This window comes from Sylvia atricapilla, chromosome 1, assembly GCF_009819655.1.
Source record: "Sylvia atricapilla isolate bSylAtr1 chromosome 1, bSylAtr1.pri, whole genome shotgun sequence".
NCBI classification, from domain to species: domain Eukaryota; kingdom Metazoa; phylum Chordata; class Aves; order Passeriformes; family Sylviidae; genus Sylvia; species Sylvia atricapilla.
In genome coordinates, this window is record NC_089140.1 from 20,684,547 (window position 1) to 20,803,827 (window position 119,281).

Sequence of the window (119,281 nt, forward strand, 5' to 3'; positions counted from 1 at the left end):
GCAGTTAGAACATTTTAGACAGGAAAGGGATCCAGATTCATGCTTCTGCAGACAAAAAAAAGAACTGTACATCACCGTCCTGTACATCTGAGTGACAGTGGGTTCTGCTGAGAAATCCAGCTAAAAGGAAGATACTTTTCCAGTAGTATCTTGTAAGAAAAGACCTGAAAGCAGACAGTAACTTACGGAAGCACTTGAGGTAGGCAACTCCAATTAGGAATAAACATGCTACAATTCTGCAGCCCAGTATTAAATCCTTACATTTCTAAAAAAGGAAGAATCGAAGTTGTGCCTCCAGGAAGATTTTATTTGCTGGCTTTAGCAAATGTTCATAATCTTGGTTTCTGTGGATATCATTTTTAGGCTACTAAGTAACACCATGGAGTACATACGCAAAATTCAAAGCTGTGGTTCTCAATGGGTAGCCTGGCCTTAGCTAACTTTATAGATTCAGTCACTAATTGCTCTGAGTTTCCATATCTGTTGAACAACACTAAGTAGGAGCTTCTTAACTTCCATGAAATAAGTTAAATGCATAAATACATTCTGGGCAGCAAGGCTGTACTCCAACGCCATGGCGTGTCGAGACCAGTTTACAAGTGCTCAGAACCAGCCTTGTTTGCTGCTAGAGCCGACTGCAAAATCCATGAGGGCACTTGAAGGAGTGGAGACCGCTGGTTAAACGCACCGGGTTTTTTCCCGTGTGTGGGTTACCTTGACGATAACGTGGTCTCCGGCAGCTTTTCCAAAGCCCGGAGGCTCCGGGAACGCCAACCCGGCCGGCGGCTGTCGGTGCGGGCGGGGCCGCGCTGCGCCTGCGCGGGGGCGAGGCGGGGCCGCGCCCGCGGGATCTACCGGGCTCCGCCCGCCGTGGGCTCCGCCCGCCGCTTCCCGCCGTGTCCCGCCGCTTCCCGCCGTGTCCCACCGCGTCCCACCGCGTCTCGCTGCAGCGCCGCGCGGTGAGTGCCCTCGGGCAGGGCCGGGCCGGGCCTGTCCGCCCGCCCGGGCCGGGAGTGCAGCCGGCATCCCGGGCGGTGCTCCGCTGGCATGGGCGGATGGGGCGGGACGGGATGGGACGGGGCCCTGGCGGCGCCCGGCGGCGGGGTTCTCTGCCCTCGGGCGCCTCGGAGCCGGGGCCGTCCCGGCGCTGTCCCGGTTGGAGCCCTCGGCGGGTTTCCTCCGCCGCCCAGCTCACGGTGTCCATTTCTGCCCCGCCTAGACCATGTCCAAGTCCCTGAAGAAGATCGTGGAGGAGAGCAGGGAGAAGAACCAGCCCGAGGTGGACATGTGCGACCGCGGCATCTCCAGCATGCTGGACGTGCCCGGCCTGTGTAGGTACCGGCGGCGGCGGGCGGGCACGGCGCGGAAACTTCCTTATTTGTCCCGGGCGAGCGGGGGCCGGCCCTGGGCGCGGAGAGTCCCGGCCCGGCCTGGGCTCTGGCCCGGCCGCGCTGCGCTGCCGCGGCCGCCGAGGCTCTTTGGGCATGGGGGGCTTGGGAAGAGATCCGTGCGCTGAGCGGAGCGCCCCGCGTCAGGCAGCCGGCGGCACCGCGAGGAGCCGGGCGTGTGTCCGGGGGAGCCTCGCACCGCGGCTCGGCGTTCCCTGTGGCGCTGCTGTGGCACTGACCGATGGGGAGACTTCCCCTCCAATCCGTCCTGCTGCTGAAACAAAAACACCAGCCAAGTAGCATCTCCACTGGTTTTTGAAAGGGATAAGCTGACATCAGCCTGCAACTACGCGCGACTGGTCTTAGAAGGAGAGGACAGTAGTACTGTGTCACAGATACAGCGTCACATCATGCTTTGGATATTACAGGATTGCACATGCTTCCTGAAACTTGACAGGGTGCTGCTGTTGGTATGGTGCGTTTGCTGTAGTTAAATTTGCGGTAAATACAGCATAAATAACAGCATGCTATTACAGTTCCGGAGAGCATGTAAATGAAGAGCAACTTAGGTATCTTTGCCTTGTTAAAGTGCACATGATATTATGGCATAGCCAGTACTCAGGCAGTTAAAGTTGTGACTGTGCCACAGGCTGAAATTTTTCAGAGTGTATGATGCAGTGAGGGGAAAAAAAAGAAAAATCTCAAGGAACCAATATACTTAAAAACTCTTGACTGTATCCTGGCTTAGCTCTTTACTGCTATGTTTGTTAAACTTGAGAGCAGCCAGGAGCAAACGTACATAACTTCTCACAAGATAGATATGAGCTCAGGGATGGCTCACTACCAGCTCACCATTATCTGCACAGCTGGGAACACCATCAAGGTGTCTTCAATCACATCAGTAAAGGATGAAGTCTTAAGTACAGTTTTGCAGAACTAGGTTCTGTAGTTAAGTCTTCATTCTGGACTTTTTTTCTGCTTTTGGGTGGTGCATGGGACTGTGTGAAGATGGTGTTGTAAGGACCATATATGTCACATTAAATATAAAGCTTCGCTGCATTTCTATTGGATGAGCAGTTATTTGAGACAAAGTAGTGCTTATCTCACATTAATTAGAGATCGATTTTGAGAACCACACTTAGATCTGTCAGGTATATGGGGCAGCCACAGAGTACTGTTGCTCTTGGTACGTGGACTTAGTGCCTGCTGTCAACCCTAGACACATAATTAATTAATTAACCAGCTTTGATCGTTCAAGCATGGAAAAAGGATAATGTTGAAGTACATTGATAATCCTAAAAAAAAGGCTTTTCTTGCACAAAGACTCTTTGGGGTTTGTTGTTCAGGCAGAACCAGGGACCAGGGTGGGTGGGACACTGTGGTCCCCTGATGCTCCCTGATAGCAGGTTGCTAATTAAGCATCTGAAATGTCTTTGGCAGGGAGCTCCCTACATGGAGTATAGACTTGTGGTACCCTGGTTGGACTGCATCAGAGGAGTCTCTGTGCAGATCCTCTTGGTGCACATCATGTGACTTAATCTAGCATGGGCATTTGAGGCCTTCTTCAATTTGAGATTAAAGTTAGGGAAGGGGGAAGTAATGACTGGTTTCTGTTAAATTAATTGCTTTTTCAGTTATTATATTCACTGACAGAACACATAAGTGGATTTGGGTTTTTTTTTACCATGGAGGTATTTGCCTTCTGGAGAAGGAATACCTTTCATCAAATAAAAAGGAATACATATTACTTCTGAATTTTTAGTAACAGCTTGAGGAAGTGTTAAACTTGTTTTTAAGTTCCTGTCATCTGACTCCAAATGGATGGTCTTCTCTAATGTAGATTGGACGTTTTAGTTCTCTCTGGCTCTCAGAACTGGCATGTAAGCTAAAGGAGACAGCCTAGTACCTTTTCTTCTCTGTGTGTTGCATACCTTTCCAGGGCGGTGTTAAAGCTTGCCTTTTCAGCTATTTTTATTTTTTCTTTCCATGAAGTAAAGATCTCCATTAAAAGCAATCATCACTATTCATGCCCAGTGACTCTTCTTGAGTTTTGTCAGAGACTTAGTTTTGAAGACAGAGTTTTGTCTTTAAGGAGGGCCACTAACAAATGTTGAGAGTTAAGGTAAGTTTAGATAATAATTAGAAGGAGCATATTTGGTGATTTGAGTTTTGTAGGTTGGAAGGTATAGCTGAGTTACTGTGTTCAATAGCCCCTGATCAGCATTTTGTCTCACTTAATTATTTAGTGGTCGTAAATGCCCCTACCAGAGGTTCCAAGTATCCCTTAAAGGTAAACTGCTCCCTGTAGTCCATCAAGGTAAGGACCAAGCCTTGTCTCAGTGCATGTTTGAGTACTTGCTGCAGAGTGGGTAATTAACTTGTATTTAACCTTTCTTAACTTAATTCGCTTAGGGTTAATACAGACACAAGGGTTTGGAAGTAGTGTGCCATGTAACATCTGTTCACTGGGCCAGTCCTTTTCCTTTGGTTTCACCCTGTTCTTTTCATGTGTATTTAGGAAAAAATAAACACCAGAAAAAAGGAAGTGATAGAGAAAACTGGTGTTATGTGGGGCAAAGAGGAGCAAAGGAATATATGACCTGTCTTGGATACAATTCTCTTCTGGTTTCTCTTTTCAGTCTAGTCAGTAGCTTGCTGCAGTATAGGGCAGTCACTCATACTTTCTTTTGCACTGTTTTCCACCTTCTGTAGTAGCTGTGGGAGAGACAAAGGAGACTAAACTTGCCTCTGTCAAATACCCATGTCTCTTTCCAATTAAGGATGAAATACTTCTATCTGGAAGGAGATTGACAAGCTAGCTTACACCCATAAGCTTGGCAACCTTTACATCTCTTCCCACGTTCATGTTTAGCAAAGGAAGAGTATGGTTGCCAGCTTATATACAACGTGGCGTTCAGTTTCACAAAAAAAGGTTAAGTAGTCCCTGAAGCACTTCTAACTTGGGAGTTCATTAATGTCATTAGAATAGAAGTAGAGTTCAATTTTTGGAATATTCCTCGAATCCAGGCACTTCCATGCTTTCTCATAATGACTTAAAGTACAAATTAGAATTGTGTTACAGACCTTCAGAGCATGAGAATTTGGTGCTTTCAGCACTGAAATATGAGAACCCTTTTTCAGACATGTTCTGTAGAAAAGAGTTTTCATTTGAGACAAAATATCCCTTGATTTAAGTCTTTTGTGCTTTAGCTTGTCATGCAAATACCGTGTGAAACAGTTTTAATTGTTAAAGACTTTTTTTTTTATTGTTCCAGCATATGATGAAACAACAATTACACCATTTGTGTGCACATCTCTACTACATTTGTGCATCCTCCATACATAAATAGCGTAAAAAATGTCTTGTCCCACGGAAATATTCTATTGTATTGGTTTGGGTCTTTTGCCTTCATATTATGAAGTAAACAGATTCTATTTATTTATAAAGCACCCACTATGGACAGGTAATGGTAGAGAGCAGTAATAGATATCCTGTAGGCTGAACAAGCAGGTCCAGCAAGAAGGGAGTGGTGTGCCCTTTCCTTAGCATAGCAAAGGATAAGGCATTTATTGATAGGACTTTGAACAGCCATCAGCAATTATGGGATTGTTCTTAGAGAATGGACCAATCTCATTTATGTGTCTTTTAAGCAGTTGATATGGAGAAGCTACTAGTAAAGGAATTATTTTGCCCAAATAACTTGTGACATCTGCTCTGTTGTCAGGGAAGGAATATTGGATGCAATCCTATTTATGTGTTAATTTGTTCTCATTATCATTCCATCTGTAAGCTATTCATATTTTGCATAAAGTACATACTTGTGTGGTAGGAATTAACATGACTAGAATTTTTTATCAGAAAGTTAGTGTTGATAAAATTGTTCATTCCTAAAATAATGAAAGCACAGAAAGATGGAGAGGCAGGCTACTTGTAACAAATGCTGTAATGCTCATCCTGCACTAACTTCCTTCAGTGGGACAGGCAGTGTCTTATCTTGGCTCAGCAAAGTCACTGAGGTCTTCCTGTTTTGGGGGTGTGGGTTTGTTGGTTTTTTTTTTCTAATTTATTTTACTTTGGTTTGGTTGTTTTGTCAGGTTGGTTTGTTTTTTGTTCCTTTTTTTTTTTAATGGGGATGACTTTTATTTGGTTTATATTTTCCTTAAGATTTCCTTTAGTATAATCATACAGATATTTTAGGTAAAGCTAGCTTGCAGTGCATGGCAGCAGTATATGAAAAGCTTTGATAATAGAGCCAAAATGGAAGAACCTAAATATTCTTCCCGTGATTCAGGCTCTTTTTTGAAGTAATAGTGGGACCATAATGAGAATCTGTGGTTACTGCGCAAATAAGTTGCTCTGGCAGTAGGTATTATCCTGACCCTCAGACTTCTCTGAATATCTGAAAGCATTCATAAAATCACAGTAACTCAGTGCTTGTACTCTAGTGACTATGTTACCAAGGTACAGTCCGGAAGCTCCTGCTGTGGCATCGCAGGGAGGTTATAGCAGTTTCCCGTGGCAATCTCAGTCCCTTCCATTCTTGGGAGGATGGCACGTGGGCTGAGTCATCTCCCCATGACCATAACACAAGTATGTTATGCTTACCTGGACTGTGTACCTCCAAATCAAAATTGCCCACCTGGCTCCCTTTAGCCTTCTAGATGTTACTTGAGGATGTTAATCAGTTAAGATAGATGTCTTCTTTGCCAGATTTGATAGTTAAATTGCCCTACAGAATGTCTTTATGTGTAGGATGAGGTAGATCTCGGTCAGCTTGACATCCCACAACACAGTCCTTTTCACAGGAGTAGGCATGTGGCAGTGTAAGGAAAACATTATTTCCAGGAGCTTGTAGTTTTACACAGGTCAGTTTAATGGAAACGAGCAAATTTCCCTCTGTGTAAGGAGTGAGCAAGTACCACCTGCTTGGCTCCCTTTCTTAAAATGCTTCTAAACTTGCCTCTGAACTGGTAGTAGCTTTGGACCTTTCAAGACTGAACAATCTCTTTGTCTTGTTCTGTCTAAAGTGCTGCTGGAAGTAATCCAGAGCACAGACACCTAAACCTTTGCTCTTTTCAAAATAGAATTGGAGTGTAGCCTTTATTGTTCCTTTGGAGGAATGTCAGCCTGCTGTTGGTGGTCAAAGATGCCATGGGACTTTTTGTCATGCATCAGGATTGACTGAGATAGTGGAGTTTCAGACAAGGTGTCTAGGCTTCAGTCAAATTTGGACAGTAGAACACAGATTCAAATGTCTTTACTCTAGGGATTTTGGATTTGAAATTTTTAATGCGGACTTTGTTCTGTTTTGTATAGATGTGAGAGAAGAAAGCTTTCTGAAAATAGTCTCAGTTGAAGAACACAGTGATGGGACAAAAAGGAAGAGGGAGTAGTGTGGACAATGCTTCTAACCTTGTGTTGCTGAAGGCCAGTGGTGCACATGGCTTGATGGTGTAGTCAAAAGCCTTACCTTTAAATATGCACAGAACCTATGGCGGCATTTAAATTTGTCAGGAGTTCAATGTTCAGAACACCAAAGTCTGCAGCCCCAAAGCTTCATTTCCCTTGAGAAAGCATCCATGCTTCCTTTGTACAGATGTGATATTGTTTAACTTCTTTGCTTTAACAAAGTGAAATGGAAGCAACTTTGTATAGGATCAAAAACAATAGTGTTTCTTTCCTTTATATTTTAAAAAGCAATTTTTTTGTTGATGCTGTTGAGTCTAGATCCTAAGAGCTCCAGAATTACTTGTTTCTGAAGTAAAATGCAGAAGAAAAATGGTTTTTTCTTCCCTGGGATTGATGATGTCAGTTTTGGTCTGGCTCTGGTCTAGGTTCAGTTGCCTTGGAAGTGAAGACATCAGACTAGAGGACTTTGCATCCCAGCGGTAGGGCTGCACTTCTAGTGGTTGTGTCCCTCCTAGTCAGGCTTGAATATCAAGGGCCCATGAACTGTTGACTTTTACTGATTGTCACAGTTATTGAAAGAGCTAAAGCAAAAGAAACAAATGTATAAAGCATACTTAGGCATTTCTTCACAAGCTTGTGACTATCTCCAGAATCTTCTCTCATTTTGCTGTGTAAATTACAATCCTGTATTTATCTATATGGATAAGCACTCAGTAGTGTTAAATGGTTGCTTATGGTTCAGATACCGATGCTTATGGTTCAGATGCCTTTTATGTTTTGAAGAAAGCTCTTTGTGGAGGCTGCTGCTCTTGTCTGCCCTTTAGTGATGATTTTCCCACAATACTTACAGATTTTCTATGGGCTTCTTTCCCCGTCCTCTTGCTCTGCACAGCGAGGTGGTGCAGGCAGTACTTGAAGTGCTCAAATTTTGGGAGAAATTCAGGGCGAGTGCACTGTTTCTTCTTTCCTCCTCCCTGCCTTTCCTTCCTTCACAACCTACAATTGCGCAGGGAACTGTGGTGATGCTTTTTTTTTTTTTTTTTTTTTTTGTAACACTGAACTTTCTGATCTGGTGGTACGTTTCAGTTACTGCTTTCATTCTGCTAACAGGTCATATTTGCCTGTGTTAAGTCATGAGCTTTTTCAAGGATTAGCTGAAATGGTTGCTGTATCAGTGAGTAAAACTCTCCATGTTGTGTCTGATGCGGTAACAGAAATGTGAAGTAAAAGGGCAGAGGAGTAGGTGGATGTGTCCTTCAGTCTTGAGCTTCTCTTGTTTATTTGTGACAGTACACATGAATCAAGTTACTGGAGTGGAAAGAATAACTTTCTTATTTTTTTTTTCAGCTGAAATAGATACAAGCTCTCAGTTGCCATGTCCATAAACTAACTTCTTTCTCTCTTCATTTGCAGTTACGCTGTCTCACATCACACAGCTGGTTCTGAGTCACAACAAGCTTACAAGTAAGTGTGTTCCCGGTTTTGGACTTCGTTGCAGGCAGTTGGATGACATTGAAAAGCTGACACTTCCAGTTAGAGACAGAGTGCAATGACACTATAGAGAGTGGTACTTCTTGGTTAGTATTTCATTAAAAGTAAAGCGATGGAGGGTGTGACTTAGCAGCCGTTTTCAACGGGCCTTTCCCTCTTCGATACAGACCTGCAATGTACTGGAAGGTCTGTAATTCTCAGTCCTGTAACCAGTTCAGCCAGAAATCCAATTCCCACCATGGCTCTGAAGTCCTTACGTTAAGGTGAGGACTTTTGAAAATTTTAGCTGTATCAAAAGCAAAACAGTTTGCATTTTAGTGAGGCTATAATGAATTTGACTGAAGCAAAGCAAATTACATCTCCACTGTATTACATCTATAACCAAACATGAGCAAGGCCAACTGAATGTAAGCATCAGGCATGGAAGTCAAGTAGCCTATTTCCAAAAAAAGGTTGTCTCTTGGTCATACTGCACAAGCTGCCCTCAGGTTGTAGATCCTGCTTCCCACAGTAAAGAAGCCCCTTAGTGAGGTGTTGGTGAATAACATGTTGAGAGCAACTTAAATATGAGACGTAACTTGCTGGAGGGATATACTAGACTGACCTTTGCAAGGCAAAAGTTTTTGTGGGTTTGGGCTTTTTTTGTTTGTTTTTGTGCTTTATCTACCAGTGTCTTGTGCAAGCATTCCTGCTTCTTGGTTGTTGAAATTCAAGCAGTGAATTTTGTCTCACCCCTGTTTCTGTGCAGCTTCTAAAGAGAAGTGTTGCTCTTGTTGATGCTCTTGTCTGCTCTTCACGTGTGCCAGTGGATTTCTCTCTAAACCACTCCTCTTTTTGAAACTCAACTGGGGAGATTAAATGGGGAGGGGAATGGAAGCGGTGAAATGGGTGTGCTTTGACAAGAGGCGTATTAGGGTTTAGGTGCTTTAGTGTGTATCCAAGGAAATCTTTACAAATTAAGATGGGTCTTAAAAAATGCAAACCAACTAATAAAACTCAACCTGTTGAACTCTGCGCTACTTGCTGCCTGAGCTGTAAGGTAGTATGTGTTATTTAAAATGTGTGAATTAATGCAAAAGTGTCACTATAGTCTCTGTGCCTTTCCCGAGGATTAAGCATGAGGAAAATATAAATATCCTTAAATTTTAGCACATAAACACTTCTCTGGATGCAGTTTATTTGGTACTAATGTGTAGCTTAAAGGGTTTGTAGTAGTAAATAGATAACATTATGGACACTTTGTGACTGCTGTGAGAGCTATGAATTAGTTATACAGGACCCTTCTTTTGATAGTGTAGTGCCCTCTAGAATGTCATCTTGCTGTTTGTTTTTATCACATTGTAGCTTTCAAAGAAATCTCAATTTAATGACAAATGTTACCAACGGTTTCCATACATCTGGCATATAAATGATGACTGATGGGTAAGTTAATGGGCCAGTTAAGAGAGGGAAAATCCAAAAAAAGAGGGAAAATCACTGTTAAACATGTAGCTCTGTGCATGGTTTAGAAGGCCATGAAGTTACAAATAGCTTGAAGCTGGGAGAATGTTTTGAGAAAGCAGATGCCAGACGGCAATACACCTAAAGAAAATTTACCATAATCTCTCTGCCACTGGTGGAGCTGGGCTGTGGGGCTGCCCAGCTAGTGACTTTGGTGTGTTCCCTCAGGTACTGCAAGGAGATGGTTGTCTCTGACCTTGAGCTTCTGAAGGCTAGGCAGTTAATTGTACTCAGCCACTGCAGCTTTCTCTGCAGCCTTTGGAGGGTTGCAGGCACCTTGAGATAGCTGTTCATTCACTATGCCTCTGTCTAATTCTTGTGATCAGACAGCTCATCCAAGGTTGTGCTGACAGGCAAAGCTTCTCTCTGGTGCTGGTTATTTACTCTGGTATCTCTGCTTACCTGGCACAATGATGAAATGAGCTGGAAATGTTACTCTTTGTAAACTTCACTATTCTTTGTCTGAGATTCGTAAAATTCCTAGAACTTTTGAAATCTGACACTTTTAGGCTGACAGTGAATCAGCTCTTCCATCTGATGCCTTACAAATTTTAAGGTAGCTAAAGGATGCTGCACACACAATTGGCTGGGCAGGTAGCAAGTGGCTCTGCCTTGCTCTGAGGAAGAGGAGACAGGCTGAAGCTTCTGCATGAAGGCTTGAATCATGGTAAACTTGGCTGTCTCAGATCTGAGCTTGGAGAGGGCATGTGCCTTCAGCATGAGCGCCCCAATGAAAAGCTGAGTAACTAACCTATGTCCTAGCTGAGTCTTAGCTGCAGACCTGACTAGGGGAGGAATGATACAGTAATAAGAAATGTCCAAGAAGAATGTGTTCAGGTTGACTTTAACTATTCAAGAAAAATACAGAGTGTACCATTTGCTTGAAGCAGTTTTAGTTTTCAAAATACCAGTTTAAAGATTGCCATGACTGTAAGCTTGTGTTACATTACATTAAATCTCAGCCTTCAATTAACTGCTTTCTCCTGAAGTAGGTATCAGACCAGCAGGCTGCAAGTACATGCCCTCTCTCAGCCAAGGGATTCTGTCAGCCTTTTTAATTGCTGTGTTTGGGTTTCTTTTGTGGGAAGGTAAGACCACTGCTTGTCCTGAGAAGTAGCTTATTGAGTCAGAAACTTACTCTTCTTTCACAAATGGATGTGTAGACACTTAAATAGACAGCACACACTTTTAAAAGGCTAAATTTCAAGTTCATATTCTCATATTTGACACTGTTGACCTAATCTTTTAAGCTATGTAATTAATTGTCATAGCAGATTGTTCTTAAAATGACTAGGAAGCTGATGGCAGTGACACTTGACATGCTGCACTAAGGTCATATTAGCATCTTCTACTAGTTTTCTGCCATTTAAATGAGTGTTCTGCTAGCTTTTTTTTAGTGTTTAGAGTAAATATGTCTATCTGAAAATAAATAAATGTAAAAAGTGGATATGCATATTTTTATGTAAACATACTTTGTATTTTTGCCAGAAAAATATTAAAGCTAAGAAAAGTTTCATCAGCAAGTATTGAGGATTGCTCTATTAAATCCATCATACTCCTCAGAATAATTTTGTGGCATGGATTTTACTTGTATTTCCAGTGTGCCATTCATACTTCATTTACATGTCTAAATAATTTGTTATCAGAGGTACTCAAGTCCACATTGATTTTTCTGGAGATTATTAGGCTAAATTTTTTTTCAGCTATCTGGTGCTATGCTAATAGAGGAATGTTGAACTGGCTTTCTCTGCTCTAAGTGACTTCTGAAACAGTTGAGTCTGTCCTTTGCTGCTTGGTGAGAACTTCTTGTGCTTCAAAATCAGAAGCAAAGCTCTCAGGGAAGCTAAAAAGCTGTGATTCTGCAGTCTTGTTGAACCAGGTGCTGCATAAGTGACAAAGCTGGGAAGATTCCTCTGTAGGGTCTCTGGGAATCCAGTAGAAAGCAGAAGGAGAAAGTGAGTATTTGAGCTTTTTCTTAGCATAATGTAGACATAGGGGCCAGTGTCTCTATATGTTGTACTGGCATTTTTTTGTTCCATCATTTAGTCATTTTAAAGCCACAGCTGAGAAGCAAAATTCAAGGTAGTCATAGCTTGTATAGGTTGTCTGATCCTGACCCAAGTGTCTTTCGAACCCATTGTCTACCATCAAAATAAATGCAATAGAAGTCTTAATAGATATGTTTTTAAATTGCTGGAACTGAGTGGCTGAACCATAGGTGCTTGTCCTTTAGTGTGGTGGATTAATTTGGGTAGATGTGACCAAGCTGGTTTTGTTCCATGTCACTTGATGCTAGCTGAGGGACATACAGATAGCTTTGACCTCCTGCTCAATAGGATCATTTATGGGACATGAATAGTGGTAGGGAATTAGGGTAGCTGTGCTAGAGGGGTGGAGAGGGAGTCTGAGCCACAGGACATACTATTACAGAAACCCCGTTTGGTCAGCCACAAATATTGTTTCTGCATCATCTGTGCAACAGTAGTAATTTTTATGGGTATTTATGCTTCTGTTTTGTGTATTTCTAGGGCTACTTCACTCAAGTTCAGGTGGAACATAACTGAAAGTCTGCAGCAATCTTGGCCACTTGTTCATCTAGTGCCTCTGTGCAGGATGAAAGTGACCTTCAGGTGTTGGTGTAGATCTGCCTGTTCTGGAGGGGCAGCTGCCATGATTCCTCTGACATTGCTGCTCTGTGGTTCGTGCTGGGGTAGTGCCAGTCATGTGTTAAGGAATTAGTCATACAAGTTCTTGAAATCAAACTTAGAGCTACTTTGTTCAGAGCCCTTCAGCTAGAATTTGTGCTTTAGTCATGGTTCTGGGGAACAGGCTGGGAATTGCAGAATACTGAGATTCTGGAGAGCCCTGGCCAGGGAGAAGAAGGGACATCACTAGGCTTGTCTGTTTTTAATCTGTCTTGCCCCATATTGTTTCAAGCACAACAAGGTAGAGCTCTGGGAGACAGTGTGAAATAGATCATCTGAGTTAGGATGAAGATTTTTTCCAAGCTGGTGATGGGGTTTGTCTGGCACATCTTGAGGGCTCACAGGGTTTGGGTTTTATTGTTTTATTTATTTATTTACTTTATTTGTAAATTGATTGTGCTAAAACAACAAATGCCTAGCTTTGACTAGAAAAAAGTACCTTTGCAGGCTGAAGTCAGCAGGTAGGTTAGGTTTCATCTTTTGGTTCCCTTGTGCTGCTAGATTTGTAATTGAACAAGAACTGGAGTAGAATTAGCAACAAAAAACCTTGTTTTAATAGAGAATAGTGATAGAGCATAAGGTGGCTTATGCCTTGTCTGCTTTTTCCTAGCAGAGCAGCTTTTGTGTACTGTTTTGACATAAGTATGAAGGGATACTGAACCTTCTGGACTTTAGATTGGTTGCCAATTCCAACACTTAAAACATACACAGAGTTTCACGTCCCAGTATAGGATGGGAAATCCTTACTTGGTATGCTGAAGAAGTTTTGACAATTAAAACCCATGTACTATATTGTGAATAGGAAGTGTGTTTGAAGAGGTTTCAGATGTTCAGTTTGTCTGTTATCCCACCCAGAAGGGCACAGAGGGGAAGATGTGACTGGAAAGCAGGCTGGGATATTAAAGGTTGCTTCAGCATTGACAGCATGTGTGAGTGCTGGTTGTCATCAATTTGTCTGCAACTATTACTCTTTCAACCTGTTTTATTTTCACTTATTTTGGGATGTGCAGTAAGTCTTTGACTTGTATCTACTATGACAGCTATTTGTTTTACCTGCCAGAGGCGGTTAATTAACGCTGCAATCATTTGGAGAAATCCATTCAGAGATTGTGTCTTTTGTGTCATTATCTGATTGTACCGGGAGTGTGCCTGCTGCCGGTGGAAGTACCAGTACTCTGTGGTTTGTCCAGCAGAGGCCACTGTTTGAGTACATTTAGCAGTTTTCTTCCTGGGAAGACACTTGTGTTCCTGATAGCTGGATTCATCCCGCCTGGTGGGTAATGGTGGACAGCAACTTTGTTTTTGCTGTTCTCCTCAGTCTCCTTAACCTCAGGTGATCCTGCTCTCACTGGCTTCACATATTCTCGTGCTGCCTGTAAATGATCTCAGAAGTTTCCTGCTATTCATAGCTCACTCCTGATGATTTCTATATCCTTTTGTTCTCATGCTCTGATTCCTTGTGCAGTAGTATCAAATGATTAAATGATGAGAGATCGGGAACAGCTATTTTTTCCACAAACCTCTTCTGTGCTACCTGATGTCATGTTCTCTGTCCATCTCTAGCATTCTTCTGATCTGCTCTCCTGTACTGTTCTGTGATCTTTTCACTGCTTCTCCCTTGATTCTCATGTAATCCTTTACTCATCTTTGGTCCCTTCATTTTTATGGGGTGATCCATTAGTTTTTTGCTGCTGGTTCCCATTTCCAGACCTGAATTTTGTTTGAGTTCACTTTGTGCTCGTGTCAGAATAGCTGTATCTCATTGATCATTGTTCCTTTGACAGCCATGTGGTCACCCTTTATCATCACTGTACATTTTGCCTTCTTTCAGTAGAGCAGTTCAAAACTTTTCTTTTTTTCTACTCACACAACTTATTGCTTCTTTGCTCTGCCATCTCCTTAATTGTTTTTCTCTCTGTGTGTGACCAGCACAGAAGCTTGTCCCTTTATTGCTGTTAGCCCTCTTGACTGTGTCCTTTGATCTTTATTAGCATGCTGCTAAAATCTCTTGGTTTAATTTTTACATTAGGACGTCTCCTTTCTGAGTCACCTTTCTGGCTGTAGTCTATACCTGGAACTATTGGAGATAGTCCAGAGACAGCAACACTGCATCTGCCTGTCCTGAATTCCTTCCCAGTCTAGCTGCTTTGTCTTCTCCAGTCTGCTGAAAGGTGTAATGGTGTCTCCCACTGGTATTGTCTGACACTTTGCATCTTGCCTGGTATCAGGTTATTTATGTAACAAATCTGCTGACTTCTGGAAGGAGCTAGATGACCGTGTACTCTTTATTCTTTGTTGCTTCTTGTATTCTCCTCTACTGTGCTTCTGCCTCTGCTCTTTCCTTCTGGTAAGTCATTCCATGCTGTTGTCCTGACACGATATACTCCAAAATGGGGCAGGTAATGTCTGCAAGGTGAGGCTAGGGCTGTGTCCAGAGCGCTGGACTTGTGCCTGACAGTGTCTATCAGCTATGTGTGGGAGAGATGCTTCAAGCTACCTGTAAGCCTTTCATTTTTTTGCTAAGTTTTGATTTGGTTTTACTTCCTATTTCTGATGCAGGGATCTCTATTGGGAAATATCTTTATGAATGCAGTACACAGGAGGATGTGAAAAGGAGGAAAAAGGAGATCCCTATACATCTGCCTTACTAAATCTGTGACATGTGGATTCTACTCAAATGTTTAGATTAAGTACCTTGTTAGTTTTTTCTTTTCTTCCTGAAAAACATCCCAAACCTTTGGTTATGTGAAAATACAGACAGTAGAGAATTTTGATTTTAAATATATATAATATCAGCTTTGCTTCTAGGAAACTTTGGGGAATGAAACAGAAATATTTGTGAAAGAGTTTTGTGGTGTAATGGTACAAGGATACATGCAGAAAGTACCAAATTTATGCATAAATTAAATTGTCAAAGTTTGTGCTGTATGGCACCAAAGTCAGTTTTGCACCGTAAGTAAAGTGACCATGCTAAAAACTACACTAGACATAAAACACTTGCCTGGAACGTAATTCTTCATAAACTTTTGTTCTTCTCTTATTAAAAGACACGTGCAAACATATTAACTTCTTTTTTAAGTCTCTGTTTTCTGACATGTTACTACAAGTTTCTTGTGTCTTCATTTATTTCCCAGTGGCTTAAAATAGCTCTAATTTTTCTGTGGAAGCCCCATATAAGTGATCATTCTCCATGTTTATATACAGGTTGTGGAAGCCCCATATAAGTGATCATTCTCCATGTTTATATACAGGTTGTAATGGAAACTTACTGAATATCCTCTTGCCACATCTAGACTGGTTTGCAGTTGGCATTTTCAAAGGAAGTGAACATTGCAAAAGTGAGCTCACCTCATTAAAGACAATTATTTTGTATTACAGAATTTACTGTCAAAAAACCAAGTAGAACTTTTTGGCTTCTAATATGGAAGAACTGAGATGAGAAGGTAAATTTGGTGTAGATGGAGGGGAAACTGGATTTAGTTTTACGTACTTTGTTTTGTACTTTATTTTCTGTGTATTCTTTTTGTTTTTCTAGTAGTCAGGTGTGTTGAAGTGGGTAACAACCCAGCATTTCCCTTCAGACCGCTCACCATCTGGCCTTTCAACTTTTTCCATGCACGTCCTGTGGCGTAACCTTTGGGGTGAAATAATTCCCTGACCTTGATGTGATGATGGGCAATGTGGTAACTGGTTGCTTGTCTTGAAGAATCATCTCCTGTAGCTGGAAATTAAATGTACAGTCAGCTGAAGTCTGGGGTAAGCTAATGTAGAGGCACAGAGAGGACTCTGTACCATACAGACTTAAGAAGGTGGCTTTAAGTACTGGGTATGGGGAGCCCAAACTAGGAGGGAGCTTAATTCATTCCCAGTTCTGAGAACTGGAACAAAAAACACATGTGCTGACTCTGCTTTTGAGCAGTGAGCTTTTTTACTGCAGCCTCTTCTGTGAGTGTGTTTAGAGGACAGGCTGGTGTCCCCACTAAGCAGTGTCAGCACAGCAGTCTGCAGTGCTCAATAGGGGAAAGACTCAGTTGATCCAAGTTGCAGTGAGAAATAATCCTCTGTGCATTTCTAAAAACATTTCAGTGGTGTAAAAAGTTTAAACTCCAAATACTGGCTAATAAGGCAAACTGAAATCATGAAAAATTTTTTAGACCCGCTGAAAGCAGAATTTTGTAAATAAGCACTGCTAGGCGCATGGTAGATGGGCACTTCTGAGTAAGAGGCTGAAGTGATCTTCACCTTTGTGGGTAATCTGTAGTAATTGTTCAAGGCCTGGGGCGCAGGATGTCTGTGGTTAGTACCTTTTGTGAACTGCAGAAAACATGTTACATAGACTGAAGTAAAGAGAATATTGAGGAAGGGAAAGGTGAACTTACTGAACAAACTTCAGACAGATTGATTTATCTAAAGCCAGCAACTGTGCAGTAGTGTGAAACTCTGAAAAAGATCACGCTTAAACAGTTCAAACACCTGAAAGAGACTCACTGGCCTTTAGTGATATTGTTTGCCTTTGGTGGAAGCCTAATATTAAATCTCAGCACTATCAACTAAAGTTTGTTTGTCCTGCAAAAGTTATTTCTCTTAACCTGCTGTTGCAAGTATCAACACACATAGATAATCTGACCTGTAGTAAGGGTATGTAGCCTGTGTTCTTCAACTTTTTGCATGGTGTACCTCATGTTTTGTTGGTTGTTTTGTTTTTTTTTTTTCTCCTTACTTAAATATAAAACAGCAAGTGTCTTGGCTGAACTGTGTAATTCTCACAAAGCAGTTCTTGAAGATGAAGATGCTGCAGTTGACTATTGTAACTCAAAAAGCTTGGCTAATACTTCGTTCTCTTCAAAATTATTTGCAAAACTTAAGGGTGTCTTCATAACCACATTTATATATATATACATCCTTATTCACACCACTCCTTAATGCTGTTAAAAATGCTAAAAAGCATCAGATTTTAGTGAGCTATTTTGGTGTGCTTTCAGTTCTTTGCAGTTAGGTGATGTATTTTTAACACAGTAATCCCTTCTGAACCTCAGCCCCTGGCTTCTAGTATTTCTCTCCAAACTGTGACATCTTAAGCTTGTTTCTTAGAGAAGAACAGATTTGTCCTTTCTTTTCACTAGATGTCACTTGATTCCCAGTGTCTTCTCAGTCTTTCTTGTGCTCTCTGCTCTTCTACTTAGACTCTGGCTTCTGAATGGAAACTGTTTATTGACAAATTGCGTTGTTAGCACATTAGCACATCAATGAGGTATAGTATAATTTGAACATGTTTGTAAGAAGAGTTTCATATCTGAGGTGCTTCTGTGGATAATTGAAATTAAAAAATCCTGCTGGTTTCTGGAAAGAGTAGATTAAGAAGATGAGGGTTTTTTTAATGTTTTCAGTGTGGGGAAGATTAATATCCATCTTTGGAAGAGTGAAGGGAGGGCAAAAGGGGAAACTTGAACTACACAATGTGTAAATTAAGTACTGTATGCTTCAGTTGGGATCAGGATTCTCTCCAGTTAGCTGCCAAGTATGATATCAGCATGCCTATGAATATTTAAAATGAAAACTGTTGTGTTCTCCCTCTGCTAATTCCTCTTTCATTTTGGTGAAGATGATTGCTTCTTTTTCTGTATAACAGAACCCTTGTCAAATTAATCTAAACATGACTCTAGCTCTATGAGTACAGTTATATTGGATGCACAGAATGCATTATATATTTAGTATTCTAAATTCTTCCTCCCCCATGAAATGTGAGTAACATTTCATGTCTTCATGACCTTTACACTAAAGGATCCTTACTCATGAAAGCTTCCTGTTGACGTTAACTGGATTAGCAAATCCAGAGAACTGAGTTTATTATATTGCGTAGCCCTCAGGTTTTACTTAAGTCTTAAAAAGTAGGTTCTTGATCTTGGCAAGAAGTCTCTACTTGGGATCCACGGTGGACTGACTGGACTCTGAAAGATCTGTATTGAGTTCTCTTTACTTTGTATGAATCTTGACCAGCTTTCCAGTGGAACAATTTAATGAGAAACTGGCATAGTCATATAAATCTCTCCTCTGTCAGAGAACTGCTATTTTAATAGTTCCTTTGGATAAATATTCCCTTAGAACCTGTAAAGCTTTGGAGTACTACTGAACATCATGTTCCTAGGTAATGCAAAATTACTTTGTTAAGTAAAGAAACATTCTGAAAAAAACAGCGATTCTTCAGCTATTCAAATTTGGTTTCTAAGGATGTGATTGCCAGAGGAATTAATCTTATTTTAAAAAAATTAAAATTCTTATTCCTCTTGATGTCTGATCCAGAAAACACTGGCTTCAGTTGGAGGTTTTCTGTAGCCTTTGGGTCATATTTATTGAGGAGATCACAAGCCTATTCATGCACAATTTTATGCAAAATCAGATATTACAGATAGCATTTTCCAAGCAGTGGTGGAACAATGTTTATTTTGAATATTCAGTGTAAAGGTTTAAATGAACTGAAATGTTTAATGCAGTTTATGTACCATGTATTCTTCTCATGGAGACTTAGGTTTTTACTGAATCATTTCACTTATTAAGTTGGGTAGTTTATTGACCCTTTTAGTTTTTTTCATCTGAAGTTCCTTATCTAATTTTTTTTTTAATTTAGTTTCAAACTGTAAAGGAAAATTTGATACAGATTTTTTTTTTTTTACAGAAAAAATTTTACAGAAAATTTACAGATTTTTTTTTTTACCAAGAGTGTCTTCAGAAATGTTTAATTTAGTGTCTTTACTAAACAAGCAAGCAAAAAAGCAGACTTGGTTTCATCTTTTAGATAAAAGGAAATGGAGACTTAATTTCACAAACACCTGAGTTTGTTTACTTTAGAAATTGTTAGGATTGCTGTTGTTTCCCAGGGCTTCACAGATGTTTAAGGGAAATAATCTTGGTGGCTATTTTCAGAAATAATGACTTTTTGAAGCCTGTGCATTTTCAGCTGTGTGAAGGGTCCTGCCACCACAGGAGGAATTGTATTGAGACCTGTTTGAATGGCAGAAGAGTTACTGAGTGGAACTAGAGGGAGAATAATGGACTTCGTTTTGTTCTTTTCCATTTGCTGTGCTCTTCATCCTTTGTCAGAGGTTGGGTGTAGAAAAGGAGCTGGATTTGCATGTCATTTCTAGGTAGTGGTATGAGAACCTCTTGACTTGTGCTTTATGGGAAAGGGTTACATCTGAGACATGTGATTGCAGGCTGCTGGCACTGATCTGGATGGTTTTAGTGAGTTGCTCTGCAGGGTTAGTAGCTGTCCTGAATTGAAAGATCTTTCTAACTCAGTACCTGCTTTCCAGCTGAGGGCAACATCAGACCTCTAGTAAAGCTCATGTCTGGTGTTGGCTTCTGGCTCTCAATGCTGAAAGAGAGCTAAGGCCCAAATCCAAGATACTCTAGGTGTGGGGTTACATAGGCATTGGACAGTAGCATTTAATCCTCCTTATCTATATTTTGGAAATAATTTTGTTAACTTTTAAACACTGCTGGTTGTATAGGAGTAAAATGTAATGACTTGCCTCAGGTGAACTTGATGAGAACTTGATGTTTTACTGTCTAAAGAATTGCCACTAACTTCAGGGCAAAAAGAGCATAAATGCTTTGAAGTATAACAAGTTGCCAGTCCTTATTTCCAGAAACATGAACAAAGTCCTCTTATTCTTTGTGGACAGCCTACAGCCCCTGTTTTTCACTGTCAACCAGCTTTTGAAATCAAGGTTAAGTCTACAGCTGTCATTGTGAATCACTGTATGCGGTTTCCAGTATTGAACAAGGGGAAGCTGTTTGTGGTCTTATGAAGTGAGACTTAATATGAATGGGGCTTCGTTATGTGACTGAAGCTTCACAGGAGAACACAAAGGCACTGGGCTGCCAAATTTTGGTAGCATTGGCTGAGGGGGAGTTGTTAATGACACTGGGCAGCAGATGGTCTTGGAAGAGTTGTTAAGACACTGCCGATCGTACTGTAAATATGTGGGTGGACAGAACCAGGATGCTGACAGTTCACTCTCACAGCTCATCATGAGAAGGAGACTCCAGTGGAATTCAGTTATTGCCGGAATAAGAATGTCTTGGGATGTGGCAGTCTGCTATGTATCTGGGAAGGGTTTTGCGACATGGTAGTGGGTCGTGTAAAGTTCAAAACGGAGAGCATGGTATGCCTAATCAGCTTTGCTTGACCAGCACTGATCTTTACACCTGAGGCTATTGATCCTGTGCGGTTTAGCTACAAGGTCAGTACAGAAATTAAATTCATTCTTCCAATTTTCATTGGATACAAGAGAGAATTCATTTACATTACAAATTAATCTGAATTGTCGAACCAGAAAATAAACTATTACTGGAAAAAGTCCTCTCTTCCTTACTACGAGCCTGGCGTTGACCTACTCTTCTGTTTTTCCTTTTCACAAAATACCTCCAGGCATTCCATCCAAACTAAAAAAGGACTGTTGTGGACTGGGGCTTTTCATTTCAATTTAACAGGGTAGGACACAAAAGCATTTCATTTAAATCCTTTGCTAAATATTTGGCCTTTTTCTTCTCTCAGCCCGCTTACCAGTGCAGCTTTTAGTAAGTATAGCTTGAAGAAAATAATGATATAAAGTATCCAAAATTTCATTCACAACATGAAATACAATATTTGGGGATTAAACATATTTATCAGGAGATAGTAATATGTCTGCATTGTCTTTCTATTGTTAAAGCTTTGAATAAGCTAAAACCTGTGCTTTCTAGTACATCTGATTCCTGTTCTTCATAAATGCAGTATCTGAGAAGATCAGAAACATGGTTTGCCTGTCCATTGCATCTCATCAAAGTCAAATTATGAAGTCTAATTTCTGAAAGGAAAATATTTTAATAGTGGTAATTACTTTTCTGATGAAATATTGAGGCTGGAAACAGCTGGATGATGTCAATTAAAATCCTCAGTTAACTTCTGTTTGGGAATAATTTAAAACAACAGTAGTAGTGAAATACCCTTTAGTTTGTGAATACACATAATACTTGTTATCATTGACAGATGATAACAAGACAGAATGACAGATCAGTAAGGACCAGTTGGAAAATAACTCCAGGGGAGGTCTTTTAAATGTTCAGATTTACCTTAATGACTTTATATAAAAGTCTGCTAAAACCCTCCTGCAATGAATATGGCCCTCAACAGTAATATTTATGTAGTGTAATTAGAGTCTTTGTTAGGGATCCCATTATTGTTCACAGTGTAATTAGACTTACAGTCTAGTAAATGTGACATACTGCGATGTTGTGCTTTGTAAACATTATTGACTCCATTTTAAGACTGAGACTGCCTCATACCAACAAATAAAAAAAAAAAAAAATCATGGCCTCATAAAACCTTCTAATTATTTAGATGAGCACTCTGTGGGTTCCTGATGCAAAGTTGAGACTGAACCAAGGTGAATATTGAGCACAGGTGCGAGCTTCAGTTTAGGTGTCTTGCCAACCTCCTTTACACCTCAGCTGGCTGCCTAAATTTCACTAAGTTTAAGGGGTGGGGGGGAAGAGATATAAGTCTGAATAGCTTTTTAACCTCATTAGCTCAGTCATTTGTACTGTGTTTCTGCCTTATAGTTTGTATACATAATAACAACTCGCTGTTATCTGTTGGGAATCCACTGTAGCCATGTATATGTATTCTTCAGTTTCTTTATCATTCATGGGAGTGTCTTGGTTTGAAAAGACAGGTGTCTGTCAGGGAAAAGCTGGAGCTTCCCTTGGAATGGAGAATGTAAACCCCCTCTCTCAGAATTATTATCATTCATTATCATGAAATTAAGGGGCTTTCAGGTAAAGATATGGGAATAGGAATTCCCAGTTCTTTACTAGGAATATTGAAAATGTAATAGAACCAAAAAAAAAAAAAAAAAAAAAAAAGGCAAACAAACAGAGTCAGAACACAGCCTGACACCCTGTTGGTCAGGGTGTTGGGAACAGTCCAGCTAAGTCCTCCTGGAGTGACAGATGTGGTTCTGTTGGAGTAGAAATGATCCTGTAGAAGGGTCCAATGGTGGCAAAATGGGTCTGCTCTTGCTCTGGGAATCCAGTAGAAAACAGCCTGTCCTGGTGTTCTGAATCTCAGATTTTATTCAGGTAGGAATGCTTGGCTCCTCCCACTGGATGGAGCATCTCACAGTGGGATGATGTAATTTTATCGGTCATGTGGTGAGCTTTAATGGTCCATTAACAGCAGATATCCCTTGAAGGGAGGATGGGTTGTGAAAGAGATAAGAACACTGCCCCACCTGGTTTTAACAGCTGGCCCATTAACAGAAAGACCCCGCCCCCTTCCTCCCCCCCCCCCCCCCCCCCCCCCCCCCCCCCGAGTTACGACATCAAGAAAAACACCTTTTCAACTGGTTTCAACAGATGGGAATAGAACACATCTTGCATTGCAACCCAAGACAGGGAGGTAACTGAAAATGAGCTTGGATAAACAGTTATTTTGGGGCTGAATTTAATTTTTTTGTAAATTTTGTTGTATCTTAAATGACCAAGAATTTGGATACTAAATTGTTTAAGCAGTAAGCAGAACGGCCCATTGCTAAAAATGAGGGATTATTTTATGTTTATTGTTAAAGACCTTTAGTACAATTGCTGTCTTGGTGTAACTACTTGTATCATTAATGTTTTTTCCACTCAAATAATGACATGATCCCAGTCTCTCAGGCTCTGCTTTTTTGAGACCTGTGTGTGCTACATGAATTGAGAGGACAGCCTGCTTCTCTTAGTCTGTAAGAGCACTTGTCCTCGTCTCCCTTTATCTGCAGTCATCTTTGTCAGTCAAAATATCTTACAGCTCTAGTAGTAATTTTTGCAGAGTATAAAATGAGTGCTCTCAGCAATAAGAACATGTTCTAGATAGGAGACTTTATGGATGTAAACTCTGCTTTTATTGGAATAATGAGATGCTTTCTGTGCTGCAACCAGTGTACAAACAGTGCAAACACCAGGTGCTGGTAAAGCATCTGTAGTCTGGGTAGCTTGCTCTAACTGCAGTGTCTCACTGTGAAAACTTTCCCACAGCTGTGCCAGCAAACATCGCAGACCTGAGAAACATAGAAGTGCTCAACTTTTTCAACAACCAGATTGAGGAGCTGCCTACACAGATAAGCAGCCTTCAGAAGCTCAAACACCTGAACCTTGGGTGCGTATCTTAATGCAAAACTTTGCTGTAATAGAGGTGTTACCAAATGTCATCACAACTGAACCTGTAACTTCTTATTTTTTGTTAGCGAAGTTTCTTATTAAAGGCGGTTTTGAGGATAACCTGGGAATTATGGCTTCTGAGTGTTCAGTTAATGTCCTGGATAAACAGAAACTTAAATGATCCAGCACTTACTCTGGTATACCGATAACTGGTTAAGGGCAGCAGCAACTCATATTCATTGAATACTGTAGTGAAACTGAACAATTACTGACTTCCCTAGCAACTGCCTCTTAATTCTATGGTTACTGCATAAGAATCAAGCTCTGTTTCCTGTTCTCATTTGAAAAAAAATCCATGTTAATTTAGAACTTTAATTCCAAATTTTCAAATTTGGCTTTATAGACATTTCAGTTTATATTAAACCTGTAAAAGCGTGTATTAGATGTGGTGTGCATTTAGTTCAAAGAGCTAGTATTGACTGAATTTATGCTAGAGGTGTTTCTGTTAAGTGTTCAGATTCTATATTCTGGTAGAGCTGGTGATACTTTATAATAATTACAGTGGCAGAGGGCTTTCCTGAATTATTAAGGAAACAAATGTGAAGCATAAGACTTTCTTAAAATTAAATGGGCATATTAAAGTGTAACTATTTAGGAAAGCACTGGTAGGCGTAAGCTTTAGCATTATAGGCTTCTCATAGAAAGAATGTTTGCATTTTATAAATTCCAACTTCTGAGCAACTTAAACTGAACTTACTCTTCAAAATACCAGATGATTTTGGCTAGGCTCTGTGTATTCTGCTTTACATACTTTTGTGAAGTGCTGATAATTGAACTTTTGGAATGCTAGTAAAAGTTTTAATGATGATCTCTGTTCACTGGTCTTTTCTTTGGTCACACTAGATCTCTAGCTTTCCTTAATATCTGTTTCAACCTCTGAATTGCTTTTGAGAGCGAAAATTAATCGGGATTCTTTGTATTTTGGGGTTAGAGCCATATTTTTGGAGTGGCATATAGAGATGTTGCAGTATATTGAAGACCATTGTTAATATGGTTCAAATACTATTCTGCATTTATGAAAAAATGTCATGCAAAAGACCACTTGGTATTTGGAACAACAGACATTCAGGCCTGGAATCACATTTGCCACGTTCATGTATCAATCATGTAAAATCTTAGAGATTAAATGCTCTTCCTTCTTAATGCTCTCCTTACACATAGTCTTCCAGGCACAGGATTTACCACCCGGTCTTCGCTTTGCAAAATGGGTTCTGCTTTAGACATCCTTGGAGTCAGTGACAAGGAAACTTTTTTGCTCTGGTAGGTTTTTCAGGAGACAGTCCAGAAACCCTCTTGTCATCTGCAGTTCAGGTGTTAGAGGGCTTCAGAAGAGCCCCCTAGGGAAGAGAGGAACCTTGAATAAGAGCAGAGATTATTTTTGGGAGAGTTTTGGCATGAAAGGGTCAAGTGGTGTGGAAAGAGGGTAGATGTACTGCTGCACAGAAAGCTTAAAATGTAACGTTTGGAAGGTTGGTGAGGCACAAGCTCAGTGTTTGAACTTCTGCAGGGATGAAGAGTGCTGAGCAGCAACTTTGAGCTGGTTCTCTGTCCCTCCAAAGAATAGACACCATTCTGCCTCTTGTCAGAACATTCCAGTAGGAGAACATTCCTTCCCTTCCTCTTCCTTGCTTGCAAAAGGGAAGGCCGTTAGGGCAACTTGATAAAAAAAACTCTTTTCACTAGCAGAAAACGAGCTGGTTTTTTTTAGTCCTGTTTTATATAAAGACCAGTTTTTAGAACAATGGCAATCCTGCAGTAGCAATAGTGGAGAATGTCTTTCTGTGTTTTAATTGCTAATACTACAGCAGTAAGATTAATTTTCTGCCCATGATGGGACTTCTTACTGGGGATGAGGAGGAAGAAGGATTTTATCTAGATTTAGCTACAGAGAGCAGATCTCTACAGATTCTTGTTTTGTTGGTGCTGGCTTATGCAAAAGGCATAAGGAAAGGTGAGGTTATTTTCTGAGTTTGTGAAAGAAATAGTATGTATGCTTCTGTCTTTGCTCACATGGTTATATGGTCTTTCTTATTTTTGGCTGCACATCTTGGTCAGTATTTTGGCTACAGTTTTTATGTGTCAGGTATTCGTACATTCACATAACATCTCTTGACTTCAGTTGTGACTGTCATTTATCACTTTTGCATCAAAAAAGAGAATCCAATTCAGAATATATTTACAGATAACATCTGAAAGATCATGTTTGTTTCCAGTCTTCATTTAAGAATAAAATCCTGTTCTTGACAGTAGCTACCTGTACAGGCTCTTTCTGAAGATGTCTCTCTTCTCTGTTCTCCTTTCAAACCTGGGTGACAACTGAAGCAGGATCCATACACACCAGGTATATATTTTCTGTGAGTGCAACAGGGAAAGTATGAATGAGAAGCTGGTAGGTAGTTTTTTTCTGTTCATGTGATAGACAGCCATACACAAACAGTTCATTCATAGTAAGGTTCTGTGAAGATACCTCCAGCCAGCCATGGGCCTGCCTTCATTATTGCAGCAGCTCCAGTGATTATCTGGATGACCCTGTTCAAGTTCTTTGAGGTCAGAGGAAAGTTACCATTTTCTCTCTTGTCTGCTTCAGATTATCAGAGAAATCTCTTCCTTCTGTTACATGTTGTCATGTTGTTCTGGCTGTTGCCAGTGGGAACTGCTGTCCTGAACCCTCTTAAGACTGGCTGATTGAGCTATACTTAGATTGAGCCTCATCAGTCACAGGACTGACATTTTATTTACTTCATGCTCCATGTGCATCAGTAGTTCTGTAGTGATACAGATTTGCAGCTCTTAAGAAGAGGTTTGAGCAGCAGTTATCAATGAACATAAATACTGTGCACTTGAAGTATTCCCTTTTGTGTTTGGTATCATGGTGAAGAACTACATGGCAGAATGAAAAATAGTCAACATGATGTGCAAAAGGGTAGTTTGTGGTTTAGCTAGAATTCATCTGCTGAGGACCAGCTTTCTCCATGGAACACAGTTAAAGCTAAGCATGGTGTTGTAACACCTCTCTCCATTGTGCTTTATGTTTTGGGTGTGGCTGCTGGTTGATGTAACACTTGAGAGTGCATAAGTTTTGAGTATATTTGTGGGAATGAGAGGTTATAAAAAGGTCTACATTGCAAAAGACTTGCTCGGTATCTTCAAGCATCAAACCATTTTCAGTACAAGAGGAAATCTTGGCATAGATTACATTTTTTAAGAAAAAAAGGGAAAAAAGCAAACAAAACCCTTGTGAACCTATATTATTCCTGTTAGGTGAAGTGAATGCTGATCTCATATTCTGTTTTTTCTCTTTACTTACAGCATGAACAGGTTAAACACCTTGCCAAGAGGATTTGGCTCTTTACCAGCCCTAGAAGTTCTTGACTTGACTTACAACAACTTAAATGAAAATTCTTTACCAGGAAACTTCTTCTATCTGAGTAAGAAACTTTTCTAAAAACTTAACAAATCTTCAGGATATGGTGCTTTGCTCTCTGCAGTTGAAATTTATTTGATGCAGACCAAAATACCACAGATTTTTTTCCCAATATTTATGTTTTTATTTTAATACATCTTGAATATTTCTACATAGCACGGCAATATTTAACACTGATATACTGTCATCTGACACCTTTGGACACGAGAAGACCTGCTTAGTAATGGTATATTAGTTCTGTTCTGAGTAATACTTCCTTGAGTCCTATACTCAGTTCAAACATCACAGACGGGGTTGCAAACCTCAGGAGAAAGTAAACTGTTTTGCAACACAACTTGTTATGAGTTGAGTCTGAAAATAAATGTATTCTTGGTGGTTCATTACTAAAATAGTTTTAACAGCACGTGGGTGTTGAGGTGTCCGGTGCGTTAAAACATATGCTGAGGTTACAAAGCTTGGCAGAGGAAAGGTAGAGCTAAGCTGACCTTTGCATATGTTAAAAATATATACCCAGGGAGTTGACAGAGGGGTATTGTAATGCATATGTGCAAAAGACTGCATTATGGTTGCCTAAGCAACTTGAATTCTGGCACTTTCTGGATTTCAGTGATTCTGCTTTTCCATGTACTGTGCTGAAGTGGCTTCAGGATCAGTGCATTCAGCATCAAAGTGACAGGCAAGGGAAGAGAAGGAGTTGCTCTATGAGGGATGTTGTGATTGTAACCTGGCACAGGGAAATCTTTAAATCAGCCTTATTAAAAATGGTCACATTTAGTGAAATGAGAAGAGGAGGAGTGAGCTACGTAAGACAAATGGGATCTCCACTGGTGGGGAGGAGAGGTTTTGCTGATCTGACCACCTTCTCTCCTGCTGCACCTGACAGTTCTTTGTGAGTCTCCATTTTAATTCTTTTTTCCACCTGTCACGTATGCTTGTTCAATAATAGCAAGCTGCATAGTTGTGCTGGGTCATCTTTTTTTTGATGAATTTCATTAAGACTTCTCATGGAAATTACAAATTACACTGTTTGAGTCTCGTGTATTTCATTTCAGATCTCTTCCCCAGTGTGGTTTCTATAGAGCTTAACAGTTGTATATTTTTCAAAAAAACTCAGAATTTTTTTTGATGTTTGTTTAGGATGCAAATTGATGTAATAAATAGGAATGGGGGTAATAAAGAGTAATGACTGTATTCTCATATCTGAGCACTCAGGCTATTTGCCAGAATCTGCCAGAGTCTACTGTTGCAGAAATTGTTAATTGTGCTAGTCCTTTTGAATATAGACGTTTTCCTGAACTCACCAACAATATAATAAGCCAGTAAATCTAAGTTTGACCTGCTTGTTATTATTGTGAGCCCTGGGTATGTCAAAGGCTTTTCACCAAGTCAGGGTCATTAATCAAATCTGACTCCTTTTTATTGATTAGACCTCAAATGGTTGGGTTATATGCCACCCTGTTTATATATTGCTGTTTAATTTGCAGCCACCCTTCGTGCACTCTATCTAAGTGACAACGATTTTGAAATCCTGCCGCCAGATATTGGGAAGCTCACAAAGTTGCAGATAGTAAGTAATTTATCTAAATTCTTGGAAAATCAATTCACTTTTGCAACACTTGTAGGAATAGAATCCAGTCAATTTGAGGTGTAGTAGGGTAGGTTTGCAGGAATAGACCACTACACCTGGAACTGTTTCTTGTTTGCCAGAAGACACTTGAAAATAAATTGGAAGAATTGAGCATTCAGGAGAAAGCTGGGGGCAGAGGGAGTAGAGTTCTTTTTTGGGCTGCTTTATAGTAACTGAAAATCGTTCTGACTGAATTTATATTTGTTTTTAGCTGAGTCTGAGAGACAATGACCTGATATCACTGCCTAAAGAAATTGGTGAGCTCACCCAGCTTAAGGAACTGCATATCCAGGGAAATCGTCTTACTGTGCTGCCCCCAGAACTGGGTAAGATTATGGATGATCATTTATTTATTTATCATTTATAATGATAATGATGAACTGTATTTCCTCTGAAATGATTATGCTTAAGTCACCATATATGCTAATACTTACTTTCCCCTGAGAAAAACTCACTTTTTCACTCCTCCTGGATATGCAGGAGGAGCCAAAAGATGACGTGTATTTGTTTTTTTTATTTTATTATGTGTTGCATTTTTCTTGTGCATTAGTACACCTTACTGCCAATTTGATTGCCAATTGCACCTTAGTTTATATAATATATCCTAAATACTGGGTCAGCAAACCCATTTTATCTCTCATTGGGTTTTGAGAGCACTATTTAGATTAGCCAAAATTATATTAAGCAAAAATGACAATAGCATAAGTGGCTTCTTAGTGACTGTGCCTATACAAAGTGGAATTTTGATCAACTATACTATAATATAGCTAAATGAGAGGATTTTTTTTGTTGTTTTTCAATTTGATAGCCTACCTTTCTTAGGGAGCTGTCAGCTCTTTAACTTAAAGCAATGGAGCTGGTTGATACAATTTGAATTTGTGATACTGTACATTGGAATACAGTTATAGGTGGCTTCTCTCAACCTATGAAGTAAGAATTCTTCTTTGAAGCTTAAGTATTGATTTTGCTGAATTTGCATTGCAGTAGTCCATTTTATGTGAGGGGCATGGTTCCTGTTTGCCCCAAGCCAGAAGTTGGTTTCTGATCTTAAAATTTTAAAAAATATTTTCATTGGGGGTAATGTAGTTGTGTCAATTACCTGGTTTTGAAACACCTGTTATACAGGGTCTGTTCCTTGTTATTGTGGACTGTTATATGGGAAAGCTTCTTTGTTTTTACTGGCACCTTCCACATAATAGTTCCCAAAACTCAGAAGGATAGGGACAGAAGTTAGCATGATAAAGTAAAATCACTTGTTTTCAAAAGAAGTTGCTTTCACCCATTGACTCTGTGTTACTTTAATGTGACAGTCTGCAATGAATGCTTTTAGTTTCGTAGAGCTGTGTGCTTTTCTTTTGTGAATTGGGGAAGGTATTTGGTTGGCTCTTTTTTGTTTGCCCACTATGGGTTTTTTTGATTTTTCCCCACAACACTGGTGGATGAAAGTTGCTCCCTTTTCTTCAGTTTCAGATGTTTATATCTTGACACGGGTATACTTTCTTTAGGTTAGGGTCCAAGTCATATTTATTGATCAATTCTCTCAACAGCAACAACATTTCAGAAGCATGTAGTGTCTGTAAATGTACTTTTCTGTAGCTTCTTAAATTACAGCTTTCGGGGGTTTTTCAGAAGTGGAAGATGAATGGTGCACTGAGTCTAACTATCATCTTTGACTAATTAAATATTGTAAACATGCTGCTGCCTTACAAGCATAGCAACAAATCCCCATTAAATGGTTTTGCTGTCAAAATCCATCCCAAATGGAAATGTTTGAAACGAAATTCTCAATATTTATTTTGTATTGGCCTGCAAAGTTCAGGATGGCCAAGGGAATTTTTTTTTTCCTTTAAGCATTTCTTTCATTTTAGAGCAATATCGCAATCTGGTTAAAAAAGGACTTGTAATTTTGCCCCAGTTGATAAAGGTGAGGTTCACTGACTCAGCTAAGTCCTTGTTACCTCTGTTCTTTATTACTCAAAAGGTATTTTGTAAATTCTCCTTTTCTTTTCGTGTATTAATTGATTAGTGTTTCGTTTTGTGGTCTTACTTAAGATCCTCATTTGTGATCAGTTGCCATAATTTCTGTTGCAATCTATGCCATGGACAATGCTAGAACCATCTCAAATTTTTAAACAGATTTTGGCATATATTTCAAGAGAACATTACACTGAAGTCTAGATTTGTAATTTGCGCAACTCGCAGGCATATTTATTGTGAAAAGCAATGTTCTGCTTGTTTATTTAACATCTGGGCACACATGTGGAACACCAGACTAGGGTTTGGAAGGCTTGTTTGAAATCAGGGAACAGGCCATAGGCAAGAGTGAATCTCTGCAGCCTTGTTTTCCCTTCTTTAAACCAGGGCAGTTTAGAGCAGCACCCCACTGCAGACGATTTTAATGTCTGTCAGTGAAAGGTAGCATGAGAGTTTTACAACCTACCGCATGGACTGCTAATGCCATTCTCTCTTAGGGAGAATGAACTTTGTCTGCTGTCCAACTTCTCCCTCCTAAATTTTTAAAATTGAATTATAATGTACTCAGAACTATCTAAATACTTTTTGGTGTGCTTGTTGGATAAATAGCTATTCAGTGAGCTGGTCCTATTTGCCTTAATTGGAGCTGCTGCTGTTCCATTAAAAGTAAACAATCTTTTCTCTCTCATTATCACTTTCATAATTAAAGGTGCTGAACGCTCTTGACTGGCTTAGTTCAGGCTCTGGTGGACAGCAGTGAGTCACTGGATGTTCATTTACCATGGAGATGGGCACAATTGAATGATGAGAAGGATGTATGTGTTACATTAAACTGTTTTTTAAAGGTAATGTAAATAAGTGCAGAAGAAGGAATGAAGAATAGGGTGTGAAAAAGGCCACAGACAGGCCTCAGGGTCACAACTTTGGAGTGGAGATACCAATGAATAACCCCCTAATGTAATGCTTGTAATGTCACTCGATGTGATTGAGTGTGGCACCAGTACAGGGCTGAGGGACATCACTATTATCCTTGTCGTGTTAAGCAGAGAATACCTCCTGCTAATTTAAGAAAAATATTTCTGCCCAGGAGGAAATGAGAGGACTGAAAGACTGCACGACTGCACTGGTCCCTAGGTGAGGTGCTTTTCTGTAAATACAGTACATGTGAGTGATGAACACAGGAAATGGCCGGGAGTAGGTGGGTGGAATTTGCAGCTTGTTTTTATTTGTCTCTCAAAACCCCATTCATGAGAAATGGTGGTGGGCAGTCATATATAAACTTTAAAGAGGCGCTGGCATTTTTTTCCCTAGCATTTAAAAGGTTATGTGCTGCATTGCGAGACAAATAAATCATGATTCACTGCAACAACAGAGTTGCAGTCAGTTATATAAATTGCCAGGGAGGCACTAAATCTGTCGCTTCATGTGTTCTGACCATTTAACAATGAGAACGGATTGGAAAGAAAGTGGACTAGAAACAAGAACCATATAAAATGGTAGATGCAATTAGTCACATCAGTGATGGTTTTTTAAGCTCATTGTTCGTCTGGGTGGACCCATATGTGCCACATAAAAGATTTTCTCAGGAGAATCAGGAGTGTAAGAGTAGTATAAGGTGCAGCGTACTCACAAAGATGTAGCTAAATAACCACCCAGAGAATGTAACTAGCTTATCTGTATGTTTGCATTTTTGATGTGAAGACAAATGGATTGATTTTAAAAGCCCAGATTCTAATGCTGCCTTTGTGCACTGCCCTGTTGCTGACATGTGTGTGTGCACAGTAGTTAGGTCATGTTAATGCATAGGGAAGATCAGTGATTTCTAAGAATACATTTCCACTTACCATCTTCCTTTCCCAAAATTGAATTTGGCATTAATGACTTATAAGTTGCTGTTCAATACTGTTCTAATTTATAAAATAATATTCTCAGGTAAAGAGAAACACTATCAAAATTATGAAGTTAGTCTATACTGTAAAAGTAGAAAATTCAAGCCTTAAAAAAAAATCTTGATGAGGTAAGTAGCCATGTTCCTTTTTAATGAGCATGAAAGATTTTGCAAATTTAATTTGTATATCAGAATAACCAAGTACTTCTTACGTAAATTCTTAATTTTGAACAGCTAAATTACCTTCTGTGCATAAAAGATTTGCTTTAAATACAAAGTTTAAGGAATTGTGCCAAAAAGCCTCGATATTTCTATCACATGAAGACTTTTTAAAATTTAGGCTTTTTAAATTACTCTAGATTTTATGAATTAATATTATGTTACGCAAAGTAATAGCCGCAGTTGTTTGTTCAAGTAAATATTAACCGAAATAGCCATTTACTCAGGTAATTATAACAGACGTGTGTAAACATAAGAATCACTTACTTTACAAAAGATATTTCTTTTCCAACTGTTGGAAACTTTCCACTAATTGATGTAAATGCCAAACTTTTCTTATTTTAGTATAAACCGTCACTGCACCCTGCCTGTGTCACAGCACAGTGCTGCTCACACCTGCAATACAGGTCATTCCTTGGTGCTTATTGGAAGCCTGGACACTGAGAGTTCTTTGGACAATAGTTCTGAGCACTGGAACAGCTAATTGATACCTTACAATTAAAAAAACCCACATGTTTCTAATTTTGGAACTAAGGTAAAGGTGGATAAACAAAATAACTTGTTTTCTGGGTCTACTGATGTTGCAGTTATCAGTCAGGAAACAATAAAAATGTAACAAAATAGGTTATGGAGAGATTATTTATATGGAAAAACTTATCTGAAAATCTGTGCATATTCTAATTGTGTTTCTCATTTAAACCTTAAGTTAAATAAAGAAAAAATCCAAAACCACTACACCCTATATCCCACCACTTGTAATGTAGTTAGAAGGCAGGCTGAATGCAAAGTACTTGATGGACACTGCTGTAATTCTTGCCAAACTTTCCAAGATTTAGCTTTGATCTTGCATTAGTTTTTAAAATATGCAAGTTTTGCATTCACTTCTCAGATGACTACAGTGTATGTGTGGGTTCTCCTCATGTTGACTGTACTCTGATTATAAGTACCATCAACATAATAATGATGTTTCTGTCAGCAGATACTTCATCTGTTGTGTCAGAGCTAGAGTAGGTAAGAGTACTGTAATTAGAGCCAATCTGAGCAAATGGTGCATTTGTTGTTGTATTTGGTTCGTTTTGTGCATTTCATAGTACTTAAAAGTGGTTTCGCTCTTCTGAGCACTTGGCAACCTGTGTTTGAATGGAACTTTCAAAGGTGCAGGGCAAAAGCAATACAGTGAGTCTTTTTTGAAGTCATTTTTTAAAATTAACTAGATTTTGGTCTGATAAGGGACCCTTCAAAGAGAGAATGCTCTGTTGAATTCCCATGTAATTGAGAATCTCAGGGGAGTTTCTGATGCTGGAAAAAATGTGCAATATATTCCAAAATAAATTGGGATGCTGATTCTCTAAGCCTGTAATACTTCCTGTGCCATTAAAGTGTCTTTGATGTTAAACTACTTTGACATCACGTTAATTTCCTTTGTTCCAAAGCCCATCTGCTGCGTAGTGTGTTTCTTGGATTTCTTCACTGGGAGCACTTAGCAGTGACTGTTGGTCTGCCCCTTGGGATCCCAGTCAGCACTGGACATTTGTTACACAGAGCTGTGAAGGAAATGGTATTTCCAGCACGTCACCTTTCCAAGAAAGAAGTCAAGTGAAACTTAGCAGTACTCATAGGTCTTCTAGTGAATAGTCTTGTTCTTACATGAGGAATTTGGGAGAAAGTAATTTAATCAAAGTGTAAGTAGCAAATAAATGATTCTAGAATATATTTTTAAAAATACATTTTAAAAATACATTTTGAAGTAATTTCTTGGATTTTTGTTAAAATGCTCTTTCTCCTGCCTTTCCTCTCAGCTGCTGAGACAATGGCACTGGCTGGGCTGGTTGCCTGGGTACCTGGGAGCTGTATGTGGTGGAGTTCAGTTTTTGAAACAGCTTGATTTGTCATGTGACAGTACAAGACATTAGCAGAGTGTTTTTAGGTGAGGAGTACCTTGTGTGGTGCATTGAATAAGTTCCTGTTTTATGGCTTTCATGTGTGAATGTTATTATTACTTACTGTTTTTACAAGTTGTCGTGGTAAGGTCTGGTTTGTTGTGTGTTGTGATGTTAGAAGTTTCCAGGGCTCTCCCCTTGTTCCCAGAGAGTTAACTTCTCCTCCTGTCACCTGAATATGGAAATGGGAGTTTGCCCAGCCAGGTTAGGGCTATAATCTGTCTGTATTTAATACCTGCAGTGTGGTTTAAGGTGGTAGTTCAGCATTTCATCCATCCTCTTCTCTTTCCCAGGGTTTATCTTCAGTCCTGACACATTCTGAAGTGTCAGAATTTCATTATACTTTGGTATAAAGATTCTGACTGACCTTTGCTTTGATGCTGGAATTTTGTATAAACATCTCAGGACTACATTTACTTTGTTTTAAACTCTCTCCCATGAAACATGCTAGAGGGTAGAATTGTCTTCCATACAATTGTAATAGCTGTAGCTGAATTGATTCCAGTTTGCCCTGTAATGCTTCACATTTACATCAAGGGTAAAGAATTGAAGATTTAGTTGGTCTGCTTTTACTTGATTTATTTCAGCTACGTTCCTCTTACTAAGAGTTGAAGCAAATGGAGTAGCTACTATGGGATCATAGTATAATCACAGTATAATTTAGCCTGTCAAAGTAAAGAGTGAGGGAAGACTTGGCTGCTGATCCTTGCTCCATGAGAAGAAAACACAGGTGGATTTTCTCCCTTGTAGATGGGCAGAGGGAGCAGCAGTGTATTAGAACTAAGTCAGCTTAGCTCAGCACAGAGGTAAAGAATGTATTTTGACAGTGGTGAACTGGTAGAACAAGATGCTACTGGCAGTCTCCATCTCCTGATGTTTTTCAGACCAGATATTTTTCTGTTTGAAGTGTGTTTGGAAGCTCTTCAGTTATTGAACTGACACAGATCTACTGTTGTATGTATTCAGGTCAATGCTGAAGTTGGGGTCTCATCTCTGAACTCATTATTGGAAATCATCATGTACCTCTAAGAAGTTCTAAGAATAAGATGTGATGTTGCAAAACCTGTTACAACTCCGTGAAAGTAATTGTAAAACTGAGGATGGACTTTGGCTTCGGTGTTTGGCTTTCAAATTGCTCCCTCAGCCTTCTCTTACCGTGGGGCTTCCTGTCTAACACTCACAGGGGAGATTGCAGGCATTCCCATCTGTTAGGAAAGGAGCCAGGGAAAGACTTGCAGCCTGCTTCTGTGTGATGGATGCTCTGGAGTATCTCATTTATTTGTGTGTACTAAATCTGATTCCTTATTATCTGAGACTTGAACCTTTTCCCATATTATGTAGAACCACCACAAATGTTATTTCAGGGTTCTCTGAAGTGCTGGTGACTTGAAGTGATACTGTTGGACCTTCTTCAGTGTGAGGGTGTAGGGGTGAGAGGGCAGAAGTTGCTGGGATTGATCTTTTGGAAGCATTTCAGTCTGGGTTTAGATTTACTAAACTTAGTTGTTCTCTCCTAGTGCATAGGAGCTCATCAGTAAGCAAACTTGTATTTTTGACATATGCTATGGAGGTATAGATTTGTTTATCATACTGAATATTTCTGTGAATATTTCTGGCAGTTCCAAAGAGATTGAATCACACTGTACTTAGATACAAGAAGACTTTGCTCTTTGTTGTCTTACTGCTCCTGTATAAATACTGTTTAAATCTACTGTCTTCTGTTACTAATCCTTCAAAAGTGCTATGTCTTCAAAGCAGAGATGATCTTCCTTGTTTATAGGAGTGATATAAATTACTGGTGCACTGCCTTACATGTGCTTAAGACTGGGGTAAAAATCATTGCCTTTGATAATAGCTCATGGCATAGGAATGTGTATACATTTTTGTTTTTTTTACATAGACATTAAGACATCATTCACAATTAAGTGCTTTGGTATCCTTTTAATGACATAATAATCATTATATTTCTTCCACCCCCTGCACTTAAAACAATCTCTCTCGCTATTGAGACAAAGCAAATGCCAGAAAAGTAATAAAAATCATAAGCTCTGTAGTGTAAAGCAGATCTAAAACAAGCCAGGACAGACATGTTTTTACATATAACCTGAGTTTAAATTTAGTGCAGTGGATTGATCCCTTACTTAGCGTTTAATAAAATAGGATTCAAAGGTATTTATATCTAAATAAATTACTAAAACTAATTTTGTTCCTCTTGTTATATGTATGACAGAGAGTAAGACCTTTGTGTTGTAAAGGGAAAGAATGTTTGAATTGCAGTCTTAAGAGTAATTGCTAAAAGGGATGTATTACAGCCTGAGGACTCTCCTTGAGGTCAGTGAAGCAGAGTGTAGACTGGGAGGTGAGTCAGAGCATCAACAGGACACAGATGTGAAACTCAACAATATACAGGCTAAAAATTATATCCATTGATTTTAATGAAGCTCCACTGGGGATGAATTTAAACCATTACAAAGAGGCGTTGATCTGGCATTTTACAGCTAGGATCATGTTTCTTATGCTGAATGCCAATGTTCAGTTCTCAAATGTCAGAGTTGTTTAATTACTTAATTTCACCTTTTAATTTTTGAAAGTATTTAAAGTGTTGCCGGGGGGCAGTCAAGTGAAAAGGACAAGCCAGGTTTGTGCTTATTCTGTTTCCTTTTGTATGTATTGAAGTAATGCCATGTACAGTAGTCATACCTTACTATACTTCCAATATACGTCTGTTGGGTAAGTATTACACACTTTGCATAATCATACATCACAAGTGGATGAGGGGCTTGTAGCTATATATGTTAGGGGTTCTTGCAGGCTAGGTCTCATGGACAGGAGTAGCCTAGGAGGTCTGAAGGCACCCTTGGCCAAAGTGATGGGTCGTAGTATTACTGGCTCTGACACCCTCTGCCAACACAACTGTGGGAGGCAGCATTTGATTTTCTGTTATGAGCTCTTTTCTGACCTTTGGAGGAATTTGAGCAAAACATGAATGTTCACATAAACCTCTTTTTATTTCAACAGCACTGCAGGAAAATAACAAGAAACATTAATGATCATGTTTTAGCTCTAGTGCAGGATAGATCCATGGAGACTGGAAAGTGTAGCTGCCTTCTTATCCTTTAAATGTCTCTCAGGATGAGGTGTGCCCACTGTCATATGAGGTGGCCCTTCTGCCCACCCATGGCTGTGGAGGCTCTGAGTTTAGGAAATGATAAATGGTATTTTTTGTTGATGACCTAAGTTAGAAGACATCAAAATAAAAAATATGTGCACTTCGATTTTGCGCTTGAGTTTTCAAGAGTTTTGGTGTAGATCTATTTACTGTAGCTCCCAGGTGGCAGCTAACAAGAGATATGGGCAGTAGACATTTTTTGGGTCTGCACAGCTTAGTACTTTGGCATTAGGAGTAATTTGGTTTTGATGTCGGGTAAACAAAGAAATTAAATCGCAGGGATCCAATCAAACTTAAGGGTTCAAGATCATCTTTAGATACAATGAGTGCTGAGACAAAAAATAAAAATGCCAAGATCAGACACTTCTAAGACCACACAGATGGTTCTTCTTAGAAGGCTTTTGGTCATTCTGTGCAGCTCATCCGCAGCAGTCAGCTGTTAGATCTCTAGTCTTCCCTTTTCCAGATTCTGTTCTCTTTTCAATGTCTGCATGCTGGTAGCAGCAGTGTCTGCTTTGCAGTCTTCCTACTTGGAAATCTATATTTACTCAGGATAGAGTAAAAAAAGTACCCATTAGACTTAGAAGGTTCCTTAAGCATGTTAAAGCTAGGTTCTGGGTTGTATAGTTTTGATGATTTATTTTAGAATAATTTTAGAATAATTTTAACAGCACTCAAAAATAATTTGAATAACACTTCTGTGCCCTAGGAAAGGGGGACTGTGCTGTCTAGCCTTAAGTGGCCTGTTCCTCCTTGCTTACCAGAGGCATATGACTGATGCCTTTTGGTGGAGCTGATCTCTTTCAGAATGAGAAAATAGCAAGAACTTTAAGTCTATAATGAAGAAATACAATTTTAGTGAAACAATTATGCCAAACTACAGAAATGATAAATATTTTTTAATAGGTAGATGTGCATCGAAAGAACAGAACAGCAATGACCAATGCAGTCTCCTATCCTAAAATCTTTTGTGATTGAATCTTCAGTGCTGGGGTGTTACTAGAGGTAATTCTGTATTTTGCTTTACTGAAAGTATCTGAGGGATTTGATGTGATCGAACAGTATATAAATTTCCAAAAGCCCTGGGGACAGTGTTCTGCTGATGCTGCTGTTAGACAGTATCCTTGAAGGTGCATCTGCCATGGCTTTTTCCCTGTCTCTAGTGCTGCAGGGGTGAAATAACAGCATTTTCTAACATGGTGCTGCCATAAAGAAATCACCTAGGCCAGGAGACTTCTGGGTTTGGGAGACAGGGACACGTGTGAGGTGTGAGTTGCTAGGCACTCCTGTGGTGAGCCTGGTGCCACAGCCATAGCTTCAGGCAAGTGGGATCATCTCTTCCACGCTGCTGGATTTGTCTTATGCACTACAGCAGAAGGGTCCATGCAGTGCTCCTGTGTGTTCGGCACATACTATTCCTGAGATATTACTGAGACTTTGGCCTTATGCTTGGGACTCCTGGATGTCCTGCAGCTAGAGTAGAATTAGGTGGGTATGCCCTTGATTCATGGAGTTTTTAGCTGTAAGCACAGAAGGGACACCAGGATTTGGCCCCAAGCACTCCACGGTGATGGAGGAGACATGTTTCCCTTCTGTCTCATTTTTAACTGTGGGGCTTTTTTGTGTCTTGTGTCAGGAGGGTTAGACTCCATTTCTTAAGTCTGGTGAGGTGAGGCACTCTCCCTGTAACTTCTTATCCTGCTTATTTTTCTGCCTATTTCTGCCCTTCATTTTGAGATGGAAATTTTGGTATCCCACAGGGAGGTTTTTAAAGCACTGGTTGCCCTGTCCTTCCTGTCCTGTCCTAGGGCAGCCCTCCTTCACTCACCTTTGAGAACCTGGTGCTTGCTATGAGGACAGACAAGTTGTTCCTTTTCTCACTAGCATACTTGATTAAATTCTTCACTTAAAATCCCTAGGCTCTCACTCCAGCTCTAGGTGGCCAGTGGGAAGGGCTGCCAGGCCAGCTGCTGCTGGCAGGGCTCCCAGAAGGACGTCCTGGGCAGGGAGGGCTGGATTTTGGTGCGGATGCTGTATTTTTGTGCACCCCAGTTTCCTCTAATTAGATAATTAGGGCCTCTGCTTACCTTTGAAAGTGAAAAGAAATATTTTTACCTGCCTCCAGTGTGTTTCGGGAAAAAAGAGAAGACAGAGAAAAATAAAACTATTTATTACATTGGCATGGGGGCCTACAGGTTATTCTGCTTGAGAGGTCTTGGTTTTGCTGTAAGATTCATTAGGCTGTAGTAGAGTAGTAATTATTAGAATTAATTACGTTGAAATGGGCCATGTGGTATTTGAAATGGCAGTGGGAACACTGTACTGTGGGCATGGAAACATACAGCAGCCTTCCCTGGATGGTAATTTTCTGACACAGCTTGGGATAAGAGGATTCAGCTGAGATCCCAAATATTGAGATTTTGGGCACGTGTGACTTATTCCTTATTCAGCACTGAACTTTACCTGTGTCGGGGCCAAGCTTGCCTCCCCAAATTTAACTGGTTTTATTAGTAGCACAGATTGATCATTTTACCTTGATGCCCTACCTACAGAGTGCTTGCAATGTTAGTAGTTTCAGAGAGCAGCATACAGGATTTTTTGTAGGTAATGAAATGGGAAATCCAATTTACAATTGCAAAGCAGGCCCCTGAGTGATACATGATGTTCCCAGCAGCCCTGGTCAGAGGGTATGGGCTAATCGCAGCTCTGGCCGCCTTCCCCAGCAGCTTCCGCGTGAGATCTCAATGGCGAGAGCACCAGCCTATGCATTCAGCCAGCAGAGATTAGACACACTCCCCGCTAGCTTATTAGGTCCTCTTTGTCACCGTACTTAATCCTTTTTCCTGATCCTTGTTAGAACAGGGCTGCCGAGTCCCCTAATAAAGCAGACGAGGTGCACTGGAGCGTGCGGCGGCGGGCGGCTGCCGCCGGACTGACGGCTGTGGGCGCCGCTCTGCTGCTGCGGGCTCCGACCAGCCTGCCGCAGACAGCTGGCAGATGAGCTTGTTAAGGTGACGGTGACTCTGTGATAGGCTGGTATGAGATGCTTGGCATCTTTTCACACCGTATAATGGCCTGTCTTTAATTGTGTTAGCCCCTTTTACAGAGAGGAATACGCCAAGGATTAGCTGTCGTGCAGTGTGTAGCCGAAGTGAGCAGTGAGCACAGGGCTTGCAGCTCCCCTTGCCTGCCTGCACTTGCACAGCCCCCTTCATTTTGGAAAGCTGTTGGTGTCAGGTTGATTTCAGATTTCACCAGAAGCTTGGCTCAGTCAGTCTTCAAAATGCTGTAAATATTTTTTGTTCGTTCCTCATAGTTCAAGATTATTTTATCTTACTGTGGTTTATTTATTGTTGATTTATGGGGGAAGGGTAGGCCTCTCTTCGTTGTAGAATTCACAAAAACAAACTGAAAATGTGCCACAGATTTTTTTTAATTTATAGAACACAAGAAAATATTGCAACAGCTAGACTGTCCTGGAATTTAGCCCTTTGTATCCATAGTCATGAGGAGTTTCAATGGAGCGTGTGCTGGTTTTGGGCTTGGGTGGTAAACTTTAACAAAATGAACAAAACCTAAGCAAGCCCATGATAGATCTCTTACATCATCTGTCAACAGAATAGGTAAAACTGCCATGTTACAAGAATGGAGTTGTCTGTCTGCCTTTGTGAGCGTGTGTCACTCTGACCACAGATCACAGCAAGATCTTGGTGCTGACGACATGCTGGACACTGGGAATGCAAAAAGCCCCTGGAGCAGGGATTGAGGGAGTGCTTTCAATGCCAAGCTTCAGCAGAGCAGACTTCTACCAGAGGATAGTTCTCCTTTCACTTCTGCAGATCACAGTGGAGATAATGAACAAGTGCATTATCAAGTCCCACTTAAAACTAATTTAATAAAAAGTGGACAGAGTTCAACCCTGCTTTGCAGTGTGTAGCAGCACTGAAGCAGGGTGGAACTGCATCCATCATGGTGGGAACTACTATGTCCTCCTATTCCTCTTTGATAAGACTGAAATATTTGCTTTTATTATGGTTGCACTCTTTTACATTCACAGCAAAGTATTTCTTCCAAAACTTTCATGTTTCAAATATTTTTCATATGATGCCTTGTTTTAATCTCTTTCAGGTAATTTGGATTTGACTGGTCAAAAACAAGTCTTCAAGGCAGAGAACAATCCCTGGGTTACCCCTATTGCAGATCAGTTCCAGCTGGGAGTATCTCATGTGTTTGAATACATTCGTTCAGAAACATACAAATAGTAAGTAATGCATTATATATTGTAGCTGTGTTACTTGGTTTTTTCCTTGTAGTGCGTTGGGCAAAGTGTTGCCAGCTACACATGTCTTTCATAATACATGGAGTAACTTGGTATTCAGGACAAATATGCAAGTCTGTACATTTATAGTAAGGAATTTTGCCAAGAAGAAGGTAACTGTCATGTAGACAAGTTAGGAAAGCACAAAGACTGATTGATGCTGTCCTGCATTTTTTGTTTATTTCGAAGAGTTGTTATGTAACGTGAGAGATGTAAAAGAACAAGCATTACAATCCTATTCGGAAGTACTAATTTTCAGTATGTTTGGTACAGCTTTATAGATTGAAATAGATACTTGTTAATGTTTTTGGATGCAGGTTGTTATGTTTTGGGAGATATCCAGACTTCAAACCTGGTTTGATCTGGACTAATCTGCAAAGGTCTACCACCATAGTAATTCAAATACATGTACTAGTGCTTTCTTCAAAGTGTAAATATCTGTGCTAGGCTTCTCCATTTTATTGCAAGAGTCCACGTACAAATGCTGACCATTGGTTTAGGAAAGAATGTCTTTAATCATTCACTTAATTGTGATATTTGTTTTAAGTAAAGATCTCCATGTTATTCTTTAGATGGGAAGTTATTTTTCCATGTCTAGCAACAATCTTCATGCTGTCTCCCTAGGAGCCGTGGGTAGTACAACAACAGTACAACCTGGATTGGAAAGTTAGTTTTTGCATTTTGCCTTTATTTTAAAACTGTATTTTAATAATTCAGAAGCATTTCTGACAGTCTTTTATACGGCTGCTCTCTGAACAAAATTACCAGAAAAGAGTATTCACAAGTGACAGTTGTGAGATTCCAATTAAGTAACTGAAATGCAAATTTCTATATGAAACTAAATGACCCCACAATGGCTTTTGTAGGCTATTGTTCTTCATTTACAGAATTTTAAATGAAAAGAATCACAGATGGGAGAGTGGTTGCAAGAATTGCGTGTCTCAGAAGGATGCTGATATTTATGCTGTAATTCGTGTTCTCAAGACAGATTTATTCATAGATTTAAGTAGGCTGCAACACCCTTCTTGCAGTAGTACTCTGTACTACAGACATGCTGTAGGGAACAGCTCCCTGTCTCCTTGGAGCATCCCTCCCCACTGTTCATTGTGTATCTGCATCTAGGTTTCATGATAATGTTTTGTAATTTTGTTTTATACTGTCAATTTTATATTTCTGTTTGCTGAGCACTGTAGGTTAGGGCCCCTCATGCACTTCTCTCAGGGACCACTTTAGGCATCATGGAAGACAGTAAAATTTTAAGGATTGAAGTGGAGTTTTGAGAATTTGACCCATATTTGGTTGTAGGGAAGGGGGTGGGAAGGGAAGCTGTTATGATGTACCTATAATTTGAAAAAAAATTAAACATGTGTGACGCAGTATATTAAACTGCTCTAGGAGCTATCATTGTGTAATCAAAATAGATGAGAAGGTTTTGTAATTCATTAGTTAGCTCAGCTGTTGTTCTTTGTTCTAAGTTAGCCATATTATGTCTGTTGTCTTACTCTTTGTAAGTGCAGCAGTGTCTTATTGGCTAATGGGCCAATTTGGATTTTGTCCACAATAAAAAACTGAAACCTGGATAGTTAACAGTGTAAGCAGAATCAGACTCTGGTTGTTAACAGGGAGAAAATTCAAAATCAAATAATCTTTCTGTGGCTCATTCATGGTTTCTACTTTGATCTTGGAAGCTTATTACATTAATGTGTCATAATTTTCAAAGTTTAGTGATGAAATGCATGGAGATGTTAATAATTAGGTGTCAATTTTAGATTTTCAGCATATGACCATTTTGCATTTAAATCATTAATTTAAAGTATCAGTAAATTTGTTAGAAAACCCGTAGTAGCTTTTTTTGAGTCTTGATTTTTTGTTTCCCCTGCTAAAAAGAGATTTCATGGATTTTCCTAATGAAAAAAATTATTCTTTTTATTTCATCTATTTAGATTGAGAATTACTATTTCTTCTATTGTGATTGAGAATTACTGGGATGCCATGTCCTAAAGATGTTCCTCTGTTCGCTTTTGGTTTTAGGAGTTAAAACTCAAAAGCAGTGGCATTGTCTAGGTAACAGGTCTGGTAGCATTTTTGTGCACAAAAGCAGATAAGCTGTACACTCAGAAGAAATTAAAACTTTTTTCATGGTGGAATTTTGATCTTTTTCTGCTAATGACTCTACAGCTTCTTCAACTGCCTTTTTCTTTCAGAGCCTCTGAACAGGTAGTGTGTCTTATTTTCTATTTAGCAAATTACAAGGTTGATATGTCAATTTAGAATTTTTCCCTCTTAGTATCTAAATAAAAAAAAGTTAAGTTCTTGAGATTTTGTCTTTTATTGCTCATTCTGCCAAAAAAAATTTTCAACACTTGGTAGATCCAGACATCTTAACTTTTACTGTGAGGCAAAGCAGTACGGTTAAATGGATGATTGGATAGGATGCTGCTTAGCTAACCTCACTTGCAAGACTGAGAAGATAGAACATACATCAGCAGCTGACCATCAGACCAGTAAGTTTGCTTTCAGGTTCTGGAAGACATAGACTCTCATAAACCAGAGCTATGCATTTGTATGACAGATGAATTCTGAACTTGAGATGCAAACATTTGTTCCCCTCTGTCCCTTTTGCTAGCTGACTGGAAATATTGACTTCTTTTTTTACAAGTTTCATGTTGTCTAGACTACCTGAGACAGTGAGGGTAGGCTCATACAATCACAAGTGCCAAGTTTCAGGGGCTCACCAAGTTACATTTTCACTAAGGGGGTTATGCTAATACATTTTATTTTGGGTTTGCAATGGATAGAACTTTATTTGCTTAGTTGCTGTTAATTTAGCCAGAAAGCAATCACTCAGCAAGTCCTGGCAATGCACTCACTTGCAGTCATGTAAATAAGCCTTGAGGTTCCTGCTGATGACTGGTACAGGCCATCGCTGCAGTCAGTGTCAGGGATCTCCATTCAGATTCTCTGAGGCTGAGCTGCTTTTGGGAACCAGCTACCAAATAGATCACAAACCTCTTCTTTCCTTTGTGAAATGCACTGGCTGCTTCAAGCATATTTAGTGAAAAATTACATCCCATTTTTAGCCTTGTCTTGGGATATTCATGCTCTAGTGATTAATTGATAAGTAGGGATGACACCCATGAGGGATGATTATGTCTAAAGATAAAATGTCATTTGTCTTGCATACTTTTACATTTCCACACTCCTGTTTTACATGGTAATCACGCACCAAGTATAAAACTGGAATTGCACTTTACTTCAGAAGCATATTAACCAGTGAGACCCTCAGATCAGCTCCTCTTACTTTGTAGCTTCTTTCATTTCCTTTAATTTCCTTACCTTTCATGAGAAATGGTGCCTGGTGATTCTTTTCAACCCTAATTTTTCAAGGAAGACTTGGGCTGACAAAAAGATGGGCCATATATTGTGCTGGAAAATGTGTGTGGAGGGGCTCTTAATTCTTAACAGGAAATTCAGCAGCTCTTGGCACTTTGCTAGCTTTTGTTGGCTAAAATACACCCACTGCACATATCATCTTGTGACAGCATCGTTTGGAAATAGGTCAGTTTGCCAAGTATATAATGATTCTTAATCTCTCACTGCTGTGTAACTTTCTGAAACTTAAGTAAGCTGAATATTGGCTTTGATTCTATATATACTCAGGAGCTGCCATTAAACTCTCCATCTGATGTCACTATAGTGTTGAAAAGCAGCTGAAGAACTTGCTTAAACAGTGAAGGATAATGGCAACCTTGTCTCCTCAAAGGGCTTAACTAAATGTTTTATTTTTTATTCATGCCTTTAGTCAACTTTCAGAGTGACCTTTATGTTGTAAGCATATTCTCAGAGGATCTTCTCTGTCTAGGATACTGACAAAGAGATGATGTATTGTGTGATTTAGTGGTCACAATGTACTTATTTAAGTGCAGACAGATTTAAATGTTTGAAAGAAAACAATGAATTAAGCTCCTATGAAGAACAAAATTCTATGATGTTCCTTAGGATTTATGTAAGATAATTAGTGATTTGGTTAAGATGAGATAAAACTGAGATGTGCAATTGGTACCAGTGGGTGGGTTTGGCTGCTGGCATTTAAAGTTAGTCCAGAAAGCTGCTCTTTGGGTACATTTCTAGAATTATTCATGTGCTCTTGATCCATCTTTGTGTGGAGCTCGTTCTTTGCATGTTTGTAACACAAAGAACAGTGATTTTGATTTTATCACAGCAGAGTCTATTACAGACATCAACCTTGATAGTGTAATCCCAGCTAAAACAAAAGAAATTGCTGGGTCCTGAGTGGATTTTTAAACTGGCCTTAAACCCAGCGATCCCCTTTTAACACTTCGTCTAATGATCATTTCCCTGTTTGACCTCCATATTCCAGTGAGGCAGAATTGCAATAGAACAGTTACACCATTTTTAAATCTCCAGAAAGCAGATTTTCCCCACGAGGCAGTCAATTTGAAGTCAAGAGGCTCAACAAGATGTTTTGTGAAAGGAAGTAAGTTGCACTTTTCACATTTCCATCAGGAAAGGTAGTAGAAGAGCAAGCCTTTTTCGAGACTGACACATGAACTCTTGGCGGAGGAAATGGTTTGACAAGTGCAGTGCTGAGCATATATCGCTTGGCAGCATTGGAACACAGGTTTCCCTGGGCAGGTTGGTCTCTGCTAAGCATTGTAATTGAAAACCCCATTTCATTGGCTGTGACAGAGCCCGCTGTGTAGAGACAATCTCCTCAGCTTCTTGGGAATGAGTTGTTGTGCTCAACCCCACTATTATGCAGCAGCTGCTTCCAGGGCAACTGATACAGGTTGTGAAGGAACAGATTCCTCTCCTGGGTCACGTTCATGAAGAGTATTTCAGGATTTATCTTTAACAACTTAAGGAGACTGGCAAGATGCTCAGAGTAGTGCACTAGAATACCAGTAGTGTCTTGAAATTACTGGTGATCTTATTCCATAGTTGTTAAGCCTGTTTAAGTTAAGCCAGCTGCGTGGTTGGTACTGTCCAATGATGATGATAAAGATGATATAAAGATGATAATCAGTAAAATTACCTATTGAGGAGTGGAAAAGAAGTCAAACAAGTAAAAAATCCATATGTTGGTTCTTGGGAAGCACATTGTGAAACGGAATTGCCAGCAGTTCATATGGAGGCATCATTCGGTTGAACTGATATGAAGGGAAATAGTCCTGAAATGGTGTTGCTTGTGCAGCACAGTCTAGGACCTCCAAGAATCCGATTTTTTTATGCTAGCACAGAAGTATTTAAATTGTGTTTGCTGATGGTGCAAAGCTAGCAGCATAGAAAAGAATCAGCATACCACACAGTAAGAATTAGCAAACAAAGAGGAAAGCTTGGGTGTATTACTTGCAGGCGAGCCACCGGTGTGATATGCTGGAGTGAGAGGGAGGGAAAGATAAACACAATCCCCAGAGCTTGGCTAAAAGAGTGGAAATTTTCCAGTACAGAAAAGAAAATATTTCGCAGTTGTGGTCATTATCTTCATGAAAGATGAATTCAGGCAGGAACAGGCAAAGCGTGAAAATATAATAGGATAGTGAAATGAATGAAGAAAGAGGAGGAAATTTAAAAGATATTTGATTTATTTAGCAAAGTCAAACCTAATAACAGAGGTCATGGCTGTCATTGGAGGGAAAGGAAGAAACTTCATTTAAGGCATAAAAAAATGGTGGACATAGGAACAAATATAAGCTGGTCAGGTGTATAGGAGAAGGAAAGTCTCTATTAAGGGAGCAAGATAATAAATAACCCTCTGATAGAAAGAGTCTTCCAACAGAAGAAATGAAGGCCAAAGTCTTGTTTCAGTGAGCACTGATCAGTTGGTCAGGAGTACATGACATGATTACTTGTGGCAGAGGACAGGGTGTATGTGATGTAGGCAGACGTTGCTTTCACATGTCCTGATATTTGAGTGAAAAATTCCGATGACACCCTCATATATATTAAGGTAATGGCACAGTTCCACTGACATTAAAGGAGTCAAGGCTCTATTTTATGTTAATATGAAGAAGAATAATTATGCATATCCCTCCACTTAATAACCTGTTTAAATAAACATGTATGGCAGTTTTGTGCAGTAGTTTATAATTGCTAAAAATTTTTCATAACCTAAAAATTGTTATTATATAAGTTATATATTCATTAGGAAAAAAGCATTTGGGATTATGAAAATCTTACTAACTTTTTTTTTTTTTTGCACTTAGGCCGTAGAGATATCTAGAGAGAATGCTCTTCTTTGGCTATCTCTAAGTAAAATTAAATTACCCATTCATTGTCTAATCTTGTGATGGTACCAAAAAGAACTGAGTACAAATTTGGTACAGTTGATTTCAGATGTAATTTCGAATGGTTACTATTCTGTACTTTTTGGAGGAATAAAGATCATATAGAAGAGCACAGACCAGTTGTTTGAAACATCTGTAGATGTGATTCAGCAAAGCTCAGTCAGACACCTTAGCTGTTTGTATGATCTGCAGAAGTCAGTAAAGATTTGAAAGACTTGGTAGTGTGAGTCTGTCCTGCTTTGCTAAAAAAGACAGGCCACAATAAATGCCATTTACCTTCTTTATTTTTCTTTGCTTTTGTCTCTAGTATTCTTTGGTAGTTTGTGGATGTAGTGGTTTAACCTCAGACAGGAATTTAGAGGCACACAGCTGTTCACTTCTTCCCCTACACCCATGGGATGGAGAGGAGAATCAGGAAATGAAAAAACTTGAGTTAAGAGCAATTCAGTAATTGAAGCAAAGTACATATAATAATACTACTGATACTAAAACATAATAATAATAATAGTAATGAAAAAAAGAGTCGAATAAACCCCAACAGATGTTGTACAATATGACTGCTCACTACTCACTGACCAAGGCCAAGCCCATCCCTGAGCAGCAATGAGTCCCTCCTGGCCAATTCCTCCCAGTTTCTACACTGGACATGATGTTCATGTGTAATATCCTTTTGGCCAGTTTGGTCAGGTGTCCCAGATTTGTTCTCCCCTCTTCCTCAGATTCCTGTGCAGCTCCTCACTTTCAGAGCATGAGACACTGAAAAGTCCTTGGCTCAGTGCAACCACTACTCAGCAACAACCAAAACATCGGTGTGTTATCAACATCCAAAACACTGCACTGTACCAGGTACTAGGGAGAAAATTAACTATACCTCAGACAAAACCAAGACAATGGGATAGGAAGCTTCATGCATTAGTTTCTTCTTAGATGTCACTCTGCAAATACTTCTAGAACCAGTATTCTCACTGTTGCTAGAAGGATTGCTCATGTTCATACACTCATAGCATACACCATTAGTGAGTACTTCTTTTACCTTCTCATTTGCACTCTGTGATTGTCCTGGGCCTTTACAAGAAATAAGGTGGTGTTGTGTGTCCAGCATTCTTTTTCTGGAGCTCACTTAAATATTTCAGTCCTTTTTAACCTGGCATCTTTATCATTTGACCCCTGACATGGATGTAACATCTGTGCCTGTGGTAGCTGTGACCTCATTTATTTTAGCCTGGTTTCAAAGACTGGGTAAAGGTAGTGGAAAATGGATGACCTCAGTGATCTGCATTAGGTGGGAGGCTCTGAGATGCCACATCTCCTGTGAAGATGTACTCATAACAAATTAAGCTTCTCTCAGAGGATGGCAAGGAGCAAGATCCCTCACAGCTGAGAAATAAACAAGTGTTAATAGTCCTGATTCATAGATTTTGATCACGTACCAGTAAAAAAATTCAAATTTACCAGTAAAAATCTATTATCAGCCTGATGTGGGAAAATACAAAAATGTCATTTATGTTGGTTCTGTTGTATTGAAGACATGGTACTGTATATTTTATATGAAAATGCTGATTTGTATTCCAACCACATGTTGTATTTATTGGCTGTATTTTAAAAATTGATAAATATATTAGTACATTATTTCCAACAGAGAAAATAGATGACTCAGAGTCCTGACATCCTTAGACAACATTTACATGCAAATCTGTAACTCTTCCCTAAGGAAGAGCTAACTGGAACCCATGTCAAAAGATGAACAATAAAAACACAATGCTTGTATATTTTTGTTTATATATTGCTAAGATGGATATGTAATAAAACCAAAGCTATCACTGATGTATCTGACAGATATAGATACTGCACATATAAATATTGGTGTAACTACTGATACTACTGTTCCCTTTGTTATGGACTTTATATAATGTTTAGAATATTATGCAGTAATTCATTTACCATGTCAAGGATGATAACCCAGGGTTTATGTCACTGGGGCAGATGTCTGGGGTTGTGTTACAAGTGAAATTGGAATGAAGTGAGTTAAATGCAGAAGCTGAGGAACTGTTGAAACCAAAGCTAGGGAAATTGTAGTAGGATACATGACTTGAGTAGGGGAAACAAGACAAAGTTGCATCAAACTATAGGGCAAAGCAAGATCGCTAGCTGAGTTAAAAATCAGTGGTAATTATGATAAATCCAAAGTGACTAATAAGTAGAGGTGTACAAAAGAAACTGTTATGCAGCAGGATCAAGGACCTGGCCTAGAGAACAGGTTTTTAGATCTCCTCAGAGCCTTGGGGTCTAAGCAGGCGAGCAAAGAGTGAGATGTGCAGCTGCAGGTAAGTGGCATCTTGAGCGGGAAGAATGATAGAGAAGATGGAAACAAGTTTCAGCAGTGGGAAAGAGGGACAGTCCAAAGTACAATCTATCTTGTTAGGCTCTTAGCCATGGAAGAGACTGCTTATAACTATCTGATTATGATAAATCTTGGAAACCAAACAGGCCTTTTCTGAACTATGATAGATTATTAATAATGACGAGGGAAGGAAAGTCATGTTTTGTTATGCTTCTGTTCAGTGCAAGCTGGGTGATAATTTAGGGAAGATGAGTTATTTCTCAGTCCCTCAAGGGGAAGCCTGACCAACATTTTGTTGTGAGAAATGGGTTTAAACATCCAAGACTCTGGGCATGCACCCACACGGTTTAGAAGACTTGACTGACAGAGTCTGGGCTCACCAAAGTTCTTTCTTAATTAAATTACTGTATCAGCAAAAGACCCAAAAAGTGACAGAAGTACTAGTATCTTTCCAGCATCAGGGAAGGTGAATAGACCAAATTGGGTTATTATGAACTAGTTTAGTCTGAGATTAGTTTTGCGTTAAATAGTGAGAAAGAGACATGGGATTCTACTAGTGATAATATTAAAGTTAGTGTAATATGAATGCTATTAATATGCTTTAAAGTATGACTATGATTTTGAGAACTTTTTCCTAAAGAAATATTATAAATATTATAAATATTTTATATTTGGCTGGTCAAGACAACTCTTTAACCAGAGAATTTTGTGAGGCATTTAGCTTGTACAGCTATACAACATTGTCATTAGAAAATGAACACTGCATAATTTCAATAAAACACTAAGAAGAATTATCAGCTCCCTGATAGGTCTTGGGAGACAATTACCAAAGAGAGTGTTTCTGGTGAGCTCCACAGAGATCTGACCTGGAGTCATTAAATATTCTCCTCAGGTATTTGGAAGCAAATACACAGTTGCTTTTGATGACCTGGAAGTTGATGATAGATACCAGTGAACATGCAGGCTGTCCTGGGTCATTTAATGAACTGTGCCTATACACAGTGTATTTTAAAGCAGCTCAAAGAAGACTTACATATCTGTGGATAAGATATGCAAGATATACCACATGGTGTGGTTAGGATTACAGGAGGAGGTAGAAACAAGTGAATACATCTTTGCAGAATGCAGTCAGCACATTTCAAGAGACATAATATAACCAAAGTGCACTGTCAGCTCACAGTTCAGTGCAACATCTGAAAGGTTTGACTGAATTCAACAGCAGGCCCAGCTGATGTGATAAGTTGTGAATTCTTATTCTCATAGTCACTAATCTGGCATCCACTGGGGTTGATGCCAAATTCATTCTGGTGTCAGTAGTTTTAAAGGGATGTTAAAAATATGTTTAAATACAGACACCTCAATTATTTGAGATCAGAAGTCCAGCAGATAAGGAAAGGAAAGCAAGGTACAACTTAGTTGGGCAAGCTTCCAGAGAAAGTAACATATTAATTTTTCTTTTATTGTCCTCCAGTTGCCTCAGGATACTTTCTGGGAAAACCTATTTTAGAGCAAAATCTCACTGTGAAGGTTATTGTATGATCCATGATGGATTTTAAGACATTCTATGTCATATCCAAAGGTGATGATCTATTGCCTGATTTTAGACTTTACCAGAACTGCCTTGTAGCCAGTAGTGTGTCCTGCTGCTCTGACTGCGGTGGGCATGGTGAGTCCATCAGCTCAACCAAAAAGGGGTTTTCTCAACATTTCTGGGGGGTGTTGTTGCTACCCAAAGGCATTGTGTCCGCAAGACATGCAGTTCAGAAATTCAGCTGATACTCTCTGAGGGTAACTCGCCTAATCTTGTTTGGGGTTTGGGTTTGTTTGTTTGCTTGCTTTTTTGTTTGTTAGGGTTTTGTTTGGGTTTTTGTTTGGGGTTTTTTGTTGTTTCGTTTTGGGTGGTTTGGCTTGGGGATTTTTGTCTGTTGGAGAGGATATTGCACGGAACAGAATTTGGACTTCATGGTAGGCAAAAACGGAATAGAGCATTTTAAAGAAGATCCTTGAGATGGCAAGAGGATGAAGAATAGATTCAAAGTAGCAGACAGAATAATACTGGTAGAGGACTAATGTGGAAAACATCACTTTTCTAGTAATAAGGGGTTTCTGGTAAAGTGGTGCAACTAACAGTAGGTAGTGGTCTCTTAACCCTTTGTACTCTTCAAAATTCAGTTGATTTTCTTTCTTGTTTTCTTCTTCAGATAGGTTCTTTATAACCAAACAAGAAGAGTTACTGCACACATTTGCTGTTTTTATTTGAGAAATAAATTAAAAAGTGGCGCTTTTATAATCAAGCAGATCTGTCTGTAATTTCTATTCTCTATGCAGTCATATCTGTTTTATTGCATGCTGGTTTTTATTGAACTCCAGTTTCTTCCTTCAGTTTCACATTATTTCAGGGTTTTGTGTGATCTTTGGCAATATTTTTACCCTTCTGGTGAGGGCTATCAGCTAGATGTGGAGACATCCCTAATTTTATGATTGTCTTTGTCAACCATTTATCCAGTGAAAGGCTGAGGTTGGAATTATTCTAGTGTAATTTGCTGTAGCCACTTGTAATACAAGCTCTGATAAATTTTTTAAAAGCCATTATTTTGTTTTAGCAGGTGTCATTGTCATCCCATTTTTATGCCCTTTTACAGCCCCTTACACCTATAACAGAGTGTTGAAAATGGTTAGGATCAGATTTTACTTTAAATTCTTGTCATCAAAATTAACACCTTCTTGAAAAGTATAAGCTGAAAAGCAAGAACTTCCACTATATATGACACAGGATTTCTCAGTCCTGCATTTCAATGCTTTCCTCTGAACAAACAAGAAATGCCGAACTGTTAAAGCTGGTGATAGTCAAATTTAGATCCTGTGTAGGCAATACCTTTTGATTACAGTTTTGCAATGCCTTTTTTTTTTTTTCTTCTATTCTGTAACCAACCATTTTAATTATTGAACCCTAAAAATCTGATATACTGAAACTCAGTATCAAATGTGCCAGGAAAAAAATACCCTGTAATTTTTCTTCTTTATTATACTTGATTGGAAAAAGAAATTGTAGTCTGAAGTGAAGTGCACAGGAGCATAAATGCTAAATAGAGTTACATAGTATACTGACCATTTCATTTGCTCCAGCTTCACAAAAGTAATAATTATGAATGCAGGAATATTAGCCGTTTTCATAGTTTTGCCATATATGTTAAGAAGCTGGCTCCAGTGCTGAATGTAAACAGTAGCATTTGTTTCACTGAATGTGGAACAGTGATTCCCTAAATCCTTTTGATTACTTATAGAAATTTTTGATCAGGTACGTTTTCAATCCTACAAAGATACATCTTGCACCAAATTGCTGTCACAGGATGGTAAATATATGCAGAAGTAAATGGAGCAAATCAAATATCCAGTGCTGTAAGTATGGTTCCTTTTGGCAGGAAGAGTTTGTGCTTGATCTATATTCACGTGTACCCAGATTGCTACCTCTGACCTGCTTCAGCATCCAATTTTGTGGTACTTTCTGCACATTAAATGTTTTAGGAATTGTCTAAGGTAAGAGAGCGGGATCCAGAACTCTTTAAAGCTGTGCTGCAACTACCTGCTACCTATAAAGAAGAAAGATCACAGTTTTAGAATAGGATTTAGGCATGAATATATATGTATCAGTTTTGATTCTTAATGTAAAAGGGATTCTGCTTTAAAAAGCTGCAACTCTTAGAACATGGGTTCTAGTCACCTTTCAACTGGATATAATTTCCAAGCTAAATTCCAAATGTGAGCTTTGAGTATTGGGATGTTCTGTCTCCTGTGCATTTCTCCAAAATTCAGATTTACACTATTGTTGACTTTAAAAAAAGGGAAAGGTACGCTAAGAATGACAGTGATGATCCAGAATATAAATTATATCAAGCAAATTGATGCAAGATAAAATTACCAAATCAACCTTTTTTTGTCTATATTTTATGGAATATCAAATCTATATTTGGCAGTAATTTACTCTTGCCCATGAATTTCTGACAGTTTCGATTCTTTGGTCTTATTAATCAAAGTAGTCAGCACCAGAGCAATTTTTATGAGACTCACTAGTCATAAAAAATTTATTATCAGATAAATCAAAGAAACAACTAGCATCTTAATATAGTGAACAAAGTGGCATGTAAAAGATCATTCAAGACTACGTGCTTTTGACACTTGTGTATTGCATTTACTGCTAGTCAGAGGTTCTGCTTGCATTTTCATTAAAATCCTCATGACCATGACACAATTGCTACCTTTAGTGCAGGATTTTTCTTCTTCTTATATACATGTAAGAATTACATAGTTTTATGTATATATATATATATATATATATATATATATATATATATATATACATACACACACATGTTGTATGTGAGTCAAGCAGTCACAAGTAGAAGGAGTCACTTTGGGTTGTCCCTATAGTCCAGTGAACACCTCAAGGACCAAGACAATTCTGTGAATAACTAAGCCATGCTCTTGAGGCCCAGAGGGGAAGGGCTGGGCCCTTGGGCACCACTGTTGCTGATGCCAGGTTTCTATGTGCCCTGGCTCTGATACTGCCTCTCATGTGACCATGCAGCAAGAGTGTTCAGGGGCTGATACAGCGAGAATCTTTTTTTGGTAGTTTTAGTGTGAATTGTCTCCTTGAACTCAGTGCCTAACAGCAGTAGCCCAGAGAGCAGTGGTGCAGCCACACAGAGGTGGCCCAGCTGAAGCAGGTTTAAGCTCCAGGAGCTGGTTACATCAGCCCCTCACAGCCATGTGTCCAAAGGCACGAGGAGGAGAACCTGAGTCTGCTTCATGCACCAGTGAGGCAAACCTCCTATGAAGAGAAAACAAATGCTTTTAAGAACTAAGAAATTAACCCCACGTAGCATCAGTAAGCTAATCAGAAGTCTGGAATTTTCTTGTGTTCTGAAAATAGGAGAGGAAGAAGGTTTTGACAGTCTGTGTTTCACGTGAATCTGGTGATGCTGAAAATATACAAGTCTCATTAATGGAATTCTTGTAGGTAGCTTTCGTATGTTTTGTGTAATAAAAAATAATTTAAGGGAGATTCAATTCATTCTCTGTTAATAACCAGAAAGGATGTTTCTGGGTTGCTACCAAGTGATGCAGAACTGTGACAATACAAAAGATACCCTACTGTTCCCTATTCCAGTCAATGCATGCTTTTCCAGGAGAAACATATTTAACTTCAGCATTATGTTTGTCTGTGTTTGTGCTCTTAAGTGTGACTGAAAATAAGGCTGCCTGTGGGATGAGCTGCTTATAGGAATGATACTGTCTTGTAGCCTCTATTGTTTGCCTCTCTGGTCTGATTCCAGTTTAAGTGAGTTATGACTGAAAATGGTTGCTGTGAGTTGTTCACTTTGGTGTGGATGTAAGGTGTAAGGGAACTAGATACAGTTCTCTTACTTCTAGATACAGCTTTAAAGGTGTGATGCTTTTAAAACATACTGAAAACATGCAGTAGTCAATGCTAAAATCTGACTGCAGCTGCACATTTTCCTTAGCTTTATTTGGTGGCCTAGTTAGAGTTTGACCTGTGAATCTTTCTTGAAGAGTAGATTTTTATTTTCTTCTTATTCTTGGGACAAATCTATAACGAGACATGAAATTCCTAAGCTGTTGTATTTGTCATTAACATGCCAAAATAACTAACCATCTCTGCATACTTTTTATGTGGCTGCTACTCAGTAGTATTTGCATTCAGAGTAGAAAGGACTAACCTTCTCTGGTCTTGATTTTAAGGCAGACTGAGGTTTACACTGGTCCATGTTTGGGACAGCTTTTTGGTAGAATATATAAAATTACAGTTATAAGAACTGTTAAATTCTGTGGGTTAAGGACTGTGATTTGGACAGTGGCTAAGGAGGCTTGCTTGAAATACTTAAGTAATTCAGAGTACTGCTAGAGTAAATTTGGAAGCAACCGCTGGATGATTAGTGAAGTGGGCATTTGAGTTCAAATACCTTTCTATAAATCTCCTTCTATAAATTGGAGAGGTATCCAGAAGCTGATAAAGTGTAAGATAGAACCCAGTTCCATATCTGTCACAGATCTCCTGTGTAGCTTTAGTAATTTTCAAAGATCGCAAAACACGCTGTCTTCACCTTAGGGCCATAACCTCCCAAAACTAGTACCAGTAAACAAAGGCATATGTGGATTTTGCAGTGGAGAATTGGCAGGTCAGATGGCTGGTGAGAAATCAGCCCCAGTCAGGGGCAGACCAGCATTGGAGCACACAGTTCTGTTTGTTCCCTTCAGTGGGAACTCGACTCACTTCATTCCCATATGAAAATCTGCCTAGCCAGGGCTTTGTTTTGCATGACTTCACCAGGATTTTCTTGAGTGCATTAGACAGGACAAAGGCATAAAGATCTACTCTTCAGCACCCAGAGGTCAAGCAGAGTTTAGGTCCAAGGTCCCACAGCCCCTTCCATAGGACTTACCACTGATGGAAAGAGTCGAGAGCTGCTCTAATCACTGGTGTGGAGAACTTGAGGGACAGATGATGATTTTATTTTCAGGAGGTTGCCTCTTGTACCTTGCATTTTTATTGAAAACTCTTGAGGGTGAGTTCTGTTTGGTGTATGTGGATACTTGCTCTACCTGACCTGATGCATATGAGGTGGCCTCTGGTATGATACTTTTGCTGTAACTAGGAGAGGTGGTTCAAAAACAGTTTTACACACTGGTACATCAAATTATGCTATATTGCCTACAAATTTCCTCACTGAGCCATTTTGCTTTTTTTGATTTTGTTTTTTAATTAATAATATTGACTCCTTTTTGTTGGTTGCTTGGTTGACTTTAATTTGCGTTTCACTGTGAGAATTGAAACAAAATAGTTTCTTTCTACAGGTGAAATTTTTGCAAATTCAGTCTGGCATTTTACAATTTAGGTTTTGATTAATTTGTTTACTTTTTGCTTCAGTTTTGAGACTGTTTTGTAGATGCATGCTATATGAGTTTTTATTCTCTTCTAGATGAGTTTATTTTTTTCCTGCTTTCCTCTTAAGTACAGTCCTGTTCACATGATGAGATGCTACCAACTAGATTGCCCTAGGGTTCAGGTGTGCCTGTGGTCCACATCTGGCTGCTAATGGTGTATCAATTCCAAGTGATTCACTGCATAGATTCATAGCTTTGGATAGGACAAATACATATTTAAGCATTGCAATAACCTGTACATCCCACATTGTTTTATGGAGGAGGGTTTACAGCTAAAGGTTCTTGTCAACCAACCTGAAACCCACAGATGCATCTAGACTAGCGATAGTGACTTGAGCAATCATAAATATTTTTACACTTTGGTTTGCAAAGATAAACAATGGCCTTTTACACATTGGTGTTCTGTTTGGATTCCCACTGAGTTATGGCTGTACTGATGGTTGCTTCTTTTTAAGTATTGCAGTACTTGATTACTAGTTTTTCAGTAATATTTGCTTATCAGCATATAAATGCCAGGTAATCTGTGGCTTATGGTGTTAAGAATGGTAATTGAAACTTTGTATTCCCTTTGCTTGGCAACTCCTGTATCCATTAATCTGTACAATTATTCATCAACTTAGTTTCATTCCTTTATTAAGCTTAATGTTTAGTTTTAATACGCTGAAACTTGGTTTGCTAGAGTCAGAATTTCCTGTGTTCACAAAGTAAGTGGTGTGAATCGTTTTCATTATTTCCTGACTGAAGAAGCCATTAGCATTTATGTGTAAGAAAATGAGACCCTCATATCAAGGGTGAACATTAGTAATTCTTATTTCCCTGTAAAGGATTGATTTGTGATATTAGATAATGCTAGGAAGTATTTCACACCAAATCTTCCTCTCCATATGTTTAACAGACAGTGGAGCTGAGGATCAGGAAGGCTGCTTTGACTTAAACATTTTTACATTGGCATGGGAATACACATGATCATGAAGAGGATACGTATGGGAAAAGTAAGGAGTCTGGATTAAGATGACGTGAAACACCTCCTGTGTTTCTGATAAGAGGACAGAGGTAGACTTCTGAAAGGTTGATATGTTCATGGTATATATGTCTCTACACACTCAGTTGTCCATAAATATTCTCCTACTTTCCTGTATATATTTGGTTTAGTGCTGAAATTACCTGTTGTTGAGTAAATGCATCCATTAACTCAGTTCCAGTTCATTCTTTACCAAGAGAAGGATAGATGTAGAAAAATGGGCACTGAAGTGCAGAAGTCTGTTGACATGAAATTTTTAAAAAATTGTGTTAAAAATAAATTTGTAATAAAAATAAAAAATAATATTCATAGGTAAAATAGCTGAGATTATCAAAATGAATCATGGGATAAACTGATGCAAAATGTAGATACTGCAGAATCCAAATTACTGTATTCATGAGGATCATCATTAATTATGTAATTCTAGATACACACATACTATACCCTAAAAATGTATTGTAGGTTTACAACTGACTAGCTGTTTGATGTGCAGAATGTAGTCTTTGCATATTTATTAAAATTATTCATAACTGGTTGCAGTCTAGATGAACTGCTCTATTCTTACATCTTGCTTCAATACATTTTCTTACCCATTTTATCGTGGCATTATATTGGAATTTTTGCTAAATCTTAGAATGATCCACGGGGCATTTTCCAAAACCCCTATCAGCATCTCTTAAAAACACGTATTTTCAATTTACATTTAAGAATACTTCCAAAAGGTTTAGTAGCAGTATATATTTTCTATATATAATTGTTTGCCATTTTTTCTTAAAAAATGTTTTATTTACATGAAAAAGGGATGTACCTTGAAAAATTAGGCCTATGCATTTAATTAAATTCTATGGGGCTTATCCATTCTCCAGCTTACAACTATAAATTGGTTCTTTTAAAAATACCATATGGTGGTGAAACATGTTTATAATGCATTTTTACTGCTTACCCACAGATATCCTAGCAAAGTTACAAAAATCAATTATGTACCTATGGAGTATGTAGTGTCTTACACCTCCCCCAAGCTTGTCAGGGCAACAAGGCTTTTGCTGAAATAAAAAAAGCAGAACAGGGAGGCTTTCTATCAATATGGTGTGCAGTTGGAGTGATTGTAAGATAGTCACAGTTACCTTGTCTGGTGGCTGGTCTATAATCATTAGCTAATTTGTGTACACAAGGCCAGACATCTTTATTTCCAATAGAATTCAAATGAAAAAGTCTTTCTGTAGCAGTATGCAAAAGGGAACCTAGGGTGGTACATACTGTGTATATATCAAGCTTTCAGAAAGAAATGCGGCTTAAAACATTTCCACATTAGCAGTGTAGAATAGTTGTAAGTTGGTTTGGTCTTGTATGAAGCCAGAGGTGTCTGATGCTGTAAGTGAAATCTCTTGATTTGTGAATACTTTAGAAACAGGTTACTGTGCTGCCATTTGCATCATGATGCAGATTTTTTTCACTTGTTGTCAAAAGCAGTTAGAATCTAATGAAATTTGGTGTAAACCTTGTGATGAACACTTTGCATTTGATAAATGTCTTGGTGTTGAATAAAGGAACAGTCCCTTTTTAGGTGTTATTATTTCATATCTTGCTGAAATACACTCAAGATTCCTGTTTCTAATTAAATAGAAAGCAATTTAAGAAAAAAACCCAAACAGATCAGTGTAAAAATTAACCATGACAAATCTGCATGACAAAAAGCTTTGTGACCACTGTGCCATGACTGTGGTTTGCCTGTAGAAGGCCTGAGGTACAGCCATTGCTTTACACTGAAACAAAAGACACAGTCCCAGCTGTGCACTCCCTGTTCCCAAAGAAGTGCAGCATCTTTGTGTTTATCAAAAGATTTTGCAAAGTATCAAAGTTGTTTAGATTTCAAGTGATCCAAGACGGAAATACTGTTGCAAGAGTGAAATCCTTCACATAGGCATAATTCTGCAAATAAAATGGGGAAAAATGAGAAATAAGGAAAGCCAGAAGAAAGATGGTGCAATACATCTGCTTTACCTTATCTCTCTGGGGAGGTTTCTGGCTGGATTTGCTGGCCAAGTGTAAGTATCCATAAGGAAAAATCAAAAAAATTTATTTTTCGGCCACCTTATTTATCTGCCTCCTGTCTGAGCTCATCTGTACAGAAACTAAGTGAAATATTTTTCCACACTGATGTTTATTAATTTAATTCCTGTGCTCAAATGTTTAGGAGTGATCTACCAGCTTGTGGGGGCTGCCTTTTCTTTTAACCTTCCATCAGGATACTATGAAAGGTCTTTTTCCTTTACACAATGTGTGATACAATGGTTCAAAATAGCAGATCATTCTGAAAGTTCACTGGTCAAGTTCATTTTCTCTTGGCCAGAACAAAAGCTCCTCTCACAAATAAACCCTGTGCCTCTTCCCAACTTGTATGCCCTGGTGTGCTTCTCTGAAATGATGTCATAACAGAAAACAGTGTTCAGATGGTGGTTGCAGGAAGTTTCTGCTATAGCAAAAGGTGAACAAGAAAAATACCCGAAGTGACAGGATTCTGAAACCTTAGAGCTCAGTAGCAGTGAATGTCAAACCATGCACTGATTTGAGAGGGTTGACCTGCCTCAAACTAAGAGTGTTTGTCTGTGGTTAGCAAAGGGATTTTCTCCGTGTGCAGTCCAACATTTTACACCTTGAGCTGGGTGGCAGTTTGAGAGAAGCACGTGGTTCTCCAAACAGCCTCTCCCATCTGTTCTGCCAGCACAGTGTAGATAAAAGATATTTGATGGACTTTCTGGGAGTTTGTAATTAGAAGGTGTCTCTCGATGGATGTGCACACAAAAAGAGGCAGACTGGCTGGAAGCTACTGAGAGACCAGGATGGGTTTGCATTTACAGGCTAATGGCAAACTAGTGGTATTAATTTCTTTGTTAAGTCTCTGCAAGCAGTGACACTTCTTGCTACCTGTGGCTCTCCAGGTAGTGGCAGGCTCATGGTTTACTGTCAGCACAATTGTTTTGGGGATGAAAGATGGACCACTTGGAAAGCTTAACCTTTCCTTTCTCATTCAGAGGGCAGACAGCCCTTTTCCCTCTCAGAGCAACATGACATCAATTTTACCAGGGAAGGCTGGAAGTTTTTCAGTCTTGTTTTTTAACCAACATAATGGACAATTTGGGCCAATAACTACCCTTGGTCAGTCCTTCTGTAGTAGCAGCCAAGGAAATACTGTCATCAATTTTATTATATCCTTTGGTTTTCTGTGAACCTACTCTGTTGAGTGGAAATGCTCTTGCTATTACAATCTCAGAAACTTTGAGAGTCAGTAAAGAGCAACACTAGCTCAGACTTTGGACCTTGTTGCTGAACCTCAGTTTAATGTAATTGTTATTTACAGCGTTAGAGAGTGGTAAACAGCTGCTTGTGCCTGCTGAGTTGGGTTTTTTTGGTTGTTTTTGGTTTTGTTTTTGTTTTTTTCTGTTGGTTTGTTGGGTGTCATGGAGGTTTTTTCCACCTAATGATGCCAACAAAAGTGACCTGGCGTTTTTCCTTTAATTAAAATGGGCCTTTGTGAATTAGTGTGTGAAAATCACGGGATGCAGCACTAATTGGAGTTTAGGCAACTGTTCATCTAACCTTTCACAGTGAAACTTCTAAATGAAATGTTTCAGTTTAATTTAGTAGCTTGAGAGTTTTTCATAGCTAGATATAAAATAATGATTTTTGACCTTTTTGGACAAATAATATTGGGGTTTTTTCTGATAAAACCTTTACAGTGTCATTCATTTGTGGCTAATCTTACCTGTGGTTTGAATGCTTTAGCTCCCGCTCAACAGTAGGCATCCTAAGGAGGTAGGAAAAGACTTTCTGTGGTAAACCTCAGACTCATTGAGCCCAGCAGCCTCCCTCAAGAGGCAGTAGGAGATGCTGTTCAGGGAGAGAGACCCCTGCCCAAGCTGACTTTAATGTTTCCAGAGATGGGGCATCTACAACCTCTCAGGGGAACCTGTTCCAGTGCTTTACTATCCTCATTGTAAAAAACTCCTTCTTTATATGTGAGTCTACCCTCTGTTAGTTTAAAACCTCCTTGTTCTATGGCAAGAGATCCTCCTAAAAGGTCTGGCCTTATCTTTCTTATAGGCCACCTTGAAGTATGAAAGGCTGCAGTATTTTCTCATAGGGTTGGTGCTCCTGCCTGCTAATCACTTTGACATTGTTTGGACTCATTCCAAAAGGTCCGTGTCCTTCCTGGGCTGAGAACCCCAGAGCTGGAAGCAGTGCTCCAGATCATGCCTCACAAGAGCAGAGCAGAGGGGCAGAATCATGCCCATCAACCTGCCCACCACATACTCACTTCACTGAAAAAATCCAGATCAAGTGTAAAATCACTGATAACATTTACAGTTTTCTTATATCTTTAGGCTAGGATTATTTATATACTGAAAGTTCACAAATCAGATGTTTGAAAAGGATGTATAGAGATAGCAGAGGCTTTTGACAATGTTAATGGGTTTTAAGTATAAAATTCTAGGTGTCCTAATTGAACTAAGAGAAGTGCTGAAAGTTGCCATTTTTTAGGAAAGCGCTCCACATAGATTTTGAACTCCAATTAGCAATCTACACTGCAATAGACTAGATCAAAATCAATATTTCTGCCTGGAATTCACACAGCCTCTTTGAGAGACGAGATTAATATGGTTACTGTTCGACTCTATGTTCTCAATCAGCTCAGTATGTGCACTTGTCATTCATATTTTGTTTTTAGCTTGTTATTCTGACAGAGGAGTCTCTGAGGAATGAAAGGAGAGCCAGTTTGAAGAGTAAAGCGTTGTAGCATTTACATATTTTCACACTGTTACGGAAGCCGGCTGTTAGGCTTTGAACATTATTTATTCATTTGATGCTGCTATTTGTTACAGACCTCTGAAATATGTTACTGACAGTAACTAAACCATCCGTCTCACTTTAGGATTTCTACTGATTGCTAATTTTGTTGACTAAGTGGTGGAAGAAGCTCACAATGTGTTAAAACTAAAAAGACATGGTTCTATTAGGATATTTTTTTCCTAATACGCTGCTCCCATACTGAGTTGCAAGAGAAGGCTTTTTTTAATGTTGGCACATGCACTGACAAAAACATCACATTGTAGGTCTTGCAAATCATGCAGATCCCTTCAGTTTGTGCTGGTGTGTTCTAAAAACCATGCAAATGAGCTTTCCATCATGGTTGTTTACCCAGTAGGTGGAAATATAACCATCATATTCAAACAAGTTGAACCAACTGACTCTAAAAGCAATTACTGGCAACATTGATTTTTCCATTAATTGGCTGAACCCTCTGAAACATGAAGTCTCTAAGGACAGCATCTGAACTGTGTTACTGCTTTTATTGCTGTTATGATTATTAGATTTTGGATGCTACCAAAATGTCCTGGACTATATTCAAAATACAAGACAGTCCCTAATCTTGAGAACTGAGGCATCTGAAAGACAAAATGTCAAAGGAAAGAAACATTTCCAAAGTGCTTTATAATTTCATTATTATTTTTGATAACTAGTTAGATGCTTCACAATATAAATTTTTGAAAATGTTGGGTTATAACGAAGTAATTCTTGCCATAGTATGTCAGAAGAGATTTGTCCATACTTGGGTTGGTGAAAACACATCAGGAGTTTTCTATCTGTGTCATGGTTATCCCCAGCTGGCAACCTTGCACCCACTCACTCATTCCACAGTTCCCACCCCCAGGGGGATTGTGAGGAGGATCAGGAAAAATGTAAACACTCATGGGGTGAGATAAGGACAGTTTAATATTTGAAACAAAGTAAATTATTGTAATAGTAATTATTATAGTAATAATAATTATAGTGAGAGAGAGGAGTTAAAACCACAAGAGAAGCAAGTGATGCACAATACAATTGCTCACCATCCACTGACTGACACTCAGTCCATCCCTGAGCAGCAGTCAGTTGCTCTCATAGATGACTCCCCCAGTTTGTACACTGGGTATGATGTTCTCTGGTGTGGAATATCCCTTTGGCCAGTTTGGTCAGCTGTCCCAGCTGTGCTCCCTCCCAGCTTTTTGTTCAGGTTCTCACTATCAGAGCATGAGACACTGAAAAATCCTTGATTTGGGTAAGCACTACTGAAAAACAACCAAAACAGCAGTAATGCAGTACTGGCCACTAAGACAAAAGCTAAGTGTGTCCCAGCTGAAACCAGGACAATGTGGGAAATAGTTAAGTGGGGCAATAAAGGTAACATCCTTGATAAGACAGAGGAAATGGGATTGATGGTGGGGGGAAGAGATGGTCCTTTCATCTCTTTCAGCAGGTTGAAGTTGGATAGAGCCAACTAAAGAGAAATCAAAAATTAAAAATTAAGGACAAGGTGGTGAGGAAGGGTGAATTTTTTTTTTTTTTTTATAACTTCTGGACAGGAGTGACATAGGCAGAGGGAAATTATGCTCTGCTATATGGACATTAGAGAATGGCCAGATCTTCAGAGTATTGTGAAGGAAAGACCCAAGACCTTACTCACATTATCCAATCTGTGTTCTATTTACAGCTTTATACCTCCTCTTTGACTCCCTCTTTGTCATTGCTGTGCTTTTTGTTCGGGGCTCATGAATAGAAGTGTTGTATAATTCATTTAATAGCTATAGATTCCTACACATGCCAGGCCTGCTCCTGCTGGGTGTTAATTTTTGCACTTTACTGGACCAGAGTGCAGGTGTCTTCATTGAAAAATAGCTCTTAAGAATGACTGTGAATGTTTAAGAACATTTTCAAGTTTTCAGCCTTCTTCTTAAGCCAAAGGCAGTAGCTGATTTCCTGGAATAGCCAGTAGTGCAGTGGGAAGAATCAGATGTTTCAGTAGATCTCTGAAGCAGAGGTTTCCTAGATGCTGTTTTTAACCCCATCTTAATAGCCCAGGTCTGATTGTCTTTCCCACACTCTTGCTTGTTTAGCAGAAGTTTCTGCTCTACTGCACAGAAGGTTAAAGCACATTCCCTTCTACTGCTTGATCCTGACACTGCAATATAAGCAGTTGCTAGCTAAGAATAAAGGAAAAAAATGAAAAAGGTATATGAGACCATGAATAGCAGAGACAAGGTATATCAGTATTTATATCAGACATTGGTTTTCTTTTTCTTCTGCTTGCTCTATTGCTTGCCTAATGACTGTTCAGTCATACAGTTCATTAGTATAGAAAGTTTTCCTCTGAAAAACTAGGAGCTTACGTATTTGATAAGGGGTTTTTTTTTTTTTTTTTTTCTGTAGGCATATCAGCATGATAAAGTGATTAGCAGGGTTGAAGAGAAGATAACAGAACAGGAGACAGAGTTACAATAAAAAAATCACCCTTGGTGATTTTGGAAAACAGAAAAGCATTTCAAATACAAATAGTACTGTGTCCTGAAAAGGATAGCCTGCAGTTCAGAGCTGCGTGTAAAATACTGACTGAAGGAATATGTGGTAGGGAATTACAGCTAAGCACTGGATCTGCAGAATGAGCTCTGTGCCACCACACGGCTGCAGAGGTGCCTTATGTGACATGGAAGAAGTAATGTACCTGCTGTACTCAGTTCTGCCAGCCCTGTTTTAGGGTGTGTATCCAGCTGCAAAAAGATGAGAACCAATTAGAGAAAGTCCAGACCAGAGGAGCAAGCAAAGTCAAAGGTTAAAACAGTCCACTTATGAGGAAGGATGGATGAAGTTGAGGAGTCTTCTTTGCATGTTGAAATATTTTCAAGCTAGTCTTTGAAGAAGAAGGGAAGAAAGTGTCATCTTGAGTGAGAATAAGACAAAAAGTGTTCAAATTCTCAAATTGACTACTTTCATCAGTGGAGATCTTTACCTGTTCCTAAAAGAAACATGAAATCTGGAATGCAGGTTCAGTTTGCTTTCAGCTGTCTCAGCAGAGTTCATTGGAAGGCAATAACCTCCACTTAACCTCGGTCATGGATTTGCAGTCCTCTTATTTCACCCATCATGTCACTTCATAGCTTATGTTTTGCTGGAGGGAGACACTACACATAAGACACATAAGACACTACAAGTAGGTTTTCTAATTTTTTTAATAATCTTCTGTCCCAACCCTGAGGACTCTAACATATGTGAGTGGAGAAGGGGAAGAAGTTTGTTTACTTTAAAAGTAAATTAAAAGTTAAGTTAAAAATAAAGTAAGAGATTTTAAAATATCCTCATGTAGCTGAAAGCACAACTTTGTCAGGAAAGAATGTGAGCATATAACTCCCAATTTTCTTAGTAAGAAAAAATAGCAATTTGCAGTAGAGAAATGTGCCACAGCATACTTTGCCTACCTTATGAGATTGTTTTCTGCTCTTGTCAAGTTTGGCTTTCAAAAGATTTTTGCTTTGGAGACTTTGGAAGCAGCAGTGAAGCCTGAAAAATTGCCTTCTGTAATCATCTTTGGAATTTTCAGTGTGAAAAGACAAAATAAATAGAGTTTCAGTGTTTTGTTATTCAGCATTAATTTTTTTTTTTTTTTTTTTTTTTGTCAGAGATGATCACTTCCTAGTAGGTAAAGAAAGGTAAAGAAAAAACCCAACATTGATGCATCAAGCATATAACTTTAGGATTATTGTTCTTCTTGTGGCAATTACTATTATAACAAAATTATTACGTATTATAACAAAAGTAAAAAATATTTTCCTGGAAGAGTGATGTACTGACAATTAGTCTTACTAGAAATTCTTAACTTACTGGAGAGCAAAGTAGTGTATGCTGTGCTTTGCTTATGATGGGAGTTTTCACAATGCAGGGATGGAAAAAAATATGCAAAAATGCTTAGTGTCAACTGTGCAGAATGCAGACTTACTAATGCAGGTTTTCAAGCACAGGCAGATCTTCTGTTAGTTAGAGTAGAATACCTGAGGGAAAAAATTCTCAGTGAAACAGGAGTAAAAATAAGGGAAAATCTCTTAAGGAGTTAAATGTACTGTCAAAGTTGTTTGTGCACAGCAGCCAGGTCAGGAGCACAGGACACTGCAGTCACAGAATAGTTGCTCAGCATGTTTATTTATTATCTCAGAAGAAGATGATTTTATATTTAATTCCTACCACTCAGTAAATTATATTTTCTTGTGCCAGTATCTTTTGCCAATGTGAGGAGGTCGAACACCTTATGCTCCATCAGGCAGGGGAAGCTGCCCATCCACAGACCTGTTTAGGTCCTTTGTGAGGTGTGGTCTGACATACTCCAGCTACCTCAGCCTTCCTGCAGCTGCAGAGGGTGGCAGAATGTGGGAGCTAGGAAGTATAGTGATGCCAGGTGTCATAAGTACCAAGTATATCGGCTGTCTGCAACACAGTCTTTATCATGAAGTGGCAGCTCTAAATTCCTTCCTTATTCTTCATACTTTCTCTTTTAATATTAATAATTTACAGGACATGCAGCCAGCAATTCAGTGCTTAATACCAGGCATGTATGAGTCCTCAGCATCTCAGACAACTGCCTCACTGTTGTACAAAAGATCTTAAACTTCATCAGACTGAGAGACTTGTGTGCTGAAATAAGGTATTTGATATGCTTATTGAAAGATAGATATAAACTTTTTGGGTGTTGAAAAGCTTCAGTGGTAATTGTTACCCACATTTTATGGTGGCCAGAAGAGAGGGGAGTGAGGGACTGAAGCTGGAGAGGTGACTTATACCACTTTATCAAACATAAGCACAACTTCAGTAGAGTATTCACAGTAGAATATTCACAGCAATGCTCAGCAGTTCAAAAAGATGTGTTTAGATATACTACACATTTTGTCTTTTTGGTCTTCTTGTTCACTTATGAGTATGGTACCTGATATTTTTATATAAGCCAAATTTAAAAGGGCTATTTCAAGATCTATAAACCTGATGATTGTGTATATATATATGATCAGTGAAAGCAAATATGTTACTCTGTATGATTATTGCTTGTAGAGTCATTTAAAAATCTAAGTGTTTTGTTGCCACTTTTCCTCTATTTACACCTCTTAGATTTTTGGTTTATGAGCAGCAAAAGCAAACTGTCACTATTTGCTATAAATTGAAGCTTTTAATATCTATGTCTCTTCTACAACATTTGTCAGCTTTGAGTATTCTGTCAGTAGAAAATAAAAATAGCAGGAAATCTCCGCAATAGTGACACTGAAAATTTATCTGCTTATGCTCAAAAGGTGTAAAATGCAGGTTTCAAGAATAAGCAATTGTAATTTTCCTTAAAAAAATTGCATTTGCTGTGGCTAACACTAAACTCTACATACATCACCACCAAAATAAATGACAAAGACTTTGTATGCAGTGTAGTTATCTACACAAAATACTATTAAACCCTTTAAACAGTAAGAGATAGCCAAATAGATATTGTTTGTCAGACTCCACATTGGGTGCATTGTTGGACACAAAGATGAAGTTGTAGAAATGCACTGAAGAGTAGTTCTGCTGAATAACAGAGGTGTTTTATCAGCTTGTAAAACTTGACTGTCATGTCACTATGTTTTAAAGTGAAAAGATATTTCAAATGAAAACTTTTTCCAATAGCATTGTTTTATTTAATCTGGAAGTATGCTTGGTAAAATGGGTATGTGTGAAAAAGGAAATTAAAAGTTTATATACCGTGTATATAATATATATATATTATATACACTGTATGTAATACATATATTTTGTTGCTCTTATTTTTCAGTGTTGCTAAGGAAAATGCTCTTTTGATAATTTTCCTGAGTTTTTCTTTTATTTAAGGTTTTCTTTATTGTTCATAGTATTTTTCTCTCCTTGAGGAAGAAAAAGCAGCTAATAGATCAACTTTAGTGGTTTTATTAATTAGTGAAGCATGCTTAGAGCAACAATACAAACTGTGAGGTTCAAATATCTTATATTGTGGTGGATTACTTGTTACAGAACAGGAATATTTTGGGGACAGCCCTGGCTGGTTTTTTACCTGTCCTTAACTGAGATGTTTTGCTTGCAGTGGGACTAGTTCAGTTCTACCATCACAAGTGTGTTGTATCTAGCCTGAAACACTGCTTTCCACCTAAAACCATTTCTCCTTCAGATTCACTTCTCTCTCATTTTATTTGTAAAACATCAAACCAAGTAGTTATGGGTTTAGTGTTAAGAAATATTTTGGCAAATACCTGCCTCTTGTAGTCTTTCTGTTCAATAGTGGATGGCTAATGTTTTTATTATGTTCCTCTTTTCTGACAGTCTAAAAGCCAGTAGCTATCATTTTCCTCTCCAATAAACCATCTTGTTCTCAATCCACCTTTGAAATTGTGAGGCTCATTTTGCCAGATGAATGTGATTAAAAAAATACTTTCCATTTTAGGAGAGGGTCTACGAAAATTTTATCTGATCAAAAAGAAGTGTTACAAGATTGAATTCCTGTCTCCTGCAGAAGTAATTTTTGTCTGACAGTGCCTTCAGTCTGCTGTCAGTGTCTTTCAAGAGTAATACAAGAATGTAAAGGTGGAGGGGAGAGACTTACCTAGAGAAGGATAAAATTATTCCTCTGGGAAATACTTTTTGTTTGTTTATTTCACTGCAAAGGCTTGAATCTGTTCTTAAATGAAAGGGCAACACAACCTAGATGGGCTGAGCAGGGAGAATGTGACACATAGGACTTGTGTAATTTAGATAAAGGCAAAAACCCCCTTAATTCTGTCTTTTTTCTTTTGGATTTTATTGAGCAAAAATTGTAAATAGGTGCACAACCGTGATAAAAATAATGATTTTGTCTAGGAATTAATTGTGCAGTTGAAGCCTGTAAAGCAATTTTTCTTATTCTGTAACTTCCAAAATGTGTATTAGTTTAAGATTATGTATACCTGTAAAAGTATCTAATAGTGACTTGTGTACTCCACATCTAAGAAACTGTAACAAAATCTCTTTAGCTTGGAATCATATTGAAAAAAATGTGAAAAATTAGTCTGTTGGGTGACAAAACAAAATTTATGATTTTAGGTCAGCTGTACAGCAAAAATAGTTGAGAAGTTGCAAACTTAGAGCTTATAGGTTTTCAGTGGCATTACCCAGTTAGGAAGGGAAGGCACTTAAATTATTTAAAGTAATTACTACTGGAAAACTTCATACAATAAAAAATGCAAATGTACAGAAATAGATCTGAACTCTCCACCTTGGGAAGGAAATGATAAACCATGGTGTTGTGGTTAGAGTGCTGTTAAATAGTGACATGATCCAGTGGAAGGAGGAACTTTACTAAATGCTTCTCGTAATCCAGGAATTTAGAGAGAGAGAATCTGGGACAGAAGGAAGAAGGGAGATGGTTTGGGTTTTATCACATTGTTCATTTCTAGCCTCATTCTGCTGCTGTCAGAAGTCAAGATCACTCCTTTTCATCTTCCTTTCACCATTGTTCCCACATAAGAGAAACTGGGCTGCATGGACCTGCTCTGTAGTAGCAGTAGTGGTCCATAACACATACCATCACCTAACTCAGGCACTACATCTGACTATACCATTACCCTCCAGATGGCAACTTTTGCCTTTGGAAGGAGCTATGTTTCCATCTCCTGGACATTCCTTGGATGCAGCCAGAGTACTCATTTTCAGAGGTAAATGCATAATAGTCAAGTTACTGGAGATGGATCCACCTAAGGCTCTGTGAGCAGGAAAACTTACTGTTCAGTGATACAGGCATGACAGGCATGGGAGTTCAAAGAAGGTTATGCAGAAATCACCTGTGGTTGACAGGAGGGCAGAGTGACACATACCAAAGAGAGATGCATTGAGACTTGGGTGGGCACCTCCTGTTCTGTCAGCATCTGTTTTGTGTGGGCAGTGCAGCAGTGAATTGCAGAGGGTCATGTACTTTGAGTGCCTTTAGCAGAAGAGCAGCTGAGGTGTTGTACTGTGCCAGGAGGTGTCCCTGAAATGGAGCGTCTCTGGCACCTGCTCCCCACCAAGCTGCCATCTTGGAAGAGCTGGAGGAAGAGTTTCCTCTGCAGAGGACAGATAAAAGGAATCCAGTTTTCCTCTGAGATAAAGAATGTGTTCTGGTACCTGTTGAGTTTCTGTGATTTGGGTACACTCAGTCTGACATGACACTTGGGCAAGGTTGCTGACCCGTGGTCTACACAGAGTCACTGCTGCACTTGCGGAGATGCTACAATTAATTCAGGGTCAATCCAGCTTTTGGGGCTGGAAGCTGTTTTTAAGACCTCAGCTGTCACAAGATTCCCTGCCCTTTGTTCAATGCTGAGGCTCAGAGCAAGGGTGACATGTACAGTCACAGGGTCACATCACCTTCCAGTGTACCAGCTGAGACCTACCAGAACTCACCTTCATGCCCTGAGGCAAAGGTGCTGTACCCCTCCAGTGGAGTCACTTGCCATTTACTGGACAGGTGCAGACAGCTCCTGCAGGAGCAGCTCCTGGGCTGTAGCTCCACAGCCCAGTGAGGGATGGTGACTTGTTTGTGAAGTCATGACATTTCCAGACTGTAGCCTGCACCTTAGATTACATAGGAGCTCTTTGTCCATCTCATTTTCACATATGGTCAACATGCATATGGTTTAGGCAAGTTTTGAAATACTTAGAACTTAAAAAATATTTTTCTTCTACCCATGAAATATCTCACCTGCCTTTTGACATAGTTATAGAAGCTTCAAAGCAACCATATAATGATACGAAATAGTTTTCTTTTAATAACATCTAGTGGTCCCAGTTCTTATTTATGTTTCCTAGATTTATAACTCCAGCAACAGTATTTTTAAAAGTGAGATAAAGTGGTCTCATCTATTGGTTATATTTTTTGATGCTTTGGAAGATCTGTTTAGTTTTTATGTTGGAAGCCAGCAGGCTGTTTTAGAACCTGATGAAAAACATTGAGAAGTAATCATAAAGCAAGGCTTTGGGAAATCACAGGAAGCAGAGTTCCTAGTAAATATATTAGATCTGTAGTACGATTTAAGGACAGTACGTTTAAGGAGAATGTGTTTTGCAGAAATAACATTTGTCATCAAGTCATTCTTTGCAGGTAAGCAGCCTTCGTTTGGTGCATTGCAAGAACTCCTGGGCATGTAAATAATCCCAGGAATGTCCCTGGGAGCTGGGCCTAATGTGGAACAAATGCTTCTCTGGTGCTTCTGCTCCCAGAGAGCTCTCCCTTTGTGTTTCATATAGCAGTCCAAGCTGATTGCTCAGATATTTTTAAGCTTTTCTTGTCGTCTTCGTTCCTCACATCTTTACACAGTTCAGATTTTGAGCACTTATTTCTTCCTTTCAGTCCAGTTGTTTCCTAGGCATTGCCAGTTGAAATGGTTTTCCTGTGCTCATTGGTTCAGTAGCTTTGGTGAATTGGTTCAATGACAAATGCCTTTCAAAGCTGTCCCTCAGACCCGCAGAACAGTGCTCTGATGTGACAGGTAATCCCAGTGCCTTTGAAACAGGAACTCTCAGTATAACTGCATTTTATTATTCACACTTGGGCAATGGTGATCTTTTTTTACTTTCTTAAAAGTCTGTGTGCAAAAGAATATGTATGTGTGTGTAATTTAATGAATGAGTCTGTTGTCCTTTTCACCTCGCTGCTTTCTTCCAACCCTAAAAAACAAAAAGGAGGAAGAAACAACCTGCTTCTTAGAAGCAATTTTGATTAATGCATTGCTTCAAAATTCTGGCATCAGGAAATAGAAGAAACGTATTTTGGATAACTGAATTTTTCTGGAAGACCTGCTTTTAAAAGTGGTTTATATCTTTGCCTGGGTTAAGTGATACAGCAAATGCTTTTGATATAATATTTGTGTTTCATCTGAAGGCTGTAAGTATTTTTTTTCAGATCTGCCTCCGATAACCCTGTGTCTAGCAGAGATTCTCCCTCTGACTGAAGCATATACATCATTCTTCAGAGTATCCATCATTGCACATTCTGATTCAATAAGAGATTATATCTTATTATCTTTCCAGTGAGTCACCATATTTATGGATTTAACTGGTATTGTCCAGATGTATCATCTTTGATTCAATGTTTTGGGTACTGTGGGACTTTCTCCCCATACTCCAAATACTGGAGGTTGCTGTTACGTGGTGCTGAGCCATCCCAGGGACCGCTTTTATCTGTGAGTGTTACCAACAGATAACAATTGAGTTTTTGTTAGTGCAGAGTTTATATATTCAGTTTTGTTAAAATGAAATGTTAAGGAAAACTTCAGTTTATCTTGTAATGCTGAAAAGTCTAATCTGATTTGGTAGTTAGGGGTTTTCACGTAGTTTCTTTTTCACAGAAGACTGCACACATGTATTTACTATTGTTTGGTTATTCAGTGTTATGCTAACTCTCAATAAATATTCACTGATTTTATGTTGATACATCAACTCTTTTGAGAATTAAAAGGCATGACATATTCAGACTGAAACTTCAAGAAATCTTAATTGTGGTGGATTATGTGACTCGATAAATTTTAGGCTTTTTTTTTTAGGTGATGTTTCACATAGCTTTGTATGTTGTTCAGACATCTGTTTTAACTGTCTGTGTGTAATTAGTTGAAAATTATTTTGGTTTTCTGCTTTTATGTAATTACAGCAAATTACCTTCTAACCTTGCTAAAATCCTCCTATAAAAACCACTGCAAATGAAAACACAGGAAAAATGCAGAACCAGGTTTGCTTTTTTAATGATGACAAATATGGTACAGATTTCACAAGGTTATAGGTCAGACAAGATATTTTTTCTTATTTGTGCATTTTCAGAAAATCATTTTAGGAAACAATTGAGAAGATATGTTTGCAAATAAAGCAAAATATCTATGAGGAACTGTGCTTCTGTGGCAGTAGTAGTTGCCAGTAAGGCAGTAGGGGAAGGAAGTTAATTACAGAATTAGTTAATTACAGAATTCTAATAGTTTACAGATGTTTAAAAGATGCAACCACTAGTCAGAGCAATATTTTTCTATTGCTTATTACTAGTTAGATATGGACAGTTTTGGCCTGCATGCCAAGGAAGACCTTTTCATACCGATATACAAGTAAATTAACTCTTAGATCATGCTTTTTCCTGAACTAATTAAAACACATTGTTAGCAATATTTATAAGGGGGAACTCTTTCTTGCTCAGAGCGTGGGCTGGGTTCTGTTTCTAGCTGCTCTGGTGCTTAAAGCACTTTTCTTGGGGCCATCCAATTACAGCAATCTGTTAACCTCTTTGGAGAAGAAAACTGAAACCCATGTCCAGAGAGATGAATGAGATGAACCTGGGGGCAGACAGCTCACCAAATAGGCTTTTGATTAAAAAATTACCTTGTTCTTAAGTAGTGATTGGGGAATTTCTGAGAAACAGATGAGTATCTGATGTAGAAAAATTCTTGCATTTACTATCAGAAAAGATTGTTCATGCAGGCTGCACATGGCCTAAATAACCAGCTTTTTGACTCTTTGCAGGAGTCAGTAATTTCAGTGCATTTTTGAGACATAGTTGCTAGTTTTCCCAATGGATGTTCTTGATGGTTACTGCATGCAGGTAGCAGCCAAGCAAAGAAGTGAAGTAATTCTCATGGAAGACAAAAGTCCTTGTTTTCAAGCAGCAAAGGCATGATCCAGATAATTTATTAATTTATTAGTTTTTCAGCCTTTGGAGTCCCTTCACGTAATGTCTTAGACTTGCCAAATTAAAGGGGGTGAGAACTTAAGTGATGAAAAGCATCAGACAGAAATTCCTGAAGTCAGTTCCAAGAGAGTGTTATGGGCACACAGAGGACGGGGGACATGCTTACGGAAGCTACTGGGATGTTTTTGAAAGGGAGATGGCTCAGTATCAGAGGGAGATGGTATTTTAATGTTCAGCAGTTCAGTAGACAGATGCAGTGCAGAGGAGAACATCTCTCCCAGCTCTTAGGCACTCACAGGCCATTTAAATGGTAGATGTATTTGCACTCCAACGTACTTTTGCGTACTTCATAAATCCAGTCTCAGAGGAATCTTTCCAGTGCCGAATCCTCTGGCCCAGTGTGGCCTTCTCTATCCCACTTTTTTCTGACATATGGGTGAGTTCCCATATTCTACATGTATGGCTAGTTTAAAAAGTTGTCTAGTGGCATCTCTGTGTGTTAGTGATGGATCTAATACTCAAGATCACATATGTCCAGTGAGGTCAGAGCTCATTTGATCTGTGTTTTGCAAAGTTTCTCATTCTTCCTGAATAGAGGCTGGTAAATCTGAGTTCTCAATTTTTATTGTATTATCCAAAGCACACCATTATGTCCTTTTCTTAAAGCTGGAATTGGTTTTAAACTTCACAAAACTAGTTTCTCCCATTCTGGTGGGATTTCTTCAGATCCCATCAAGTTACAAATCAATCATTCCCAGGAAAGAGTGAGAGCAGGTGTGGGGAAGAGTTGTTACCTGTGTGCCATTTCACTTGCAGATCCTAGTGGTGGTCCTGGCCATTCAGCTGCTGCTGTTTGCTGTGCTGCTTGCTGTGACTTGTCTGCTGTGTCACTCTTCTGATTCTGAAACCTACTGGGTGGCTTGTCATGTTTCTTTGTACTGGCTTTTTATTCCTGGATAAAAATTTTTGCAAATATAGTGGCTCCTTCTCCTCTGTCTGGTTGATTTCTAGTAGATGTGAGGCTGTGGTGCTTGTTCTCAAGATTTTAAAAGGAGTCTTCACAGTTTTGAGTACCCCAGACTGTGTGGTACTCACTGGTATTTGAGCCTTTCCTGAGAGGCTGTTCAAGTTGGTAGCTTGTGGAGTTAAAAGTATTTTTCTGTCAGAGAAATTGTGATTGTCAGAACAGAAAGTGTTCCCTCACAGGTAAGTAAAAGGAATACAGAAGTCTTTATTAATACATATACCTGTGAAGTATCCATGCCTTTTTTTTTTTTCCCAGTTCTTTTCTGCTGTGTAAAGGAAGGACCTTCAGGATTGTGTTTCATTTGTCTATTTTTGCCCGTCCATTTGAATCTTGTATCCTGTTAATTAAATGTAAACCTCCTTGCAGTCATTTCAGTGGACTTTAATCTACTCTGATGGTGTCTTTGTGTACTGTTTGTGTTCCCAGTGTGACTGCAAGGAGGTAACATTTCTGAGTCATTTGTGGGCTTGTTTGCTTATCATGCTGACTGGTCCACCCACTGAATTTTTGAGTATGGTATTGACAGTGATGTGAAAGGCTGGGTCTTTTACCCTGAAATGTTAAAAAAAGGGTAATAGGTATATCCTGTAACTTCCTGACTTCTAAAATAAAAAGAGAGTGATTGTCCACTGATATAAGAGGTCCATCATGCTGTTCCAGCTTATTACACCTAGCAAGCCCCATGGTATGTAAAACAGCATGCTTACTGCCTTGCTTTTGTCTGTTCTTGAGAGGAAAGTCTGATACCCAGCATGCCAGAAAGCATTGGAGCTGGCTTTAATGAGTACGAATAACAGTAAAGATACAACAACATATGGCTCAGCAGTCCTGTGCAGCTGAAACTCATAGCTCTGCTTCTTCATTGTCTGTGCTGCCTTGGCTGGGAAGTCGCTTCTTCCCTTTCAGTACAGACTTGCAGTTAAGGAATGACTCATCCCTTTCTTGCACTGACATTGACCTCGGCAGTTACTCCTTTTCTGTGTGAGAGCAAATGAAGGAGAATCAAGCCTGCAATCCTGAAAAGAAGAATTGCTTAAATTTGATCTCATGAATAAGTACTGAATCCTAATTTCATACTATTTCTGGTCTTCGGATGGAGACAGCAATATATTAGGAATTAAATAATAGTTTTGAAGCAGGATTGAAAATGCAGCATCTGCAGTAGCTCCATTATGACCTTAACTGTGTAACTGCCCGCACTGATGGGACCCCAGCAAGGAGACCACGCTGACTTTGTTCAGTTTTTCATGATGTTGGCTGCTTCTGCCATCCAGTATTTTGATTTTTTGCTTTCTTCTAAAATAGCCAGTAGGATAAGTTGTTACTAAGAGATTATATGCATGGAATGGTGACATACATTTCTGTTGAGTTACTGTAATGCTGCCCTGTTTTACGACTCAGAAGTTGCATTTTAGGTGACACTAGTGCTTCTGCCCTAAAGTTTGTTATTAGGTATTAAGTACTTAGTAAAAGTTTCCTGGCATCACTTTGAGGTGCTGGGGTTCCTGAGCTGGAGCAGTGTTAGCGTGGTTTGGTCAGGTATTAATGTCTTCCCTCTCAGAGAAGGGAGGTTTGATTTAGGCAGTGTTATTTCAGTGAGGTTGTGTTGAAAACTCAGACACATGCAGTGTTAATGTCTGGTGTTTGATGCTTTGGAAGAAGGTGCTTTTATGTTAGTAATTCTGAGTAGAGAAAAATAAGATCCTTTCAGAAACAGCTTCCAAATCGTGGGGTAGACTTTCTACTGTCCAAAAGTTAGTACATTCAAAATAAGAAATTATTTGTTAGTTATACATCCTGTGTCTGTTATGAAAGTACAAATAATTACTTTCTGAACTCTGTTTGGACTAATAGCAGTGCTGTTCACAGCAGGAGGATTAAAAGTTAATGGCTTACCTAGAAAAAAAAATTGAAATGTATTTTTATCAGGTTAGATTATAATAGTGAAGCATTTAAAAAAAATACTGAAAAAGAAAGATCAAACCTTTCTCACCTGCCCTCTCCACTCAAACACTTTCTGTCTCTAAGACAAAGTTGCTGTAGGGGCTCTGTAAGAAATTACTCATTGCCCAATGCTAATAGCTGAGCTGTTGTTTCTTGGGTGTTTTGTTTTGTGTCTGTTTTTTGGCAGGTCTTCTTGATCAAACTATAAGTATCTAAGTTTCATTTAGGAGAGAGTGAAAAACAGCATGTTTTTAGGGTAATGAGATGTCCTGTGTTTTCTTTAGGTTTACAGTTTGTCAGAGTATGTTCAGGACAATTCCTTAACTGCGTCCCATTGTCTCCTGTTTGCCAGGGAGGAAGACCAGATGGAGTGAGACATTTGCCAAAAACTGCAGCCCAGTGGTGGGAAAGGACTTGAAACAAAGGTTTTAACATGAGGTTAAAAATCTTTAGTAGGTAACACAGGTAGTTACCTACCTTTAGTAGGTAACCCAGGTAAACAGTAAGTAACACTGTGTGCAGTAAAGGATCACGGATGCATTATTCCAGCATCTCAAATCAAAGGACTTTGCAGGCATCCCCATGTCTCTCACTACAGCAGCTCCTGGTAGAGCTGTCTGATTTGAACACGGTTTTGCAAAGTTAAATTCCCTCCTGAGCAGTGTTCCAGTAAGTGGGTCCTGAGGAAAGCTGTGCATTGATCTGACAGGGATGTTGAAAGATCATTACTGCTGAGCAAGCCGGGGCCTTGTAAACCTGTCACGTTCAGGCAGCAGTGCCTGTAACGAGCTGCGTTCATACGCTCTGCTAGAAGAGGAAAAGCGCTTCCACTTCCACGTGTGAGGTGAGGTGTTCGGTCAACCTGTCCATGTGCTCTCTGCTTTATGAAATATCAGAGCTTTGACACTGTTGTCTGGTTTATATTTATTTGTGTGCCATTTGAACTGCAGGCTGTAGTAGTCAGACATCAATAAGCCAAAGATAACAATGTACAGTGGGGGGGGAAAAATTGTAAAAGTGACCTGCTAGGAAAGGATCAGCAGAATCAGATTGAGGATGTCCAGCTCATAGGAGTCATTTCTACCTCTCACACCAAGGATAAGTGAACAGGGTACTGGGCATCTCCCTGACAGTCACTGCAGAAGCAACTCTGTGCTGGGGGCTTGTCCCTTGTAAGAGGAAAACATCTGTCACTGAGACAGATGTGTGGATGGTCTCAGAGAGTATTAGGTGCCTTGCTCTTTTCACAGAGTAATTTAGCCTGTAAAAGGGACCCACGTGCTTGTTTTTATTAAGCTGCTTGTGGTGTAGGAACGTGCTGGGGTTTTTTAAAAATTTTGTTGTTTGTTTCAGGAGGTTTTCTTATGGAAATAAAAAAACAACAAGGGAAACAGCAGGTATGAAGAGTTGCAGTTTTAAAGGCTCACACCAAATGTTTCAACTTTCATCCCTGCCAGAATTTATCTAAAAGCAAAGGGGATGATTTGTCTGAGGTGGAACTTGATCTGAGATTTTAGATCAGAGTAGATGACATGGATAAATGTTTCATAAAAGATAACTGTTAAAATATGTTCATAGCTTAAAAAAAGGTAATGAAGTTGGTGGTAGCCTACTTGGACCATATTTCAGCCTGTTAGTTTTGCTTAGTATACGTGCAGCATGGTGTGAGTTTTTTTAAAGATAATTCTGTGTTTCCAAAGGCCGGGGTAAGGAGGATAGGCAGCAGTGGAGGCTTGGGTGGATGCTGTGGTGATAGGAATGCTGGAAATGGATGCTCAGTGCTGGATAAAAACCTTTTTTTATTTTCCAGCTGACTGGCAACTAGAATTAAACATTTGAACCCACATCTTTTAAATTAGTTGGTGGAACACCACCACTGGCAGATTGCTCAAGTAAAAAGGCATTGATGTACCTAAAGAAACTTCTCTGAGAAAAATTTTAACTATTCAGCTTAACTCTTCATTTTCAGATACAGAATTATCAATTAGGCTTAGAGGATTTAAGCACAGTATTCAAAGGAGAAATTAACCCTGTTCAATGCAAGGGACTGGAGTTTTACGAAGAGCTTGAATTGAAGCTGGGAGTTCCTTGCTGCCGATCTGCTGGGATGAAAGTATGCCTTGATTGCAGGGAAATAGTGGCACTCCTCATTGCCCTCACTCCATCACATGCCAGGTAGTCTTAGCCCTCTTGTTTAGCCACTTATTTGGGTTTTATGCTTATCTGAGAACAAAAGAATTGTGCATACAATTTTAATATGTCATAAATCCTGACTGAGACTACTTTTGGATTTGTCAGGTTTAGCCCACTGTGGACAGCACAGCTGAGCCATTCAGAGCACCAAATGACTGCTCTCAGCTGAGAAAATTCCACAGTAGGTCACTCTTCCTTGCATCTCAGTAAAAAATTGTGAAACCTGGGAATTTTGTTCAACACAGAAAATAATTAGAAGCTTCAAGCCAATCAGCAGAACTCGGATTCCTTTTTCAGGAGCAGCAGGAGCGTGAATATATTAACCCATGGTGTTCTACTGGAATCCTAGCATCTTACCTACCCTGATGACATAAAAGAAGCCTTATGTTAGATTCAGCCCCCCTCAGTTAAAAAACAAGGGGACGAAATAAAAGATGTACTTGAGCACTTAAAAAAAAGTATTGATTTGCAGCCCTGTAGATGCCTGATATAATGTCAGTTATTATGAAAGTACATGGATTTGGTATGAAAGTCTTCTAAAAATATATTGGATCATTTATTTATAGATAAAGAGATAAATATTGTTTTAAAACTAGAGCTTGTGAACATCTATCTTTTACATACTGTTGCAATGAAATGTGAAACGCTTGTTCCCAGGTTTTAGCTGGTCATCTGCATGAATTTCAGTGTTGCTGTAAATATTTCTCAACGTGGACAGGTAGATGCTCTTGGAAAAAACGGAACAAATTCTTAAGTTGCCAATATTGTCACAAAGTCTCCCTGCAGAGCAAAGTTGTTTGACAAAGTGTTTCCCTGGTGATTTGGCTGCAGATGAAAATGTCTTCCGCAATAAAATTCTGTGCTCAGGTCTCAGTTCTCTATGCTCATCAATCAGCAAATGACATATCAAGGCTTTTTTTACTGGATTAGTTAATATGGTGGGGAAAATATGTGAGGCATTGATACTCCTATATTTATACCTAGGTGTTTTTTATTTTTTACTCTTTAATACACATTGTTTTTAAAAATATGTATTTTGTTGTGTAGAGCTTCCTTTAGCAGTCAGCAGTGCTGCAATAGAACTAATATAAAACTACCTTTCATGTACTTAGATTTTCTTGCCTGGAAATAATGCCTGCTCTCTGAAAATCACTGTCAATCATAGGACAGAGAGAGCTGGGGGAAGGGTGGAGAGATGTACATTTAGTGACAGCATTTCTACCCTCAGTGCACTCTCCTTTGTGGGTTAATATATTAATGTTTTGCCAGTAAATGGCATTTTGTAGAATTTTTGTGGCCCTGTGTGTTGTAAACACAGTTTTGCTGGGGATAATCATGTTCTGCATCTGCTGATACTTTCATAAGATATCATTAATGGCTTTAGAAAGTTCAATTCCATGGCTGCAAAGAAATAAATCACCTTATAGTTTAATTACTTCTAATATAACAGCAGCAAATATCTCCTGGGAAGCTGCCTTCTGTGTTACTAAATGACTGTCAATGATGAAGTTGCTTTCCTTAAAGGATGCTCTGTTAGGGAGATTGTTTCACAGTGTTTTATGCTACATCTGTTTTATGCTGCCACTACTAAATTTTATAAGGGAATTGAAAATATGACAGATGACAGTAATAACTTTTATTTCATGCCTGCTTTTTAAGGAAAAAATGGAACTTAGTGCAATTCCCATAAAGATTCATAAGAAATGTTTCATAGGAAATCCTTTTTAAAGACTTTTAAAATATTTTTGAGTGATTATATGGGATCCAGGAAAATATCTTAAAGCACATTTTAGCAGATCTCTTCTGTGCACTGTGTGCCCATCTGCTGTAAAAAATATTAAGAAGGGACCTTCTATTTCCTACTTAAGTGTCTCAGAGTTACTCCTCTTCAGATCCAACCACTAGAGAGGCAAAAAGAGAGCACAGATGGAAAGATGAGTATCCTGTACAAAAAAAATAAGTGATAAAAGGATGAGAAACAAGAAAAAGAAAGATGAAAGCATAAAAGTGCTACAGAAGGAAGACCAGTAAGAAGATGCAGGCTGACAAGCTGGAAACAGAAAAGAAATGGGCAGAGCAAAAGTCCTGAATAGGGAAGATACATGAGAAGGATCAGCTGATTAGGCGAAGGGAAGAAACAGGAGGAAGTGAAATAGCAGAAACATTGAGCATTTAGTAAAAGCAGAAATCAAGGACAAATAATCAAAGGATAGGATATAAGACAGTATTTTCTGCCTTTTCTTCCTGTCACGAATCAGTATTTGGGAGAGAGGTATGACGGACAAATGTCGAAAGCGCAACCAGCTTGTTTTTTCTTGCTTGTCCTCTTTAGGACTCTGCTTTTCCTTTTTGTGATTTTGGTTCGCCATGTTTACTTTGGGTAAACTGCACTTCCTTTCATACCATTAAATTGCTAAACTCAGTGACTGCTTTGAATTACTTAAATCATATGATTTTACAATCATAGCTTGAACTAAGAGGCTTTAAAATTATTCTGAGCCATTTTGAATCATCTCTTCCTCTTGCTTCTAGAAAAGTGCAGGTTTCAGTATGTCCCCTTCCCTGTTTTAATCCAGTAGGTAGCAAACACTCTGACTTGATAGTTCAAGTGAATAAGGGTGTGCAGCCTTCAGTGTGAATACACTGGTTGTACATAATCTCAAGCATCTCCCTGTCCCTAGGGTGGTGAGGTGGCTCCAGAAGAGCTCCCAGGATTTAGACACTGACCAAAATTCATGACTGTATGCAGGGATGCAAACCCCATGGCTGTGCTGTGGCCCACCCTTTTATCTGCTGGCTAACAAAGATTAGGTAGAGTGGAATGATAAAAGAGCAAGGCTTTTTTACTGATAAAGCCCTGGTACATTTTTTCTCTGCAGATCAGAGTGGACTAGGGAGTGTGCCTTGCCCTTTTCTTTGGGCAATTTCTTTACAGCGGGGGTGCACCCTTTTTAACACTTTACAGGGTAATAGGTAGGTTGTTAACTAATGGCTGTTTTCTGCCTTTAAGTTGTAGACCATAACAACAAGAATACATTCTATTTCAAAGGGAGTTTTTTTTTTTTTAAGGAAAAAAAAAAGGGTTTTTTGCTGAATTCAGGAGGTGGGAGTTAGGTAGCACTTAATATATTGAATGCAGTGAGGGAAAAATTGAGCATAAGGTACGGAGACATGTAGGTTGGATTTGGATGAACACATTTGTGTGTGGAAAATTATATACTGTCTCAACGAAAATTGCTTCTTGCTTCTGAAAGAAAATGTTTGCTTGCATGTACTGGGAGAAGTTACATTTCTCCCATTGTAGCATGTGTAGTTTCTTCCCCCATACACATAAACAGAAGTACTATTAAACTAATTTTTGCAAAAATAATATAATTTCTTGAAGGAAGTTTCTTTCTTTCTTCAAAATGTTTTTATTTTCTGTGTTATTTTATTTTAAAGCTGTTCTTCATTGTTCTGGCAGGAATAAAAAGTACACCACAGATGCATCCCCCTCTTCCTAAATATAATTTCCAAATTAGAAAAAAATGTTCAGAAAGGCTCTGAGAATATCTGATTGAAAGTTGCCAGTACTGAAATAATGTCTTAAGAGTAAAGAATAAGAACAGAATCAAGTCTTTATTCTCCCAGGCCAGAATTAACATAAGTACAGAATGAGTGTAAAGTGAGGAATAATAATATATCATAGGTTTATATATATATATATATATATATATATATAAATAACAGCCATTTAAACAAAATATCAGATAAGGAAGATGTATCCTAGAAAAAATGTAGGTCAAAGTAAAGTCCTGCTCTTTCATCCTTCCGACCTTGTTTTTATTTTGGCTATCCACAGGTGATCTTCAATGCCTTTATTTAGCAGGGATAGCTTTTAAAAGGTAAAGCTCTCACACGAACTAGGATTTTCAAGAGAAGGTCTGCATTCTGCCTCCAGTGAGAGACAACATGTTTGGGTTTGATTTTGGCTGTTTTACCTAGTCTATAGTGGGACCTCCTTTGGGGCAGTGAGATGGTTTGTGACATGGAGCAGTGGAACTGTGTCAGAGATGCAGGGACATCAGCAGGGAGTAAAACTTGGGTTTTAGAAACATTGTACCGGGAAAAGAGGAGATTCTTCAAACATCTGAGATGAATGAGTGCAGAGTGAGCCCTGAGCTGGCTCGTGCTGTTTGCGGGATGCTGGGTGTTGCCATAGAGACCAAGAAAGGGGGAACAGAGGAGTTTTGAAGAGAATATCAGCTGGGGCTTTAGTAATGCTAACTTAGCATGTGATATCTGCCAGAGATCCTGCTGGGTAGCTGGGCACTAATGTGGTATCAGAGCAGGAGAGCATCAAGGTCACCTGGCATCTCTGAAGAACGACTGAACTCACATCTTGGACATGTGAGGACCTGGTGGAAATAAACTCAACTTGCATTCACATGGGCAGGTTATTTCCAAATTATCTTTAGGCATGTTTCCTGACAGGATAATTGCTTCTGATTCCTCTCCCATTCCTGAAAATATATAGTTTACCTCTAGCAGTGTCTGCTGTGGAGATAATTGCAAAATCCTTAGTGTCTTGAGATCACCACCCACACATCCCAGAGGCTACATAGGCTCTCCTGCTCTGGCTGCCTAGTTCCCTTGGCAGATAAAAAGAACTGCAGACTTTTCCTTGTGCTTTGGCAGTCATTTTATGCTCTCTGTGTTTTTTTCTGTTGATTCAGGGGATATACAGAGTTGACATTGTGGTTGGTTTGTGTTAGTGGAACAGATTTAGGAAGGTGTGCTACCTCGACAGCTGTCTTCACTAGGGTCCCACATCTGAGTTCTTGGATTTGCAAAGATGGATGCTTAATGTACTTGTAGGCAGCTGGCTGGACCTAGCACTTAACCCCTCAAGACGGGGGACCCACCAGTCTTCATGGAGCTGCACATTTCTCCCAAAGCTGTTTCCCCAAAGCTGATGTTGGAGAAGATTAATCAGGGAAACCTTATAAATATGATTGCTTAGCAAAAGATTCTGAAAATATGAAACCTATAATTAAAATAGAAATGAAAGCTTACTTTGAGTTGTAGGATACTGAGTCTTAGCTACTATATAACTTAAAAACAATAGCCTAGCTAGCTGAAAGAGAATCCCTTTTGATTAACAATACCTTTCTGCTGGCTAAGGCATCCAAAGGTCAATGTAGCAAAACAGAAGTCTAAAGAGTAGTTTTCAGAGTTTAAAATATAACACAGTATGGTAATATAGTAGTTCTTATAGGCTGTTGTAGGTTCTATAGGATTTTGTGTCTTGTATTGGTTGGTCAATGTAAATTAGAATATTCATCACAAAAGGAGATATAATGTACTGTAACAAGGACCTCACTCTCACCCTTCCTCTTCCCCCTACTCTTGCTCTCTCTTGCTCTCTTCCCCCTGCCACCTTGCTCTCTCACTCCCTTCTCTTAGCTCTCACCCTGCTGTTCTTTCTCCCTCTCTCATTGGGACTTCCCTTCAGCTGAGGCTGGTGGCTGAAGGCAAGACCCTTTTACCCACAACCCTTGCAATAAAACCATGTGTTCCAGAATATACAGGTCAGCAGAATTCCTTGTCCTAGCCGTCCGTGGATTCGCCTACAGGCTCACAGTTGTGTATGGAGCCAAGTGTCTTCTCTCTTCAAGTAGATAGTTTTAGCTATATTGTGACTGTGCTTTACAGTAAGTCACTATCCAGGATTTGCACTAAAAACTCATTCTTGCTTTAATATTAATTACTGTCTCCTGCTAAATGTATGAAGCCCATCAAGTGGGTACAGTACTGAGGATGTCAAGTAAATTAATTATGTGCGGGAAGGAGAGTCAGGACAGGGTTTGTCTCTACAGGATGGAATCAGAACCTGCACAAGACTAACTGTTCAAAATCAAGATATATGACTACTCTGATACAAAGTAAATAGAATTTTTAAAATTAATGTCCTTGGTATTGGCTGTGTTAATACTTCCCTTTTGCAACATTCATTTTTTCATTAATGGAGCTAATGTGACTGAGAGATGGATGTGAAGAAATGCCAAGCACCATGTATGTTTAAACGGGGAACAGTCTGCTGCAGTGTGTGCTCATGCTGACTGTGCTTGTTCCTGAAGTCATGGTACTGAAAATCATAGAATAAGGAGCATCTGGGGATTATGCTCCTTGCATCAGTCAAGAGCCCCCTATACCATAAGGGCTTCATGAATTCACATGGTCTGCGTGCCATCTATTGCTTCATTCCTTCCATGCTCCCTTCCTTCACTGAAATGAGAGTTGCCTGCATGTTTCCTGCAATGCAACAGATTTGTCTTCTTTTGCCATGGGCCAGTTGCTTTTCTATACATAAAGCTTGGTGTGTCTCTTATCCCTCTTTTGACCTCGTAGCTCTTCCTTCCTCTCTTCCATCCATCTTTCCCCTAGCTTGGTTGTCATTCCTTTTCCTGAGGCAAATTTTTTCTGGGTGTCAGCATTCCTAAACTGTACTGCAAGAACTTTAAGGAAAGGGAGGAAATGGGGATTCTTTGCCAGACTCTGTCAGAGAAGGTGGCAGCCATTCCGTGGCTCTTTGGTCTATAGGCCATTACCCCCAGATTTGGATGGCTGAAACAGCTGCATATGATAACCACTGCAAGAGGTCAAAATCCTGTGCACATATATACCGTTTCCCTCTCATTTTCTTGCTTTCATCAAAATGAATATAACATTTTCCAGTGCCTAGAACATTCAACAAAATGTTGTAATGTATCAAGTAATCTAGCATCTTGAAATTATCTTGTAATAGACAAAACTGTGGAGAAATGCCACTTGTCCAACAATCATATCCAGGGATGAAAACCACTCTACCTATGTACAAATAGGTCAACAGTCCTTAAACACAGGCTTTTTCTGGGCTAAAGCAGTTTCCTTACAAAGGTGTTCTACAGACTTCTCTTACAAGTCTTTGGCAAGAAATCAGACTGCCCATTATTCTGCGTCTCTGTGTGCCATCGTTCCCATTCCTCACCACTCTTCATGTCAGCATTGCACGGGCCTGTGGGCTTTGAGTGACGATGAAGTTTTCTCCATAGCATCTATGCACATCCCACTGTGCAGTTACACCTCCCAATTCTCACCATCTGATTTGTGAGGGGAGTTTTGGGTTTAAAAATGGATTGATCTGTTTTCTTGCCTGTTCCTTTTTTCCTCTGCCTAGGGTTTCCCATGCCTTCATCATGTTAAATCTGGTAATCAAAGAGCTGCATAGACACATTAACTTGCTCATCTGACAGAAAACATGCACCCAAAACAGAAACATTTTCTAGAGCAGGGTAACTACAGTGCTGCAAAGTAGTCTGAGCAAATACCATGAGCATTAGACTAGGAAAAGAAGTGAAGTTCATATGCCTTTGTCTTTGGTTACTGAGGTTTAGTTATGTTTATTTTGAATTTGCAGTGTGGTTTTGTATTTGGGACTTCTGTTCTTCTTTGGTTGGGTTTTTTTGTTTGCGTTTTTTCTTATGAAAGGAAATACTTGCTTTCTGTTAGAAAACTAATAAAACAGAAGATGGAAATTTTGTTGAACAGAAATATGAGTGGTTCTAGAATTTGTTTCTTTAAAGTTTCAGTGTAAAATATGTCAAAAAGACTTTAAGTTCGGAAGTTGACATGAAGCATAAAAAACTACTAGAGTGTACTAGTATTTAACTTTTGAATTAAGTATTTTTCATTAATCCAAAAATATGTGTTATATATTTCATTTTAGAGTTCAATCTTGATCCAGTTTACTTGCTGTGATAAAGCCTGCAGTCCATTAAAGCCCAAAGAGATTCATAGAGAGCAGTTGTTCACCATAGTATCATTTCTCAAAGATAAATTATGCAGCAGTAAAGACAAGTTCATAAACTTTATTGTATTGCTTTAGTAGCAGTGCTTTAGGTTCTACTGGGAAGGTAAATTCAACACTAAGGCCTTCCCCAAGCTTTATTAAACTATCCTAGAAGCTGCCAGTGTCATTTTTTTTCCATTTTTGGACATTTTTCTGAGCTCAGTAGTTGGAGAGGGAAGAAGAGGATGGTCTTTTTTTTCTTTCTGTAAATCTTCTGACTTTTTGCTTCCACTAGCATGTAGAAGAATCATACTGTGAGAAGAAAATGATACTCTCTTTACTTGACTCAAACACATACAGCTTTTTATAAGCTCACTGTTTTTCTTCAGTAGCATGAATCTTTGTCATAGTTTAAAAATTATCTAGAAATAGAAGTTACAGTTCTTGAAATTATGTGCAGCTATGAGCAATATGTACCGTCCACATTTTCCATATGTTGAAAACTGTGTTCTAGTTTTATGGGTATAGTAAAAAATTATAGGGAGTAAACAGTCAATGGAGTGGAGCTTAATTGAATACTGCAAAAGTCAGGATCAAATTACTTTACATTAGTTTTTAAAAGACTTTCAGGAGAAAATATTTTTCCAGCCTTTATGTAGTAGTCCTGGAATACGAGGTCTGTCTGACCATTGCAAGCTGTACAAATGCAGTGTTGGCACCAGATGATTTGTGTATGTTTATGTTTGATTAATGTTTTCTTAAGAATTTTAGGAGATCTTTAAGCAGCTCTCATTTTTGCTATTTATGTTTGGGTTTCATTTTAAGTAGTTATAGATATATGTCAATATTGTTGGAATATTGAACTATTGCTAATCTAGCTGATGTTGGAGTCTCTTCAGAGACATAGCTGAAACTAAGTTACAAGATGGAAAGATTTAAAGAAGGGTGAGGGAGAGGTTATGTCTTCACTGCTTATGCAGTGAATGCTTATCTTTCACAGCACAAATCCAGTTTTCCTGTAAAATCCAAGGCACAGATTTTATTTTTTTTTTTTAGCACAGTATTTCTGGGTTATTTGAGATCCAGGGAACTGCAGCTGCGTCATGGTAAATGTACCTTTGTCCCTGTGAGGGTGTCACAGAGAGGGAGCAAACAAAAGCTACTTCTCCTGTAGTAAACATCTCATTTTGGCAGTAAGATGTAGCCAGGCAGAGAGCTGCTACCTAGTATTTAAGTAATTTTTTAACTTCCACTGTCTTTAGATAAATCCTAGGAGGTGAATATCAGGAAATTAAGAGCAATGTCAAGAACGCAACCACAATCGTGGTGAAAAGATCCAGATGTTTCCTCTCTATGGGAGCAGCAGTGTGGATCTTGAACCTCATGAATCCCTTTTCTGAGTCCTGTTTTCTAGAGCATGTGCCAATCAAGGGGGAAGCTGTCTGGAAACACCGTTAGAAAGCAACCTATTCGCTGTGCAGTTGTTCAACTGTGGATGCATCTTTTCTGTATTGGAAAACATCTATTGGTCACCTTAGAGCACTGAGCAGTGAGTTGAAGGTAGCTGGGTGCTTTGGTGGAAGTACAGCTCTGATGTGTGCTGGAAAATATATTACCTGAGATGAGACTAAGGGAAGCAAGCCATCTTCTGCGTATGCTCTCTCTGGCACCAAGCAGTTTTCTGACTTTCAGGGACTCAAATGTTTAATCTACATGAGCACCTCTATTGCTGCTGCTCATTTTGACTGTCATAATAGAGCAGAAAAAAGCAGGTGAAAACACAGTGCCAAATTCTCCGGGGCCTGAGCATACAACTGTTGTGTCTAGGCAAAGCTGGTATTTATAACGGCTCTGTAGTGGCAAAGAAATGAGGCGTGCTATGAGGGAGAAGATGTTTTAGGTCTTAAAGAGGGATTGATTTGTGGTTATTATTGCTGCCTTTGATCTGCCAACAGGGATCTGAAACTAATCCACCAGAGCAGCACAAGTCTGATATATAAAGCCAGATGGAGATGCCAGAATAGGTTATGCCTGCTGTCTTTGACGCTGCGATATCATGAAGTGATAAAACAGGTAGTACAAAGCAAAGCAGGCAGAGGATGGGAGTATGTGCACTGCAGGAACACTGCCAGCAGTGTGAAGTGACTGCCAGTTGTTAAAGCCACTGCAGGATCAATTAGCCATTTGCAGCATTAGCCTGTCCTGGCGAGAGGCTGAGGCACGCGATCCGCACAGAGCACTTGGTTGCCACACAGCCCTGAGCAGCTCTGGGTGCTTCCATGCTGAATGGAGGGAGTAGAAAATGCAGAGTCCCTGTATTTCAAAAGTAATCCCAAAAGTACATATGGCCATAGAAGTAAAAAACAGTGTTTGCATCAGGACTTCTGCTTCATACCCATACCATACTTTTACCCAAACTATGGAGTATGTCAAAGTGAATCTCATTCTAAGATGTGCTGTAAGCAGTGAATAGGGTCTAGCTGCTGAGATGTTGGTGGGATTTTATCACTTCTGGTTGCATTTTATTTAGAAATTAGAGTAGTGTGGGACTTAGTATAGCTATTAATTCTCTATAGATCTCATCATTATCTGAGTCAGCTAACTCATTGCATTAGAAGGGCTTTATATAGATGTTGGATCAATTGGCAGTAAGTTGTCAATAAATGTGTCTCTTAGACACTGCAATTTGACAGGTTAATGAAGTGCTTTCTCAGTGACAGAGAGCTGTTGACAAATCTTCTGTCACTTTGCTTTGCTCTTCCCACTCCTGCATTTCTCATAAATCTGCTCCATATCACAATATGTTGGGATTAGAAACAGAGAATCACAAAGGTTGAAAAAGACCTTTGAGATCATTGAGCCAACCATGAGCACAGCAGTGCTGGTCTACCACTAAACTATGCCTCTAAGCACCACATCTACACGTATTTTGAATACTTCCAGAGGTGGTGATCCCACCACTTCGCTGGGCAGTCTGTTCCAGTGCTTGACTACCATTCCAGTGAAGAAATTTCTCCTAATATCTGATATCTTTCACAAGTAAGGGGGTGCCTGTTTGCTACCTTGTGTACATAGGCTGGAATTTGGAGAACACGTTAATAGCCTTTTGGTTGAGAAACCAGAAAGAACAAACCAAGGACCATGTTTTCCCTCCCTGCAATGTGTTCTCCAACATGTTTCAAAGAAGATGCAAAGTAGGTGGTCTGCAGTTTGTCCATCAAGTCTGCAGCATTGTGTTTGGCACCCTGTTGTTGCACTCTTTCTGCCGTTACTGTTGCTGTGGCACTCAGACTGATTCAGTGCAAGTATTTTCAACTGTATGTTCCCTTTCCTCTTGCCCAGAAGGTGGAATCACTGGTTTATTTTACACCACACTTGAAGGTTCCTGTGGGTGCCTTTTGCAAATATCTGATGAGTAAACTAGTTCTTGTCCTTTTCAGTAAAGTTCCATATTTGTTCCTTTAACTCATGAGCATTTGTAAGCACCAGCAATTTAGGATAAGTGCTGCCTACCTACAGCAAAAGGATGTTGAGCAAAACCAGATCAGTATGCATAATCCCACTTTCCTTGCAAGAGAAACTATTTTGGTCAATGCGTGCATTAAGAAGTCACAGAGTGACTCATTGGCCTTAGCTATTACTAGTACTTGATGAGAAAGCATAATTTTCACTCCACTGTTCATAGCCAGCCTAGATATTGTTCATAGATTGTTGTACATAGTTTGGGTTTGTGAGCCACAGTGCAACTGCAGTTTGCCTTTTAGCTTGCATGGATAATTGACCTTTAAGGCCAAACCTTGAACCCAATGAGATCAGAAGCAAAACTTGTATTGATTTTGTTGAAATCAAAATCAGGCTGACAGTATATTGCCATTTCATCTTGACAGACACTGGGGAAGAAGAAAGCTTTTCAAAAGGCTTTATGTTTTTCACACTGTGGGCCCTGAAAGACAGTGAAAGTAACATGGGAAGTCGTGCAGATTGGATGACATCAGAATTTAACTGATGTCAGTCTTACTGCTCTTTTCCAGCAGGTTGGTCAGCTTTTTGCTTTGCAAGAGGGAAAGAAGCCAGTGTAAAAATCTGCCATAGATTAGGGATTCTTTAAAGGGTGAGGACTCACATAGTAAGTGAGACTTCTTATCTCACCCACTTCATCTAGCACCATGGGATACAAATCTAGGACAAACACTGCTGTCAAGAAAACATGACTATATCACAGTTTGTTTCTGGTAGATGAAGGGAAGCCCAACCCTTTGCTCAAGGTGTTAAGGGTGTGAAAAAAACACTATGTGATTTTCCTGTTGTTTTGGAACCGCCTCCAACTGTGGGCAAGTTTGTTTTATAGAACAGAGCTTTAAGAAAGAGGACAAACTAAAAAAGAAATGGTAAACATTCTAGCAAATGTTACTGTCTTGTGTTCCTCAGGAGCTGGTTTGGTTTGCTGATTGCTCAGTTTCAGTGTGGTCTGAGTAATGAAGAGCTGACTAGTGAGCCTAATTTGGGGTAATTCCCTCAGTACTTTGCAGCATAGCACAGACAGAAAAACTCTAATGAAAAATAATGGAAAGGTAGCTGGGGGCTTAACTTATGATCTCTGCTCATTACAGCAAGCGACATTTTCATTGCAGTGTTGCCATAAAGAGTATTGGCTGCCACATAGCATAGGTCCCTCCTGAAACAATTCTGGAACAGTTTTGTTGGCACAGTAAAAGTCATGGAAAATCACCAAAGATTTGCTTAAAAGCCACTGGATTGTTTGCCAGATATTATGGTTGTGATGCACTGTTCAAAACTAGCTGGAAAATTAGGTAAATAGTCTGTATCATTTTATTATGTGGTTTCTGAGTGACTATCTTTGGTCTTCCATGGTAAAGTTATATAATTGGAAAACCATTGTATTGATATGTTTTGTTTCCATATATAACTACGCAGTCTTCAGCTTACAATATTTCAGCATTTTAACATGTATGATGACAACAATCTTGAAATTGACTTTGAATCACCTTTTTCCTTTGCATGTCTGTTGATTTGTCAGAGCACAACTTACTGTTGTAAGATTGACATAATTAGCATGTTTATACCCACATTGGCCAGAGAGTAGTTGGAAGGGCTGTGTTTGGGAACTGGAAAGACTTTCATTGACCTGTTAAAGCTTGTTCAAAAATTCTGTCTAAGAACAGCTTTTCTGCAAAGTGTATCCATCACGAGTTTAAACAAAGCCAATTTGTATGGCCAAGTGAATTCAGAATGTCTGAGACATGTAATACTTCAGATGTGGTCCTTTGTGTCAAAAAGCAACATTTTCAGTGCAGTGTTGCCATAATGTGAAGTAAGTTTCCTCTATTTTTCACCTTCTTCTTGGTAGTGCTTTTGAGCAGCTAAATCCAGTGTCGTGGAGGAACCAAGTAAATTCCTTCACTGATGGCAGTGAGTAACTGCTCCATATCCCTGTTCTCTTGTCCTGGCAGTAGCAAGGCTAACCACAGACTCAGAGCACGTATATACACGTGGCCAGCCATGGGCAGATAAGCTTGGTGGGAGGACAGATGGACACATGAACACAGAGAAAACAAACAACAGCCTGACTGCACTCAACACCTTTCCCTGCAATGCTTAGGGAAAACCCTGTGCCAAGGATCCCTCTGATACCCGGCTCCCCAGTCTTGATAGTTTCAAATATCAGGCCCCCAGAAGCAGTCTCACCAGCCTACATGCCCTCAGTCTTTCTGGGCACTCACTGATCCTGGAGTCCCTTGGCTGCTGCAGTATCTGGGACTCAGTCCATGCTGTTGACCAGCTGATCTATCTTGAACTTTGCTGATGGGACATGTATGTATGCTGCCAGAACAGAGGGCACATTCACACAGAAAACAACTAGAAACAGGGTTTAGGCAGGACAAAGTCAAGGTAATTTGGCATGGAGTTCTGCCAGTCAAGTGTTCTGACCTCCCCTGCTTGCACACTGTTGACCTCATTTATTCCCTGCCTCATCCTCTTTTTTCCCTGCACTTGTTCTCTGCTGTCATCCTTGGTCACTCCCACTCTACTGCTCTGTCCTCGTAAGAACTCCTAAGTCCTGTATAATCTTTAAATACTCTTGTTCAATCCCAAAACTCTGTCTAAGCATCCCACAGTAAATTCTGTGCCCCCTTTACACAGTGGGCAGCAGAGCTCACATGGCCTTCCAGAGAGTTTCTTGTGTTGGGTCACACAAACGGATTGTGTGACGGGACTGAGACTTTTTCCTTCCCCTTTGAGGGTCTCAAAGGTGGTGATTTGGAGAGGTTACTTTGGTTGAGTTCCCCACCTTATCTCTGTGTCCATTATCAGTGTTCAGTCCTTATGTTTATTTTAAGGAGCTGTTGGAGAGCTGGCTCTACAGCCAGTTGGGATGGCAGAGGCAGATACTCTGCAAGAGGTGTGTGAGCCAGCCCAGCAGAACAGGGCTGCTGATTAAACCCTGTGTGGGGGGGATTGCAGTCGCCTGAATGTTCTCCATACTACTGCCAGTGAAACTGGTCATCTTCATTGTGCAGCAGAGCAGACTCAGATTAACTCAGACACTTCAATTTTGCTTTAAAAAAAAGGAAAAAATAGACTCTCTGTATCAGTATTTCCCCAGAGTCCCTTCTATACATTTTATTGGTACACTTTGTCTAGTTACTGGAAAAGAAATACATATCTGTCAGACATAAAATAACTTAAAGAAAGTTCCTTAGCTTGCACTTAGCTATTCTTGCCCTCTGTTTTCCTTTTTTTAAATGTTAATTAGGTACACAGCAAAATGCATGTAATAAATCAATAATAAAGATTATGTAAGGGCATTTATCTGAGCAGCAGTGTAGCATTCAAAAAGGAAAGTGAGCACTGTTTTACTGAAGCCCAAAGGACTCCACGTGGACAACAACATTAAAATAGCATAAGAATGAAGAATACTGTGCTCAGCTGTCTCCAGGAGGATGTCTGTGCTGCCTGCCAGTATGTTTTCTGTACCGTGTTTGCTGCCTGTCCAGGGTTAGTTTGAGATCAGGCAGGTGGCCTTAAATGTTGTCCCAACAACATGGGAAATGGACCAACTGTTGATTCATCTATTGCATACTTACAAATTACTAATGCATAAAGATAAGAGTTGTGATGATACAGATCACTTTAGTAAACAGAGCACAGTTCTTTCTCACTTGAGTTGTCTTTTTCCTTCTTAGCGGTGCATTTTTATCTGCAGCTTCCTGTGCTGGCATCTGCCAAGGAAGCTGAGCATGCCCGTGCAGTTTCTGTGGCTCCTTATTGGTTTTGATGAATTAGCTGTAGGATGCCATTTGTTCTTGTAGATACCTCAGCCCTCAGAGTTTAAACTGATGCCTGTATCTGGTGCTAAATTGGATTAAATAGCACTCTCCTACTTAGGAGAGCACTGTTTAATCTGTGAAAACAAGTAGGAAAATATTCCACTGCAATCTATGGGAGTTCTTACCCTTGAGGACTTTAGTTTCTGGCCTATGCAGTTTTTTCCTGCCTGGGGTGGATTCTGGGACTGGTCTGCACGTGTAGGCTCAACAGCTCATTGCTCTATTCAGAATGAAGCATGAGAAAGGAGATCAGGCCTGAGTGTGCTTGAAGATCTGAGTCCCAGGTAAGAAAGTCTTCATAATTGAAGTTGTCTGATAGGAGTATCCACATGCAGAAATAAATTGTTCTCTCCCTTGTCCTCTCAGGCTGCTGTTTCATTATACTGGCCTAGCTGGGGGTTGTTTTATCAGCATAATAGATTCTCTAGGTGAAATCTCAAATCCTATTTGTCTCTGTTTTGAAAGAAATAAGAATAAGCATGCCCTGTCGTTTCCATCTTTGTGACAGTTCCATGGAGGCCTCCCCTTGTGTGTCTCTCTGGATTTGTAGCACAGCTGAAGATTTTCAGTGCTGGGGTCCCTGGGTATCAAGATAGGTCTTTCAGAAACTAGATGTTAGTGTTCCTTGTGCTTTCAAAATTGTGTCTGCCAAAAGCCATGCTTCTTGTAACGTCTTTCAGGTTGGGTATGCAAAATCATTAGCCAGCTTTGCAAATCTTGGCCTCTACATTTTTTCCTTTTTAAAAAATCTTTTTTTTTTTTTGTTAGGCTTCTATGAGCTTCCAGCTGTGCATCCCTTACAAGCCTCACATTTAAAGTACTTGCTTCAAAAGGCTGCTAGCCTCAGAGAATATAAGGAGAAGGCTTTCTTTTATTACTGTGTATTAATTAAAGAAATACTAACACCTACTTGGAATTCCTTTATGGAAAAAAAGGACACCAATTCCCCATAACATGCAAGATGGTGAGTTCAAAGAAGCAAGGATTAAATTAACAATTCTAAGAGCAAATGTGTCTGGCAGAATTAAAATCATCCATCTATTGCCAGCCCAATAGTAGAGCAAGTGTTTGTAAATCATAGTTACCTCAGCTCAAATCTCCTTTCACTGACACATCAGTCTGTGGTCTGGAACCTCTGAGCTGAGGCCAGAGGTCCCTCTGGTCAGGGTCTGCCTCTGACAGTAACCTGTAGGGATAGAGGGTGGGAAATGTGGCATGTACAGGTTGAGTCTTTCTTTTCTTCAGGTATACAGAATAGCAGATAGACTGGGGTAGAGGGGTCCAGCAGAAGGGAGCCCTGTGGAAAACTGAATGGTGAAGTAGCCAGTAGGAGACACATTTATTTTGGAAGGTGCACATTCTACACAAATGCTGAAACAGTGAGCTCCAGAAAGTTTTGGCAGAATACTTTTTTTTTTTTTTTTGCATGTTGAGATTTGGAGTGTTTTTAGGCAGGAATTCTGAGTAAGTCAACTTTGGACTGTGTGACTCAGCAGAGTCTCTAAGGTAGCTAACAGCTTGTGAGAGTGCAGAGTGGGAACATAGAGGGAGTGGTTGGGTGGACTCCATCTAGCATTTTAAAATAGCTAAACATGAGTGTCTGCGTGTCAGCTAGCTACCCACTGTCCTCTGTAGCTGGTGAAAATCTTTAACAGAGAGTGCAGCTAAGCATCTCACAGCAGACACTTGTACCTCATCACCCAAAAAGCTCTTTACTCCACTGGCTGCTTCATTAGCCAGATCTCCACTGACTGGGAGACATAGGCTTGAAAATTGTGCTGAATGCTCATCTTCTTATCTAATTTGGGCTCCAAAATATGAAACTAGCTAAAACCCCTAATCCAAGATGGGAAGAGATAATCAGTTCCCCTAACGAGTGCCTGTGAAGACCCAAAATTTGAGGGTATTAGGGATTTCTTGTGATGCAGAAAGTCTCATTAAAAGGTGAAATGCAGGAGTTAGGGGGAATTAGGGAGAACAGTGACAGGCAAAGTCTGCAGGAACTGTGGGTTATGAAGGTAAGTGAGGCAGGTGGAAGGAACAGAAAAATAACACAGGTTGTTAAACTTGAGAGTATGTTGGGCTGGGCTCTGGTGTGTATAGATTTGGGACAGTCTGAAGCATTAAGCATCCCAGAGTGGTAGGGGGCTGCAGAGGAGGACACACTGTTAACAGACATAAAAATAGTGGAACAGTTTCTCAGCACACTGAGAGCTGCAGGTTCAGTGACCCAGAAGCTCTTGCAGCACGTGGCACTACCAGCACCTGCCCCCTTCATCCAGCCAGTGCTGTCTCCATCGCGGAGCAGGAGAGAGCTGCACAGACAGGCACAGGCCAAAACTGAGTGGTTCTGAAAAAACTTGAGAGAGTGTCAGATGATGAACATCACTGACATTGCTGCCATCTGCTCTCAGAGCACTTGAAAACAAAGGGCAAAAAGTCAGCTGAATAAAATGAATCACTTGTGTCTGGTTTTCCTTACTAAGAATCCTAAAGCTGCAGTTTGCCATTGAGGTGTAAGGAAAACAGATACTGGTTTCACTTACCCATGCTGTGTTCCTCTTCATTGAGATCATCTGAGTTACATCACAAAGACTAAAAACATTATTGATGAACTACCACCATAATATGATACTTGCACAGTAATTTTAACCTCCACTGTTTTCTCTCACTGGTGGGTCGCTGACCAGTTAAATGCCAGTATATGTCCCTTCCCTGGGAGAGAGACTATGTGGTTTGAGAGGATGACATGTGGGCAGCTCCCACATAGAAAAGGTCCATCCCACTCACTCAGAGGGGACACCAGAGCAACAATTAGCTATGCAAATACTGGTGTGGCAAAAGCACCTTTCTCTAAGTGCGTGTGAATTGCAAGTAATGCAGGGTAGCTAGCATGTATCAGTCATGCAAGCACTTCTGTCAGCTTTGGGTTTCTAGTGATACCAACACTGATTCAGCCCTCCCTTCTCCTGCTTCATCAGCTGGCGCTTAGGACTGTGCTGTTGAGGTCACTGTGAATACCCACTTTGAGGCTTTGTCTGAGCCCTGAATACCTGCCTGACCCTGAACTTCAGCTTTTGAAGAATCAGGCAGAGCTGGAATGTTTCACCTTGTTTCCCTGATTATAGTACATAGCTGGAGATAGCATCTCTCCAGGACCGTATTTAAATGTGTGGTCCTTTTTATACTGCATTCTCACCCTGTAGATCTGTAACAGACATAAAGTGAGACCAGTGTATTTCTCATGGCTCAGTCTTGAAATTCTCTTTCAAAATGTTTAAACTCAAAAAAATCAATGTATGCCTCAAACACTTCGCACTAGTTCCCCAGCTTACACAAGTTCTCCCTTATCTCTGGGAGCATGTAGCCCTTGGCTAGTGAGCGTTTTGTTGTCCAAGAGAGAAAAATTGAAGGTAGTTGTGCTGAATTTGTTTTTCAAAGTGACTCTTGACCTTTATGAATTTAGGAATTTTAACTGTGGTTCTGTTTTTAAGTTCAGAGATTTTGGTAGCAATACTGTATGCTTTCAAGTTACAAGGTTCCATGCCTGATCTTATGCTGTAAATTGCAGCAATTAGCAATTTGTGGTTTAATTTAGAAGGATCACCTACTTTCCTAAATGCTTAAGTAATGTGGCAAGCTGTGGTTATTGATTCTCTCTGAATTTATTACAAGAAAGCTGTATTCACTCTCTCCTCTTGGGAATGCCTCTCCTGAACTGCATGCTTGCTAGTGACAGCTTAGACCCCTGATACATAACCAGAGACCTTGCCTAATATCCTTGCAACTACTTACGGAATTTTTATTAAGTAAAAGCGTCATTAAAGTAGACAGAATGATGAAGTTTAATGAGCATCTTTCTCACTTGATGTTGTTAGTTTTGCTGCTGCAGCAGCCATGCTGCTGTCGTTTGCTACTTCCAGTGGACAGGTGGAGAATGCAGGAAGATTTTGTTAACATTTACATCTGCATACAAAGAAATATTTTTTTATGAAAGATACTTTTAAATATATATATAAGGAAAGAAAGCTTCTCAGAGCATCTATCTGAGGGCTTTCAGTCTTGCATGTAGTCTCCCCTTTAATTTTAATGTGATGAGAAGTCTGTCTGCAATACTGTAGCTGCTAAGTTGACAGGGGTTCCACAGTTTGTGAGCTGTGGTTATAGTAACCAGCTTCTGACTGTTCCTGCAAACTGCAAGCATTTCAAATATTTGTTTGCACTCCGGATTTTGTCCTTCAGCAGAGGATTTGGTCTTCAAGTTGTGTGTAGCGTCCTGCTCAGAGCTGTACCAGCACTGGGAACAGATGACATTTCAAAATATTCAGTGGGAAGGCACTGCCATGAATGTGTTATCAGCATTTATCTCACAAATCTGCCTTGAAACTGTAGCCACAATTGCGTCAAAATTCTTTTGTGTGTTTATGGAGACAGTCTGCCTTGGCTGAGGGTCTAGTCATGCAAACAGCTGTGTCAAGGTGCCATCCTCTAGCACATCACCATCCTTCAGCTGAGCAGCAGAACTGTCTGTGTGGATGTCTTCAGCTGACCTCTGCTGCCGAGGATGATGTGCAGATATCTCTGCCTAACACATCTGACTCTGGTTGGGCAGAACAGGAGTATGTACCTAGCTTGTACGGCTTGGCTACAGCTCTTTCTGTGTCTTTCCAGTAATTATTAAAGGCTTTATGCAAACTTCACATCTACTAAAACTAAAGGGTTATAGGTTCTTGTGGAGGTCAGGTAATTGCTTCTCTGTGCAGAAAAAGCTCCATTAGTGTTTTTATTTTGCCTTTTTTTTTTTTTCCCTGCAGCTTTTTTTCCCCTGTGTGCTGTAAAAGTGGTGTCTGTTGCTGTACCGTAAATTCACTGAGAATTTTGAATTCTCATTTCCCTAGTGTGACAGAAGGCAAATTCTGTCCCAGAGGCATTATCACAGTCATTATTGTATTTAAATATTGTTGTGACACCATATGTCTCCTCATATTTGATATATGCAGACAGAAGAGAGAAACCCTTTGTGTGAAGGCTAGTATAATCTGAATATGTCTGATCCTTGCTCTTTGACTAGCAGATGAGAGCACTCATCTTCAGTTGGAATAGCAGTGTGCATTGAAACTGCCTCTCATTTTGCCAAGGAAACCTAAGTGGATACGTTTGATTTTCCTATTTCAAACCCAGTAATTACTTAGCTGGATGACACTTTGGTGCTCATGCTGATAGAAGTGGTTGGACATGAAAATAGGTTAAAAGAATGTGAAAGTGCTGTAGATGCCTTCAGCTCATGTACATCTGTTACTACTGATGTAGTATTCGCATGGGGTAAAGGGAGTTGCTGGGGCACCGTTACTGAATATTGTAAGGACAAAATACCAAAAATATCTACAGGTCAGTTGGTATTTTTACTGCTTAATGCATGCAGTGGCTTCTGGACCTCTTTTCACAGTCAAAAGGCATTGCCCAAGTAGACTTTACCAGAACTCTGAAGTTAATTCAAAATTGTCAGTATTCAGGTTTTCTACATTTCTACATTCTGTAGTCAGCAGAATTCCCATGACACCCTTTTTCTTCAGGAAAGTTCATTGACCTGAGGTCTGACAGTCCACATGTTTGAACATTTGCTCTGAGAAAGGAGGGAATGAGAGGCAGAATGAATGCCCAAAGGATCACCTGAGAGGGGAACTTACATAAAGTTTCCATAACAAAAAGGGGGAGCTTAAACCAACCTGAGCAAAAGGAGAGTATATAACACTTGTCAACCACTTAAGCTGTCTCAGTCCTCTTCGGGTTGGCACGAACAGGGCAAAGGAGCTGTGGGGCAGCAAGGTGTGGAACACGGGATAGTGATAGGGAACTTCTGTTCCTATCCCCAAAGGGGTTTTGTGGTCAGATACAGTGGATCACTGGATTCTCTGTTAATCAGTGCCTAAAGTCCCAAATAAAGACTTTTAAAAGGCAAAAAAACAGCTTGAAAGTTAATTTTGTATTTACCTAACTAGTGCTATCTTCTAAGAGTTACAAAATTACTGCTGGCAGTGGTTCAAATGCTGCACTGCATATCACTCAGAACAAGATGTTGCTTGTTCCCTGACTACTTCTGTCCTGGGTCAGTTTCTGATGGGACAGCCTCCTTGAATGTCACTTCTGTGTTCTTCTACAGTGATAGCTTTTCATAATGCTGAACCATCTCCTTCCATAGACTCCCTCACTTAACTCACTTTACACCTTCCAAAACAGGAGTTATTTAGGATGTATATTTGATTAATACACATACTGTGTATTTGGATAAAATACAGCCTTGTGCTGCTGGAGCTGTATCTCTTAAGAAATAAAAGAAAAATATGGGTATTGTAGCTAATATGAAGCATGTGGTTATCACAGAGGGTCAGGGCTCTCTGCTTTCATCAGGAAATGCCACCTGATCCCTTGTTGACAGTAGGTGATGGCACACATAAAATTTCAGTAAGGTGAAGTAATGTCATAGTTTACAGTTGTATTTTCCTTGAGCAAGGCTGTTCGGTTACAGTACACCTTGACAGCAGCCTGCTTAGCAGGATGACACAAAAAACTTAACTGCTGAGAAGGTGAAAGCAAGCACTGCCTCTCCACCCACCCTACAAGAAGCTCTAATCCCACTCCAGAGTCCCAAGAATGCCAGGGTTGAAGTATCTTCCAGATACAGCATCATAGAGCTCAGGTGTTAGCTTTTAGTCTTCTGACATAGAATTAGAATGGTAAATAGAATAGAGTCACAGAATCACAAAGGTTGGAAAATACCTCCAAAATCATATGTAACAGTTACTTGGGAAAACAAACATCATCACTCCAAACATCCCCCATTCCTTCTCCCAGCTTTCTATGATGAGCAGGATGTGGTATGGTCTGGGCTATGCCTTGGGTTGATTGGGGTCATCTGCGCTGGTTGCATCTCTTCCCAACAACTTGTGCACTCCCAGCCCTCTCATTGGTGGGGTGAGGAGCAGAAAAGGCCTTGGCTCTGTGCAAGCCCTGCTCAGCAATAACTAAAATATCTCTGCATTATCAACACTGTTTCCAGTGTAAATCCAAACCACAAACCCATGCAGCCTCTATGGAGAAAATTACCCGAAGCAAAATCCATGAAGTGCATTTTCAAAAAGCACTTTATGTCAATAAGGGAAGTTAAGTTTGAACTGTGTTTATTTTGGGTAGGTTTTTAATTTATTCTAATCAGCATTACTCATCAATTATCTATTAATTACTATGTGATATTTAGCAAGATCCTCTCAGCCATGTAGTCCATTTAGCTTCACAGTGAATGCTAGCCGTCTTAATTGTAGGATACTTTGTCAACATTTAATCAGTGGTACTTACTAATGTGGCATTGATGTGTTGGTATCTGTCCCAGTGCTATCAATCATGTGTGAGCTGCAAAGGCAGCTGTGACACCATTGCTCTCTGTCACATTATCAAGCCCCTGGGTTTTCTGGTTAGGGATGATGCTCACTTTGCTCTAAGCAGGCACTCTATCTCTCCAGTTCAACCCAATTTTTGTCATTGTCTACTTGAATACACATCCTTGCAGCCTTCCAAGGCTTAGTCCCATAACTGCAGAATAAAGGTTGCTAGTTTCTGAGGGCAAAACTGATTGCTCCTTCACTGCTCCAAAAGCCTTCTCTTCCCTGATGTTACTTCCCTGAAAAGTCACAAAAAACAAAATGTTAATGACTGCAGCTTGAGAGCTAATAGAAAATTCAGTGTGTTGAGACAAAATAAAAACCTATTTTTTTATTTCTAGTAACTAGATAAATTGTTTAATGTGCTGCAGAGTAAAAGTCTGTGTTTAATGGTTGTATCACAGTTTTTTTTTGTCCTTTCTTTACAGTCTTTATGGCCGACACATGCAGGCAAACCCTGAACCTCCAAAGAAGAACAATGACAAGTCAAAGAAGATCAGCCGTAAACCTCTGGCAGCCAAGAACAAATAAGTGCCTGGTTTCTGCCTCTGTTGCATTGCTTTTGCTTGTGCCTACAATATTTCTACACATCTCTCATTGCATATAATAAAGCAGAGATTAGAATTAAATGCAATTTACTATGTATAATGCTGTAGAAGATACCTATAAAGGGAAACAAAATTACATATGCTCCTAACTATGGTCACATTTATGTAGCCATTTAATATATCACTGTCAAATATATTTTAGGTTTTCTATTTATATGTATATTAATGTCCTCTCTTCACATGTGTCACATCCTCCTAGTATAGGGGAGTTTGCACTTATACAATATTAAATTTCATACGATATTCCAAGTGATTTTAATAAAGCTCTTATTTGTATTGTTGTTTAGTTTCTTCAGTAGGACTTCTGAATAGGAAATTCTTTGAGGAATGTATGTGTCCAGTTTCCTGTAATATGGTGATTTCTTCTGCAGGAATGTTGTAGCATTTTATCTGATCCAAGTTAGTTAAAATGCAAAGCATTCTGTTCAAGGAGTGAAACATTTTAATCAGCTTCTTTTTCTTGTTTTATGTTCCTGTGGACTGCTCTTTTTGCCTTGAAGGTTATTTTGAAATCAAGGAGTAGGGAAGGGGAGAGTGGAAAAAAAACCCTGTCTTTGTAGAGAGCTGCCAATTGCCAGACTCAGTTTGGGGAAGAGAACTTTGTCATTTGAAGAAACTGGTACTTCTGCCAATTTTTCAAGTGATTTTTTTTCTTTAGGCATAAAACCCAAATAATGTGTTTAATCTCTGCTTAAAGTACTTATATTGAAGAGCTGTTCCTAATGGCTTTTGAAAATGCCATGGGTCTATATTTATCTATACAAAGCTGGCACCACCACCAAGCTCAGAAGCCGCAAATGGTTTAACAGCTCAAATAGTTTCAGGTTTTACCAATGGAGAAAAGAAACCTAAAATCTACAGTGTTTCCCAAACAATTTTATTCTTAGGAGAGCAGAAAGGGAACTCAAAGAACAAGGACAGATATTCTTACCTGGATTGCTTGTGTGATCTTTGTGCCCTTGATTTCCAACTTAATGAATTTCATACCCAAGCAAGCCATTGCCGAGTGTCGGCTGCCATCCCATCCGGACGGCAAGCTGGGAAGCATGCCAGACTGCTGAGACAGGCCTGTTGTGTTCAGTGGAAAAAGAAAAGATTTTAAATATCTCATGCTAGAAGTGATGCCTGCTGCAAAAGCCCATCTGAAGTTTTTGTTACCAGCACCCGCCTCTCCAGCGCGTTTAGGATTGCCCCAGCATTTAGGTAACATGGTTGCCTTAGTCTGTGAATAAATGTATTGACATATATTTTGCAACAGATTTTTTTGAATTGGCAAGCAGAACTAGGAAGTTGGCATCAAGCTTTAGACACACTTTAAGTGGTCTTCAGTACTTAAGAAGAACGAGGCAGTCTTGGTAGGCAGATGGAGAACAGTAAAAATGGTAGACTTGTCAGGAACAGTCAATTCTATCTGTTGCAAGCTCTGCAGGGGATTTTCCAGACCTCTTAAGTGATCTGTCTAGGGAACAGGTCCAACTGAAACAGGCCCATGAAGGTGCTAGGTTGGATGCATGTTAAGAGTTCACAGCAGAAACTATGCCCCATCTGGAATGCACACAATTAAATGTGGTGTAGGTATTAACACAGAGAGGGCCTACCAACAATATAATCATGCCACAAAAAGTCCTGAAGAAATGTCAGTGAAATGTCAGAAGATTTCCAAACTACTATTGCAGATTGGTTTTGGAAGAAAATAAATAGCAAGGGAACATCTGTCAAGAAGGGGTGAAGAGGCTCTGGATCCCTCCCCAGCACTGAATGCTACATCAGCCATGGTTGAGGGCACTTGATCAGGGCTGCACCATTACTCTCCAGACAGCTGCCAACTTTGAGACTTGGTGACATTCTACATACTTCCAGCTGAAGTGGATTCACTAGTCTTCCAAAATCTCCCCGGGTACACATAGACATGGCTTTCTGTGAGTAGAGTGGCAATACATCTTCCCTTTGATTTGAACAGAAATCCAGACAGAGATGAAGGTTCAGGTGGTGTCTGAGACACTGTCCATCGCCCACTCCATGTCCTGGGGTTTAGGCAAAAAGAAGTTGCTACAGGGCTACAAGTGTTTCAAAGCATGGAGCAGTGTCTCTAATGTAAAATTCAAAGCTTGTTGGGGAAGACCTGATGATGTTATTGGTGGGAAGCTACAGCACCGCTTTAAAATAAGATTGTGGTTTTCAAGCATTAGTCAGACTTTCATTAACTGCAGTTGCAAATTTTGAAAGTGTTGAAAGAGTCATGCAAGCTCTCCTCTGCAGGATTGCAGAGTATTGATTGGAGCATTCTTTGTGCTCATAGCAAAAAAAATCCACCCAACCTTCCCACTTCTTCCCTCATGAAGGAGGAAGAAACACAGTTTTGACAAGCAAAAGCAGGAATGAAGGGCCTGGGGAAGAATAAGTGAAAGGCATAAAGATGAGAAGGATAAAAGAAATCTAAAGGGAGAAGTACTATACTGAAGATGGTGGCTGATGGGAGTGGAAAAAGAAGTTTCTTGAAAAGAAAGATGAAAACATAAGATAATGATCTCAGAAGATGATGAAAACCTGAAATGCATAAAGCTTTACAAACAGAAAACAAAATCAGTTGTAAAGGAATGCGCTTCAGAGGTGCAGGGCAGAATAAAAGACAAGGAAAGAAAGGCAAACTATCTGGGATGTAATGTGCTAAGGTTTTAGTGTTTCTAAAAATGTGCCAGCTTCTTAGAGCAAACTACACAGCAGTTTTAATGTGAGTATGATTTTATGTATCTGTTCTCTAAGGTCATTCCTTTTTTAATATTTAAAAACAATGTTATATTTTACTGGGTCACATTCATTTCCTCATTGTATTCAAGGAAAGGAGTGGCTGTATCTTACTGTAGTGAACCACTTAATGAGCAGTGCAGCTTTTGATGGTCCCCATGGTCATTTCTCCAGAGGATCCATCAAACTGAGGCCCCTTCCAATGAGTCCTTGGTAGCTGCAGCTAGGTGAGCACTTGTGCTGTGCCACCTCTGGAAAAGCTGCTCTTTGCTCCACTGATCAGTATTGTTTCACTGGCCTAATTGAAATTGAGATCCCTGATCCCAAGTTGCCTTGAAGAGGGCATCTTTGCCATCCATTCATTCATTCATTCAGGGTCACTTGTTCAGGTTGCCTCTTTGAGCCACCTTCTCATACAGCCAACAGCATGCCCCTTCAAGGGGAAAAAATGATTACTGTGACGAGAAAATTTGCTTTTTTTACAGCTTTCCTGTACCTGAGAGCTCTTTGAAAACAGTTATGCTGGTAATTCTGTGTTTTGTTTTGCATACTGTGAACTGGAAAGAGTATGGCAAATTTTTTGTGTACCATACACCCTGACAGAGGAAACCTTTTAAAATTACCATAAATCTGACATGCTGTGCCTGTGCAGAGTGGCTTAGGGAACTAACCCCTTGCTAAGGGTAGAGCAAAATGAAACCAGAAAACTTGGCTTGTGCAGGCACCATTCAAAATTTTTGTGTACTTAATGGTGTCAACCTTGTATTGCCTCCTGCAGTCCTCTTGATGAACAGGTAACAGTCACAAAAAAAAAAAATAATCTCAGTTCTCAGAAAATGAGCACTGCTCTTACTCTCTTACTTAAAAATATGTGAGGAACAGCAACTCTGATTTTAAAGTTTCACCTTTTTGTGGTTGCTAGTCTAGGAATAAGTTTTCTGTGGAGTCACTGGTGTTCGAGCACCTTTATTTTGGTTTTAGTCAGGTCTTTCACATTCAGGAAATGACAGTAGCACCTGCTTATCCATTAGCTTCTGTCCCGACACCTGGCAAATCACAGCAGCAGCATGGGAGCTTCTCCTAACTGGCAGCTTCTTCCAAGGTATGGTCCAAGCCGGTGTGGCCCTCGCCTCTCTTCCCTCCAGCACTCTCTGTACTCGCCATCCTCCTACTCTGGGCTCTCCCCACCATCACTACATAGGGCTGGATCCTGTGCTGCTGGAGGAGCCAGGGAGAGAAAAATCTTTTCTCCTGTTCTGCCTGACCCTCTGCTCCCAAGAAGCAGAGTGAGGTCAGGAGGCATTTCCAGCTCCAACAGTTCTTGTGTGCTCCACACTGGCTCATGGCTTGGGGCTGGTAGGAAAGCTGGGAGGCCAAGTCTGTGGCATCCCCACGCTTGCTGAGCAGCAGGAGCTCCAGAGACGGGGAATATTTCCAGTTTGTAGCGGGTGGTAACTGTTAATATCCTCATGACAACCAGGAGGAGTGAGATTGTCATCAGTTATATTAGTTAATTTTGTAAATATTAACAATTTCTAGGATTATGGCACAGGATGTGAGCTGTCAACTTGCTTTATTTTCCTCCTACTCCTTCTTGTAATGACACATCTTTTACACTCTCAGATTCATGCCATGTGTTGGTTACCTTGCACTGACACCAGAGCTGGCAGGTGTTATGGGATGAAGCCATGATAACCTCCCAAAAGTTAGACTTTCTTCCCCTCCATGATACTTTCTTTCCTCTTACCTAAGGGGGAGTGATTTGCCTGTAAAGAGCACTGATTTATAAATCTCTCTGGTTGGTTTCCATCCAGCACTGCTGCCAAAGCTGCTGCCATTGGCACAGCTGAGCTCCTGCTTCCCCTTCCAGCTCACCTGTGAGTGCCTCGGGCAGGCACTGCCACTCTAGTCCCCCATGGAGCAGGAGCTGAGTTACAGCTCACAAGGAACCGTATCCCTGCTGTGAGAAAGCCCTGAAAAGTGACATTTTTACAATGTGTCTCAAGAGCAAAATTTTAACCACATTTTTAGACCAAGAAACACGGCAATTGCGCGAATACCAGTCACAGGAGTTCACCCCTGCAGCTTGATGGACGTGTTCAGAGGCAGCTTTAGTGGCAAGGTGTGACTGGGGGCAAAGCACTGGGGAAAGTGGCTTTTCCAAGGCACTCGCTCTTCACCTTGGCTCCCTTGCTGCAGGCGAGAGCCTCTCTGCTGCTCCGCCCTGCTCCTGTGCCAGTGGCAGCCCTGACCGTACAGCCAGTGCTCAGCCAAGCAGGGATGAGCCCCGGGCTGAGTGTACATTCACAATTTTCCTGATATCCCAGTTATTCAGGGTAGTGTTTCGAATGGCCTGGTGCTGAGGCAGCCCCCAAGGCAAGCCAGAAGCATGGGAGCGTAGCTGTGTCCATCTGGGCGCTGGCAGGGGGACGAGCTGCTCATGCAGCCTGGGGGGATCCGTGCCTGCAGCCGGTGCTTTGCAAGCCCTGGACTGAATTACCCTTACTGCTTCAGTAGTCATCTAAATGGGGTGCCTTCTCCCAGGGCGGCCATCCTGCAGTGTTCACCTAGGTGCAGCAACCAAGGACTCATTGGAAGGGGCCTCAGTTTGATGGATCCTCTGGAGAAAGAACCATAATCCAGGCAGTCTTGTCCTGTACCCGAGCCCGGGCAGTGCTCCTCGTGGTTTTGGCTGGTAATCTTTGCGTTGCCAGCATGGAAATTGCGGGCTGCTGGCCGCGTAGTTCCCAGCGACAGGAAGCTGCTGCCAAGCAGAGCCTGAGGAGCAGGAACACCTCCTGCCCTGGACATGGCCCTGCCATCCTCCCGTGGAACCCACGGGAGCCACGCCGAGCTCGGTCAGCGCCACTCCCCGGGAACTAAGTGCCGCAGGAAAAGTCCTTAGTGGGGCTAGGAAGGAACCACTGAGGCAGTGCCTCAGCAAGGAGCAGCCACAGGGGAGCAGAGCCAAAGAGCTGCTCTGAGCCTCGGCCTGCAGCATGGCGGGCTGCTGGAGAGGGAGTGCGCCGTGCTGGGGGTGGGTGGCTCAGATTCTGTGTAGGAGAGTGGATTTTAACTTAATGCTGGATGTTGTTTGCCCTCCGTGTCGTTTTAGGATGTAACAGCAGTGGCTCGGAGAACTGGCGATCTTGTCAACTGCCCCCTCACAGCGGTGGGGTTTAGAAACCATATTGTCGGTGGCCTGCTCTGAGCATTCTCAACCACTTTGCTCGCATATCGATCCAGATCCTTTATTTTAGGCAGCTACTCAAACATGCCTGGCACATGTCATTGCCCAACATCACACAGAAATAGGCATCTGTGTTTGGGACGGAAGAAAGCACTGATTTGGAGAAATGCCGTGCATAGGTAGTTCCTGGGATATGATTTTTCCATCCAGACTGTACAACAGGACTTTCCTGTTTTCATTTCTGGTCGGCTTAGGCTACTCGAAAGATTTCTGCTCTGCCAGCTTATACCCAGAGACTCATTAAACACCTTGTGGATTAGACATTCAATACTAATTCGTTCTAAGGGCAGAGACAAAAATCAAAGCTTTGATTGCAATCCCGGTACCTTGCAGACACCGTGTGTGCCTGGGCCCAGCTTCCAGCGTCTCGGAGCTGCCCGTGCAGGAGGGAGGATGCCCGGCGGCGCCTCGGGATGCACTTTCCGCCTGTGCCAGCAGTGGGGGCAAGAATACAGCCGGAGAGGACAGGGAGAGAACCCCAGAGCGGATCTAAAACTCAGCCCTGAAATCCTGTTCGTTCCCCGTGTTGCTGGTACAAAAACATGCCGAGACAGTTCACAGTGAGCACGACTGTCACCCCCAGGCTTGGCAGGGTGTCCCCAGGGAGGCTTCTGGTATTTCCTTTCCCCTCACTTTGCTTTTACATCAACTCCGCCAATTAAGCAACCAAATAATTCAGAGGCAGCCATGTGGCACCGAGTGCTGTAACTATGGCTAAAAATAACCCCAAAGCCTCGGGGAAAACAGCTCCAAGGAGTGTGCACCAAGCCGAGCCCCGCTGTGTGTGTGAAGGGGCTCACAGCCCCGGTTGCCCCATTTGGGGGGCGGCCAGACCGCACCCAGCTTTGAGGATTTGAGGGCAGTGACGCTCCGCTGCACCTCTCCCCGGAGAGACTCCAGCTGCCGTGGGGCTGGGACTGCTGGAGCGGAGCAGGGAGGAGCACAGGGACCCCCGGGCACCAGGGCCTCTGGACCAGGAGCCTGGAGACACCTTCTCTATCCCATGGCAAGCCCTGACTTAGAGGTGGGTTCATGAGCTGGGTCTGGGTTTTGGACCTCGAGCTGATGGTTTTACAAACCAGGAAACATGGAGTAAAACGTACCGTTCCTTATGTTAGAAAGAAAACAGAAACACACAAGTAATAATTATTGAAAAATACTCTCTCTGAAGTCCTTGAAATGACAAACCCCATAGGTTTAGCAGAAAAAATGGAATTTCTTTGGAGTAAATAAGAAACCAGGGAAGGGCCAGGCCACCTGGTGTAGCTCCACAGCTAGACCCATGCTCCCACCAGGTACAGCCAGTTATAAAAAAATAGAACAGCACATCCAGTTTTGCATATAAGTTTTCTGTTCTTGTAAACCAAATGAAATTAATCATTACATTTATCTACAGGGTGTTCTATAAAATCAATAAGCGCTGAATAGCAGTCAAAATATGACAAGGCACTTAAACTTTGCCAACTCAATCCAATTAATTATATTTTCGTTAGAAAAAACAGTGATTTTTATAGAGTCAGTTGGCTCTTCAAGAGCCATAATACAAGCTTGATATAGGCTCATTGATTTTTACTTTATGATTTCCAGTAGAAAGCAAATAGAGATCACTCGCTTTATAAAACTGTGAAAAAATGTGTGTATTTAACATACCAATATTATTTATAAGCAGCAGCTAATATTTAAGTGCCTCTTGTATGCCTTGATAAAAGTGGTTCATGATTCAGCCCTCTCAGATGTTCAGAGGATGTTCTTCTGCATTATTGCTATCGTCATTTGTCTTTCCCCTCTGACATGTGCAGTTTTTTATGCAGGAAAACTCTGTAGATGAGGCTCACCAGCAAGGAGGAGAGCAGCCTGAATACCTATGAGGTGTCGCTGCAAACAAACACTGCTGGACATCCCAGCCTGCCTCTACCACCATTTTTTACAGCAGCCTGAGAGCTTACAAGGCAGAAATGAGACCAGAGGACCCTGGGGAATGCAAGAGTGGAGGTGCAGGTTGATAAAAACACTCTCAACATGTAGGGCTTTTGAGGAAGGGAAAGCTTAGCCCATGATAAGGACTCTTCAGTGTGACAAGAAGAGGGAGAAAGGTTCTCTCTGGAGTAGGGATTGCAAGGGTGGCAAGAAGAATTCTGGGATTCGTTGGGTGCTCATGAAGCTCACAAGTCCTCTGGAAAATGAAAGGTAAGAGGCAAATACTGCAAAAATAAATTCACACCAGGCAGTGGGCAGCACTGAAGCCCTTTCCTCTCAGTGCAAGGAAGGTGCTGCTCCAAGGTCCACAGGACCTGCACACAGGTCTCTCTGGTGAGTCGGTGCCACATTTTTCTTAGAAATAGTCCTTGCTAAAGAGGCCACATTGGTAAGTGCAAAACAATACCTCCATAACGGCAAACACTTGAGTTTTTCTGGTTTATTGTCATTAATAAGAGACTTGTGATAAAAGTCTGAATCTATGAGGGAAGGATGTGTCAAACTGCTTCTGTCCCATCAAATGCCAGATCTTCCCAAAACCAAGGAGAGCATCCAGAGAATGAGGATCTGTGCTTTTGAAGAAAAAGATGAAAAAATAAGAGAAGAGAAGACTAAACTTTGTTTCCTTTCCAAAGCATGACTCTTGTTTTCAGTTAGAATGCATCAGATACAGATGAAACAGAAAATAAAGTTGCATTTCCACAGTAGTTATTTGCAGTCCCATGGTGCACTGCTCCTACTTCCTGAGATGCCCTGTCTAGCCAAGGCAATGCCAGCACTGGGATGTCACTGGCACATGTGAGAGGTTGCCTCCCATCACCATCAGACAAGGAGGTGGTGCAGAGGCCCTGGAGCCAGGCATGGGGCTGTGTCTGCAAGCGGGTAAGCCTCTGCCATGGCAAGTGAGCTTCAAAGGCAGCAAGTAGGGCTGCTGCCATCCCCAGGGTGCAGGCACCCGGGCTTGCCTCAGAGGGAGAGAGGACTTGGTGGCAGGAGCCACTTGTGATGTATTGCAGGACATAAAGGTCTTCACACCCCTGTGAGCGTGAGTCTTCAGGGAGGTGCACTGTAGCAATCACAGAGAAAAACTGGTCTCAAACTTCTCCTTTCCCCCCTTCCCTCGGGTTTTGGACACTGGAAGAAATATAACAAGGTGAATAATAAGATGAGTCTCAAACCAATTTTTTTATGGTATTGAAAGCAGGCAGGTTAACGGGAGTTCCTCAAGCCAACAACAGGGGATGGGAGAAAAAAGCTGTGACAGGAGAAGGTGATTAGCAGATGGCACTGGAGGGAGCCCAGTCCAAGGCAGAAGAGGTGCTACAGAGCCTACCCATCTCACAAATGCAGAGACTTTCCTGGGATGGACAATTCAGTCCTGGCCAGGATTTAGTGTGAACACACATAATGGAGGATTCAGTGCCACCCACCACTCTCCTGAGGCTTCTTCCCTACATTCACCTGGGCCCATGGTGTGGGAAATGAAAGGACAGAGCTGCAATTAGGCTCAGGGCAAGCAAAGGAGGGGCTAGATATGGTGGGTGATGGCCGTGACAGGAGATGGAGCTGCCTCCTCTTCAAACATCCCACCTGTGCAAAGCCTGTCCAGTGGCTTAGCCATGCTCCAAGACCCAGCATTCCCAGGACAGCAGCAGTGGGCTGGGGGACAGCAGCAAGAGGAGACTGCCCCTGCAAACACAGCAGTGAGAAATCCCTTACAAGAGTGAGTGACAGTGGTTGGGAGCAATTGCACCAACACAGACATGGAGACAGCTTTTTAGTGATTTACCACTTCCTATGAATCAATATGAATAATCCCCCTCTAAAGTGATGGTTAGGGCCAGCCTCATAATTTTTTTGCATTTTGCCTTAAATTAGTTGTAAACTGAGATAATCAGTTCCTGTGGATTTTTTAAGAAGACCATGTATCTATTACACATTTCAAATCAGCTGTTTTCCTACCTTCTCTTTGTTTAATGTCATTTTTCTTTATTGACCCTAGAAAAGAAGAAAAGGAATGTTCTTTTTCCCTCAGACCTGCTCTCCTGGTTACAGGTGCCATGGCAGACATTTCCTAACAGGAAAGAAAATAAAATTAGGCCTAAATTCTAAACATTTTCACAAAGATCACAACTCCTTTTTTCAAGATTTTGCAATGCCTCAATTTGCTGGAACACAACATGACACTACAGGAGACAGAAGCAGATGTCAGCAGCCACTGCAGGAGTTCACTCTGCTAATAAGGGTTACCAGGAATTTAGGCTGAAGAGTGACTGATGCCATCATGCAAGACCATTGTCCAGGTAACAGCCATCATTTGGGTGCAAAACTACTGATGAAACCCAAAGCACATTTGTTCTGCCTCATGCCTTAGCTTTTTTAGCTGATAGGGCTTCCTATCTTCCCCCTTCTCACTTCACAAGTTGTGTGGTGGCTGTTCCAGGAGGATGGAAGATATGTTTGTAACCTGTAGCATCAATGATCAAAAACCTCAAGCGTGATAGAGTAGGAAATGCTCATGTTCTGTTCAGACTGTCTCATTCAGTCAACATTTTCCATTTCAGTGTTTCAGCCAGCAAGAGGGCTCATCTGCCTTCAAGGCTGAACTCACCACATTGCTGAGAGACCTGAAGAAGTGACTGCTCCTCAGCCTGGCTTAGGAGTCAGGTGGTACCACCTCAAAAAGAATGGGTTTAGTAAACCCAGGGCAAAGGCTCAGACTTCTAAAGGGAGTGGGTGAAGGTGGATGCATCTGATGGGACTTGCAAGATATTACGAAGAGAAATAAACTTTCAGGGCCAAGACAGGGAGTGTGGTGCCCTGGGCAGGGGCAGAGGAACAGCCTGCCCCAGTGGGTGCCCTTCCTGCTGCTACCTCTGCAAAGACTGGGCACTGAGGACTCCTCAAAATGAACTCCTCTGTATCCAAGGTCTGTGGCAAAAAAGCAATATTTCCACATTTCTGAAATCTAGGGCTTATGTGGATATCTGAAAATGTCTAATAGCATGACAGTGGCAATCCTCTGCCCTTATTTCACAGAGCATGTCCCTCATGATTCCAAAAGCCAGGCAGATTTCTTGTGAACTTTCCTTCTGGGCAAAGTATGTTAAACTGCTTCTGTAGTACAAAATGCTTTAATCTGAGATTTGGTATTCTGGTATGGGTCTTGTATTCTTCTTTCCATCAGTCACAATGCCCCTTTCAGGCAGCCTGGGAAGTGACTTCCCCTTCTGTGCATGATGGGCTATAGGACATCAAGTTGTAAGCAAACTCAGCTGTTACCCGCCACTGCATTCCTGGGGTTACCAGTGGGGTGTGCACAGTAAATGAGCAGGGCTATGGTGGGTGAGTGCAGTTCGGAAAGAATGTCAGTAAGTTTTCAGAGCCAAGGTTGGCACATAAACCGGGGAGCACAGGTCAGAGAAGCATCATTAGAACATTTGAGGCAAGGAAGATTTAAATCTGGATTTGTTCGGTTCTCTGCAGCTTGGTCTCCCTAAAAACATTTTGGGAGAAAAATGGACAAACATATTATGCATTACAATTTTTAACATATGGAAAATCTTAGCTCTCATGGATGTTGGGCACTGGAGTGTCAACACTCAGGTCCAGAAGAAATTCCTAATAACTTTTTTATACTGGTAACAAACAGGCTTTCTTTCTGCAGCCAAGCCGTATCAGCAGAGAACCTTCTACCAGGCCTGGGTCTCTCCTCTTCCCCCTCTTCCCTTTTTGAATTGGCCACAAGACCTGGATGACTGTGAAGAATCTTTGAATGGGATTAAGCACAAAGCAGTGCTCTGTTTCTGGATCTTTCCTCCTAAACAGAAAGTCTGCATTCATCCTGATCTCACAGGTAAAATCTGCGCCTCTGTAGAGTATAGAAACTTAGCTCTAAACAGAAATTTAGGCACCATCTCTAAAAACAATCTGGCCTATTCATATAATGGATTAAAAAGAGAATTTTATGTCTAGCATGCTCAGATAACTTTGTATCCATCATGCTGGAAATAGCTCCCAGATAGCAAAGCTCACTCATCATGCAAACTCCTTCTATACCAGTATGTAATCTTTTTAATTATCCACTGTAGAATTACTTGTCTGCCGTCACTCAAGCCTGTTCAACTCAACCAGTATGAGTGTAATAGCACTTTCTTGGGCAGTCTTCAAAAATCCCACCAGTGCCTAGCTAGATTTCTGTATTTCTGGGACCTATGAGCACAGGTTGGTGGCTCTGATTAAATCATGACAAAGATGGGGGCTTGGTCTCCCCTAATAAGTCCTAAAAATACAGCTTTTACAGTTGTCCCACTCCCTGCATCGTTTTGGCATCCTGACAGTAGTTCAAATAAATTCTGGAGTTTATTTTGCTAATTTCTGGAAGAAAAATGACAAAGCCTTTTTCACGAGCAAGCTATCAAAAGCAACTTCTTTGATTACTAAGTAAGGCAAGAAACTGAATCAGCTCTGTTTCCTTGCAGCACTTTTGGTATTCTGTTGGTGTTTCTAAGATTTCTCATCTCCTGACACACTGAGACATTCATCTGCAGTTACAGTCAAAACCCACAGGTTTGCAGAAAAGTCAAAAATTTGTCCTCATCTGCTGCCTGTGATGCAGTCAAATGTTTCAACCCAGCAGCTCCAGAATCTCATCCCTTTTGCAGTGTTTGCTCAAGTATGTCCACTTCTCCCCAGTTCTGGGCCCCCCTCATCGTGTTTCTCAGCTAAGGGCTGTGTTTGAAGAGGGCTTCACTGAGCACTTGCAGCATCACTAAAATCAGCCTTCGAGGTGCTCTGTGAGGAGGCTGCTAAACAACAGTGCAACAGGGAAAAAGTGGGAGCAAAATATCAGCATGACAGACCAACCTCACAGAGACACATCAACAGAATCAGGAGTGGTGGCAGAATATCAGGTTAAACACAGAGCTATAGGATAGTGCCAGTGGAGGAAACACAGATACAAATACATTTTCAGAGGGAAAAATAAAAAAGATGAGGCATTATAATCCTCTACAAAATTCTGAAGTTGAATACACCTTCTAGCTGTTGATTGTTTTTTCCCAGGCTGCTGAACAGAATAATTCTCATGGAAAAACACAGCAAAGATGTGAAGAAAACATATTAGGAAATCAGAATACATTTGTCAGTCTAAATCACTGAGCTTTAAAAAATTGCTGGATACAAATAGCATCAGCAGCACAATCTGCACTCACATGCTCGAGGACCAGATCCTTGGGGTGCAGGGGGAGGGCATGGGCAGGCAGGGAGGCATTTCAGGGTACAGCGGCATGCAGAAGCTCTTGCTTCTGGTGCCATCCCTGCTCTGAGCTCTGCAGCACAAACCTGCCAGCCAGCAGCTGCCTCCCACCTGGGCAACAGCATCCCTCTGGCCCTGCTGAGCTCCTGCCTATATTCTTCACTTCTGGCTTGGGAAGGAAAAAACCAAACCATGCCACACATGAGGGAGCAGGCCCGTGCACAGGAACGAGTTTGCTCTCTTCTGTAATCCCTGTGGCTGGAGAAGACCTGAATTAAAAGGATTTTTCAGTTTATCTTCCCAAGGACTTTTAACAATCAGTTATTAGTGCAAGTGTCCTTTGGGGCATTAGTTGCATGCAGACATGTTTATATTTCTGTATTTATGCACTTCTATCACATACTCAGAGCTGCCCAGGCTCCTCTCATGTGGCACAAATCCTGTCTCTTTGCCTGAGCTTGGCCCTGGCAGGAAGAAGAAAATCAACCCCATTCAGCCGCAGTTCCAGAGTGCTCTTTTAGGGACAAAACTGCAGTTCCAGTGATCTTCCTTAATCTAATAGAAACAAATACCACTCCTAGATATTGTACTCTTGCATACCTGACTGACAGGTTTGTGACTGTATCTTGGACTGACTCTGATCTGGACTGACAAGCACACTTTTTAGCTGTAAAAGAGAATGCATTTTGTTCCTAAAAAAAATGTATAGCACCTGAGTAAGAAGCATATTGTGCATTCCCAAGAATTGGGCAGAAATGCAGGCATTGGTGGCTCCAAAGTCCCCCAGGTAATTATAAGTTATTTCAGAGCTGTTTGAAGAGGAGATGCCATGTATTAACAATATCAATTAGAAGCCAATTCTGTGTCACTGGCCAGGACACTGCCAGCAGCTGGAGCTCTGTGTTTTGGTTTAACTGTGGCTGGGCAGAAGACTAAACCAATTTAGATAAAGTGGTGAGCTGGCTGGAGTAAATGGGGTGCGGGTGCTGTCTGACACTGCATCCAGCACCATTGCTGGAGGAGATTACTCTGATATGAGAATTTCTTTTCAAGTCAAGCATCCCTAAATCTTGACCAGTGACTGGGGTAAGAAGCAGTAGCAGAGGCATGCTCTTCCCATTATCCCTTTTCATGTGACAAATAGACAATTCTACCTGACACTATGGTAGCCAAAAATCCTATTTGCAGGGGGCAAAGGAGGTGCTTGTTCCCTTTCTCCTACAGGAGTTAGGAAATCCTGTGTGTCCTGTGTGAAAAACAAAAATTAAGAAATTAAAATTTGCCCTTCCTTTTGGAAAAAGGTGGTTGCTGATTTTTTTAAAGACTGTGGATCTTCTCACCTTCAGAGGGTGATTCTGCAAAACTGTGTGGCCAGAGAGACATTGAATATTGCCAGGCTGCAGACCCAAGGCTGCTTTAATGGCCTCAAGCTACTTGATGCATCACCAGCTAAACTGTTTTTTTGGTAGGTCCTTACATACTACTGAGCACTCTGCTTTCCTGGCACAAGTGGGCAGCCTCATCCTTCTCAATTCTGTGAGCCATGAGAGCCTCAAAACAGCATTCTCTTTAAAGGGGAGCAGTCAAGGAGAACTATGCTAATTATCTTGGGTAGAGGATCCTTTAGGTCTTTGCCAGTTTTTATCAAAGCATAAAAAGCAATTATTAAAATTAATGCAATTTACCATGTGTTCTACTTCTAGCAAAGCTATTTCTGGCAAGGGTTTCCATCTGTCCCATTCAGCAAGATCAGCCACAGACTTTTGCTTTCCATTCCACTTCTCAGAGTTCTCATGTGGAGCTTGGCAAATGCCTTTTTGCAGAGCGGAGCACCTCCATTGCAGCATCTAGTTTACCTGAGAGTTGGCATCACCTGGCAATTGTGTCCTCATCAGGACAAATATTTATACTTCGTTCTCTGTTGCTCTCTGCTGGCACTGTGGATCCTCCTTGGTGCAGAAATGCTGCACCCTCTGCCCTGAGCAGGTGGCCAGTGGGAAGGGCTGTGGGGCCAAATGACAAATCTATCTGCAGGTTTTAAAAAAAGAGCTTTTATCTGTATTTTTCACAGTTTTATAGCCTGCCTTAAAGCAATTAGAAATTAGTTTATTTACATTTTCATGCTGCTGAAGACAAAACAGCACATGGGAGACTGCATTTGTAGGGAATAAAGACCTGGCTCCAGGATAATGTCCATGGGCTCATTGATATTCAAAATGTTCTCACTCTGGAA

General features: G+C 40.2%; 1 protein-coding gene across 1 annotated transcript; it reads left to right on the forward strand.

Annotated features, from left to right (window-relative positions):
- Nucleotides 1-811: 811 nt before the first annotated feature.
- RSU1 (Ras suppressor protein 1) lies at nt 812-104,095 on the forward strand. The gene is made up of 9 exons (XM_066316799.1): nt 812-959; nt 1,220-1,331; nt 8,212-8,262; nt 23,550-23,670; nt 27,042-27,160; nt 28,641-28,723; nt 28,995-29,109; nt 42,102-42,234; nt 103,640-104,095. The coding sequence occupies exons 2-9, from the start codon at nt 1,223-1,225 to the stop codon at nt 103,740-103,742; spliced, it is 834 nt and encodes a 277-aa protein (XP_066172896.1). The 5' UTR covers nt 812-959; nt 1,220-1,222; the 3' UTR covers nt 103,743-104,095.
- Nucleotides 104,096-119,281: the final 15,186 nt, after the last annotated feature.

What these genes read in the sequence shown, in the direction of transcription:
- RSU1 (XM_066316799.1), top strand. Translation starts at nt 1,223, where the DNA reads ATGTCCAAGTCCCTGAAGAAGATCGTGGAGGAGAGCAGGGAGAAGAAC. An exon ending in CTCAAACACCTGAACCTTGG is followed by an intron (nt 23,671 to 27,041) that starts GTGCGTATCTTA and finishes CTTTACTTACAG; the next exon opens with CATGAACAGGTTAAACACCT. An exon ending in AGGAAACTTCTTCTATCTGA is followed by an intron (nt 27,161 to 28,640) that starts GTAAGAAACTTT and finishes TTTAATTTGCAG; the next exon opens with CCACCCTTCGTGCACTCTAT.